General features: G+C 34.7%; 8 protein-coding genes across 10 annotated transcripts; 3 read left to right on the plus strand and 5 right to left on the minus strand.

The window, feature by feature from the left end:
- Positions 1-28,320: 28,320 nt before the first annotated feature.
- Positions 28,321-30,551, plus strand: LOC140748140 (secretion-regulating guanine nucleotide exchange factor). Its single transcript, XM_073080873.1, has 3 exons — positions 28,321-28,539; positions 28,626-29,472; positions 30,185-30,551. Exons 1-3 carry the CDS (start codon positions 28,525-28,527, stop codon positions 30,460-30,462), a joined length of 1,140 nt encoding a protein of 379 aa, XP_072936974.1. The 5' UTR covers positions 28,321-28,524; the 3' UTR covers positions 30,463-30,551.
- On the minus strand, positions 30,540-33,976 carry LOC140748141 (coiled-coil domain-containing protein 43). Its single transcript, XM_073080874.1, has 4 exons — positions 33,784-33,976; positions 33,490-33,711; positions 32,744-32,889; positions 30,540-32,094 (listed from the first exon to the last, which is right to left on the minus strand). The coding sequence occupies exons 1-4, from the start codon at positions 33,946-33,948 to the stop codon at positions 32,022-32,024; spliced, it is 606 nt and encodes a 201-aa protein (XP_072936975.1). The 5' UTR covers positions 33,949-33,976; the 3' UTR covers positions 30,540-32,021.
- A 635-nt stretch (positions 33,977-34,611) lies between these two features.
- Prosalpha4 (proteasome alpha4 subunit) lies at positions 34,612-35,988 on the plus strand. The gene is made up of 3 exons (XM_073080878.1): positions 34,612-34,828; positions 34,909-35,379; positions 35,757-35,988. The coding sequence occupies exons 1-3, from the start codon at positions 34,727-34,729 to the stop codon at positions 35,931-35,933; spliced, it is 750 nt and encodes a 249-aa protein (XP_072936979.1). The 5' UTR covers positions 34,612-34,726; the 3' UTR covers positions 35,934-35,988.
- LOC140748142 (uncharacterized) lies at positions 35,931-38,909 on the minus strand. 2 transcript variants are annotated; one of them, XM_073080875.1, is made up of 6 exons: positions 38,392-38,909; positions 37,829-37,979; positions 37,469-37,585; positions 37,323-37,377; positions 36,747-37,035; positions 35,931-36,412 (listed from the first exon to the last, which is right to left on the minus strand). In XM_073080875.1, exons 1-6 carry the CDS (start codon positions 38,761-38,763, stop codon positions 36,260-36,262), a joined length of 1,137 nt encoding a protein of 378 aa, XP_072936976.1. In that variant the 5' UTR covers positions 38,764-38,909; the 3' UTR covers positions 35,931-36,259. The 2 variants fall into 2 exon arrangements, with proteins under 2 accessions (XP_072936976.1, XP_072936978.1); XM_073080877.1 differs by lacking the exon at positions 38,392-38,909 and having other exon boundaries at positions 37,829-38,130.
- A 571-nt stretch (positions 38,910-39,480) lies between these two features.
- Positions 39,481-51,063, plus strand: LOC140748145 (protein FAN). Its single transcript, XM_073080880.1, has 13 exons — positions 39,481-39,845; positions 39,959-40,568; positions 42,555-42,626; positions 42,976-43,178; positions 43,765-44,008; positions 44,399-44,521; positions 45,360-45,621; positions 45,998-46,412; positions 47,828-47,916; positions 48,789-48,921; positions 49,334-49,538; positions 50,226-50,370; positions 50,807-51,063. The coding sequence occupies exons 1-13, from the start codon at positions 39,832-39,834 to the stop codon at positions 50,905-50,907; spliced, it is 2,616 nt and encodes an 871-aa protein (XP_072936981.1). The 5' UTR covers positions 39,481-39,831; the 3' UTR covers positions 50,908-51,063.
- Positions 51,064-53,221: 2,158 nt separating this feature from the next.
- On the minus strand, positions 53,222-56,546 carry Axud1 (AXIN1 up-regulated 1). Its single transcript, XM_073080881.1, has 2 exons — positions 55,906-56,546; positions 53,222-55,668 (listed from the first exon to the last, which is right to left on the minus strand). The coding sequence occupies exon 2, from the start codon at positions 55,660-55,662 to the stop codon at positions 53,443-53,445; it is 2,220 nt and encodes a 739-aa protein (XP_072936982.1). The 5' UTR covers positions 55,663-55,668; positions 55,906-56,546; the 3' UTR covers positions 53,222-53,442.
- A 19,231-nt stretch (positions 56,547-75,777) lies between these two features.
- LOC140748350 (oligodendrocyte transcription factor 1) lies at positions 75,778-80,834 on the minus strand. Its single transcript, XM_073081192.1, has 4 exons — positions 80,515-80,834; positions 78,369-78,465; positions 77,365-77,504; positions 75,778-77,113 (listed from the first exon to the last, which is right to left on the minus strand). The coding sequence occupies exons 1-4, from the start codon at positions 80,712-80,714 to the stop codon at positions 76,969-76,971; spliced, it is 582 nt and encodes a 193-aa protein (XP_072937293.1). The 5' UTR covers positions 80,715-80,834; the 3' UTR covers positions 75,778-76,968.
- Positions 80,835-84,170: 3,336 nt separating this feature from the next.
- On the minus strand, positions 84,171-112,680 carry LOC140748298 (ras-related and estrogen-regulated growth inhibitor-like protein). 2 transcript variants are annotated; one of them, XM_073081099.1, is made up of 7 exons: positions 112,464-112,680; positions 99,407-99,501; positions 97,794-97,850; positions 97,338-97,438; positions 89,906-90,100; positions 87,792-87,969; positions 84,171-87,274 (listed from the first exon to the last, which is right to left on the minus strand). In XM_073081099.1, the coding sequence occupies exons 2-7, from the start codon at positions 99,477-99,479 to the stop codon at positions 87,171-87,173; spliced, it is 708 nt and encodes a 235-aa protein (XP_072937200.1). In that variant the 5' UTR covers positions 99,480-99,501; positions 112,464-112,680; the 3' UTR covers positions 84,171-87,170. The 2 variants fall into 2 exon arrangements, with proteins under 2 accessions (XP_072937200.1, XP_072937199.1); XM_073081098.1 differs by lacking the exon at positions 112,464-112,680 and adding an exon at positions 105,880-106,049.
- Positions 112,681-144,179: the final 31,499 nt, after the last annotated feature.

Raw genomic sequence — 144,179 nt, forward strand, 5'->3', positions numbered from 1 at the left:
CGATCACATCGTGCGCGGAGATACGCGAAATAAGATTTTAAGTTAACATGTCGATTTTCCGTGTCACAAATTTATCCTGATTTAACTTGTAATTTTGTTCGCGAATAAATTTTACTTTTAATATCACATAAGAATATATCTGTCACGTTATAATAACGGTGGGATTCGTGTGTATTTTTCAGGGGATAAAATTAGGTAAAGAAACCATTGCCTCATGGTTGAAACTCGACCTGTCAGTCAAGGGTTCCAGCTTAAGATGGATGTGAGGCTCGTGTTCAAAGCCAAATGTTTATTAAGATTTAGTTATAACTTGTTAGGTGAAGAAAATATAGTGAAGAAACTTACTCATCTGAGAGTTATAAAAAAAATCTTAGTGTATGAAGTCTACAAATCCGCACTTTGCCAGCACGTGGGCTATAGTTTAAGCTCCTTTCATTCTGAGAGGATACCCGTACCCAGCACTGAGACAATAATGACTTAATGATTACTCTTTGTCGTTTCAGCGCGGTGACTCTATCTAGCTATTTTTGGAAGGTATTTTTGACACATCTATGTATTTTTCGTAGGTGTAGTGTAGAACTGCAACTTAATTCTCAGGAACAACAAATACATTTGCAGGGGGTTGAGAACTAAATTAGAAAGGCTCGGACGTATATTTTCTTCACCACACCTTCAAACCGGAACACAGTAGCACTGAACAGTCTGAACACTGCTGTTAGGCAGAACTAGGTGTGTTGGTGGAGTCTCCGTCGTCGAATCACAACAGTTCTACCACATTCAAAACATATACGAATTATCTCGTACACACCATTACGTAGATACATAACTGTCTATTTATGTAAAAGAGAAGCCCCATTGAGCTTTATTTCCCCGTTGCCAATGAAATGTGACAGGAGATAAACAAACATTTTTGTACCGAATAATATTTTTTGTCTCTCGGCATTATGGAGGCCATTTGTTGCCGTCATTGGCATTTTACACACACCATAAAAGTCAGATGGCACCCGCAAAGTAAGTGCGCCATTACCGGCACCTATCTTTCATTTTATTCGACCTATTTACGACTGAACATGATTCGGGAGGTTTACGTTTGTCAATCGTTAAATGTACGTTTCGGATTGCTAATGCAAGATTTGTGTACTTTCTATAAGGTAATATTATATATGATGTTTTTTATGAAATTGAAGTAGCGAGCGATCATTTATTTTATGGTAAATTAAGCGGTCGATTCCAAATACGAGGATTTCATTTCTACCTAAAATTGGTCAGCGTTGCTAGTTGCTACCCCTGAAGACTGAGTTTAAATGCCTTAAGGTAAGCGAGTACCTCACCACGCCGTTCAGAAAAACACTGGCGTGTGTTATAAGTCAGTAATAATATCGGCTGCAGTACCATCGCTGACAAACCATGAAGGGTTTTGCTGAACGGTTATAACTAAAGTATTTTTACTTTTACTTGTGTGTTACGATATTTTTGACCAATTAAAACGTATAAATGAAATATATTAAATTTACGAAATCAATTCGATCGAGATCTTGATTTAAGACTAATTTTGTAATCTATAGTAAGTATAATATAATTTATTAAAATTAACAAAGTTTAATGTTTTCCAAATTTGTGTTTACGAAACGGAATAAGAATATATTTTTCGTGTCTGAGCCATAAGGGCGTTCTGATAACATTTCCATTATGTAAATTAAGCCGTTTGTTGCGTATATTTCCTAGCTTAAATTACTTCTGGACACAAATACAAATTCTGAAGTAGGTATATAGAAAGAATAATATACATTTTAATAATGCTATCACTCTTAAAATTTTGGAGTTCCTTTTTTGGGTACCACAGACCTATGTCTGTTTACCTATACAAAGACATACAAAACAGACATAAGTCATGTTTGAAATGTTTGGCTACAGTGATCAAAGAGTTCACCCACCAATATGAAATATGGTCGTATGGGTATGTTAAATGTTAAGTTAAATGAAATAACCGTCTTCACAAAACACAACTGACTTTACTCTTATTCAATTCTATAAAGTTGGCATATCAACTACTTGAAAATGTATAACGTAATTAATCCCTAATCTTATAGGTCTGCTACTAAGAACACATTTTGGAACGAAGTTCCTTATCGTGCGGTATGCTGGGTAAGGGGACTAGGCGAGCGTCACGAAAAATCCTCACGACACTTTTGATATAGTGCGTAGCGCTCGGAGAGGGGGCAGGCCGAATATAGGATTTGACTTAGTCGTTCTCTCTCTCTCTCTCTTGACAGTGACAAACCACGCGACGCGCGCGTCTGCTGTGTATATGTACATTCTTTGTGTGTATATTTTAGTTATTTAACTTTATAATTGTGACACCTCAGACATTTTGTAATACATGCTAGAGTTTTGTCTAATGCGAATTTAGTATATATCCTGAAAAAATCAAAACTTAGAATAACTGTCTCTTCCACGACCACTAGAAAATCCCTAAAAACGCAGGTTATTTAAATGTGGCGTCCCGTCACTGATACTTTTTTAGAAAACTTTACCATGGTCCTAAATATTTCACGGCGGGAGCTCGCTGAGTTAAATAAAACATGGCTGCCGGGCGGCCTGAATTTTTTACACAGGCTGGCCCTAAGCTAGCCTTACGTGCGCAATTTCAAGTGGCTCCTGTATACCTATCTTAATTTATTTCTACCTAGAAATTCTCGATCCCTTACAGCCGGGATAGAGCAAACGTGACGCAAACTTTATCACGTGATGTAGAATATTTAGTAATTTCTTTATACGTACGATACTGATACGTTTCACTATTATTTATCATTATTTTTTTCTACTATTTACCTATCCATATTGTTTCTACGACTATACCTATAAATGCATTTGGACGTTTTGTTTTCGTCGTCGGCCAACCATTGACTCACTGCCGGGCACGGGTTCTTTTAGATAAAGAAGGTTATAGGTAATACTTAACCACGTTGTTCAAGTGCATATTGGTAGACTGTAAATCTTTTAAAAACTTGTTGCAAAGATATCTCAGGCATGAATGTTTCTGCCATTTTCCTTCATCATTAAATCAAATGTTACATAATTAATGTTGATAGGTACGCAAAAATTCGGAAAATAAGAGGTGCCTGGAATCGAACCTTGGATACCCAGATTGAAAGATCGAATTTCAAGCCACTTGAGTATCTATTTTTCATGTATTGTAATGTTAATTATTCTTAGTTATACTTAAATAACGTACAAAGTAGGTACGTATAGATTCCCTAAATAAAGTCTTGGCTTATTTTCCACGAAGTTTAAATAATGAGTACGTAAAATGCAAATTCAGGGCTCGGCTGAATGCAAAGTTCATGCTTGATTGTATTTCCACAGTGAAGACGTGGCTGGAATTTTGAAATCTCTGAATGAGTACTAATGAAATTTTATGCTTACTGTAAAATGTTATTTTAATATTAAGCTCAAGAAAGTTATTTATTAAGAACCTAATTAAAGAATACCCTTTGTTTTCCACACCACCACAGCCCCACCTATATCTGCCTAATAACAACAATATTTGCTTAATGAATTTGTTTTTGGCTGGCTGGTATTTACTTTTCTAAAAGGATACGAGGCTTCCCAATTTAGTACTCAAATGCAACAACACATCTATGATCGATCTCGGGTAGGCTGCTAATATTATTTTCAAGGTGATAGAATCCTTTGTAGTTCGACTCCGGCGGCACCACCGCCACACCTATTTCTGTCTAATAACAACAGTGTTAGGCCCTGATGTGTTCCGTTTTGAATGGTGTGGTAAGGGAGACATACTTTTCCGAGGGGTTCCAGCTTAGTCCTCAGGGGTAGCGACGCATCTGTGGCCGACCTCAGGTAGGAATATCTAATCCTATCTGGGGTTGATTTCAGATGTCCATGGACGGCAGTAGCCACTTACCATCAGGCGGACTGCATGCTCGTCTGCTACTCCTATATTATAAAAAAAAAACCTGGTATTGATTACACATATTGATGGCAACTGTCACTTTCTAACAGGTGGACTGCATGTTTGCTACTTCTAGTAGATAACATAAAAATATTGACACAAGAGGATTAAAAATCATAAAAGTAATTAGTAGTTTACATATTTTTTTGAAAAAAGTCACAGTAAAAGTATAAATTTAAACATGACGAGTAAGTATAATAATGTTACTTCTCTTATTGAAATATTTTAACTGAAAATATTTTTTTTTAGTTTCCTGTCCTCTTTTCCTGCTTTGGTTATTGTTCCTCGACCTCATTAGGGTAAATAACGTAAGTAGGAAAGTAGGAAAATTATAATTCGCGAGATTTATTTAGACCCAGATGAGTGGAATAGGCTAAGGTAATTTTTAATGTTTGAGTTGTCAGCCCGGGTTTTTCGTACATTTTATATTTTTGGAATTTTTACGTAGTTAATGCTAACCTCGGTAATATTTTAAAAACATACATTTTCTGTTAATTACTTAGGAGGTAAATATTTAAATTTTCAGAAAATGGCATTACTAAATTTTCTGAATTACACAAATCTATTAGGTTTCTGGTAGAAAAAAGTTTATTTGAACAATTACCTAATAAGTAACATATCAACATAATATAATCAAAGTAAATGAAGGTTACAGTTAAATATTAAAACTAAAAAAAAACATAAGAGACATGCAAATCGAATTTTGTCATTTCCTATCAAAAAATCTGCATAGCGTAAGATCTTATTTCATGTCTTGCAAAAGAAGAAATTGTTTCGTAACATTTAACATTTTAGCGTATAAGTCCGCAATCATTTTTTCATAGTTCACTATTCCATGATTCTTAAGTATGATATAATATTATCTTAAAATGATACATAAACTTTTTTCTTTTATTAAATTATGTTTTCCTTTTATCATTTAATTATTTGTACAGTGGCTCTACCTCAAAATTCAGACAAAAACTTTATTTAAATGAACAATTGTAAAATGAAGAAGCAATATGGAAAATAATTGCCATTTTCTAGCCTTGGATAAGATCTTCACAAGCTTTAGTGTAGATATAACTAAAATGAAAAATCTTTAAAATAAAGCTCTAGATACCCCAGTTACCTATTTACGAGTACGCGTATAAGAGGCGGTAATAGAGCATTTTTGTTATTTCCATGATAAAAACTTGCGTAATGCGAAGAGAATAATTTTTTTTTTTAAATAGTTCCATTACATATAAACTATTTATTCTGCCCTTTTCCCGATATCATTCATTTTCAATGAACGTCAATATCTCTTCATTTATATCAATATCTCTATAGTCGGTGAGATTTTGATATGAATGTTAAGTTAGGTCTTAACCCATTATTAATATTTAATCTATCCAAATTTTCCCTACAAAAGATCAAAGTTAGACAATTAATCGTATGCAGAAATTGTCAAATGTCCATTTTTGATAGGTAAAACTTTGGATAGATTGATTATTAATACCAAGCACCACACGTATATCTGAAACAAAAAGAAATAAATTTATATATCTTGCAAAACAGTCATTAGTAAACTAATATTCTCTCCTAAAAGTTATGATTAATAACAGGTCCCAAGCAGGAGTTCAAATTGCCACCTGCGCAAATGTCAGTGTTGAACAGTGCAATGGACTTGAACATCACTATTTCGACGTATCTCGTCTATTTCGCAAAGTTATCACAGATACTTGGTACAAGTAGGTATTCGTATGAAGGTTATTTTCTGAGAATGACATTAATATTATTTCCTAACTAGAAGGTATAACTATGAAGACACATAAGTATGTTTTTACATATATGTAACTTTATTATATACGAATACAACATTTCTTTGTTTAGATTTAAAATTTACAAGCATCACGATATTAGATAAGCTGCTTGTCCCTGTAGTCCTGGGACTAGAATAGGGCTGCGGTATCCCTTCCCTGTCGTAAGAGGTGACTAAAAGAGGGCTTCCGGGGTTGCGGGCGGCAAGAATGGGAGCTCAAACCGTCCAGCAAGCAACCCCGGGGAGGACGGCGGCATATGTGGTCGCATCCCGTCGTAAACACCAGGTGGCGTGGGAGGAGTGAAAAGTGCTCCCCCCAGGGCAGAGCCCGATCGGGGCATCGCGCTTGGAGGACTCCGGTTATGTTCTCTCGGAAATCCCGGAGTTCTCTAACAAGCGTTGAGGACGGCCACAGGGGGAGTTTTAGTGCGATGAAAATCGCACATACTCCGACGTCGCTCCCACGTCGTCGGGTAACCTTTTGAAGATTTCCGCCTCGTAAACAAAAGAAAAAGGTAAGCAGCTGTTGTCACAGCAAGAAAATTGTTTTACATACCTAATTCCCTGCTTTTCTAGTATTCAAGATTGATTTAAATGTTCATAACCTTTATTAAAGGAGACTTTAGTAGAGGTTATACAGTACCTATGCTTACCTTTACTTAATAAGAATTCTTCAACAAAACATCCCTTCTTTTATTATGTAAAACACAATTTCCAAGAAAGACATTTATTTAAATGATTTCTTCAAAAGCCGTAGAATCTCTCCCGTAATGGACAGCTACACAATTTGAAATTAACTTCGATCTAGTGTAATCCGTCATAAAATTAATTTGGACAAATCCTCGTCGACGTCCCTTTATTACAGAGATGAATGATAAATTACGATAAAATTAGATAAATACGAAATGATTACTAAAAGATAACATCTGGATTATTTTTTATGGAAAATGATGGTAGAACAACATTTTTTCCACCGTAGAGCTATCATAGCCACACCTATTTGTAATGTGAAACAGTTCCTACGTTTTAATGGAAGGGTTTGGATGGTGTCTGACATACATACTGTTATTGTCGTTAATAAGAAGCTTGGATATTAACGATATCACATTTTTATAACATTACATTAAAGTAATAAGTGACTCATTTGATACTACAATTTAAAAACAGATGCGGGTAGGTGAAGTGGGGACGACACCTTGGCGGCGCTCGAATTAACAGAGAGCGACATTCTGGTCGGAGACTTCAGCAAGAGCAGTCGAATAACGGAGATACTTGTGTAGTTATAATACTTCTAATCACTAGTGTGAACTTACTTACGTATAATTGTTATATCGTTACTCTGTACCGTTTATGTGACTATATTATTACATGACTTCAAGACCTTCAAGATGACATTGATTTCAATACGCACATGTGTGATGTAGCTGTCTGACGTTCAACAAATCTCGCGTTTCAAAGGAATGTTATAGATGCCGCATGACATGTGAGACGGCCATCTTAATCCTCAGAGAATAATGCATCTATGGTCAGGGCTCCTGTTCTATTCGGAATTGGTTACAGACGTACTTCAACAGCAGTAAGTACTATCCACCATATATAACCACCATCAAGTGGTGTGCTTATTTTGTACTTGAATATTATAAAAAATGAAACTTCTTTTAGTACGTCTTTTTAACTTAAAGAAAATAAATTTTGGAATTTTAACAAATTTCATAATCTCGAGACCATTCCAAGATAAAAAGGTTAAAAAGAATGTTATAAACAATCTTTATAAATAAGTAACAAGGCCCTACGCCGCTGGGTACTTTCTAAACACCAGATAGGGCTTACAGATACATTTGCAACAGCTTCATAAATAAAGGAGATAAAGTTCTCGGTATCTCCGCGTGTAGACTATAAAGAATATTATGAACCGTTTACAAAAAACACTGAAAGCAAAGAAGAATAAAATATTTTCTTATCGCTTACCGCAAATATTTATGTTTAGAGCACAAGTAATATGTAGAACATTGCACATATTTTTGCGTAATATCAGTTTTAAGAGATTTTTCTTTGTAAACAAAAGGATTTCTTAAAGAGAGTCAGGAGACGTTCCAATTTAGTCCCCAAGAGTAGCAATGTGACTGAGTTCTACATCAGGACCTAAATGCAATTTGGCTTTTATTACACAAGCGCTGTAAACACTAAACATACCAGAAATAACCAAAGTCGTGTGTGGAATGAAATAAAATGTAAAATTAATTGTATTCCCTCAAGACTAAACTATATTATAACTATCCTAAGCCTGTCCTACTATTAAAAAAAAACAGCAGCAAAGTACTGCTTTTATAACAAGCAATAAGAGTGAGGTGGTGCTGCCTTAAGCAAACAATATATATTTCTAATAACTTTTAAACTTTTACTGTATACTTTTAAAATTGTGAATATTATTTTTAAAAGTTGTTCAAACCTTATTATAGTTTATTTGCTGAACATAAACTATTTTAGAAATAAACTATTGAGTTGCAATGCTTCAATACATCATTAGGTTGAAGTTGAAAAATCGCAACATGAAAAGTTCCCAACAAATTATTTTACTTTTCTTTTATACGAGTATACGAGTAATATGGGAGTAGCAGACGAACATGTAGTCTACCTAATAGTAAGTGGCTACTGCTGCCCATAGAGACCAGCAATGAACCTCAGATAGGATTAGATTCCTACATGAGGTCGGCCACAAATGCGCCGCTACCCCTGAAGACTAAGCTAGTACGCCTGGGTAAATTTTGTCCCTGCAAACCATAACACAGCACCACTTAACACTGCTGTTATTAGGTAGAAATAGGTTGTCCCTGTAGTCCCGGGACTAGAATAGGGGTACGGTATCCCCTGCCTGTCGTAAGAGGCGACCGGGGGCTTCCGGGGTTGCGGGCGGCAAGAGTGGGAGCTCGAACCGTCCAGCAAGCGACCCCGGGAGGGACGGCGGTATGTGTGGTCGCATACCGTCGCTACACTACACTACATGGTGTGGGAGGACCGAAAACAGCTCCCACAGGGCAGAGCCCGATCGGGGCATCGCGCTTGGAGGACTCCGGTTGTGTTCCGTCGGAGATCCCGGAGTTCTCCACCAAGCGTTGAGGACGGCCACCGGGGGGTTTTATTGCTGTAAAATCCCACATAACCCGGCGTCGCTCCCACGTCGTCGGGTACCTTTCGAAGGTTTCCCCCTCATAAACAAAAAAAAGGTACAAGTAGGTGTCCTCGGAGTCGAAGCACAAAGGATTTATCACCTTTACTATTTTCTCGTGTACAGAACCAAGTAATTATTAGCATTGTAGTAATAATGAGCTATTGTAGTCTATTGTAGTCACCATGAAAGCCAATTAATCGTTTTCTAAACCTTATCAATGAAAGTGAAAATGCGCCAAGGCTTATTTATTGTTCATGTGGTCGGTAACGGGTTTACGTGAAATATGAACAATGTTGCTGTCTGAATATTTTTTTACTTTTATATACTTATGTTTAATTGTTAATAGTATTAATGCATTTGGGAACTGGCGTAATAATAATAGTGATTTTCTGCAGATTAAAAATGATGAAGGTATGTGTTTGTTTCTATTAAAAAAAATAGTATAATAAAAAAAATATGTAATGCTGTTTCGATAGGTAATTGCAACTTTAACTTATTATAACAGCGAATATTGTGTTTCTTCCCTTAATCGAAATTGTAAAATCAGAAACCAGTCTTGAGTTATGGAGATGGTAACAATATTTGTGGATGGGCTAGTAGGTAGCAGCGCTGCCAATATCTTTTCGGCAGTGAGTGCTTACTTACTTTAAGTTCATTTACTGCTATCATAACTTAGGTAGTTTCTAAAGAATAGATCAGTATATTGACACGAAACTCTCAAGACCTATATTGTTTTTATTATCGTGCGCTCAATGCGCTCTTTTATAAAAAAAACAACCTCAAAAATTATAACACAAGACCACTTTCTTTTAATTTTATTTTTTGATGTGAAACATCTATAGCCGCACGTAAAAAAGATTTCTGGCGTGGCGACGATTACCTTTAACTACATAGACAAATGTTCTATAAGGGACAGAGCTATTAGAACAATGTGATAAAAAAAGACAACTAGTGTTTGACCTTGCGTTTCAAGTGTACGCAAACGTAAATAATGACCATGGAATATAGTGACCAATGATTACTTCAGTCAAAACGGGACATCGATTTTTTATGTCAAATACTTTTTACTTGAAAAAATATAGTTAGAAATAATAAAAAACACGCTTTTATGATAAAATTAACTAAAAAGTAGAAAATAATTTTCAATCTAGGAATCATTTAAGGAAAAGTAAATAGTATAATTGTGCAAAAAATGTGGGGCGCTTTATGAAAACTGATAAATGGAGCACCCCATGTTTTTTTCACAATTATAATATTTACTGTTACTTAATTGACAATGGCAACGGTTCATTTCGGAGACAACGGCACGAAGCATCGAAAAAAGGGACTGTCCCGTTAAAAACGGGACGTATGGACGTATATTTTTCATTGATACTCATGCTTGTCAAAGACAATGAAATAATGGAACAGAAGGTAAAAAATGTCCAGAACTGTCGATAATATTTTTAGTACATCGTTTACGTAGAAATGTTATAGTACAGTTTAACTAAATAAATTATTATTATATAAATATATAATTTGATGAAAGTATGTATCTATACAGATGTATCGACTGGTTTAAAATATACGATTTAAAAATTGTTTATATTTATTATCGTATATTAGTAAAGATTACTCACTCCTAACAAGAAAATGTACCCAGTTTTGAGAATTGAAATAGTTGCGTCTCTAAAAATGTTTTTATTTGTCAAGAATTCAAAAAAAAATTACTAATAAGCCGTTTGTGGCTTCATTCAATTTCAAGGCGGCGAAGTATCTTTACTAATTTATGTTTATTATTTTCAGTTTTATTTTACACACGACCATTAATTGCAAAGTTGTGTACATTTTATAAATGTACTAGCTGACCCAGCAAACATTGTGTTGCCATATAAATAAAAAAAATGTTAAGGGTGAACAACCCTTATCACGTAAGAGATATGAAAAATAGATAGATAGTAGCCAATTCTCAGACTTACTGAATATGCATATAAATTTTGATGAAAATCAGTAAGAGCGTTTCGCAGGAGTACAGTAACTAACATCGTGACATGCGAATTTTATATAATCTTACCGTGGTCTTTTTGAGGATTAATTTCTGGCTATACAAAGATTGTTTATTAAATTATGTTTAGGTTAATTTATTCAATTAAAGAAATTTTAAAATACCGTATACTATCCTATATAAATTTTATGGTAATATTTTTTATTATTTACCACAGATATCGAAGAAAATTTAGAGATTAGGATACAGAATTTCCCATATATCGATTTTATTTTATTAAAATAAACTATAAAAAGTTATATTTTGACTAAAACACACTAATATAAAAATTAAGCAGTGGGATCTTAAACTATAACATACACGTATGAACATCGTGAGCTTCAATAAAATGTCACTTCTGTTCTGTTGATCCATGGTCATAGATCAATGAAAATTTTTTCATTGATCTATGACAGTTCAATTCAATCAATGAAAGTTTTTGTCAATGAAAGTGATAAAGACGCAAAATGCATGGTCATGCATTTTGCGTCTTTATCACTTTCATTGACAAAAACATACTTTGTCTCTTTCTGGTTACTCATGTAATCATGGCGGATCGAACACGAAAAATAAACAAAATTTAATAATTTCTCTTCATTTACGTGTGATAGGTGATTCCATGAATCTTGTTTCTATTTCGAGCATAATTTTTGCATTTATGCATTGCACAAGAAGGCATTTTGAGGCTTAAAATTCAAAATAATGACGTTTAACGTGTTCAGTGACATTCGTGTGTATTACTACGCCGCGCGAGAGCGACTGGAGTCGTTTTAATACAGAAGTTCATGTCTCCCAAACATCTATTGGCGATATGTGTGCTTCACATGTTAAACTAGAAGATGGAAGTGAATTGATGATGATTGTTGTGTACATTTCTCCTAATAAAAAAATAAATGACATCATTTCATTTTTACACGAGAGATTATTTCCGTACAGTCACAAAGGTTCAATAACTTTCAAAACCAATAAAGACAAACTACCATTGATTTTAGCTGGGGATTTCAATGTAAATTTTGCAAAAGATGAATCAACGCCATTAATTACGTTTCTCCAAGAAGAATTTCAATTGCAAATTAATAACAATCCAAGAGAAGCTACCACCAGATACGGAACAACAATAGATGCTGTATTTATTAGATATCTTGATAATGTTATGTCCAATACTTTTGTAACATACTTCAGTTACCATCGACCAATTGTCACAGTAATACCGTCCTCAGAGGCAACATCGAATATAACTATTACCGAAGTCACTGATTAAACGAATTAAGTAGTCACGATTTGAAATAAATTCGTAAATTTTTGTATTTAATGAAAATAAATTTTTATTCAATAAATAGTCATCGTTATCTGGAAAAAAATCGTAATATTTTATTTTATCATTATGACATATTTAGTTCCTATCACAATATGTTCTTTTCTGCATATTACTTTTACAAAATAATGTCGATGTTTCACATCTGCCAGGCGTCCCGTGACGGCTCACATTTTTTCTTCCAGAGCCATTAATAATGAAGTGCGCTTCCCGTCGTGGCATCTGCATCAAGAGCGGCGCGTGTTCCTGGCAGAACATCATCTCGGGCAGCAACGACGACTGCCTCGTGTACGCGAATCATAACAACTTGATTTGCTGTCGCGTCGCACGTGTGCGCGCTCCTTTAGACATGTTTGACTATTATGATAGATAATGCGGTCAGATTTTTTCTAAAATAAATAATAATATTTATACGAATGAGTAGTTCGTTTAAAAATAGGAAAACAATTGCAAACCTTTCCAGTCATACTACTAGGAATTACAACGAAGAAAAATTGAAACGGGCTGTCGGTTACGAAACCTTTTAGAACACTTCGTGTTTTTATTACATTCAGTAGCAAATTAATCTTCCAGAGCTACTTTAATAATGAAGTGCGCATGCCGTCGTGGCATATGCATGAAGAACGGCGCGTGTTCCTGGCAGAACATCATCTCGGGCAGCAACGACGACTGCCTTGTGTATGCGAATCATAACAACTTGATATGCTGTCGCGTCGCACGTCTGCGCGCGCCTTTAGACATGTTTGACTATTATGATAGATAAAGCGGACAGATTTTTTATAAAATAAATAAATATGAGCAATTTGTTTAAACAGTTTAATAGCAAATTGAGTAGAATCCATTCCAGTTATACTTTTAGCTACAAGGAATTAAAATTAAGAAGAATTAAAAGGGGCTGGCGGTGACGAAATGCTGTTTGGTAGACTTAGCACGCCTTTTAGAACATTTCTTGTTTTTTATTAGATTCAATAGCAAACGAGTCTTCCATAGCCATTAATTATGAAGTGCGCAAGCCGTCGTGGCATCTGCATGAAAAACGGCGCGTGTTCCTGGCAGAACATCATCTCGGGCAGCAACGACGACTGCCTCGTGTACGCGAATGATAACAACTTGAGCGTCGCACGTGTGCGCGCGCCTTTAGACTTATTTGATTATTATGGTAGATAATGGGGTCAGAATGTTTTTAAAATAAAAGTAAAAATATAATAGATACATTGTATTATATATAGTACAAACACACATTAAACTTATAACACCCGTTTCATTACGTTGAGAGATAAGTAGAGAACTATTATAAAAACAAAAAACCCGCTCCTTATGAATACAGCCAATGTAACGTTCGCAATTTAGACGAATCCAACTAACTATTTACTGAGAATCCAACGACACCTCATATGTTAAAATCCGTCAAGGCGTCAAAAAATACATACATACATGGCACATTCGACGACCGCGTGGCGGAGCGGTCTAACCCGCAGAGGGTCCGGGGTTCAATCCCCGGCCAGACAGAAATCTAAATGATGAATTTAGGTTTCTGTTTCTGGGTCTGGGTGTTTGTGTATTTGTCTCTGTGTGTGTCCATGGCACCCACGATACAGGGAATCCTAGTGTGAGGCTGTGAGTGTGAAAGCGTAAAGCGTAGAGCACATACGCTTGCAAAACAAAACAAACAAACATATTCCAATTCAATTTACTCTTAAATCAAATCACAGCTTAACATCCGTAGGTAGAATAAAAGTAGATGCGATGTCCATCGGATCTAATGACGTAATCCGATGTAGTCCATTATCCAAACTTGACTAATGAAGTTTAGTTAAGCCAGACGGCTCGCGCGATCCAATCTCACACCGGCCTAGTAAAAGCCACGGATTCAACGAAACTAGAATCGTCGCAGAAAATTTTCACTCAAATTCTATTTACGATATCGATTTTTACAGGCGTTATTTAACTAACTTCTGTCTTTACCTTCAGCCACATGAATTTATTGATAGATTTCAAGTTAACATTCGTTGACTAGAAAAAAAATACTAATAAATAATAGCTTCATGCTGTTTAACCTATTGCCCGTATAAACATACGGACATATATATTTTATTATTATATTAGTATTTTTTTACTAAGTAGTTACATATAGAAATAAATACAGAAATAGACCTACACATTTAGTAACAATAGATAAAAGAGGCGAAACGATTCAAGAAATATTTTCTTGTACACATATAAACACATGTAAACACAGAAGTGAAATAATTTTTATTTGTATAAATAATACCTTACCATAAAAAGAAATATTATATTAAAAATATATTATACAAAGAATACATTACGAATAAATATGAAACACACAAATCATAAGTATTTAGTTTACATGTCATTTCCAGTAAAGACTTAATAACCGCGAACTAATTCCGTCGGCCGAGATATTGCAATTTTCATGCAGCGCTCGTTCCAGCATTTATTCCGCTCTATATCGCGCTACCAACAACCGCCAGCACTTCACGGTTGTAATACTATCTTAATAAAAATACCGTAGGTGGTACTTTTATGGAAATATCCACTACAAGACTTATTTTAAAAGACTGCAAACTCTAACCTCGTATGCTTGGGTAAGTTAGATAAGTTAGTTACGTTACGTCACGTTATTCTACGTCACGTCACGTCACATCGCGTGCAACACGCGGCTTTCGTTAACTATTAACAGCGGTCAACTGTTTTTGTCAAACAATATGCCGAGCGCGTGCCCGCTGTCCCCAGCACGTGTGTATAAACCAGAGCTTTTCAATACAAACTCGCTGGCGTGCATACGTGCAAATCATAGCAGTCTCTCTAAAATGTGACGAATAAAAAAATAGTTATTAAATTTACATGTCATTTTCAGTAAAGACTTAATAACCGAGAACTAATTCCGTCGGCCGAGATATTGCAATTTTCATGCAGCGCTCGTTCCCAGCCTTTATTCCGCTCTATATCGCGCTACCAACAACCACCCCCAGCACTTCACGGTTGTAATACTATCTTAATAAAAATACCGTTTGTACTTTTTTGAAATTACCCACTGCTAGACTTCTATTTGACGTCTGCAACTTTCTTTCTAACATATATATGTTTATGTTAGTTAGTTACGTTGGGTCATGTGTCGTGTCGTGTGATTATGTAATATTGTTGTATCATTGAACCATTCAATAATATTAGTCGAACGGTCCATGTGCATGATGATGATGATGATAAAAGTCTAAGGCACAAAGAGTTCCGGGTTCGGTTCCCAGGCAAAAAGACCTAAATGAAAATTTAGATGTCTGTTCTGAGGCTGGATGTTTGTATAATCGTCTTTGTCTGTGTCCACGGCAACCACGATACAGGAAAAATACTATAGTAGGACTATATATTGTTAGCAATATATTCAAATTATTTAATTATAGTATTGTTTTAATTAATTATTTTGTGTTATATTCATAATGTGTTATTTTTATAATAATAAGTGCCCATTTATATAGTCATTGGCTGTATGGGTTATACGATCGTGTGCATTAGCATAAAACAAGAAAAAGAACGCGCTTGGCGGCAGACTTGTATTTTACGCGGGAATAATAAAAGTTGTAAATTAGATCAAGAAAATAGTTTGTGTTATTAATATGTAGAAAACATTATATAACGTTGTTAAATACTGTAACTGTAAAAAATACCAAACTTTGGTATCAACCAGTATCTTGCTCTTCGCAAAAGCAAGCTTTGTGTACGTTACTCCTCATATGGTGAGCAATAAAAAAAAATAACTACACGCAAATGTGCAACTCACAGACCTATATCTAAAACAAATCTTACGATAAATCTATGTTATAAGCTGTAATTAGTGATTAACTAAATTATTTCGTACATATGTAATTCCTAGTAACCAGTTGGTTACGTGTAGTTACACGAGAAAACCAATTCCGCTGGGATATTGCAATTTCCAAGTAGCGTTCGTTCTGCCTTTATTCCGCTCTACATTGCTCTACATCGACATCTACACGTCACACTCGTAATAGTTTTACAGGTACACACAGGTACAACCTTAGTATGAGTTTTTACGTTTTTACAAAAATGACTGTTTTTAATAATAATAATCATAATAATAATAAATAAACTTTATTCTACCCACAACATGAAATAACAATGTAACATACAAATATAAAACAATACAACAGGCGGCCTTATCGCTCGCTAATCAGCGATCTCTTCCAGGCAACCCTAAGGTGAGGAGTAAAAGTAAGGATGAGATAAAAAATAGGTAGGGTTCAAATAGAGTGCAGTCTTAAATAACAGTAAAGTAGTGAAGTTAAATTGATGATAACATAGAACATACAATAAAAGTTTGTATTTGTTTACGTATTTTCACATACATTTCAAATCAGCGCCCCTAACTAGCTAACTGTATCAGGACTGACGTAACTGACTGAACGTAAAAACACATACTAAGGGTAAAGTACAATATCATAGACAAGCTTAAACATATTCTCAAATAACCGAAGGTAACTAACTGTCAAATAATAGAAGGTATAGAATGGTGACTCTAGGCTTTAGTATACCTATGTTGTTATGTCTTTATTCCGCTCTACATCCCGCTACGTCACAAGACGTTCATAGTACAAGTTATACAGGCAAATATTGTAACTAAAGCTACTAATTAACAAACAGAAGCTGGTTAGATCTGAAAACATGAAAAATTGGTCAACATACGTAATGTAGATGAGAAATTTTCCGAAAATTAAATGGATATACTTAGGTAGACGACATGGAAACGTAATAAAAGATGAGGATGGAGTTAATAAAAATATATATTTATCAATAATATTATTAAGACGTTTAGAACTTACTTATAGTTTTGTTTAATTCCTTGTGTACCTCATCCTCATCGTCATCTATGCGATTACGTCTTTAATACGTCTTTACGATTACGACGACCCGCGTGGCGGAGCGGTCACCATGCCGGTCTGACGCGCAGAGGGTCCCGGGTTCGATCCCCGGCCAGACAGATTTCTAAATGATGAATTTAGATTTCTGTTTCTGGGTCTGGGTGTTTGTGTATTTGTCTCTGTGTGTGTCCATAGCACCCACGATACAGGGAATCCTAGTGTGAGGCTGTGAGTGTAGAAAGCGTTTTTTTTTTAAATGTACTGTAAAATAACTATTTGAGTATTGTTCTAAATGTTTCCTTATTGGTGTCATATTTTTTGAATACGAAAGAAATAAAACCGAAAGGGCAGAAATAGTAACTATTGTACTAAGCACGTAATAACAAACATTTAAAACAATTGTCTTTTTACAGACACCGTGAAAACAACCCTGTGAAAACATTTCTTTTAAATAATACCGAAATTAATCAACGGTTCTTAAATTAAAAACAAAGGCTTCCCTTCCATTCAAAACTAGACAGGTACTTCGTAATATTTTTTAATTTTATTCTCCAACCGCATTGTTCTGGCGCGGAAGGGTCGCCCTGAGGTTACACGGCTCTTGTAATATTCAGCCTTCGGGCACAATGTTTTATTTAACCATCGAGGCGCCTTCAATATTCATCACATTACTTCAAGCTCTTCGTTCTTGAATAAAATACGCCACTTGAGACCGGCTCTCCTGGTATAGGCCAGACTCGTCTGGATGACGTCGTGTATCTTTCTTATAGGCTTCTCGTGGCAGTGCATTAACCCAGTTTCAGAGGTGGCATGTATTTTTTATAACAAACATACTTTGGTATATGTTACGTAAGTAAACTACAGATAAGGAAAGATAGATAAAATAAAAGAAACATGCAATAAAAATACACAAAAAATGTTAAAGAAATTACCAATAAAAACATATTCAACATTTTACGAGTATACCTAATTCAAAGTTATTTTAAAAACTTAAACCACGCTAAAATCGCATAAGGAAAGTCGTTAATCCTGATTCCTGACGATCCTAATAAGGTGAATGGGATAAAATTATTGAAATCGTGTATTGTCGTCGGTTCTTCATAAATGTTCAACATTTAAAATAATCGGACCGTTCAAAGTGGGTAAAAATCAAGTTCAAAGATTCCATTACATATATACATACTGGTCAAGCTAATAAAGCGTGGTAATATGATTACCTAATATTGTAGTCGTGTTATAACATTGTATAGCGTTCATGGGACATTGTTACAAGTGATTCAATGTCATATCATGCGTCATCATATAAATATACATCAATCAATTTCGAATATTTTTACCAGTTGCGTCAGAAGAAATCTTTTCTTTTCACAATGAATAACATGTTTAAATAAAAAGTACCTGTAATTGCTCGCCAAAATATATTTTGCATGACAACGAAAATTTTAAAAGATAAAAGAGAAATTAACATCAAAATACAAAAGCTCGGACGTTGCCTCGTTTCATTAACAAAAGAGTCTTTTCCGGCATATCCTGTTAAGCTCATTTGAAGTACCATAAATAAAGCTAGGCGAGTTAATTGAAAGTCCCCGAGTGGTTTTATTAAAAGAGTTTTCGACGCGAAAAGGCTTATAACTAAAGATAAATATGTGTAAATGTGGGCTCAGTGGCGCGCCTTGAGAGAGGCCTATGTCCAGCATAGGCTGAAATCGCCTGATAATTATGTCGATGAATCATAATTTTATTGATCTACAAAGATGTTCGGATGATAGCTGCTGATTGTTTATGCGGGCTTCCACGTTTCGAAGATCATGTTAGAGCGTCAATCCTGATTGTTATTATATCGATAGCGGTCTTTAAACCCTATCGAAAGCATAGTATAGAGCTAAAAATATTTAATGCAAATTTACCGTGTCATCACTGCAATATAATGTAATAGTCAAAGTGAAGCAAAGGAACTTGCAGGCCCTAATGGTATGTGGTCACTGCGCCCATGGAGATGGATGTAACTCTCTCCATATAGAATAAGGATTCTTCGTGAAGACGGTCACAGATGCATTACCACTCTTGAGTACTAAGATAATTCTAAGATGTACTAAGACGTTTCTTGCGTAAATCTGCCGGCATCAACATCCTTTTACCAAAACACTGAATAGTTTCACACTAGAAATAATTATTACGATGGTACCTCCTCGGTCAAATTACACCATTACTGCTCCCTTTCAAAACTTAGACAAAAAAGAGCAGTAAGTAAGAAAATGTATATTTAGCAAGTCACAGTCGTCTAGCCTGGAGAACATCGTGACGCTACCGAGACATGACCGCACTGTATAAATTAGTGGCTCTTCGCTTGCTTTAAAATTTAAACAAGCTGACGTAGAACTTTTACTTTAAACTTCTAGCACATTCCTCATCTGGATCGCCGGTATTCTTGAAATGTATTATATGTCATTGTGTTCTACGCAAAAATAATCGCACAACTCAAAAAGGCAATTTTCCAGGCAAAGGCAACTTTAAAATAAAACAATGTTTTTGTTTCGAGATCTTTTTAATAAATGAAGTTAAAATAATGAAAAATACAGTTATAAGTAGTTACATATGTAACCACATTATAGTTAAACACATTAAAATAGGAAATATTAACAAAAAATTTTTTTTGAGTTATGTAGCTTTTCTTGCAAAGCAGAGATATGTAAAAATAATACTAAATATTATTGTAGAGCTCATTAGGTAGTTATACTTCATAATCTTTGACCGGGAACCCGAACGGATAACATTACTTATTAACATGTCCAGTAATAATATTACATTTTCTCCATTCAAACCACTTTTCAGTAACTTAATTATTTTAACTTTATTATTTTAGTTTTTTTTAACAATTCAAAGAGGAAATGCTGCCAGCATCTTGGGTACCTTGCCCAAGGACGGCGATGGTGATCATTTTTTATGGTAGTTTTTATGTTTTTATATTTTTGTATTTCGTTTTTGTATATATATTTACATTTTGTAAATAAGTTTCTATTAGTATATAATTTGTTTTTTTTTTTTGTTTAATTAGTATTTAATTTTATTGTTTCAAATATTGTATATAACCTTATTATTATCCAATAAAAAATGACACTACTAATTACGTCCGTGAGAATATAATGATTTTTTTTAATCATCAAGAATATCATTTTTGTGTTAAATATCAATAATTGCAATTTATATTTAATGTAATATTTCAATATTATTTAATGATGTTTTTTTAATACTGTAACTGATTGTACATTTTTATTCACTTTTGTCTCACATATCATAACTGTATTGTTTTCGTTTAATTTTAGTGAATTGTAGTTTGTACCTGTAAGTGAGGTGACACTCACCAAGATTGTAAATGTAAACTTATAAGATGTAAATAGTGTTAACCTTGTTGGTACAACTTATGAATAAATAAATAAATAATATGTTTATTACATAAGTAGGTAAGTAATACTGTGAATCTCTATTATATAGAGATTATCAGTATTCCATTATATTACTTAGTTTTAGTATTTAGTTACAAACAGAGATACTTTTGAATTACACAAAATATTTTAGGAAATGCAAAAACGAAAACAAAAAATACACGTCGGAAAAGAGCACAGTAGTAAAAAGCAACCTGTCTTGCGGTGTCTGCTTGTTTTTGCGGTCAGTTCAGCTTCGAAACAACACAGCAAACAAAGTTCTAAAGGGCTATAAGCTCTTGGCTTGAAGTTAGACGGTGGTTAGGACTTCCAACTGGTATTACATACGTAGTTTGCAACGCTAATGAAATAGCTCGAAAGACATTCAGGGTAACAGCTCTTGGATAGGCGAATGGCAATTAAATTTAAATTCGACTCACTGCAAAACGCCGTTGAAATAGTTCCAAAACTGAGGCGATGTTATGCGTATTTTATGTTCAGAACCATGATTTATAGATGACTCTTAGCCGCGTGTGGGGTTATAACTGGTAAATTCGTCTTTTTTTCAATAATTCGTTGAATTTTTATGCAAGAACTGTTTTGGAAGAAATTAATAAGAACGTAATTCAATCTATAACTAACCGGAAGTAAAAAATATAAGTATAGCATGAAGAGTGTGTCTTCTAACTAATACATAGCTGCAAAACAATAAATAACTGGAAAGGTTTATTAAAGTTATTAAATATTCAATCAATTACGTTTTGATATGTTCACATTTTGCGCTACAAACAAAAATGGTAAAGACATGATTTTCCTTACAGGAATTTGGTCGAAGGTAATGATTAAATGTTAAGTAGGTACGTTTGTAGGTGAATATCAAAGGGACGTCACAATAATGGGTCACATGAAGATTAAAGAGGATTCAATCGTAAAAGAACTACCTAAGAAACTACTCGCTAGAAAATCTAATTATTTTCCAACTTAGTAGTGAAAACACAATTTAAAGTCTTCGTTGTAGCACATTGTAATAAGAAAGAAAATTGAATGTCTTAACAATTGAATAAATTGTAAGGTGGATTCTAAATATTTTAACAAATTAGATAACTTCATAATTATGTTACATTGTATATTCTGAACACAAATCTACAACTTTCATTCTTTAATCAATCGAACATCAAACGTGTTTGATGTAATCACACGTAAAATCACAACCACGAGTAACTCTGTCAAGTTAACTGAAACATAATAGATGTTGAGACATAAATCCATCAGACAGACGTAACCCAACAGAAACATTCAATCTCGTTTGATTCGTTCACACTTCGTGTGTCAAAGGAGAAAATTGGTCGCAAGTAAAGGTGATATAAACCCCAGTTACCTACGTACATTTATAGGCGAAGATCAAAGAGGCGTCACAAAGAAAAGGACATCTCTGGCGTTTCAATCAGAAAAAGGGACTTCCTTCGCTACCCGTATTACAAAATTTTGAATAATTTTTCGTTTATGTGTTACAAAATATTTACTTCATTACTATTTATTTTATAATATTGAAGTATCAAATGGGCATGCAGTCCACTTGATGGTATGTGAACTGCTGCCCATGAATATATATAATCGACCCCAGATAATAATGAATTGCTACCTATTCTAGTAAGTTGTTCTTAACATTGCTGTTATGAGGCAGAAATAGGTTTAGCGATGGTGTCTTTTATCAATAACGAATTCTAACATTTACTAAAAGTTATGTATGATGTTAAATATTTATATGTTAAAAACGTTACGTATCAGTCTGGTAACGTGCACGGTTCAATTTGGACGTAGCAGGAAAATCCCATCTAAAATGGGCTCACCTATGTCCGAAATTAGTCAAAAAGGTCAATTCTGCTTTTAAAGTCGTACCTGTGTATTTTGATGCTGTATACGAGTGTTACTAAAAAGTTTTACATTTATGTTTTAAAATTACAGAAAAATATCTTAACTTTATTTACACGGGATTTCAAAAATGAAATTTATTAATTTTGATTTTCGAATATCCATTGAATTTATTGTAAACACAAAGTTCGCTCACATTTTATATTTTATATTTATGACAAACATTAATACCTCGTAATAAATTACAGTGTACAATTACAAAAGCGAGTTACGGCAGTGCATCCATTTTTTGCGAATTTTGACTATTCCCAGTTCGCGTATTAATCACGGCCTGCTTGTTATTTATAGTCTGTTCTGAACATTGCTTCGACACTTTATTACCTCGCCATATTGTATGAAATACTTCACACTGCTTAAATTATGAGTACATATTACATGCAATAAGTCAATATGCCAGACGGTACAATCAGAAGTACAAATAGAATAAGTAGGGAAACTCACGCAAAACAAATTTCCTAACTGAAATTTGTACCTTTATGATTATGATTTTTGTTAACATGGAGCAAACCTTCAGATGATACGGTAAGGTAGGGTCGCAGGGCGGATTTTTACCAATTAAAACTCTTCGGTGGCTGTCGTCAGCGCTATGTGGAGGACATCGGGACCAACGGAACATAACCGAGGTCCTCATGATCAACAGTAAACTACTTATCATCAGACTGCATGTTTGTTTGCTTCTATTTTATAAAAACACAATGTTAAATCGAAACACATACACAGAGGATCATTATAGATTATAGCTTCATATTTTTACTTATTAATTATTCCATCCCTCTGAGTTTCGTATCGTAATTGTTATTGAAAGTTCGAAAATAACAAGGGATTAGTTTGAGAGGAGCTGTTTATTTTAGGCCTACTAAAGTATAAACAAATTGTTGAGAAGTTCCCTAATTAATGATAACGTCTCGCTCCCAACAGAAACAACAAAGTTATTGTGGAAAATACACAAGCTCTATGAAAATACTGGAAAGAAAAATATAACCACCTATTACCTGCCTGTTTCATTAATTATGTAGGCCACTGGGTAGGGATTTCTAGTAATGGAATGTGGAACTTTTCCAATAAACGATTGAATTTTAGGAACAATTACAAATAAAATTCCTTAACCTGACTATAACATACCTATATAGGATATGTTGAAGGTGGTGTGTGGTTCGACTCCGGCGGCACCACCGCCACACATATTTCTGCCTCATAACAGCAGTGTCAAACGCTGCTGTATTCTGGTTGGAGGGGTGTGGTAAGGGAGACAGTTTTCCAGTTTAGTCCTCAGGGGTAGTGGCGCATCTGTGGACGACCTCAAGTAGGAATATTTAATCCTATCTGGCGGCTGTTCTGGCGTTAATTACAGATGTCCATGGGCGCCAGTAGCCACTTACGATCATAGAAAAATATATATCTTATCTTGCTGGTTTCAACTGCTACGGGATTAAGGAGGAGAACACAGCGAAGAGGGACTTTTAATTCTGGGATAGAATCCAAGTGCGCCGATCAGAAAGATGCGAATAGAGACTTGTGCCCAGTAATGGCCAAATAACGCATTGATAATGACTTATTAATATTTACGTACTAACAAACGATCTATTTACCTTACAGTTACGTAATATATAAGTCAAACAATACATACCTACCTATCTAATATCAGCAAAACTGTCATAGAAAAAACTAAATTCCTATCTGGCTCTGCCCTTTTACATACATAAGTTATTTTCCCTTACTCCGCAGTCCGAAACAAAGTTATCCGGCAAAAAGTTATGTAATATGATTTTGCTAAATTACCACATATCTAATCCCGACGGCACGCACTAAGCATAAACAAGCATTCGATCCTGGATTTACGATCGTAAGTTCCCCGAGGACGTTCCCAGAACTCTTCGGAAAGTGGTTTTTCGTACAATTATTTATGAGACTATAACATGAGGGATGCTGGACGAACTCGAATGTTGGGAACCCGGAATTTGGAAGTAGCATCTGGCTACTCCTTTGGTACTTTTTACTATATAACCATTTCAATATTAATTCGTTTTTATTGAAGCCGTGAATTTTTTAACGTGCGGCCGTGCCGAGGTTTACGGCGTTTACCTTGTTTGGGTTGAAACGTTACCCGCTAATGTAATTTCAAATTCTGTTTACGGCTTAAGGTACATACGCATTGTGAAATATATTTTGTTTATGATTTTATTTTTGGAAAATTGATGATTGACATTTATTTTATGTCATATAAAAGTGATACGCTTCATGTAAGGCAGTCATAGATATACTACTAATAAAGACGATTAGTGTAGGCAGTACGTTCATTTTGGCATAATATGACTAGACAAGAAATAAAAAGGTTTATTCCGGAAATCCCCACCGACAAATCCCTACCAGTGGGGATTGTTATTTTTTTTGCCAAAAATCCCCACTAATAAAACTAACTCAGCTTAGTGGGGATTTCTGAAAAAAGAACTAACAATCCCCACCAGGTTTTATAGTTTCAAAATTAATAAAAAAATCGTTAATCGTTTAATTAAATCTTTAAGTAATCATGTCAATATTATAATCAACTTTTATTATAAATTGTTTACATTGAAACGATAACCAAAAATATTTACAACAATTAACTGGATAAAGAATTCATACGGATTGGACCCACCCGCTCGCAGGGCGCTACCGCGCCCTTTTCGCTTAGTTTTACATTATCTTATATGTTCCAACCTAACCTAACCAATTCAATACGAAACACTATAGGCGAGGCAATATGAGATACTATATTATTGGCTAGGTTAGGTAGGAACAGAAAAGTAAATGAATCAAACTAGGTGGTAAAACTCTGCGAGTGGGTCGGTCCAATTTGCCTTAATTCAATAGTTAAGAAAAACTACAACGTATTCATTAATCATATTTTATATTTGTAAGAAGTAATTGTCAAGTTACTGTGGTTTAGGCCAGCAGTGTCCTTGAGTCACTAGAATTGAAGACTTGAAGGTCAAAGTTATCGGGGTTAAGACCTTGAAGGTCAAAATTTTCATCCTATGTGTCTGCTTAGTGACGTTAATACATATATGAAAGCACAAAATGGCTAACTCCTATGGTTTGGATTGGAAGCACACCAGCATTATCAGAGTGAAAGAGTTGAAGGTCATTTTTTTCATTACATGTACCTGCTTAGGACCTGTAATATATGTGTGAGAGCACTAAATGGCTAATTCATATGGTTTAGGCTGGAGGTATCTGTATCATCAGATCTAAGAAGTTAAAGGTCAAATTTTTCATCATATATCTCTGTCTAGCAACTTCATTACAACAAATGTCTAATCTATATACTTTACATGGGAGGCACCTCTGCATCATCAGAAGAATTGAAGGTCATATCTTCCATCATATGTCTCTACTCAAAGACCTTATCATATATTCGTAAGCTCTAAATGCCTAACTTGTATGGTTGAGGCAGGAGGCATTTCTGCATTATTAGGGTTGAAGAGTAGAAGGCCAATTTTTCTATCATATATCTCGACCTATCAACCTTATTGAATATTCATAAGCATCAAATGCCTAACTTATATGGTTGAGGCAGGGGACACCTCTGCATTATCAGAGTTAAAGAGTTGAAGGTCGAATTTTCCATCATATATCTCAGCTTATTGACCTTATTAAATATCCATAAGTTCCAAATGCCTAACTTGTATGGTTGAGGCAGGAGGCACTTCTGCATTACCAGGGTTGAAGAGTTGAAGGTCGAATTTTCCATCATATCATGTTTACCTAGATACTCAATGTTCATTTTAAGTTTCATGAGAATTGAGTGGGCAGAAGGTAAGATGTCATAAAATATGTAAAAAGCAGAGGTAGTGATGATGTTCCACCCCATAACTTAAGTTCTACTCATCAGAGCATACTAATGTTAAGGTAGGAAAGTACGGCAAGGAAACACCCTTCCATATAAAAAAAAAAATTGGAATTGGTTAAGAAATACTCGACTTATTTAAGTTTATATGAAATCTGTTATTTTTTTCAATTTTCCGGGAAAACTGGCGAAAATTTTCAAAATTTCCTCGAAATGTTTCACAGGGGGTCCCCCTGTGAACATTTCGAGGCCGCATACAATGGTGTATGAATCATGTCGATCGGTCGCGGCGTCGTGAAAAAATCGACAAACAAACATAAAAAAAAAAAAAAAATATATACGGTCGAATTGAGTAACCTCCTCCTTTTTGGAAGTCTGTTAATAAAAGACGATTTCATTAAAGTAGTATGTGCTTACGGAGAGAGGCATAAAACCACAAACTTTTTAGAAGGTTGGCTGACGACGATGTAAAATGTTGAAATATTTTTTATCCAGTTAATTGTTGTAAATATTTTTGGTTATCGTTTCAATGTAAACAATTTATAATAAAAGTTGATTATAATATTGACATGATTACTTAAAGATTTATATTAAACGATTAACGATTTTTTTATTAATTTTAAAACTATAAAACCTGGTGGGGATTGTTAGTTCTTTTTCCAGAAATCCCCACTAAGATGAGTTAGTTTTATTAGTGGGGATTTTTGGCAAAAAAAATAACAATCCCCACTGGTAGGGATTTGTCGGTGGGGATTTCCGGAATAAACCAATAAAAATAAGATATCATTTAAGCTTTTGATAAGTATGTCGTATAGGTACATGCAAACAGACACAATACGCATATAAAAATCAATGTATTTTTTTATAATATAGAAGTAGCAGACGAGCATGCCATCCATCTGATGGACATATCTCAAGGACTCATTTTAATAAGGTCAATCTACGTAACAATAAACAATATATTTGGTTCGAAATTAAGTGCAAGTTAACCTCAAGGGTACGACATCCCATATTTCATCGGTTAACTTAAATTACATTATCATTCGTATGTGGGTTGACATAGCATAATGTTATGTAAACTGCGCCACCGCCGCACGCCGCTAAGTTTGTCGGAACTCGGAACTTCGAAGCGGTTCAATTTGTGAATGCGACACCTGTTCAAGAAAATTTAATATCAGTGCACGTTGCAGAACACGATGTTTTCCTTTTAAAGGCGAGATAATATTACAACACTATTTACACTTATCTTTTGGTAACTTATGTTACGGTTAGTATGATAAGTAATTAAATTCTGCTTAACAGGACTACACTCATTAATAAACCGAGGTCAGATACTTATTATCCTCTTAGAAAATATAAAACCCTTCGTAATTTAACTGCGGCAATAATAAGAACCTTATTTTTTAGGGTTTCGTACTCAAAGGGTAAAAACAGAAGGAGCGCTTTCGGCTATTGAACCGTAATAGTTAATATGTACTTCTACTGATGCTATGATATCAAATACTAAAAAATGGTGATAAGGAATCCCCCGCAGACGGGGGATTCCTTAGCTCAAATCGCATTTGGCTATGTATTATTTTTGTCTTATAATAATGGTGTAAAATTTAGTATTAATAGATGCCAATAGATGCTCATAAGTGACGATGACCACTGAGACTTGATGTAGAGCTATTGGTTATTACTAAATAAATACAATATATATGTGGTAAAGTGTATACACACACTGCACATAATATATGAACCATCCACATTACCAGCATACATTGTAACAAATTGTGTTCTTTCGCAAATATAATGTTAAATCAATATTATAACCGCTCGTCAGCTTATGTTAATAGTTTTCGTTATTCCTATCAACACACAACACACTCACAATATCCTTAAAATGTTGCAAACTTTTAAATAAACCTAGGTCGAAAAGAAAGAATCCAAGACCATAAAACCAAGTATTAAAAAATAATCAAAAGTGACATAAAGCAAAATGACTTTGACAATTTGATTTTCAAAGGATATTGTAATTTGTATTGGATTCATGATAATAAAAACTTGTAAATGTGAATTATAAATGATAAACAGCGAAAATCTTCTTCAAAGCTCAATGCTTAATGAGTAACTCAAAATCGATATTACTAAAGCTAAGGGCGCTAGGTTTTCGTCAAGATTTTATATAAATATATAGTATTTTCACAATGCTGTGGTCATGGGTAAAATTTTATTTAATTTTAAAATAACCGCAATATCATATTATATCATGATAAGTGAATTAAGCGTTTTTTTTTTTCATTTATAGGGAGCGAATTCTCATGGACAATTAGGTATCGGTACAATAAGTGAACAAGTCGATAAACCACACAAGATCGAATCAGATTCCTGGAGCAAAATAAAACAAGTCGCATGCGGCGGCGGGCACACTGTGTTGCTAGATGAAGATGGTAAGCTGTTTTCATGTGGGTGGAATTCCAAAAAACAGTTGGGTATTGACGAAACAACAACTTTTCAAAGAATTTGGCGCTTGAGCGGTATAAAGTTTATTGAGATTTCGTGTGGCTGGGACTTTACTTGCGCAGTCACTGATGACCATTTCATGTTTGTATGGGGCTGTAACAGCAACGGCCAACTGGGGCTCCCCAAGAAACATTTCCCTGAAAGTGTGAAACCCATCAGGCTGCAAGTTAATGCATGTGGAGTGTCTATGGGTTTAAGGCATTCTGCTATATTTAACTCAAAGGGAGAGGTTTGGACTACTGGATGCGGTAAGCATGGGCAACTGGGACTGGGGTATGATGTGTTATCTTCAGATAGATTCCAAAAAGTACCCAAAGTAAGCAACATATCACATTTATGTTGTGGGCAGAATTACACTGTCGCCTGGAACAACAATGAAAAAGTATTATATGTATGGGGCGACAACAAACATGGACAATTGTTGTTGAGTCCAGAAAAATACAAATGTGTATTCGTGCCACAGAAAATTGATATAGATGTGCAAGAAAATGTAAAGAAACTGTTAAGTGGATGGACAAATATTTTGTTATGGCTTGAAGATGGTAGCCTCCTCACATGGGGGCGGAACAATTATGGACAACTTGGCACAGATGTACCTTTTGAAGGAAATACTCTTCGAGTAAAACTTCCAGGTAAGCTTTAAAAAGTTTCTGTTCCATTTCATATTTTTTAACAAATATATATACATTCTGATAAAAACAGTTCGTGTAAAACCTACTTTTCAAAAGTGTGGTAAAACCCCTTATGGCTCAACTCTTAAGGCACCATTATCCCACCTTGTCTGCCTTCTATGGTGGTCTGGTCTGAAGGGAGATACACTTATAGGAGACCTTCCAACTCAGTAAGCAATATATCTGTGATCCTAAGTTAGGACTCCTATTTGGGGTTCATAAGAGATATACCATAGATATGCCATGTGGCATTTAATACTTATAACTAAAAGGACTGTACAATCATTTTCTACTTTTATACTGTATACAAAATATATTTATGAGTTTTTTTTTATAATATAGGAGTAGCAGACGAGCATGCAGTCCACCTGATAGTAAGTGGCTACTGCCGCCTATGGACATCTGTAATCAACCCCAGATAGGATTTAATAATCCTACCTGAGGTCGGCCTAAGATGCGTCGTTACCCCTGAAGACTAAGCTGGAACACCTCGGAAAAGTCTATCTCCCTTACCACACCCTTCAAAACAGAACGCAGCAGCGCCTAACACTTGTTATTAGGTAGAAATAGGTGTGGCGGTAGTGCCGCTGGAGTCAAACCACAAAGGGTTCTATCACCTTCAAATCTTGAGTGATCTTCAGTGATTTTGTTACTAAAAAGCGATGTATTTCAGATGGTAGAAATGTAGCAGATGTAGCCTTAGGGGCCGAACACACTATCTGCCTAGCAGACGATAACACTTTATGGGCGTGGGGTTGGAACGAACATTCAAATACGGGAACAGCCTCTGAAGACTACATCTTTGCTCCGACCTTGGTACCTTTTGATATTAATGACAACACAAAAATAACTCAAATTTCTGCTGGGGGTGCCCATAATTTTGTTGTTACGGAAGAAATTGACACAAACGATGAGGCAACCAGTACTAAAGAAACCAAAACAGTGGCTTGAATTATAACTTCATTACTGTCTACAACTTTCTGAATGTATTTATTAAATTATGTAAAGGAAATAAATAAAATGCTTAATCAATAATATAATGTAAATTTATTTAAAACAAGTAATTTGTGATACATACATGTATATTAACTATTGTAAAGTTTTAAAATATTTTTTATATCATAACCTTTAGCCTTATCAATATTGCTGTTGAGGTAAAGAATACTGAATTCTGAAAGCACAGAAGGCGAATTAATAAATACTTTGTTTTATTTTCGATAAATATGATTGTTCATGAAAAATAATGTTATTTTTTGTCAATGATCTGTTAATGTCTGCACATACATACATGGGCACAGCACAGCATACAGCATTGTTATATTCTAGATTGGCTCAGCGCATCCAATTTACTGCAATACGCTCCATACAAAATGTATTCACCTGATGTTCTGCAATGCAATGCCTCCCATATATGTACTGGGATTTAATAATATATAGTTCATATTACTTGTCAAACTTCAAGTCTCTAATGTATCTTATTGTTATGACGTTGTTACACTAAATAGCTGAACTGCATCACAGCATTTTACATAATATTGCTGATGACAACATCTTAATAGATTTCCACAGCCTCACTTAGTGCACTAGGCATACTCTAATTAACAAAGCATTGAAAACAATACACACAAATGTTACAGCACAAAAAATAGTCATTTATGCCTCATTAAAAATCACAAGTATTTACCGTTTATAAGTTTTGATAAACTTTTAGACCAAAACATTTAAAAATATTGGCAACTTGTATGATTTTTATTTCAAAGTGCTTCAAAACTACATCTAACTTACATGATAAAATTACTTTAAAATATCCTGAGAGAATAAAAGATCATGTTGAATGGCACTCCAATATTCTTTTTAACCAATAATCATCCATAAAGGACCAATAGTTAACATTTTATAATACATGTGTCACAAGATTTCTTATACAACTACTCACAAAAAATTTCAACACAACTTTGGAACAACTTATTAATATATTGCCATTTGTTAAGGTACACTTGACATAGGAACAATCTACTCTGTTTACCTCCAATTAATATGGTTTACTCGTAACAACAATTGATTTAACAGTTTAGGGAAATCATATGTGCTTCAGGCATAACAATAATTCTAATCTTTATATAACAATCATGCAGTCCACCTGATGGTCAGTGGCTACTACTCAATATAGACCTGGGGTTGTATATAACCCATTCGTCGCGACAGACGCCTATCGGCGTTTTTTGACCTTTCCAACCAAAAGCACAACTGCTTCCAACTACAAGTTAATGTATATAAGATGTTATATTAATATAACAACCATCAAACATAGGGGACATCCATAAATGGAAGACCTATACAATTACAATTAATACATTTCTTCCCAAAATTTCAAGTGGCACCATGGGCTATATATAAAAATAATTATTGCTCAAGTCAGCTTAACAAATGTACATCAATAATTTCAAAGGATATTTTATAGTAAGTGTAGTGGCAAAACTGAACTCATGTTCACTGCTACAGTGGGGCTGCTACCTCTTGCGTTCACCCTTTTGTGTTTTGCGTTTTTCCTTTTTTTCTTCTTTTAACTGCTTTTGTTTTTCCCTGTTATGACACAATTGAGACATTTATAATTTTATTTTACCCATTAACTATAGGAACAATTATTCATATGACATAAATGGATATAAACATTAATTGGGGTATAGTCCGCATTAAACTGCTAGTCCCCTCTGAATATAGAAAAGAATTGTGTTGCCACAGAATGTATGACTACACCTGCTCGCAACAACTTCAAAGCAGACTAGAAGTTTGGCTGGATCTCTTCCAAATTATTTTTATACATTTATCAAATATTTATTAACAAAACTTCATTCAAAAGATTAGGTTCGTCCTTAGTAAATTGGCCCAAAGTTTACTTGTATGCTATAGATGACTAATACAATAATTAATTTTATTTGTACAGATGCTATCGACACTTATTGATGATGTCAGTAATAGAGCTATAATATTGCACCTTTAGAATTATAATGACTTAAATGCAGACATTGAGACAAATGTGTTTGTTATTAGGAGTGTTGAACGCAATTCCCTCTCTCTGATATAAACACTTAACTTCTGCTAAATAAAAGCACCATGTAGCAGAATTTGCAGTCATTAAAAGAGAGGACATGTTACATATGAATAGTTTTCATACATTTTGTATACATATAAGTCTGATGATTTTTTCTATTCTTAAACAGTTTGAATATACCTGTCCTCTCTATCCTTCTCTTTCTTGCGCTGGGCTTCAAGTCGGGCTTGCTCACGTCTTTCCCGAGCAGCGTGCGCAACATCTGATGCATTGGTGTTCTTCACAAGGTCTGGGCCATCAGAATCCACATCGTCTTCAACATCTTCCTGTGAAAAGAAGATATAGTGCACACTGTTAGTAACACAATTGTAGAGGAGTTTATTGTTTTGTCACACGAATCCTAAAAATATAGTAATTGGTTAAGTTTGGACATCAGTCTTATAAACTAATAGTTAGGGCATAACCATACACTTTTACGTACATCAATGTAAATGTCATGTTATATCATGGGCCATGGGGAGAATAGGAATCTAAAGGCCGGGCCAAACAGAACGCGTATTTTAGCGCCGCGTGAAGCGTCAGCGCTAGAACAAAATCCTGACTCCGCACTCTAGCGCCGAGTTGTGTTCTACGGGGTTAGTACTGAGCGGTCACACGAGCGCGTACGCTTGTCGCGGCGCTCGGCGTTCTTGTCGCCGGGCATTGTATTTTTTACAGATTTGCGTACAAGCCTCATTGTATGGGAAAAATTACGCGCTCTACTAGTCAGTACAATACAACTCAGCCGCGTCAGGATTTACTACTAGCGCTATCGCCCAAGCGTGGCGCTAGAATACGCGCTCTGTGTGGCAGGCCTTAAATACCTTGATTGCAATACAATTTGTTCTATACAGTTTAGTATTGTCAATAGTAAACTAACGTCATACCCCATGGTCAGAGAGCTGACTGTACTGTGACAGTATTGCTTCGCGGATTTTCTTCTCCTCATCAGTGTATTCACGACGAGTAGTTGTGGGCACTGCTTGGGAATCTAGCAGTACGCCCAATTGCACATCAACGTCCCTTGCCGCCCTTGGAGCTTCTTCTTTTGGCTTGCACGACTCCCATTTCTCTATTATCTCGTTAATATGTAGTGAGATATCATGTTCCTGTTGATATTATACTAAATATTATCAAGAAATTAAAATATCTCATCAATAATTATCACATGCTTGACTCACCACAATCTCGGATAGTATGCCCTCCAAGGCATCTTTCTTCTCTTCTACGGATTCTTCACTTTCCAAAATACCTGAAATGTATGATCCGAATACTCCCTCATCAGTTTTAAGGGACTTTAACTTAGCATTTAACCACGGCTCAAAACCATTCACTGAGGCCGCCATATTGCACTTTTGACATTTCGCTAATTGACATTTTAGTTCAACTGACAATTTGACAAACTGTCATTTTAATACACTTTTTTTTTAATTTCAAGACAACTGACATTACAAATATTATAAACAGTTTAGTTTAAAAACATATATTTATATTTTGTAAAATATTTTCATTAACTTAGCAAAAGGAAATTGTAATAAGCAAAATTATTTTTATAATCATAACCAAATAAAGCATTGTTACATATTTTTTTTTATATATTGTTAATATCCTGTCATCATAAATGATAGTGCTGTTTGAAATATTCAAAATATCGATTATGATCTAAATCGATGTATCATTCTTGGTTTAATATATAATAAAATAACATAATATTGGAACAGATTGTATCTAGTTTGACCTAGCGACATCACTGCCACTCAGTATCTGTACTTAATAATAGTTTACTTGCGATAATAATATAGGCTGCTAGTGCTATAAGCTCGCACTTTGTTGTTTCTAATACTATACTAATTAAATTGTTTATCATCTATCATAAATTTTCATATATAATCCTGATAGGTTTAATCTAGTACAATATTATGAAAGAATGAACAAAATCTGATAATTCGATATAATCGATATTTTTGTTACTTGCGCTTTTATCAAAATTGTAGTGTCAGTGACAGTTGGCAACACTATTGAAATAACTATAACTGTCAAACATAGTGAGTCGGCTTTTGCTCTGTCCTCAAAATTTGTTTTCTGAGATACTTTTATTCGTGAAAAAAGTTATACTGTTCAAAAATGTCTGCTAGATACGATAGAGCCATCACAGTATTCTCCCCAGATGGTCATTTGTTACAAGTAGAGTATGCCCAAGAAGCGGTCCGCAAAGGATCTACCGCAGTAAGTAAAACTTGGTTAGAAATGTTATAATTTATTATTTTCATATTGTTTTGCATTAATTCTCGTGTAACCTTACTTAGGTCGGTGTACGTGGTGGCGATGTCGTCGTCTTGGGGGTTGAAAAGAAATCTGTTGCGAAATTGCAAGAAGAAAGAACAGTGAGGAAGATTTGCCTCCTCGACGATCATGTTGTGATGGCGTTCGCTGGTTTAACAGCTGACGCGCGCATTTTGATAAACAGAGCACAGATCGAGTGTCAATCCCACAAACTGACTGTTGAGGACCCCGTTACTCTAGAATACATCACCAGATACATAGCCAGTCTTAAACAAAAGTACACACAGAGTAATGGACGCCGTCCTTTCGGCATCTCGTGCCTCATTGGAGGATTCGATTATGACGGTCAACCTCATCTCTTCCAAACAGAACCTTCTGGAATCTACTACGAATGGAAGGCCAATGCAACTGGCCGATCAGCAAAAACAGTTCGAGAATTTCTAGAAAAGAATTATACTGCAGAAGAAGTTGCTACTGAAAAGGGAGCAGTAAAGGTATCATCTATAAAGTCGTTTTTTTTATTTCTTAGTACATTATGTCTAACCACTGATAAATTATTTTACAATTTTATTCAAAATTATAATAATATTTTTGGACATTACATTATTATTATTTGAAATTACGAAACTATGTTCTTTCAAATTTTTAAGTGGATATAATTGAAACCAATTATACCTTCGTATCACTTACTTAACTTAAGAAAAACTTATCTAAAATGAGCCTGTTATCTAAAAGTTGATATAGAAATTTAATAAAAAATAACAATGAAGTCCACAGAACATCAAATGTTTTGTCATGATTAGTTATACCACATGTATTTGTCGAACATGTAGACAAAACACAATAACACATATACAATTTAATTTTCCAGCTTGCCATCCGTGCCCTTTTGGAAGTGGTCCAGTCTGGCCAGAAAAATCTAGAGATAGCTGTGATGAGACGCAACCAACCCATGCAGATGCTCGATGCTGACACCATCAATTCATATGTGTCCGTCATTGAGAAGGAAAAAGAAGAGGAAGCAGAGAAGAAAAAACAAAAGAAGTGAACAATAATAATTATGTATTTTCTATTTTAACAATACATGGTGTAAGATTTAACAATATTTTATTTTCATTTGTATAAATTTATGCTAAATATTGGGGTCCCAATTAGATATAAATATCTATTGATATTTTGAGCTATATTCATTTTTAGTTAAATCTTTAATTAACCTAACGTATTAGCTTTTGCCAATCTTCCTTCATGCTTGGTTAGAACTTTAATCATCTCAATTTATTGTTTTTATTTAAGGAAAATAATATATGAGCATAAGCCCGTGTCAGCAATGGATAGCTCACAAGTAGCTCACGGTTGCTCATAAAGTATAACATTTTATGAGTTTAGTAAATCTACAGATTGAGATATCTGTGAGTAGAAATCCTTTAAATTTGTGCCACATTCTTGATTGGAACCCTTGTTAGTTATAATGTCATTAAACATTTGATCCCATTCGCCATGGTAATGATTTGCAATGCCATTGTCTTTCTAAAAAGAAAACGAAATATTCTGTAAATATGTATGTACCTAAATAGTTATCAAGTAAAGCATGGCTTTGAAGCTCATACAAATAGTGCTCTTGATGGTAAGACCATTAGTACATTTACTTTTGCCACAGCATAAAGCCATTTTTTGTTATGAATGTACTTTTATGTCTCAGTCCTTAAGAATGACACACAATATATCTCTGATCAGCTTCAGGTGTATGTTACAGGTGTCTATGGGGGCAAGTGACAACTTATCATGCACTTATACTGCATGCTTGTTTGTTCAGTATAATTAAAAAAATCTAAGTGTATAAATGAGTCATATAGATATATACCTCCACCAAAGCAACATCATCACTTTGGTCACTGCTAATAGATGGCAAAACACAATTAAGTGAATTACGACCATTCCCTGCTTTTTTACCAATTTTCTTCACAATATCCTCATCTATTTCATTATCGATATTAAACTCTGCCAGTAGCTGCACCTCTTGCTTTATTGTTGAGTGAGGTTCTGGGTCCAAATCTGGCATACTCAAAAATGTAGTGGAGAAACTGTCACTGTTTTGTTGGCAAATATTATTATCATCATTGAAGCTCATAAGGCTATCCTGGGGAGTGTTTCTGGGAATTTTAAAAGTATGTTAGAAAATTTGTACATGTAAGATTATTTAAAATAGTATTTCTCAAAGTGTGCTTTTGTGTTGGTGTCGAGAGCTATAGGGGGCTGTGAAATTAATGAGTGTTGAAGATGTTTAGTGTAGATGGGTAGTTTGAATTTTCACAATATTTTAAACTAAACTTAAAATCTACTTCTACACTACATCAATTTGTCATGGATGAGAAAAGTTTGAAAACATTTTACATTGGAAACATCTTACATTATAAATTATTGTTATAACTATTCTTACCCATAACTGCTGTTATCCACAGGAGGTTCGGGATTTTTGTTAATTTCTTCAAATTCTATAAATGAAAATAAATAAAAGGACGTAGCCATAGGATTGGGAATGTGGAATAATTAGGATATTGATGAAAAGGAATACAATGGAAAAACCTGAAGGGAGGGGTTCATTTGGACCATTCTTTTCAACAGTATCTGAAGGTTTATTTGGTGTCAGTAGCCAATCCAAGTCAATATTTTCTTCATCATCATAGCAGTCCTCTTGTTCATCTAAAAATAAAAATAAACAATTGCTAAAAATAATATAATGTAGGAACTTTAGTTGATTTCACACCTACTTATAACTATATTTATTTATTATAAAAGTTTCGACTTCATTTTATGTAGTCACAACTTATATAGGTACCTATTGTAAATAATTTAATGAAGATTCAATCATTTATCTAATAATAAAGTTGGAAATTGAAATTCTTATAAAAAAAAAACCCAAATTAACTTGATTTTTAAACATACCTTCTTCATCATACATGTAATTTAGTCCATTTTTAGGTGAATGTTGCAGCATTAAGTCCTGAGCTGCTTTTCGCAAAGCTACTCGTAACGCCTGCCGTGCTTTTTGCAATGGTGTTATAAACGGCACTTGGTCAGTATTGCTAAGTATATTCTAAAGAGTAAAAATATATTAATACTAGCTGACCGGGCAGACTTTGTACCGCCTCAAAATCTATCAAATATATTTCATATAAAATATAGCCTATGTTACTCGTTGATAATGTAGCTTTCGAATGGTGAAAGAATTTTTAAAATCGGTCCAGTAAGTAGTCTATTCCTACTTACCTATTCTAACCTATTCATTACAACCAAACAAACAAACAGTTTTCCTCTTTATAATATTAGTGTAGACTACTGAAAGAAATATTCTTTTACTGAATAACGCTACGAAAATTATTATTTTGAAGTAAAATAGTAGTAAATGTGTATAATATTTCAGCAGTTTTCATTGAAGACAGATTTAGTAGTCTACTCATTATGTCTATAATTACTTCATAATAGGTTAAATAATACATGATACATACTTTAGGCTTGAAATTTCTTTTCATAGTCAAAGCTTTTCTTGTTATTTTATTTAATAATTCGGGCCTATCGTACAGAAAGTAGTCATGAATATATTCATGCATGTATGGGTTACTTGAATTACACAAAGGATCTTGAAGATGCGAAGTAACTTTACGAAATCCGTATAGGTTTAGTTGTCTTACAAAACTAGATATATTAGTAGTTTTAAAAACGGAATTATCACATTGTAGATAATTATGAAGAAGCCGGTAATTAAGCAAAATTGTCCTTCCTGTTCCGCCCCATATTATTGCTCCCGTATGTAAATTTAGCAAATACCACAATTTTTGTGGAAAACGCATTTGGAAAATAGCATTTTTGCTCTCTTGCATGTTGATTATTTACTCTTTTATTATTCAGCTTCTTATTTTACAATTATTTTGTATTGTAAACGCCTTTGTAAATTTTAGCATTAATCGTCACTTAAAATTACCGCCTTTTAGGGACGCACACATGTATCGAAGTTCGATAATATCGAGTTTCAACTATCGATATTGAACCATCGCCGATATGATATTATCATTATAGAAAAAATTGAAACTTCGATATCGAAAGTGTTAAATATTTGATGAAAACGAAACGAAAAAGGACGTCAAAATTAATTGTTGGAATTTGTTGATGAAAATTCCCCTCCTAGATGATAATTTTTGAAAGTTTTGAATTAAATGTACTTTACAATGTATCGTTATATCTATTGATTAAATTTTCGAAATTATCGTTAATTTTTTATATTTACGTCTTCGATATAAATATTGCTACATATATCGATAATTTCACTTAACATCACTACTTTCTTTTTTAAATGCTTTGAGCACAGAGTTACTAGTTCTCTCCTTGCACAGACGACCAAATCATTTTTTTATTATTACATAATATAAATATAACTTATTATTACATATATCTAATAAAAATATTATAAACGGTTCAAAAGTTATAAAATATTTAAAATTTAAACTATTTTTATATTTAGCCCACGTCACAAAAAAGCAAAAGCCAATTATTATCTAATTTACCTATTGTCTGTGTGGTGTCATTTGACAATTTCATTGTCAAGTGAGAAATTCAAGAATTTGTTCAACAAGAAAACAACGAGTTTTGTCAAACAAAACGGATAACGGTTCACGATCGCTTATAGTAAAAATTACTTTCTGAAATAAATATATATTATTTTTCTTTTGTTTGTGTAGTGGCACAGTGATATAAAAATAAACAGTTCAATAAAAACCTGTTCGATAAAAAATATTTTAAATTTGGCCATTGTCGAAACGGTACAATACAAACAAAAGAGAATGTAAAATTGTAAAGTGAATCATTGTAGGTATTGTGTGGTCCGAACGCAGCGAATTATTATATTAAAAAGTTTATCAGTGTATTATTTAAAAGTAATTTAATAGTTCAACATGAATAAGTCCAGGTATGTTAAATGACGTTCACTTTAATGGAATCAATTTTATTTAGGTTTAATAAACATAGCCGGTGCTTTGTGGCCTAACGTACTTTGTTCAGAATGAATTATTTTATTTTTAGATTTTCTATGCTGCTTTTGGAACCCGGAGAGATATATTTCGAGGATTATTCATGTAAAATGAACGATCAGGAATCTCTTACAATAGACTCGGCCAACCAAGGGCGCTTGAAGCTTTGTTCCAAGTCGCTTGTATTCGAACCACGGGAATGGAGGTTTCCTCTAATCAAGCTGCACTTTAAAGATTGTTATGATATCTGTTCTGTGATAAAAGAATCATCGGGTGATAGAAAAAATGTGATTAAAATTCAAACAAAGCAATACGCCGAGATGTTGGAAGATAACATCTTGGCACCTTATAAATTTAAATATGAGAAAAAGGTGTTTTTCTTTCATCTCGATTTTGTGTCCGCGGAAGAATGTCTGAGTCAAATGCAGCAACTTCATAGGGCGTCTACACTTCATGCCCCGGAACATAATAGTATGGTGGCGACCATTCTACACTCACGGTACATGAGAATGGTCTTTGATCCTGTCATGATGGATGACTTCACTGAACAGATAATCTGTGAACTCCAAGCGGAGAAAATATCACCATTAGTGAGGCATCAAGGAAAACTTGCACTGACCCCTACTACACTCTACTTTCAGCCATTTAGTAATATTGAAAATGTAAGTATTCTACCCTTTTTAACATGCTTTTATTAGCTTGGGTTGTAGGTATGTATGTAGGTAGGTAGGTATGTATGTATGTAACTAACAAGTAATGTAATCTTTGAACTTGATTTCTATCCATTTTGAACATTTAATTCAAGATTTTGAAGAATTATTCTTAATTGAACTGCAATCTGTATAAGTTAAATCAGCACATGTATTGTTCATTGTTTAATTGTATTTGCTTACCAAATTGATGGGTGACCAAATGCAAATTGCAGTTTATATTGGTCAGTAACTTCATACACTTAAATATGGCTAAACCAACCTAATTTAAATGCCCCATTATACATTGTATTAGACACACATTATTGTATTACAGTTATTTATTTATGCTTTATTGTCTATATTAAAATTAATAGTAGAGCAAATTTTTTAACTCAAAAATGACAAAGTTGATATCTAATACCCTTGAATATATATCAGCTCCAGGATTTCTACTGAAGGTCTGCCACAAATGTTTTGTAATCTCCAAGGTCTATGTTGAAATGTCTCATGTATAAGTCTTGCTCTGTACTGCTCTGAGCACTGATGTTCTACTTAAGGTCTTTCACAAATGCGTTGTTACTTTAGATTGAAATGTCTAATGTTTGCTTTACTGCATTAAGCATTGGTATTATGTTATAGCAGTGATAGCCTAGTGGTTAAAAAACGCGGCCTCTCGATCGAGGGGTCCGAGGTTCAAATCCCAGGCACGCACCTCTGATTTTTAAAATTTATGTGCGTATTAGAAATTAATTATCACTTGCTTAAACGGTGAAGGAAAACATCGTGAGGAAACCTGCATACCTGAGAGATTTATAAAAAAAAAAATATCTTGATTTATAAAAATTAAAAAAAAAGGTATGTGATGTCTACCAATACGCACTTGGCCAGCGCAGTGGACTATGGCCTAATCCTTCTCATTCTGAGAGGAGACCCGTGCCCAGCAGTGGGACAGTAATGGGTTGATGATGATGATGATTGTTGTGAAATAAATACACCTATTACTACCTCATAACAGCAGTGTTAAGCGCTGCTGTGTTCTGGTTTCTAGGGTGTGGTAAGGGAGACATACTTATCCGAGGCGTTCCAGCTTAGTCCTCAGAGGTAGCGAAACAAATGAGTCTAAAAATTAAATAAAACAATATACTTTTTGTTTTGAAACAATATACAAGTTTTGATTATTAATGTGTACTCTCGTAAATCTCTTTAATAGGGAAAATTTGCCTATAACTTAAATAGGTATTCTCTGTAAATTACATGAAAACAAAGTATTGAAATATTTTTCCCGTTACCAAACAATCCCTTATTTTGAGCGATTATTTTTATATTTTTGTGAACAGATCGTATATTTTAAATCTATAAAGATGGTAAAACTCTTCATGGATCATATTTGTAATTCACACAACTATTTTAAAGGTGCTCCCTTTGCGGTTCGACTCCGGCGGCACCACCGCCACACCTATTTCTACCTAATAACAGCAGTGTTAGGCGCTGCTGTGTTCCGGTTTGAAGGGTGTGGTAAGGGAGACAGACTTTTCCGAGGCGTTCCAGCTGAGTCCTCAGGGGTAGCGGTGCATCTGTAGGCCGACGTCAGGTAGGAATATCTAATCCTATCTGGGGTTGATTACAAATGTCCATGGGCGGCAGTAGCCACTTACCCTCAGGTGGACTGCATGCTCGTCTGCTACTCCTATATTATAAAATAAAAAAAAAAACTTCTGCCTGATAACTGTGTTAAGTCATGCTCTGTTTTACTTAAAGGTGCACACCTTTTATAAGAGAGACATAATGAGACATTCTATATTACTTTTTAGGGATAACAACACAGCTGTGGCTGACCTCAGGTAGGGTTAGTCCCTTTGGTTATAGATATGGAAGGACAGTTGCCACTCAACCTCATTTGAAATGCATGCTCGTTTGTTAATTACATGATATAAAAATAAATATATTTATTTGCAGAGTCCAATAATCAAAGTAAAATTGGGTGAAATGAAGAGAATCTACAAAAGAAGATTTTTGTTAAGGCAAGTTGTATGTATCATTGTATGTCATGTTTATTTTTATAGCTTTTTGTGTTTTGTTATCATTTATCGCTGTAATGCTAACATAGCTTGAACAATTATTTGTGACAAATTGTAAATGGCATGTAAAATTTGTACTAAGAAATTCGACTATATTTTACACATTTGTTATTATCATTGTGTATAATTAAACATTCATTTGAATAAATAAATGATTTAATTGATTTGCATTTCACGCACACTCTTTACATTTTCATTTACTTTTATTCATTTAATATGCTTTAATATAATCATTTTATTAGCAACCTAATCTAATATTAGAATTTAATTAAGTGAGAAATGTAGTAAATATCTTTCAGGGCTTAGAAATATACAGCAGCGAGGAAAGCTTAATCTCACATATTTATTTAACATTTCCATGTGAAGAGATCAGGGATCAAGTGTTCAGTACTCTAGAAGATTCACCTAAAGTCAATTTGGAGAAAGTACACACTGATGAAATGACTCTACAGTGGCAGAATGGAATTGTCTCGAATTATGATTATTTAATGTATTTAAACTGGTAAGTTTGATAGCACTGAAGCATGAATATCAGTTATCCATTACATCATGCCAGATAATATAAAATAAAACACACATTTATTTATCTATGAGCTTGCATAAGAGAAAAGTTAAAATTTATTATAAAAATAAAAAGGTTACTATACATTTAATATAATCAATTTTGTACAGTTAAGTGTATATTTGACTGTGTTATAAGAACATGTATGTTTTGTATGAGGATCAATTTTAATTAATGGTTTATTTTCATGTATTTCTAGATGCAGTTTTATAAACGAATGTTACACTTAGCAATACTCTTCGTTAATACTCATTGAAAAATAGGAAATCCAATCTCCAAAGGCCATTATTATTAAAGGTTTTCATTGTTTTTGAGGTCAAGATTACTTTACTTTGGCTTACTTTCGAAATGTTGTAATCTTATATATTTACATTTACAAAACAATTTCTGTTACAAATTTTATTTATTACATCTGACCTTACGCTGCTTGTGTCATCCCTTATAATGACTTACATGACTTATGTATGGATGATCCTTATCCATTAATTATCTTTGTAGGAAGTTTTTACTCACATATTCTTTGCAGCTTAGCAGATAGAAGTCAAAATGATTTAACACAGTACCCAGTGTTTCCGTGGATAGTGGCCGACTATACCTCAAAATCGCTAGATTTGGACAACGTCGACACATTTCGAGATCTCTCCAAACCCATGGGTGCATTGAACCCTGATCGCTTGGAGAAATTACTGGATAGATACAATGAAATGAACGATCCAAAATTTTTATTCGGATCGCACTATTCAGCGCCAGGTCTTGTCTTATTTTATTTAGTAAGTTATTCTATTTGGTAATTTTGTAAGTTTATTCCTAGCCTTTTATAAGTAAAATAGAAAGGTACTTCCCCGCCGTGAAATTGAATGAAGCCACAAAAGGCTGATTTATAAGTTATTTTTTAATTCTTGACGTTCTTGACGTTTTTAGAGAAAATTTACGTATAAATAACTAATTCCGCGTAATTTACGTAATAAATAAATAAGTGAGTATATAATTTTACGGACATTTTAGAATGGAGACGTGACAAAACTATTTACGCAACAATTTCAATTCAACACTGGTTACAGTTTCTTGTTAGGAGTGATCTATCTATCTATTTTACTCATCTAAGTTCATAGCGTGGATTTTTTTGGAATATTATTTTATAATTTGTATTTTATTTGCAGGTTCGTAAGTATCCTCAATACATGTTGTGTCTACAAAATGGAAGATTTGACCATCCGGACAGAATGTTTAATTCAGTCAGAGATGTTTATAACAACTGTTTGAATAATATGTCAGATTTTAAGGTAATTAAAGTGATTTAAAATGAATGACTATTCCTAATTCATAATTTTTGACTATAGGTCCGACATGCAGGGGAAGGGTTTTATGGAATGTGTGATAAGTTCTGTTAGCGTCAATGAGGTTCGTGCTTATCGATATTATATCAAATATTATTCAAACATAATGATGTAATCATTAACCAGTAATTTGCCAGTGTAACGATAGAAAAGGGGTCAAAAGGAAATGCGATAACGGTAACAATTAAACACAAAGAGCTCGAAAACATAGAATAAATCACACTAGAATTCACTTTGTATAGTATGACATAATTTGTGCAAAACAAGCAGTGAAAGCCTAGTGGTTAAGAAACTCCGCCTATTGATCGAGGGGTCCGAGGTTCAAATCCCAGGCACGCACCTCTGATTTATCAAAGTCCTGTGCATATTAGAAATTAATTATCACTTGCTTAAACGGTGAAGGAAAACATCGTGAGGAAACCTGCATACCTAAGAAATGTAAAAAAAAAAGTTTTCAAAGGTATGTAAAGTCTACCAATTCGCACTTGGCCAGCGCGGTGGACTATGGTCTAATCTTTCTCACTCTGAGAGGAGCCCCATGCCCAGCAATGGGACAGTAATGGGTTGATGATGATGATTACATAATTTATTTAGAATATCGTTTAGACTTAAGGTGGTTTATTTTATTTATGTTTTTTGTACCTAACTACTTGATAATTAAATTACAGTGTTTTATTATTGTAGATACTAATTTAATATTGCTAATTGTAAATAATTAAATGCGTTTTAGTAAATATCGTTAAACTTAGTTGTTAAAAGCTAATTTAATATAATTTATTTTCAGGAACTAGTACCAGAATTCTATGACACAGGTGCAAAAGGTGATTTTCTGGTAAACAAGTATGAAATAGATTTCGGTGAACGACACGACGGTAGTAAGGTGTGTGATGTAAAACTACCCCCGTGGGCGACGTCGCCAGAAGATTTTGTGATTAAGCTAAGAGAGGCCTTAGAATGTGATTATGTTTCAAGACATTTGCATTTATGGATAGATCTCATATTTGGGTATAAGCAAAGGGGTGAAGAGGCCGTGAAAGCAAATAATGGTAAGTTCATCTTTTTCTTTTACATATTTTTGCATGATTTATCAGTTACTTGTATAAGTCAATGGTTTTCGTGTTACGGGGCAGAGGTTTTCTGTCCTCCAGGAATATGACGGGAAGACAACGTTTCCCTGCAAGGAATTTTGTTGTCCGCAGTGCCAAATGAGTATGCTGTCCAGAAAATAGGTCGCCCAAAAGGGTCTTCAAATTAATTCAAAATTTGTCAATTACTGGTATTTGTGAGATTTTGCCAAATTATAATATAGTTTTACCTAAAACAATAAAATGTTTCCTAGCGCCATTTTGTTCGAAGCTAGTCCAGATGTTTCTCTGTAAAATATTCAATACACAATTTTTGTAACATTTTTTATATTTACAGTCTTCCATCACGTGTGCTACGAAGGTTCCGTGGACCTTGACTGTATATATGACATGAATGACAGACATGCCTTAGAGGTCCAGATAATGGAGTTTGGACAGGTACCCAAGCAAATTTTTACAAAGCCTCATGTCAGGAAGATCGTACATAGAGTTTGCAAGCCAGTAAGAAACCCGGAATCGATAAGTTATAGCATAGATTGCATTGATACAATAAAGTTACACAAGGACTCTGTCAAATGCGTTCTCAGGCAGGGATCGAGACTCATCTCTGGTGGTAGAGACGGAACCCTGAAAGTGTATGATATAGAACAAAGGAAACAAATCCGAAGCGTTGCGTTGTCGCCTACGCCCTTGAGTACGTGTGTGATGGTCGACGAACATATAGTTGCTGTTGGCTCCTGGGATAATGAAATGTAAGTCTGAAGATTTAACTTGGAAGGTAGTTTTGAAGGTGGTAGAACCGCCTGTGGTTCACCGGCGGCACCACCGTCATACCTATTTCTGTTTGATAACAGCACTGGTAAACGCTGCTGTTTTCAGGTTTGAAGGGTGTGGTAAGGGAGACATAGCAGAGCGAGGCATTCCAGCTTAGTCCTCAGGGGTAGCGACACATTTGTGGACGACCTCATGTAGGAAACTTATCTGGGGTTGATTACAGATGTCCACGTGCGTCAGTAGCGACTTACCAACAGGTGGACTACATTCTCGTCTGATACTTTTATATAAAAAAAACATTTCTACTGTAGAACCGCCGTAGTAATTTTCATTTATCTCTTATAGTACTAGGCACTTGTACTATACAAATGTACTAATTCTTTTACATGTCGATAGGTTCGATTCTTTACAGTTCACTTTTGAAAACACAATCCTCTATCACAAGTCTAAATAGGACTTACTATATTTCTAGGTGGTTGGTCGTTTGTTGCTTCCGAAATAAACATTTTTATGTAATAATAAAGGCAGCTGTTGAATGAAATCATTTGGTACGGAATAGTACGGATGTAAACATGATTTAAATACGTTATATATGCACCGTCCATAGTTCATACATACGGGAATTCCCTCGTCTTTATCAGTAGGTATGTGCATTCACTAACAAAGGGCAATAAAATTTATGTTTGACTATAATTTATGATTCATCTAAAGATTATATATTTATTTGATTAGAAGTACATAAGTCTATGCTTTGAAAAACGAATTAAATTGTAATTAAATTAAAAGTTGTAATGAGTACTGCAGGCGTTATATTATTACGACAGAACAGAAAATGAATTATGTAGGTACTCACAGCTTTTATAGAATCTACTCTGCTAAATAAATACTGCAATTTGTTTAAATATACCGATATATTGAAAATTGACGTCAAAAGATAATAGTTTTTGTTTCTTGTAATACGTAACACAATAAATAATATAAGTAGTCACTTTTAGTGCTGAAACAACAAATAATCGTGCAGGTTATTTGACTTTAAGTCACATGACTTTATGCCTATGGACATCTGTTGCCGTCAGCCCATCATTTACCAACAGCTGAGCACAGGTCTCTCAGAGTCTCACGGCGATTAGGCCATAGCTCATACAGGTAGAATTAATCCACATTTGAGATTTTTTATTATGCGTGTAAGTTACCTCACGACGTTTCCCTTTGCGTTGGCGTATGATAAGTTTGTCAAAAATAATTTCTCTCTTACCACATCGTTCAAACTAAAACACAGCATCGCTTAACACTGCTGTTATTAAGCAAAAAATGTGTGTGGTACACTTTTGTATTAAATAATTTAGCAGTCTACCTTTAAAGCACTCCCATTTATGTGTTTTCTCTGATTCAGATATTTATACGACGTGGAATACGGCAGAGTTATAGAAAGTTTTCGAGCACACGACGACTCTGTTAGCTGCTTGTTATGGCTACAAAAACGTAAGTACTTATCATATTGTTGTATGTAGATGAATTCGCGGTGTAAGAGTCAGATGAACGTATCTACATTTTGTCAAATTTACAGGAGAGCAAAAATAGTGTGAAAATTCGCCACTTCAAACTTTACCAGATTATTAATAGAGATAATATACAGTAGTTGAAATAAAAATATTGAATATAGCGTTACGTCGTTTTGCCATTTCATAAAAGACTACATTGTGGTCTGTTTTGTGAAAAAGAAACCATTTTTGATTTCTTGTACATACGTTCATCTGACTCTTACACCGCGAATTGTTATGTGCACTTGGCAAATATAGAAATGGAATCTACCTGAAGTCAAATCACCCATGCGTTGCTACTCCTGAGGACTGAGATAGTCAGAAAAAGTCAGCTGGGATCCACCCTCTGTAACGAAACGGTTTTTTTATATGATATAGGAGTAGCAGACGAGCATGCAGTCCACCTGATGGAAGTGGCTACTGTCACCCATGGACATCTGTAATCAACGCCACATAAGATTAGATTCCTACTTGAGGTTGGCACAGATGGGCCACTACCTCTGAGGACTAAGCTGGAATGCCTCCGAATTGTATGTCTCGAATTGTGTGTCCTACCAGACCACAGCAGCGCTAAACAGTACTGGTTATTAGACAGATATAGGTGTGGCGGTGGTTCCGCCGGAGCTGAACCACAGAGGGTTCTACCACCTTCATACATACATTCATAAATACTAAAGTACGAGTAAATGGGTTAGTTTTCATTATATTACGACCGCGTATTTCATGCTTCTAAATCCACCGTTTTAAACTGTGTGTTTGTTAGTCGTACAATATTATTTTTTTATTTAGTACATCTATAAATTATAATTGTAGATCACTACCTAATATCGGGCGGTTGTGACGGCGTGGTGCGAGTGTGGGGCAACATCGGCAAAGCAGGGCAGGCCTTACGGGGCCTGAAGGCGGAGTTTGACCACGACGGCAAAATCACCAGCATGACCTACAGGTGTGTATCATTTAGCATTTTTCTTAACATGTTAAAGATAATGACAATTTATTTACAATTTCATGTTTTCGCTTAATATTTTTTAAATAGTTTCTTGTAATATGGTAGTTTAGTGGGTCATACGAAGTTTTCAGATTTCATAATATCTTGATTATCTTTATAACTAAGAATTGTTCTAAATGTCGTGTTAAATATTAATTCCCGTTGAATATGCGAGTTTAGATTTTTTTAGATTAGCTTGGCAAACAAATAGTTTTTTCTAAATGTATGGAATTTAGTGACAGGTTCAAAATATTTTAGTCACAGTAATATTAGATAGAGAATACAACGAAGATTGAGACACAGATTTTTTTAACCTCAAAAAGTTATTTATTTGCACAGATTCATAAGATTTTCTTGTTTTTATTTACAGATACCGTCGCCACGAGTTTGATATAATTACGGGCACGAACGACGGCGAGGTGTTCATCTGGGACTTCACATCAAGAGCCCTGGTTAATAAGATCAGACTGTACTCGACGGCTGTTAGTGGAGTTTGCTTCTTGTCGACGGATAGGATCGTCACAGTCAGCGAGGGCGGCGAGATGACTGTCACCGACCTTAGCGTCCTACATTCGGTAAGACTAATTATTAATGTGTATCTTTTATTCCCTGAAATTAATTCCTTGTAAAATTTGACAGCTGGCAGTTAAATAACTAGAAATTAGGCTATCAATTTGGGTGTCCGAGTTTCAAATCGCCAGCTGGCGCCTCTAATATTTCGTGCGACACTTGTTTTCAAGGTAAAGGAAAACGTTATGAGGAAACCTACATGCTTGAATTTTTTTAAAACAAAAAAGAAGTTCCTAAATCCCAAATGTTGTGAACATTACCAATACGCAGTTTGCCAGCGCGGAGGACTCCGATCGATACACCCTTCTATTCCGTTTCCAACAATATAAATGGATTAATGAGAGAATAGAGAGATAAAATGAATAGTCCTTTCTACAATAATATATGTGTACAAGCTTTTGCCCGCGGCTTCGGTCGCGTTACGAAGTAATATTATTAACTAAGAAGATTTATACAAATTTTCATCCCCTATTTTATCCCCTTGGGGGTAGAATTGATCAAAATCCTTTCTTAGCGGATGCCTACGTCATAACATCTACCTGCATGCCAAATTTCAGCCCGATCCGTCCAGTGGTTTAGGCTGTGCGTTGATAGATCACTATGTCAGTCAGTCACCTTTGAATTATATATGTATATTTAGATTTATATTTTCTATCTTATTAATTTCACTTTCAATTTATTTAATTCGTCAGGTGTACCAGAAGAATTTCTCGGAGGCGATATCGTCGCTTTGTTGGGACGGCACCAGCGTTCTGTGGCTCGGCGGCGGTTCGGGAACCTTGTTACAGTGGAACATGATTACTGTGACGCAGCTACACGAGTTACTAGTACATAATGGTAGGTTTATAAGTTCAATTACAATTGTATAATGCCATTTCGTATAATGCGTAATGTAGATAGATAGAATATTCTTATTGCACACTTTAGTAGATCTTAACAATAATACACAATTTATAAATTAACCTATAAACCATACGATACGATTAATCGTATCGTATGTCGTACAATGTAAGGATCTTTAATATCCTATAATAAGGACAGTCATATTTTTTGTAATGGAAAGAAGGATATAATAGGACATAGCGCTTATGTATCTACTTTAAATGTAAATAGAGAAGGGCAATTGTTTTTATGAAAAATGTGTAAGAGAGGCACATATTATGGTATTATAACATTTTTATCTCACCGCTGAATACGTGTTTTAGCCAGTTAATTTCGTATCTTTAATAAGTATTAATGTCATATTAACTTTATGCATCCTTATTAATTCCAGATACAGTGAAGGCGATACACTATGACGAAAACTCTAAAACATTAATAACAGCGAGCAAGGATAGAACAGTTAAATTATGGCAGTTAAACCAAGATTCCTGACAAATCCCTTCTACATAGAGCAACAGTATTACATTTATTTTTGTATTATGCTTCACGTATTATTTCGTAACTATGTACATTAGAATAAGCTGATTTTTAATGTCCAAGAACAATGTCTACATTCCCCGAGACAATAAATAAAAGGAATTTATTGTGTCACTTTGTTTCATTCTATAATTCGTGCAGTTGGTATAGTTCTCGCCGTACTGCTAGTCCGCTCCGAATATAGAAAAGAGTCGCGTCGAAATAGCAAATTGCAGATATTGGCGGGATGAAGGCAGCGCGGGACCCTACCGGCACCCGTCCGCTGCCCGCTCTCGCCCACGGGTACATAGCTGCGTTAGTGTGCGCTTACGTTACGGAGTATATGCGTAACCTGCGCACAACAACTTCAGAGCGGACTAGCAGTTTGGCGCGGTCTATACGTGTCTATTTGCGTCTCCTTTTTTATATTATAACTAGTGGTGCCCGCGGCTACGCCCGCATTTTAAAGAAATAATATGACATACATAAAACGGAAAATTTGTACCTGTATTGGAATGACAGTGGTGCCATCTGTTGAAAATTGGTCTTACCAACTTCGAAATCCTCGTGGGCTCTTGAACAACAACTTTGCAAAAGATCATCACTTGATCAAATGCATAGTTTCCGATTTTATAACTACTTACGAATTAAAAATTAATTAACAAAACCTCTTTACCACGGACTAAATTGTGAATCTAAACCATTCTCAAGTCCCCTTGAACACACACAACAAATTTCATCAAAATCAGTCCAGTCGTTTAGGAGGAGTTCAGTGACATACACACGCACATAAGAAATATATATATAAAGATTAGATTGTTCAGTTCAGTTCAGTTCACTTGTTCAATGCTGTCTGAAATTAGCTCCAAATAGAATAGAATTCGGGATATTGCAGATGCTAGTGTTATTATTCCGGATATCTGCAATAGAAACTTCGTGTGAATGTCGTGTCTCTTCAAGCGAGAACATCACCAAGAACGTATAACATACGTTGTCCAAAAATAAGTGTGGCAGCAACGTAGATGAGGTTGGCTGGTACCAAGGACACTGAACTCAAATGGGCGTAGTCGGCGACCTCATAAGACATTAATGTTTTATACAGAATCAATATGCTATTAATACACTATTAGCAATTACCACTACCATTGGCCTAATCGAATCTTTAATTTTGTTTGATTAATTATTTATTATTTAGAGTCTGACTTGCTTTATCAATCACATAGAATAAAGCGAAGAATTTATGTAGCCGCTCATAACCGCAGTAAAAATTATAGTCTATGGCTTCGACTTCGAATTTATAAGTAGGTGAGGGTAGAACAAATGTGTATCTACCGTCGCGTACTTATAAATTTTATAAATACGGCATAATTAAACATTATCATTTATTAACTTATATGTGTTTATAAGATTATCGTTACTATTTCAAGTACTAAGAAAGATTTCGGGCAGTCAACACGACATAGAAGTTAGGTTATTATCATTTCTCTAGTCCTCGTATTATTGTTCTTGCAGCATTATCTTAGCACGCGACATTATACCCAAGTTAACATAATACAGTGATAGTCCAGTGTTACGATATTCGGCTTCTATGGGGAGGTCCGGAGTTCAAATCATTTGAAAATGAGTTATATTATAAGTTGTTCTCAAAGTTGTGTCAAGTTAGCCAATCCACATATAGCCAGCGTGATCGACTATCGCCTTAACCCTTCTCATTTCGTTAGGAGACCCGTGTCCAGCAGTGGGACAGTAAGGAGTGTATGGTAATCATCTACTGAAGCATTACAAGATCGAGGATTGTTCTCTATGTGTAAGATTTCAGTCCATTTAATTTTAAGTAATTAACAGTCTGTCGGTGCATTGCTTAAATTTGTTAAATCTATACTATGACTATTTTGTAAATATTATAATAGTGTCAAAAGGCAGGTGCCCAGTTTTTATATTTCTAATTTTAATACAATGGAATCAGGTTATTATCGGCAATAATTTAAGAAGTTTACTGTTTGAGAAAATGCAAAAAAACGCTATACAAAATCTTATTGTAGGAGATACTGTAAAAACCATTTAATATCAATTTTCATACACTGGAAAATGAAATAGCAGTTTCTGGTTGAGTAAAAACTTACATAACTATAAATAACATTGATTTTTGAATTGTTTAATGCACGATTCTTGGCAAAGAAAAAGGTAACTACGCAATTCTCATTTTCAGTTGCAAATGATGTAATGTAAAAATTCAATTTTATTTTTTAGTGTACAAATTCAATGGTTATGCAATATTAAAACCAAATCACTCTTTACTCATATTCTTTTAATTCTGATTATGAAAGAAACCTTGATTTAAATTTATACACATATTTAACCATTTTATATAATGCATTCAAGACAATTGAATAAATGCAGTATAAATAAAGATGATAAAACAAATATAATATACATTGGAATACCCAATTGATATAATAAAAACTTGATAACAAGATAATTCATTGAAATTATTAAAAGATAACAAGTAAACTACACAGTAACAGACTCTACCATAGTTTTTTTAATAAGTTCTCCAAAATTCTCTGTAGTTTCAACAGCTTCATTTTCGACATTGGGCGTTGGCTGGCTTTGTACATCCGATGCCTCTTGTGTGGTCTGGTCCGAATGGTCCAAGTTTAGCAATGTGTTGTGACTAAACCAATTCTCATCATTCTCTACAGTTTGTAACTTATTACTAGTTTGATATGGCATTGTCATTAGAGTAGTGTAATGAGAATCATTCTTATTTTCAGTATTTACACATTCTGAATTAGTTTTATACATTTCATAGTGATTCTGTGGCATAGCATGGTACTGTAAATTGTGCTCAGGTATGCTTGTGCTAGGCTTATGCATGTAATCTGGCATGTACATGTGCCCATAGTGATTAAACATAGACATTTGTGAATTATGTGCAAACTCTTCAAAACTAGTGGCTGAAAAACTTTGTAATCCTTTAAAGTGAGTGCTGTCTGTATGTTGTTCATAAGAATAATTGAGATCACATGGAAAACTTTGCAAGTTATTAGGCATAGGGCTGAAGTCCATTGAACCGACCGTTGAGTAAGGAGGACCTTTTCCTTGGAGGATATTTGATGTATATGGGTCATGGGTGTGATGCTCTGACTTATCTTCGAAGAGGACAGCATTATTCCCATCAATATTGTGAACTACTTCATTATTGAAATTATATCCAACATTTTTCGGCATAGCACTTTGAGCTGCTGCACCATTAACATCACAATGTACATTGTTGAAGTTGCCAGCGTTCACACAAGACTCAACCTCAACCCTCGGGGTAAGGCTTACATCACGTAACAGTCCATCTTCATGGTTGAGACATCTGTCCCTCTCATACGATGTACTAGGGATACAAGTACTGGGGATACATGTATTGGTTGTGTTAAGTTCAGCCCACTGCCTCTTGGCGGCTTCTTGGTTTTCTTCATTCTTCTTTTCCAAGCCTAATCTCATGAGCGTTTGAATGAAATGAGTTCTAACTCTTATAGGATTGAACTCTATTCTTCCAGTAGTGTTGCCACACCCATCTCGGGTGCAACCGCAGGGAAAGTTTAACCTATCAACTTGACATTTAATGCCAGCTAAACTGCAAGAACAGTTCTCGGGGTTACATGAACCTTTACAGGCACATCCACAAAATTCACGTGATGTTCTTATGTCTCGACATTCATCTTTTTCGTAGCCCTCTATTTTCCTTACCCCAGCCGCTCTGAGAAGAGCTCTCCGTTGCCGTGTGGGCACAGGCTGCAGGAAGTAGTAGCTGTCCAGATCTAGTTCTGATTCAGATATATCACTGGCCTCTTCTTCAGTATCACTGTCTTCACTGGACGACAGAACAACACCTTGCATTGAATGCCGCTCACTTTTAAGTTGCTGTAGTATCTGTCGATGTAATCTCCTTTGTTCCAAGGCATGTTCCACCAAAGTAAAGTTTTGTGTGTGCGTGTGCACCCACTCCATGCCTAAAGTAGAGCCTCCCTGTGACGGCACACATGAGAAGCCTTGAGCTCTGGGGAAATAGAAAACTGTAACATTATCGAACTGAATTTTTTCCTTTTTCTTTTTTGCGTGTGGTGTATCACTTTCATCATCACATTTCCTTTTAAGACTGCTTCTTAGGGGTTTACTGATTATATCCACTGGATTATGGCCGTCTTCATTCTTACTACTATTTTCAGGGTTATCATTAGCACTTGTGTCAGTTTCTGATTTAGTATTATATAGACCGCTTGAACTAGGGAGTGAAATGTTGAAACTTGGTAGCTTTGCATCGTCTGGGGTTTCCGACCCAATGCCAGAGTCACTGCCATCGGACCGGTCTTGGACTTCTTCCTCTCTGTCATTCGAGGTGCCATCTGGAGGGAGGCTTCCGAGAGCAGAGTCCTCACTATCTGCCGAAGCAGTGTCCGTCTTAATATCATCAATATCACTTAAGGTATCATTGTCATCTATTTTTACAGCGTAATCTATCTTACTATCACTGCTCTCATAAAACTGAGAGTTACTATTCATATTTTGTTCATCATTAGAGCTAAGATCTTCACTGTTAACATCACTATCGCTACTCTTTTCATCCCGGATGAGAGGACACTCTTGCTCATTGCTCTCCATTGTGTTAGAATCCACTTCTGGGTCCCTCCGCACCTCCTTATCCTGAAGGAGTTCTATGGAATCAGATGGGTTGTCCATTGTCACCTGAAATTTATACACATGAATAAGAATTGTTTCAAAATAAATAATAAAGTTAACAGAGTAATTTGAATTTAGTAATGTAAATATTACAGTGGAGTAAAAAGAACAGATGGCTAAACTTATAGTATTTGTTACTAGAAAGGTCTTTTATACGATTTAGTTAGCAAGTATGCCCGCTAGTACCAGACGGAGAGTGCACCATCATAAATCAAACGAAATGATAAAACAAAAAACCGGTACCTGATTCAAAAGATTGTGGTCTCGGCGGGCTTCACCGGCTCTCGCGTCCTTGGCTTATTCTCCAATCCATGGCAACTGCTTTAGGTCTGTGGCACAGCTGCACGCTCCGAAACGCGCGTACAACTCATATCAACAGTCACCAAGTACACCAAGTAATCATATTTTCTGTAAATTCGGTCATCCAACTGCACCCATTGAGCGAATATCACTTTAATGTCCACCACATAAGGTCCTTTTTTAACACTGCACGACGGTTGTGTTCCCTATTTATTTTCTGCTTTATTTTGATAAAGACCACAATATACACTGTACGTTGATATTTGCGAGCAATATGTTTCTTGATGAATCGACTGTTTTCTTGTCAAAATTTCTTAGAAGAGACAAAAGTGGCCGCGCTATTCTTGAAGGGAGAGCCCACTTTTACTACGCCGATGTCGATGTTCTGTTCTGCTGTTTCCACTTCCCACCTCGCGTAATCGTGTTGGTCGACTCTTGGGCGACGCAGGCAAGTTATAATACTACTGGTTAAGATATCCTCCGAACGAATTTGGTAGCGCGCATCGAAACGCCTTTTTCATTTAGTCGGGTTCGCTTGCGTTGTTCGACGTGACGTTACCTCCCTCTGCACTCCTCACCCCGGCCTTGCGACCCTCCGCTCCGCGTCTACCCGTTGGGCGCGCGCAAGCGCGTTCCGTGCCTCGCGGTTTAATAATACCAGCTTTAAAATAAATTCTCCCATTTATTTGATAATTTGAATAAAAATATAAAATAGTAGAGTTAATTCTTTTAAGTAAATATTTTTTATTTAACAGGTATGATAAGTCTCTAGATAGAATAAACAATTGTAAAGTATAAAAATGATAATTAGGAAATTATATTACGAATTATCACCGAAAAAATATCGAAACAACTCTTAATACACTGGAAGCCAGTGGATTTTATTACTACACTAGTTTTATTTATAGTATTAGAGTTGGCACCGATTTTTGGGTAGGTGTCCGAGGGAAGCTGAAAACTTGTCACATACCTCTCTAAATATACCCTAACACGGAACTGCAGACCGGGCTGGTGAGTAGCGGTGCTATCATCCCCTAAATTAAAAAAAAATCCAAAAATATATGTGAAGCAATACGCAATTTTGCTAGATATAATACTTATAATAGTAGGGGAGCCCAGGATGCTAAATGTGTAGAAACTCGAGCGTCATTGGGACCTATACGATTGTGTAGATTAGACATTAGAATGAAGAAAAGGTTATATGATATTTTTCGATTTAGCGGGGGGTTTTCATATTCTGACGATTTGAAAAAAAACAATGTATGAGAATCTATGAAGAATAATGTATATTCCTAAAAATGGGCCTTTTCCTTTAGTTTGTGATGCATTATGACTTCCCCGGGATTCATGCTAATAAGTAACACTATCAGATAGCATTATAATACAGGATGTTTTTTTTTTCAAAATGACCTTTATTTCACTACTTCGACGTGTGGTAATTGGCAGGTTATGATGTTTCCGTTTTTTAGCATTATTTCCTTTATATTAAAAAGAAAATTGACCACGCTCGTACATGTCCAGTGATCGATTTTTTTTATTCTGCAAACCCCCCGACATAGAAAGCTCATTTATGGTTTAGGATACTCTACAAGATGTAAGGTATCTCTCATATCTTAGTCTGACGCGACTCGAGACACTTCCGAAATCCCCTCTTGGGCTCCCCAACTATAATGGAAAAATAGAATATAAAGGCACGTAATAAGAGCGAGTTAGATTCGACAAATTAGTCGAATCCGGTCCGAGTGCAAGGAGAAATTGTGAATTAACTAAGTTTAGGATCAAAGTTGGGATTATGCGTGTAGCTATAGCTTTGCCAAGGGAGAGATCCCAAAGCAGTTACATAGCGGATTCGCGTCGACCGGGGCGGAAGTTTAATTTTCCATTTCTCATATGTAGATTAGCGAAAACTCCTTCTATTTTGGACACTTATTTTTCGGAACAAGGGGGGAAGGGAACCGAATGTAATGCTCTTTGTATTCATAAAGGCCTATAATTTTATTGGATTTTCGGTATCTTCATATGGTCGGGAATGTTGGACACGGGCTTTGTGTAAAGTTCTTATAATTTTACGGTTAAACAATAAGTTTAATAAAAATGATTAGGAATTGCAGAGCTCCAGCACCATTTTTTTGTTACTATATGTCACTTGATCTTTAAATTGGATATATTTCGTTTTCGTTCAACATTAAAATAACTTTCCCTGAAAATGGGGAAAAGTAAGATGGCAATACGAATGTACAATCTATCTATTGCTCTTGGTTCAACTCGACAGGTCTCGTTCGACATAAACTCGTATGTCTACGTCACGATATGACTGTTTTATGCATAACTTTATAAGATTGATACTCGGTTTCATTTTGCCTACAACATTTTATACATACCTACTTATGGTAACTCTAAAAGGGTTGGCTATAGACCGTTTAGGTAGAGCTTAAGCTTTTTGTATGCAGGTAGAGCTTTTGTTTTTTATTTTCTGTACACAACGGTTATTACGTCACTGCAAATCTATCCATTCGTTACCTACTCGTAGTACAATTCTGCTATTTTTAAAAATATTTCTATTATTAGCGGTGCGGTGGGTATATTTCAATATTTTCTTTGGTTTCGAGGGCCGTGGGCGGGTTGGCGTTTGCTATCGTACTCACTATAATATCAGGGTAGTTAGTATAGTACTCAATTCACAATATACGAATGTTCTTCAAATAAATTGGCACTCAACGGCAGTCGACATTAATATAGGACGAGGTGGCAGACTATACGTACCAACCATGTATACAATAATCAATAGATATTTTCAGGAGGCTTTCGCGGAGGGCGAAAGCGACGCTTGCATAGGGCTTTCTCACTCTCGCCTGTAATTTATATAGGCAACTGAAAGAAGTCAGAGAAAACATTTTACTTTTGATTGAGAATTTAGTTTTTAAAGCAGCTTTTAATGTTACGTATCTTAGTGAATAAAACAACTAGGTAGAAGTCTAGAATATATAACTAACTTCTAACGACCATGACTGTTTTTATAAACTTAAAACATATTTTTTAATAATATAAGTCCTCCGTAGAAGTGAAAGGAAAAAGATTTGTCCGGAGGCCAAATCTATTAAGCCAAAACTAGAAATGTATAAGAATACCTACTCTATATTGTTTTGTCACACAGGTAAAAATAGATGGTGTAGAGTTGAATGATAAAAACAGAGGTTTTTCATACACTTATTATATGCACATTGCTGTGTATAATAGTTACTTTGTATATGAAATGAAGTACCTATCATTTATAAGGTTAATGAACCTTGAAGATCATGAGGAAACCAGTCCTAATACTTATCATCATTATTAACTCATTATTGTTCCAATGTTGGGTACGGACTCTTTCACAAAATGAGAATTATAAGGACATTGGGCGCTGGCCTAGTTTGAACTGATACCTTTGAAAACTTTTATTTAAAGATCTCAGTTATTCTGAGGTTTACCTTCAACTCATCCTCGCGATGTTTTCCCCTGTCATTAACGCAAATGATAATTAATTTCTAATAGAACATTACCACAAATACTCCACGTTACGAGGCGTGCAATACGCACATTAGTTCGAAAAATCAAAGGTGTCATCTGGGATTCGAACTTCAGACTCCGCGTTTGAAGGCTGCGGTTAACCACCAGGATATCACTTCTTATAATTACTTTACATCATCGTCATATCTCATGTCTCATTTTTTTTTGTATTCTGAGAAAAGACATTTTACATTAAGAAAACGATATATTGAATCCACATAAATACCTAAAAATAAAAAGAAAGTGTTTTATCTGCCGTATAACGGTATACTACGGTGTTGCCGGTCCGTATGTACCGAGCAGCGCTGTATAGCGGTACGTATGTACAGTGAAGCCCAACGTCGTCGCTTGTCTAGATAGCTAGGTATTGTGGTAGGTATGTAACCTGTATTTACGTTCGCATGGAGACGCGGGTGAAAACAAAGTGGGTAGCTATAGGTTAGGTTAGGTTAGGTTAAAAATCCCACGTAACCCGGCGTCGCTCCCACATCGTCGGGTCCTTTTGAAGGTTCCCCTCGTAAGCAAAAAAAAGGCTATACTAACTTTTTTATTCTAAGAAAGATATTTTACATTAAAAAACGATGTTTATATACTCCAATAAAATACCTAAAAATAAAAAGAAAGTGTTTTATCTGCCGTGTAACGGTATACTACGGTGTTGCCGGTCCGTATGTACCGAGCAGCGCTGTATAGCGGTACGTATGTACAGTGAAGCCCAACGTCGTCGCTTGTCTAGATAGCTAGGTATTGTGGTAGGTATGTAACCTGTATTTACGTTCGCATGGAGACGCGGGTGAAAACACAGTGGGTAGCTTTTTTTTTATAATATGGAGTAGCAGACGAGTATGCAGTCCACCTGATTGTAAGTGGCTACTGCCGCCCATGGACATCTGTAATCAACCCCAGATAGGATTACATATTCCTACCTGAGGTCGGCCACAGATGCGCCGCTACCCCTGAGGACTAAGGTGGAACGCCTCATAAAAGTCTGTCTACCTTACCACACCCTTCAAAACGGAACACAGCTGCGCCTAACACTGCTGTTATTAGGTAGAAATAGGTGTGGCGGTGGTGCCGCCGGAGTCGAACCACAAAGTGTTCTACCACCTTCAAAACTATAGGTTTATGCCTGTCATGTCATCATGTCATACTTACGTTTTTGAAGGTGATAGAATCTTATAGTTCGAAGCACTACTTTCACACCTATTTCTACCTAATAACAGCAGTGTTAAGCGCTGCTGCGTTCGGGTTGGAAGGGTGTAACGGAGATATATTATATGAGGGATTCCGAGTTAGTTGCGATGCTTCTGTGGCCGATCTTTGATCTTATCTGAGGTTAATTAAATGTGTAGAAGCTAGTGGTTAAAGTTTGCTCTTAAATCGGTAGCTCCGTGATTCGAATCCTAGGCTATTAGGCATGCATCTCTAACATTTCATAGTTATGTGCACATAACATCGCAGGGAAACATACGCGTGAGTTAGTTTTAAAAAAGTTCTCAAATGTGAGTGATCTTTACTAATCAGCATTTAGTACGTCGTCTATGCCCTAAATCCCCCCAACTTTGAGAACCGATTCCAACTCATTGCAGTCCCACTACTGGGAACGGCCCAGTAGTAGGACTGCAATGAGTTGGAAACGAACTGTATGTTTATATACTATAAAAAATAATAGCTTCATCGACTCTAGTTTATAAATAGTTTGTTAATAGACGTTCTAGTTTTAGATATAGGTGTTGCTACAGGGTGGTTGGGGTCGGGGGTAGACGGGGGTAGATTGAATTTCGTACCACCGCGCCGCCTCAAGCTAGCCTGTATTCATCACAGCTGCAATATTGCATCCTGGTATATTTTATTTCTTAATGATAGCTTGATGGCTTAGAAACGTATTTATATTGAGCATATTTTAAAAATACTTTTGACAATAGTATTTTAGACTAATTAATTTTATATAAGTTCATTCCATTATTCATTATCCTAGTGTACATAGTGTGTACACTTTGCATGTGTGTGTTGTGTACACGTGTGTGTAGTGCGTAGTGTACATAGTGTACATTACATAATAGGCTATTGTAGATTTTTTATAAGATTGGAGTAGCATAGGAGCTTTCATGCCACCTGGTGGCAAGTTGTATAGTCCGCGTAAAAGTGCTAGCTCTGAATATGGAAATAAATCGCCGCCATAACAAATTGTATGACTACACCTGCTCGCAACAAATTCAGAGCGGACTAGCAGCTTGGCGCGGACTACACTGCTCCTCATGGGCTTCTACTTGAATAAGATTAGTTGCGTTGGCACTTTTAAGGACTAGCATTGTCGCCACACATGTAAGTCAGAAGGTATCCATAACCTCCTACCAAAGTGCAAGAAGTGTTTTGCTAGAAATAAGTGTGACATTGGTTCCACCCGGTCAAATCTTGCTGACTCTATCACCTCAAACGCTGTATTGTATGTAAAATTGAATGAATATCAAACCAATATTTATTTGTTTATCTAACTCTAGAAATAGAGATGTATAGCTCTAATGGCTCTATCGGATGATCACGCCCTTCATTTGTAGGTAAAGCGAGATTGCCAGTATAAAAAAATAAATTCAACCGTTTATTTGTGTTCAAAAACCTTACTTTGTGCTCTTATTCTTATATGCCAAGTCATCATTATAATCGGCAACCCCTCTACCTGCCCGTTGAGGATATATGCATAAAACTAAAATATTAAAACTTGTTATTATTTTTTTATCTCTGACTATCTTTTAGTCTGTCTGTAAATAACTCGATAACGGTTAAATTAATTATGATGTGAATTATAGACAAAAATATATAGTATAGAGATATATTGGAAAATACGAACTAGAGTGAATAAAATTCCTAGTATCATAAGGTAAAATATGTGCATAAAATCTCCTTTTGTACGAAACTTGGCCGAAGCAAAAACTTAAACTTGGGTCGGTCACTGGTGATAATATTTTTCATACACACATAACTACGAAAAATCTGGGATTCACCTCTAGCGTGGAAGGACGAATATGAACCCTTGAAGCTCACCTTGCATTATTTATATTCTTGTAGGTTGTAATCTGAACGTGTATAGTGTATACTATGGATTAAAATCGATAAAGCTTCATAACGTTTCAACGTTGAGGTTAAAACAACAAACTCATACGTATACAATATACCACTAAAAGTAAACATTTCATTCCGATATGGACTTTTTTCAAAGTACTGAAGAAGTCCGCATTTTTTTGTGTCCCACTGCTGAGCACTAGTCCCACCACTGGGGCAGGCTTGGAGCGTAATTTACCACGCTGCTCCAGTATGTGAAACGTGTTAGTACCAAATCTATTACTCCTTGTCGGATTTTACACAGGCTCTTCATTCTTTACGAGTGGATCGAGCACGAATAACAGAATTGAGCTTTTACTCTTATATATGTAAGAATACAAGTGAAGTTAGATTTATCAGGATGATTTTAGTCGCTGTTATTGTATCCAGTCGTACTACAATGCACTAAGTAACCCGTTATTACAAAAACTTATATGGGATTTTTCAAGCCGACTTTAAGGCCTCCGACGAGGTTTAACAATATTCGGGACTGAAAGCTTAATATGCCCTTCAAAGAACGAAAAGGGTTAAATATATTGTATTGTAATAATCAACGAATACAGTAGGTAGCTGAATACGTAGAGCTTTACCTGCCTCGAGTCTTAGTTAAACAAAGCTTAACCCTTTTTTCGATCGAGTGTGTGATGCAACTTGAAGAATAGTGTCGTGGGATTGGTTATGACTAATATCTAAACAATGAAGAGTAACAGGGGATAGTGTGAATGATAAATAATTGTCTTTTTTGATTAATTTACGATTTTTATCGGAACGAATGTTCGACTGGTAATCGAAATTCAACCATATTTAATCGTTATTAAAATTTTGATTTTCTTAATTATTAAATTATTAAATTTAAAAATTTTGGAAACAAATACTCTTGAAATTTTAATAAAATCAGTTGATATACGGGAAAAAAGGCACTTGTCTGTTCTGTTTTCTAAAAGAATTAAGAAAAGAGCTTTTAAAGAGAAGTTGAAATAAGAAACTGTATGATATAACAAATAAGGTAGCAATATAATCTGATCGATATGAGCACCTATAAAGACAAACAGTATACATAATTGACTACGACTGAGTAGGTAAGCCCGCTCTTGCAATGGTAGTTAATCTATTGATTTCCAAACCATAGCAGAGCTATATGACCAATACTCAATGCACACCTAAAGTACAAGGACGATTTTCTCCTAACGAACTATGCATTCATTTAAATGTCAGAAAGTAAAGGTAAAGGTTATTCATATTGTTATGGTAATAAATAACTACAATCTGGAGGCACGGCCTCCGCCAAGTCGAGCCAAAAAAAACGGCACGGCCGTACTTCGATCACTAATAGGAAATAGTGATCGAAGCGGCCGTACCATTCTTTTGTCGAAGAAATTCGGTCCATTTTTGACTCCCTGTAACTTCGTAGACTGAGTAGTAAGCAGAAAGACTTACATACGTACAATATACATATTACTAGCTGACCCGGCAAACGTTGCCATATAAATAAAAAATGTTAAGGGTGAACAACCCTTATCACTTAGGGGTACGAAATATAGATAGTAGCCGATTCTCAGACCTACTGAATATGCAAATAAAATTCAGTGAACATCGGTAAAGCCGTTTCGGAGGAGTACGATAACTAACATTGTGACACGATTACCGCATTTATGTCGGAACCCTGACTTCATGAGCAAGTAGCAACGGATCTGTGACTGTTTTCAGGTAAGGCTACACGCACAGAGTACGCCCAAGGCCAATGTGGGAAGAGACCCTTTCCCAGCAAAGGGATATAAAAGCTGCAACGTAATTACGTAACTCCTTAACTTCTTACTCCCTTACTTGTTGATAGGATATAATGTTGTGTCCCTGTAGTACCGGGACCAGAATAGGGCTACGGTATCCCCTGCCTGTCGTAAGAGGCGACTAAAAGGGGCTTTCGGGGTTGCGGGCGGCAAGACTGGGAGCTCAAACCGTTCAGCAAGCGACCCCGGGAAGGACAGCGGTTTGTGTGGTCGCATATCGCTGTAATCACCAGGGGATGTGAGAGGAGCGTAAATTGTTCCCCCCAGGGCAGAGCCCGATAAAAGGGCATCGCGTTAGGAGGACTCCGGTTGTGTTCCGTTGGAGATCCCGGAGTTCTCCACCAAACGCTGAGGACGGCCGCCGGGGGGGTTTTAGTACGGTAAAAATCCCACATAACCCGGCGCCACTCCCATGGCGTCGGGTACCTTTTGGAGGTTTAACCCTCGTCAACAAAAAAAAAAGAATAGGATACAATGTTGTAATTTAAAACAATGAGTAAATACGTGCCTAAGGTGTGGCCTAGTGTAATGTTTGTAATAATCGATATTCATATTTCGTAGTCTAGATTATGTGACCAACGTTCTAGCTATGTCTGTTGCGTGCTAGGTTTAATAACGGAGGCTGAATTACCTTGTCAATAATTTTCAAGGTGATAGAACCCTTCGTGGTTCGGCTCCGACGGCACCACCGCGACACTTATTTTTGCGTTATAACAAAAGGATTTAGTAGGGCTGAGCTCTGGTTGGAAGGGTGTGGTTAGGGACTTATACGACCCATAACACCTTCAGTAGCTCCAGGCGTTTTAGCAGTATATGGTATGCTTATATATTCCTGTATATCTATAGTCAACCCCTCATAATACGGTAATTTTATTCATGTCGTGTTGATTAAAGCTGTTCATTGTCGACGGTGGCCCCTTACCATCAGGTAATATGCTTGTACATAAAAACTAGAATACTAGTTTAGCGCTATAAATTACCTATCAATACATACAAAGAACAGAGAGATTTGTAAATAATTACTACATTTTCCTGTTGTCTAAGAAGCTTTTTGCTTTCAAATAAGTATGTCAAGACTTTCAGCGAGAAATACATTGTATTCGTAAACTACCAATTTCATTCTTGTTACGTAATTAAGCAGTTATCATGTCCAATGTAGATTAATGTTCTAAATTTAATAATATTTTTGTTATCCTAACTTTAGTACACAAAACGAAGAATTTTGATAAAGATTACGTCATTATTTGATAAAGTATAACCAGCCTTGATAATGAATATAATGTTATGATTACCTTTATCTACATATATCAGAAACATGGACTTATTGAAACCTTATTTAAATGGAAGCCAAAGTACTCGAATATACCTACGAGAGGAAAAAGTTGCTTATCTATACTTCTATACTAATATTATAAAGAGGAAAACTTTGTTTGTTTGATTGTAATGAATAGGCTCAAAAACTACTGGACAGATTTTAAAAATTCTTTCACCATTCGAAAGCTACATTATCCACGAGTAACATAGGCTATATTTTATATGAAATATCTATACTAGTATTATAAAGAGGAAATCTTTGTTTGTTTGTTTGATTGTAATGAATAGGCTCAAAAACTACTGGACCAATTTTAAAAATTCTTTCACCGTTCGAAAGCTACATTATCCACGAGTAACATAGGCTATATTTTATATGAAATATATTTGATAAATAGATTTTGAGGCGGTACAAAGTTTGCCGGGTCAGCTAGTATTAAGTATTTTACAAATTATATTTTTTCTGCTTCTGAATCAAGCATTAGGTTTCTCCATTTGATATTTTTAAATACGTAACTAATTATATTTTGTCGGTATCATACCTACGTTGTATCACGGGCGTGGTTATTGTACAGAGGCGCCATCTATTAGTGGCTCTAAAAACTGTTCACTTGTTTCACAACCATTTCTCTCCTAAACCTACGGTACGGGGCTTCGAGTCTTGTTTAGACTCTACATGTAGACTCCGTAGTTCAGATTTTTAACGCACTGTGGCGCTACTTGGCTGATGACATTGCGTTAACAGCGCTAGAAATAATCAATTGAGACTGCACCATATGTATACTTATTTTATTTCTCCCTTATAACACGAGTATAAGATTTGTTTTAGTTTCAAGGGTTTGCGATCTTCCTGTTTACATACGATAGCCTAATGACTAGAAATTATTGTCAACGCGACTTAATTGTCTGAGGTTCGAATCCCAGGCACGCTCTGATATTTCAAAGTGATAAGTGTATTAGAAATTAATGATTACTAGCTTCAACAGTGAAGGAAAACATCGTGAGTAAACCTTAGAGCTCTTTAAAAAAGTTCTCAAGGGTATGTGATGTCTACCAATTCACACTAGGCCAGCGCGGTGAACTGTGTTGGAATATAGCAAAAACTCAAGCCTCTTATAATGTATACTATTCAAGTAGGTTATATATGATAAAGCTGGCAGCTGAAAAACATATATTTTACTTCTTCTGATTTGTCATTCTGTCAATGATTCGATATAATAAAAAGTATATTTTTGGAGTGAATTTCATTTTATTATATTTCATAGTTTATTTTCTCGTTCTCCTGTGGCCATTTCCCAACAAACTGTTTCTTATTTAATCTCTTTGGTTTATGTTTATAATTAAGAAACAAAGGCAATGTTATTAATAATCTTTATTTTCTATTTGGAGTCAAGTCCTTAAATAAACCAGTTATTTTTTACTAATAATAATCACAATTACTTGGGCTTACAAACCTTACTTACATACTATGCGTATTGAGAGATAAATAAGAGTATATAGAAATACATGCATTCTTAGTTTAAATCTACAATAATAGTAGTTAGTACAATTTTTGCATTTAGGATATTACACAATACATATATTTTTATATGGAATGGAGTGGCAATCGAGCATGCAGTCCACCTGATGGTAAGTGGTCACCGCCGCTCATGGACATGTAAATTTCTTTCTCGCTTTCTACACTCACAGCACACTAGGATTCCCTGTATCTTGGGTGCTATGGACACACACAGAGACAAATACACAAACACCCAGACCCAGAAACAGAAATCTAAATTCATCATTTAGAAATCTGTCTGGCCGGGGATCGAACCCGGGACCCTCTGCGCGTCAGACCGGCATGGTGACCGCTCCGCCACGCGGGTCGTCTGACCTATCCTCATATGGAAGAGAGGTACCTATTAAATGCCATCAGCCTGAAGCAATTCATTATTGAGGACTAAAATAGTCGCCTCATGTGTAAGTCATCATCTTTTATACCTCTACCATAGATTAGTAAAGATTACTCACTCCTAACAAGAAAATGTACCGAGTTTTGAGAATTGAAATAGTTGCGTAAAAAAGTTTTGCCACGTCTCCGTGCTAAAATGTCCCTAAAATATTTCAAATAATTATTTATTTATTACGTAAATTACGTAATTAATACGTAAATTGGTTATTTATTCGTAAATTTTCTCTAAAAATGTTTTTATTTGTCATGGATTCAAAAAAAAAACTTACTAAAATAAGCCGTTTGTGCCTTCATTCAATTTCAAGGCGGCGAAGTATCTTTACTAATCTATGACCTCTACAGCGAATCCCCAGAATTGGTACAGGCTACAACGACACAGTACATCCCCGATCGAAGCATATGGTTCTAGTAGAACCACATGGTAGAAATAAGTGGTCCTGGTGGAACCATATGCTAAAATCATATGATTCTGGTTGGTTGGTGGTAGTTACGGTAAACCATATGCTTCGATGCCTTCTATACCTTTGAAAATGATATTAAATATACCCTTAAATAGTAATAATCCGCAAATGAGATTCATAAAATCGTAGAAGCAACAAATCTTGACTAAAAATGTCCCAGTATTTCGATTAACATACATTTATATATGAAATAGGTGAGAATAAAATTACATGAGCTTTTTATTCGTTTCAGTTTATCTAAAAACTGATTTGGAATAGTAAACTACTAAATTCACTTACACACTTTTACACCGTGTTTAAGTACGAATACGGAGACTTTATTATTGAGGAAGATTAGATATATTTAAATTATTCTGCTATTTTCACTCTTGAAAATTATGTTGTATTATGTAAATGCTACTTATTAATACAGGCAGCGTACACAGATGTTACAATAATAATCAATTGGAATGACACTACCTTATCTTTGTATACAACATTAAATCTTAAAATTAAAAACACTGTTTCAATAAGTGTTTCAGACCTATCCCTATTGATGTATAATTCTCTTATTCATCATTAGTCATTAATTATACAATCTACTTCTTTTGGCATACCGTGCTACGTTTACGAAAGATATCAAAAGATATCCTTATATATACGACTCAAGTAGAGTCGATATTGGTTAAACTTTTAATTAAATACATTTTTTTTTCAACGATAAAGCTACAAAAATTGAGATTTTTATAAATATTTACTTAGTTTTATATCTAGTTTGACGTTATAAATATACCAGGAAGGATAAAATGAGCCATGTATTAAATCGAAATAAAATGAAGATTAGGATAAATATATACGAGGCCGCCGAGGGGGCTTTAGTGAGTAAAAATCTTATATAACCCGGGCTTTTCCCTAAAACGGTATCTTTACGAAGATCCCGAAACCAAAAAAAGGATAAATATACACGGAGATACTACACGTGTTGATAGACATACTCTTAAACTCAAATTAGTACTCTTAAGTATTATCTCTTAAACGCGTACGTATTAATTATTATTTATAAACTAATATACACTTTAATCTAGTTTATCTACTTCTTTTGGCATATTACGTGCATTTTTCTTCCTCTATTTATTTACATCATATTCGAGGGATCCTTACTATAATTAATTACTAATTTACTTATTTTTGCGACTCTACTCATTAAAGTATTAAAGCGAGTCGCAAAAATTTGTGATTTTACTTAAATTTACAATACTATATGGTAAAAGCTATTATACATATATATATATATATATATATATATATATACATATATATATATACGTGTTAAATATTACTTCCATTCTTATACACTTTTTAAAGTTATACTTTTTAGTCGCGAAAATTAAATATTTTTTTTTTAATAAATTTAATTTAAATAATAATCGTAAATAAACGCTCATATTTTTTTAGAATTTTCATTTACAGGAATTATATGGTTTTATTCCAATATATATTTTTAAAATACAAATTTAATAATAAATCGTAAATATAATAATTTATTTATTTTTAATCACGTTAAAGAAGTATAACTTCCTAAGTGTATAAGAGTGCACACTAATGGTTAAATGTCATAAATTATTGGAAGACAAAACAATTTCAAATGGACTTAGATTTTTAACAACAATACTGTATTGAGCAATTGGTAAATTTTGAGTTCCATACAATAAAATAATTAATTTCAAGATGTTGATAATGTATTTTTATAACATGAATAAAAGTATAATTTCTCTATTGACATCATTTTTCCACAATTATCAAATTAATTAGTTCATTGTAAGTAATTAATCTACAAATCGGTTGAGATTTCGTATAAATATTTATATTAAACCTTTAAATTTTGATGTTATTAATATATGAAATTAAAGTTCTTTAAAACAAGTGAGCAAATAACACGTGAGTAAATCGAAGTACAACGATAATTGAGAAAAAATTACACCACAGGTATACTACAGGAGTGGAATAGAGATAAATTTAATCGTATTAATAAACTTGCAGGAGTTAAACGCATACAAGTTTACTGAGTCATACTTATACTGTAAAATATACCTAAATCTGATTAATCTACTCCATTTGGCACATAGTTACGTTTTCCTCCTCTTTTTATTTACATCAGATTCGAGGGACACTTATAGTAATTAGTTATAAAATATTAATAATAACTTGCAGGTATTAAACCATACAAGTTTTACTACATCGTACCTACACCGCAATATATACGTAAATCTAATTACTCTACTTTATTTGGCAACAATAGCTCGCTTTCCTCCTCTTTTATTTACAACAGCTTTCGAGGGTCACTTATAGTAATAAATTATAAAATATTAATAATTACTTGCAGGTATTAAACGCATACAAGTTTTACTACGACGATACCGTAATATCATAAATCTAATTAATCTACTTTATTTGGCACATGACCTCGTTTTCCTCCTCTTTTATTTACAACAGATTCGAGGGACACTTATAGTAATTAGTTATAAAATATTAATAATAACTTGCAGGTATTAAACGCATACAAGTTTTACTACATCGTACCTATACCGCAATATATACGTAAATCTAATTAATCTACTTTATTTGGCAACAATAGCTCGCTTTCCTCCTCTTTTATTTACAACAGCTTTCGAGGGTCACTTATAGTAATAAATTATAAAATATTAATAATTACTTGCAGGTATTAAACGCATACAAGTTTTACTACGACGATACCGTAATATCATAAATCTAATTAATCTACTTTATTTGGAAACAACAGATCGTTTTCCTCCTCTTTTATTTACAACAGATTCGAGGGACACTTATAGTAATTAGTTATAAAATATTAATAATAACTTGCAGGTATTAAACCATACAAGTTTTACTACATCGTACCTATACCGCAATATATACGTAAATCTAATTAATCTACTTTATTTGGCAACAACAGCTCGCTTTCCTCCTCTTTTATTTACAACAGATTTCGAGGGTCACTTATAGTAATAAATTATAAAATATTAATAATAACTTGCAGGTATTAAACGCATACAAGTTTTACTACATCGTACCTATACCGCAATATATACGTAAATCTAATTAATCTACTTTATTTGGCAATTACAGTTCGTTTTCCTCCTCTTTTATTTACAACAGATTCGAGGGACACTTATAGTAATTAATTATAAAATATTAATAATAACTTGCAGGTATTAAACCATACAAGTTTTACTACGACGATACCGTAATATCATAAATCTAATTAATCTACTTTATTTGGCACATGATCTCGTTTTCCTCCTCTTTTATTTACAACAGATTCGAGGGACACTTATAGTAATTAATTATAAAATATTAATAATAACTTGCAGGTATTAAACGCATACAAGTTTTACGCAGACATTACTTAAATTATATATTATAAGTACATAATGCATGTTAAATATTGCTTCTATTCTTATACACTCTCTAAAGTTATACTTCTATAGACGCATTCCGTAAAATTTAAACAGTGATTTTTAATAGACGACGTTTAATGTTCGCACTGTTCTGAGAAGTTTATTTAATTTTAAACAAAATCGTAAATAAATATTTGCCTGAATAATAGATGTGAGTTATATTCAATTTTTTAATTTAATTTTTTATTGGTGTGGCCATCGGTTAAAATAATATTTTTTTTATTTTTAATCACATTAAAGAAGTATAACTTCGTGTGGGTATAAGAGTATATTTTAACGGTATTTAATGTTGTAAAGTATTGTAGCTCAAATGGATTTTAAGGGATTTAATATTTTAGTAAAGTAAATTTAAGTAAATATATTGAGCAATTATTAAAATATAAGTTCCAAATAATTAAATTCATTTTTCATAATAAATACGCAAAATGGATGAAATTCGTTTAGATTTACACCTTTTAATTTTGATGTTACAAATATACTTATAAGAAATAAATGTCCTTTACCTATTAACGTATGAAAACAACCATGATTGGGAAGAACATACACCTCAATGATACTATAGGCGTGGAATATACATAAAATCAATTGTATTTTTTTTACAATATAGGAGTAGCAGACGAGCATGCAGTCCACCTGATGGTAAGTGGCTACTGCCGCCCACCTGTACATCTGTAATCAACCCCACATAGGATTAGATATTCCTACCTGAGGTCGGCCACAGATGCGCCCTCTACCCCTGAGGACTAAGCTGGAACGCCTCGGAAAAGTCTGTCTCCCTTACCACACCCTTCAAACCGGAACACAGCAGCGCCTAACGCTGTTATTAGGTAGAAATAGGTGTGGCGGTGGTGCCGCCGGAGTCGAACCACAAAGGGTTCTACCACCTTCAATTATTATTATAATATAATATTAATACATATATAACTTGCTGGTGCTATCTGATACACGCATATTATTCTTACAACATCGTTTCAAAACCGTAATATTATATAAGTACATCTAATTAATCTACTTTATTTGGCTCATAGACTTATTTTCCTCCTCTTTTTATTTACAACAGATTTCGAGGGTCACTTATAGTAATTAATTATGAAATATTAATAATAACTTGCAGGTATTAAACCATACAAGTTTTACTACATCGTACCTATACCGCAATATATACGTAAATCTAATTAATCTACTTTATTTGGCAATTACAGTTCGTTTTCCTCCTCTTTTATTTACAACAGATTCGAGGGACACTTATAGTAATTAATTATAAAATATTAATAATAACTTGCAGGTATTAAACCATACAAGTTTTACTACGACGATACCGTAATATCATAAATCTAATTAATCTACTTTATTTGGCAATTACAGTTCGTTTTCCTCCTCTTTTATTTACAACAGATTCGAGGGACACTTATAGTAATTAATTATAAAATATTAATAATAACTTGCAGGTATTAAACGCATACAAGTTTTACTACATCGTACCTATACCGCAATATATACGTAAATCTAATTAATCTACTTTATTTGGAAACAACAGATCCTTTTCCTCCTCTTTTATTTACAACAGATTTCGAGGGTCACTTATAATAATTAATTATAAAATATTAATAATAACTTGCAGGTATTAAACCATACAAGTTTTACTATACCGTATATGTACCGTAATATAAACGTAAATCTAATTAATCTACTTTACTTGGCACTTACAACACGTTTTCCTCCTCTTTTATTTACAACAGATTCGAGGGACACTTACTGTAATTGATTATAATTATTAGTTTAGCGATTTTTGCGACATTATTTTGTAACGAATCGCAAAAACAAGTCACGTAACTTAAATTACAATATATATATAATATTCTTACTAATCCTTACTAATATTATAAATCCGAAAGTACCTCTGTCTGTCTGTCTGTCTGGTTGTCTTTTCTTCACGCCTAAACCACTGAACCGATTTCAATGAAATTTTGTACAAAGATAGTCTAAAACCCGAGAAAGGACATAGGATAGTTTTTATCCCGGAAATCCCACGGGAACTAGGGATGGCGATCTAAGATCGATTAATCGGAGAAAGATTAAACTATGCATTTGATCAAGTGATGATCTTTAGCAAAGTTGTTGTCCATGAGCCCACGAAGGTTTTAGAGTTGGTACGAACGACCAATTTTCGCCAGATGGCGCCACTGTCATTCCAATGAAGGTTCAGTTGAACTTTCAGTTTTATGTATGTTAGTATGTCATATTATTTTCTTTTAAACGCGGGCGAAGCTGCGGGCAAAAACTAGTAATATTATAAGTAAATAATGCATGTTTAATATTACTTCTATTCTTATACACTTTCTAAAGTTATACTTCTTTAAACGCATTCCGTAAAATTTAAACAGTGATTTTTAATAGACGTATCAAATGTTCGCACTGTTCTGACAAGTTTATTTAATTTTAAACAAAATCATAAATAAATATTTGCCAGAATAATAGATGTGACTTATATTCATTTTTTTAATATTTTTTTATTGGTACATCGGTTAATATAATAAGTTATTTATTTTTAATCACGTTTAAGAAGTATAACTTCGTGCGGGTATAAAAGTACATTTTAACGGTATTTAATGTTGTACATTATTGTAGCACAAAACGATTTTAAGGGAATAAATATTTAAGTAAATTAAATTTAAGTAAATCTATTGAGCAATTATTAAAGTATAAGTTCCAAATAATTAAATTCATTTTTCATAATAAATCCGCAAAATGGATGAAATTTGTTTAGATTTACACCTTTCAATTTTGATGTTACAAATATACTTATAAGAAATAAATGTCCTTTACCTATTAACGTATGAAAACAACCATGATTGGGAAGAACATACACCTCAACGATACTATACATAAAATCAATTGTATTTTTTTTACAATATAGGAGTAGCAGACGAGCATGCAGTCCACCTGATGGTAAGTGGCTACTGCCGCCCATGGACATCTGTAATCAACCCCAGATAGGATTAGATATTCCTACCCGAGGTCGGCCACAGATGCGCCCTCTACCCCTGAGGACTAAGCTGGAACGCCTCGGAAAAGTCTGTCTCCCTTACCACACCCTTCAAACCGGAACACAGCAGCGCCTAACACTGCTGTTATTAGGTAGAAATAGGTGTGGCGGTGGTGCCGCCGGAGTCGAACCACAAACGGTTCTACCACCTTCAATTATTATTATAATATAATATTAATACATATATAACTTGCTGGTGCTATCTGATACACGCATATTATTCTTACAACATCGTTTCTAAACCGTAATATTATATAAGTACATCTAATTAATCTACTTTATTTGGCACATGACCTCGTTTTCCTCCTCTTTTATTTACAACAGATTCGAGGGACACTTATTATAATTAAAATAATTATTAATTTACTGATTTGTGACTATGCTACGAAGTTTAGTAGCAAATCGCAAAAATTTGAAACAAGGTATGCATTTCTATAAGACTCCAATGTTATATAAATGTAAAGTGTTTCCAATCTTATACATTTTTATTATAATTAATTTCTTCAGGCGCGTTATAAAGCGTTCTAGAGTGAATTCAATACAAACGCGCTCAGATCGTCACAGTATAACTTCAATTAACTTAATCAAATTTCCGTATATAGGTAAATACACACACTGAATGAGATCAGTAACTGAGTGTCATTTATTGTTATTTTTTTAATAAATTACCTGAATATATTCCATTATGTCAGAAAACCAATAAATATTAACATAATACCAAATAATCACAATTTGTGAAGAAAATAATAAATATTTTTTATTTAAAGAAGTATAACTTCTTATGTGTGAGCATTGAAGTTGTTGAAATAATCTTTTGAGCAATTGCTTTTGAGCAGTTGCATGTTGAAATAATCTTTTGAGCAATTGTTTAGGAATAAATTTAGTTAAAAAAAAAAATAAAGGTCATTTTTTTTCCAAAAAAAGCAATCAAAATATAACTTCTTTAAAATAATTACTTTTGACTTGTTTAATAATTTGCAAAACCTTAATTAATGACTTAATTTTAAGTACCTTAACACGCACTAAATGGACTAGTATAAATAACCGATATATGTATATCGGTTAACTATAAATATATATATCTACATTTTTTGAGCACATGACAGCGCTTATAAAAAATATCTACACAAATAAATAAATTATACATTTTTCACGATATATTTACTACATTCCTTATCTGAAACTATAAGACCATCTATTATAACGGAGAGATAGAATATTGGCAAGCCAATAAAATCAAGTGCAGTGAAGTGAAGAAGCAGTGATAGCCTAGTGGTTAAGAAACTCGGCCTCTCGATCGAGGGGTCCAAGGTTGAAATCCTAGGCACGCACCTCTGATTTATCAAAGTTACGTGCGTATTAGAAATTAATTATCACTTGCTAAACGGTGAAGGAAAACATCGCGACGAAACCTGCATACCTGAGAGATTTATATAAAAAAAAAAATCTCAAAGCTATGTGAAGTCTACCAATACGCACGTGGCCAGCGTGGTGGACTATAGCCTAATCCTTCTCATTATGAGAGGAGACCCGTGCCCAGCAGTGGGACAGTAATGGGTTGCTGATGATGAATAAAGTCAAGAATGATGAGAGTACAACCTGTACAACACGGTGACTTAACCCTTTTATTTTCAAATGGCACGGGTCTCTAACTAAAATTGGGGAGGCTTGGAGCGCACTTACTCTCAGGCTATACATATCATGCGGATTGGAAATACCTTACTAGTAAGATAAATATCAATAGCCATATATGTTAACTATTAAATTAGTTAATAATGAATCCAATGATTCTAATGAATATGCCTGTTATGTACATTTTAAATGTAGTACAAAACTTATGTCCGAACTGATCGCTTACAGGCATAAAATTGCCAAGAAAAATAATAAATATCCTCTACTTATTTAAAAGCCAAATCTACTTGAGCCGTATACCTAAATACGATTATAAAATATATAGGCTTCTACATTAGGACTCCCTGCGTTGTGGGTGTCATGGACACACACAAAGGCAAATATAAGATACCTACACACAGAATATTCATTATCATTACACATATACATCCATCGTTTACGTGTCTGTTTACCCGGGAACTTTATCCGGAACGGACACGACATACCGATATAGTGACCACTAAGTCAAGTGACCCACAAAAATCGGTATTTTTGTCGTACATTTTCATAAATACTGTTCTTACTTAAATATTTTGTTAACCCTACTTAGATGTACATATAAATGAAAAGTTGCCTACACTAACATGACTACGATTTTTTATCTTTGGGATGTATCTTAAATTTCTACTTAAATGTAAGTAAATTCAAAATTTTATGGTTCGGGCTTCACGGTCGGATCTCAAGAAGGTGGGTCAGGGGGTGCTGGGGGGCCGGCTGTGGGGGCTTGTAGAAGCTTGGCGGCGGCTGGGAACCCGGTGAGGTCGAAGCCCGGAGGTGGGACGATGCCTGCAGCCGTTGCTGTGCCTTGGAGGTACGCTACTAGCCTAAAATGCGACACCACTATTGTTATAAACTGCTTACGTACATAATTTATTTTTTTAGACATATACTGCAAAATGAAATGGGCAAGCCATCTGATTTAAATTGGCCACTCCATAGAGTATACGAAATATCAGACATCAGGGATTACATATTTGAAATTGGTCGTAGATGCCTATAGGCGGCAATGACCACTTGGTGCCCTAGGCCTTCATAGATATATGTTTCTTTCTAAATAATCTGACTAGTTATTTACCTTCGTAGTTCTTCAAGGGCACTAGCTTGCATAAGAATATAGTTTTTAGCCAGAAGCAGCGTGGCGATCTTGGACAACTTGCGCACAGATGGAGAATGTGCGTAAGGAATTACGCCTCGGAGTTCGTCTAGAGCGTCGTTCTGTAAAATATTATAAATAGTAATATTGTATAATAACAATTTAAATCTCTATCGTCTGAAAATGGTGAATAAAACGCCAATTAAGCAAAAAATTGTAACTTTTTTTTTTTTTATAATATAAGAGTAGCAGACGAGCATGCAGTCCACTTGATGGTAAGTGGCTACTGCCGCCCATGGACATCTGTAATCAACCCCAGATAGGATTAGATATTCCTACCTGAGGTCGGCCACAGATGCGCCTCTACCCCTGAGGACTACGCTGGAACGCCTCGGAAAAGTCTGTCTCCCTTACCACACCCTTCAAACCGGAACACAGCAGCGCCTAACACTGCTATTATTAGGTAGAAATAGGTGTGGCGGTGGTGCCGCCGGAGTCGAACCACAAAGGGTTCTACCACCTTTGGAAACTGTCCTCAAATTTACTTTTTGAAACGAAATTAAATAACTTACTTAACTGGTTACACTACTTATACCGAATAATATCTTCCTTATTACTTGAAAATACACACGTTTTATTCAAATTAATAATACGTTCTAAAATATACTTTCATCTAAAACTGTCAATTCATCATTCGTTTATTTATGGAATTATTCAAATAAATACAACTAGTTAAGGACTTTTTATTTTGGTACTAGTGTTTTAAGTATTACCAAAATATTCTGGGAATTTTAAAGCCGATGTCATAATTTTATTAAATTTACAAACGTTTATTTTAATACAGTTATTCTGATAATTTTATAAGTCGATAATCGTGATAGAATATTACCTAAGTAAGGAGTTCAAAAGCTTATTCCTAATTTAGCACTAAACTTGTTCAATACAAGGATTGAAAATTTAAAGTCTAGAACAAAAGTAAATCTCACCAAATCATGCATCCTCCGCCGCTCTCTCGCATTTATGTTCAGTCTTACACTTTTTCCTTGGCGCATTTTCTGTTTAGATTTCCCGTCGCCGATAGGTCTGAAAACACAATTTATAGCGTCATAAATACGCAATCCGAAGTGTTTATGCAATGAAAAATTCAAGAGCAGATCTTGCATGATGGATCAATGTCTATCAAGATTATTTTAATATCGGGGAACTACGTGTTATTTTGAATCTAGAATCTATAATCTGTATCCTAGTAAGACGTGTATATTATACTTTTTATTATGTTTATTTACACCGTTTATCAATTTTATGAGGTATTTGTGTTTGTATCAAAAAACCTTGTAAGTTATTAACGAATGTGTTGGTTCTTTTCCAATAGAGCTACTTATAGGCTTAGAGGATTTTTGAAAGTATTTGATTATTTATATTCATATTTTAATATCATATAATGTGATAGAATGCACTGAAGTTTTCTTTGTTATCTATTTAAAACTATGAAGTTAACTTATATATTCATAGACTTCGGCTCTGAATAACATTATTTATTTTACAGACGGCCTCTCAGTCATACAAAACATTAAGTGTAACTTAAATATTTTTTAAGTGACGGAGTCGCCTAAAAGATTTTAGTTTGAAATAAAATTTTAGAATGTCCGTGTATGTTCTGATTCGTATTCAATTTATGATATAACAATAATATAATTGTATTGATTCGCTCTACTATACGACTCTATATGTAAAGCAGATTGATTCTAGGGGTGCGGTGATCCGATGTGGAACAAGTGCTTAAGCCTCGGACGCGGACAAAGGATGGGGTTGATGTGGGCCGCTAACGAGACAGGGGTTGAACGGAGCATTACAAATTCATAGACATGCCACATAAATCTACTACGAGTTAGATTGAAAAGGAAAATATAAATTTTATGAATTTCTTGCCCTTTTAGCGCATCAACATTAATTAATTTTAATTTTCGTAAAATTACACAATTACGCTTAGAATTAGTAAGAAAACGTTTTAAATATACTTTAGCTGTTCTTAAGTTCCGAAAAAAACAAAGGTATGTTCTTGTACCGTTGGACATTATTTAATTTTAATGTTCGTAAAATTACACAATTACGCTTTGAATTAGTAAGAAAACGTTTTGAATATACTTTAGCTGTTCTTAAGTTCCGAAAAAAACAAAAGCACGTTCTTCTACCGTTGGAGGTCGATAAGTTCGTAGCTCTACATATCGTGCAATGCTCATCGCTCATGCTCATTACAATTGAATTTTACTTGACTAGTGCAGGACAGGGGAGAGCTTTGCTCGTATTACGCACAGATGTTGCATTCAAGAGTATTTTTGCGGCGGAAAAAACCACAAGGAGTGTTTTCTTTGCAATCGATACCACGCAACCGCTGATGTTCTAGAATAGGTAGCATGTACCTATACCTACTACATGATCGATTAAGTACAAGTGCTATTAGGTACATATATCAAACTGATTAAGTATCTACAGAAACAATTAATTGTATAGCAAATAACAAAAATATGTACCAGGTATAATATACGTATATGATAAATACATATATTATATAAGGATTTTTAATACAAGTATTTGAATTTTAGTACTATAGAATATAATTATTTAATTTAGATAAGAATCATTTACTTAAGAAAATCCTATGATGTACAAAATAGGTATTTAATCTTACCAAAGAAATCGATGTCCGCCATTTCGGTGTTAATTGCGCAGTACAGAATATTGGTACACAATAATTGATTCATAGATCCAAATTTAAACGTTTTTACAAGCTTTTTTACTGTTATCATTATTTTGTGACTTATATTCTTAACTTTTTTACATTTCTACTCAAAGGAAAACAGGAATGACTATTTAAATACGTAGTTAAAAGTGTGATTCATCTCAAAGCTCATCTTACTAACTACAAAGTGCGCATGCGTGAATTGTGATGACCGGGTTCAAATATGAATAACATTAAAAATAATTTGATAATATCAAATAGAATAAGACATTAACTTTGAATTTGAAATCAAATAGAATTAATAAATGATATTCTTAATTTGCACACACAAAACACATCCAGGATTCATGTTAATTCATCTTATTAAAAAAAAGCGTATTAAAAAAAATTACCTTTGCGCATAGCTGGTTCCTGGTTCTGGCTGGTTTTCATCGCTAGGGTAGCAGTGTTGTGGTGGTGGTGGTTGTCCTCCTTGCATGTAGAATCCTCCCAGGCCGACAGCTCCGAGCGGAGTCCGCCGGCCAGGCACCGATTGAGGTGGCGAGTGGGACTCGCCGAGAGGAACGCCATCCCAGGTCCTTCGCGCCTCCATGTTAGCTGATCACATCTAATTTAGTAAATAAACTATTTTACTTAATTTTAGAAACGAAATAAAAATGAGTGTGCAGGGACGTTTGAATTTGGCAGGGAGATGACAGACAGTGAGGTGAAGTTGGCGGTCCACGATCGATCGGAGCACGCAGCTGGGGCGCGCACCCCTCGAATCTCGCCCATTGTTCCGAGATGTGATTTGTTTCAGCGTTATGGCCGATCGTCCGTTGCATATAACGCCATTATAGTTGAACGCTTTAGTTCTAAAATGAATAATGAAATGATAAACAAGCAAATGTGTTTATTTTTAGAATTCTCAGATATGGTTTTATTTTATCTTTTGTATTGGTCGTCTTTTTACTTAATATTGTTTTTCTGTAAATAACGCATACATATTAGATACACTTAATTAAATAAGCGATAAAATTTATATTATTAAATATAATAACAGTTATTTTAATAAACAAATATAGGAAATCAAATTCGTTAAAAGTCATAAATGATTAATAAACTAAACAATTATAGAAAGAAAATTATTAGCTATTTATTATGCTCTTAGTATTTCTTTAGTAAAGGGTAAAAATTAGAAAAGAGTTTTGAATATTGATCCAAATGAGAACTTTATAACGATATTCTAAAATATAACTTTAGAATTAACTTAACTTTTTGTTTATTGTTTCTAATATTTTAATGTATATAATCCTACTAATATTTAATAAAGCACTATTTGTTATTAAAAAGAAAATATCACGTCGCAAAATCGGATACATCAAAAAATATTAGCCAAAGACCTAGCTGGCGATGGACTACAAAGTACGAGTAGTTGCCAATTTTCGTCGTGTGAAGGTAAACGGCGAAGGTCGTTGACTCGGTCTCGAATCCTCTCATAACCCTATCCAGAGATAATTTATTCGGCCTGCAGCAAATGGGTTAACTGAATGCGAGATACAAACAACAGCGTACATCATCCCATTCAATCTAACCTAGTGTGCTACCACGGATACGTAAGCGAAAAGCGAGTATAGAAGCTTTCGCTACTATGTAATAAGTTATCTTTTTCTATAATATAGGAGTAGCAGACGAGTATGCAGACCACCTGATGGTAAGTAGTTACTACCGTCCATGGACATCTGTAATTAACTCCAGATAAAATTAGATTCCTACCTGAGATCGGCAGCAGATGCGCCGCTACCCTTGAGTACTAAGCTGAAATGCCTCCCATATCACACCCGTCAAACCAGTAAACAGCGATGCTTAATACTGCTGTTGTTACGCAGATATAGGTGTGGCGGTGGAACCGCTGAAGTCATACTACAAAGGGTTCTACAGTTTATTGTCAATACGAATAAGGACATTACGGGGCATGTCATTGACTATTTTTATTTGGAAAGCATTTAATATTCCTATACGGTACACAAGGCACCGTGGGCGGTAGAAAGCTTGTAGATAGGAAAATCTGGAACGCAACCTACGGGAGCACCCAATGAGTAGGCAGATTTCACATCCGACTTAGCGCTTGACAGCTTTTTGAAGAGACCTACTCTCCAATACTCTTACTTCAAAAGAGAAATTATTTGAAATAGACAGAAAATTCCGCATGTTTATTTCGTCGTACGTTATAGACAGAATAATAATAATATCTAATTATGTTTTCGTAGTTAGAACTTTTTCGACATAAACACGCTAACTCAGTGCTATATTGTTTGTTTCTTCGTAAAGATAGAAACCCATTCCTACAATCTGTCTCTCTCATTGGCCTAAAATCGTACGTTTCTTCATAATTTCAGGCCAATTTCGATACCATCATCATTCGAGGTATCATATCGTTAGGAACGTCAATAGAAGATAGAAAATTTAATTGTCAAATGAGGGTATTAACTAAAAATTGGCGTATGAAAAGGCACTGTAGATCTTCTTCTGGGTAGTTATTTTCCGATTGTTGTAAAGAACGTTACTCTCCCACTTTTGTTGTCGAATCTATAATTTGTATGCTTACCTACTTGTTTTTTTGTTAACTTTGTAAAGTAAAATCTTCTCGGTTTATTAACGTTGTTTATTAAATAATTTCCTGACGAGTTTGCTGGCAATGTCATAATTATTGAGAATAGCAATTATTTATTATGTTATGGGTATAATAAAATGTTTAACAATATTTTACACGGCGCCTACCTAATGCTCCGCTGTTAACTATTCGTACATATTTTATTATGTTACAAATATCAAGTCCATGAAAAAAACATCTATTTTCTTTATAACATATGGGTTCACTACATATTTAAGTGTCCTTTACATTTTTTTCGCAATCCCTTTTAATTCAATTGCATTGTAATCTATAGCAAATAGCAATGTAAGTATATTGTAAAATACTGTTTTTAGTTGAAACCAATATTGTTATTTTCATCGCTGCAGCTTTTCACTTGTCAAAATGGGACAAGTGAACTACGGATCGCATTTGAAATGCTGATATCGATGATATATTGTAATGTATGGATCAGGATTTTCCTCTAATACCTACTGCAGGGAAAAGCCAACGGTACATTCAGGTATATTTTACGAGCTTGTTTATTTTTCTCTCGACAACTTTGACTCTCCCACTCAACTTTAAGTAGTCGTTAAATAAAAAGTAATTGACGAATGAACAGGAAAATTGTCCGAAAAATAGTTTAAACGATTATTGCAGAAATCTATAAATTATGTGTGTAAAAAGTGTTTCTTATTTAACATAAGGAAAACCCCGCTGACTTTTTTCATGATATTAATATCTCATTTTTTTTCCTCGATTGTACCTACGTGCTATATTTCTCTGGCACGCTTTGTAGTCTAAATACTCTAAATGCCTGCTGGTTTTAGGGGTGTCGTTAAATTGTTTTATCCCAGTAATGTATATCAGGAATGGAATGACATTAATAAACATTTAATCGGCCAGAAGGCCAGCATGTTACAAATGAAATTATAAATTACTAGAATGTACACACTGAATATATGGAGGTTGTTTATATTTATAGTCCGCGCCAAACTGCTAGTCCGCTCTGAATATAGAAATGAATCGCGTCGCAATAGCAAATAATATGACTACACCTGTTGGCAACAACTTCAGAGCGGACTAGTAGTTTGGCGCAGATTATACCAAGTCAACTATTTTATTAAGTGTCACGTTCATAGCGTTCAAATATTTGTATTTATATAGTTTGATATAATTGGGTTTTGATGAAATATTTTTACATGTGTTTGGACTATGGCCTAATTATTCTCGATCTGAGAAGTGACCTATGCCCAACAGTGGGACAATGTGTTGACATAGAACTTTTATTAAAAGATATTTTGTATTGACTCAATGTTTTCTTATACATAAGACAAACCAAAAAGAGTATGTTTCTTACTTTTAATGTAAGTAAAAATAAGTGTTGTAAGTGAAATGTTAAAAAATAGGTATTAAAACAAAATAAAACGAAGTAAATTAATTAATAGGAAACATTTATTTAACTATATTTTAATCTTATACTTAAGTGATTTAAAAATATATACATCTTAATACAATCAGTTCATATTACATACAAGTTTTTCCAAATAGGTCTCTACCTAGTACATTTGAATCAAAAATTTGATTTACGATTATATCCTGTAGGATATTTAGAAATTTTATTTTTAAAGATTCAATTTCCATTAATTTAAAGCATTATTTTCATATCAAAATTTCTAGATTTGTAAACATCTCAAAATATAGAAAACACGTAGAAGGTAGAAAATGTCTATGCCTAAGTTTTTTGATGAAATGGATGGTATATCGCATAGATATCAAATAAATTGTATGAAAGTTATGTTAGGCAGGAAGTAATTTAAACAGACATCTAAATTTTTAATTTCATATGAATACAAGTTAACGGAGAAATTTTTGTATGACGCGGATTCTATATTTTTTCTATATTTCAAGAGATTATTCGGTATCTTCTAAATGGTAGTCATGTGTATTTATGACTTTTAAGTATGTAGAATTATTCCATCGGTAATACAATGTTGGAATACACATTCATAATGCGTGTAATTAACGCATTTTCCTCCACATGTCTTTTCACAGCCTATACCCTAATGACTAGAGGATGACTACATTTTTATTTATAAAATAATACATCTTTGATACAATTAGGGATGCAAGTTATTAATATAAATATCGATATTTATATCGGCCTAAAATATCGATATACCGATAATATAAAAAAATTGAATGCGAGAATTCATAAGTCACAAAATATACAAGTAGGAGTATCTTTTTTTTCGCAGGTCAATTTTTATCTCGAATGTTTGACTCCCGTATTACTAAAAATAGTTAATATTTTCCATATTAATATTTCACTTTTGATATATGACAATGTTATAGCAGCAATAATTTATTATCGATAAAAATATCAATATTTTGGCTCGATTTTGTTCAATTTACGATATATCATTGCATCCCTATATTCTATATAGCTGTGTCAATTTCTGACATATTTTTAACAATAACATTGAGATAAGATCAAAACTTGAATTTTAGGTATATCATGTAAGTACTAAAGTACAACATACAATAAACATTGACTATTTACAATTATTTTGATGACATTTTCGATGTTTAATCATTCGTCACGATCTATTACAATTCTGATTGCAAATTTATTGAAAACGTGGTGAAATGACATGTTTTGTAAATAAATCTAACATAACATTAACGTATCTAATAATATTTACACTTAAAAATAAAGACTTATTTTAATAATACTGTGTAAAAGTAGAAAAGTTTGTTAGAAAGAGTAAAACTGTTAGGCCGTCACAATTCATATATTTTATGGGCCTTATTATGAAAATTTTGAAGATTCTGTTACGAAATACATTGTTTTTAATTTCATTTCTGGATTCTTATGTAATTAGATATTAAGAATCTTAATTTTGGTAATTTCATTTCAAATATTTTTTTTATTAAAATTAATGTATTGATTAATTCATTATCGTCCAAACTATTTTTTTTCTACTGAGTATGTATACAGATAGAAAGATTGTAACCATTATAAACATGTTAATATATTTTTAACGGGGACATAAAATCTATAATAAGAAACCTTAATCAATATGGTAATGTATGAACTTTTAATCAACATCGGATAATTATGTGAACAATATGATTTATCAGGTTCTATAAATATCCTAAAAATGTCCATGTGCAATCTATACACCCAGAAATAACATTAATTTATAAACGTGCTTGTAAAATTTGTAATAATAACACTGTAGATATATTTAAGGATTTTTTATGTCTCTAGTTCAGTAATATAACATTTATTAAACTTTGGATATGGAAATCTATATATCTTTGGCATTATCTACTGCTAAATACTGTTGCGTATACAATTTCAAATATGTATATACTTCATTATTGTCAAGATTTCCAAATTAAAAGTAAATCATAATTAGAAACATTTAGATTTTTTCGAAAAGATTTTGTACAAGTGCGGGGATCAAGCTGTTTGATTAAAGCTTATAATTGCAATTTGCACCGACGCTTATTCACTACATAACATGGTTTAGTGACTAGAAATACATTTGGTAGAGTTTCGCCTCTATCTCTGAATCTTTCCTTTCCCATATAACTAGATAGTCTCTTAAAGCTTTCCTATTCCTGAACTCAGTATCGAAATCGATACTCGATTTGCAGGACAGTCACAATCACTTAGGTGCTAGGGATATTATTGAGCTCCATAATAGAATTCAGATAATTCAAATAATTTCATATTTATATTTACACCCAAAATGATAAACATCACGTCAGTTTAGGGCACATTGCTTCGGTAGGTGCTGCGACATATATTTTAACATACTTTTTTTCTGTCTTATAATAAGTTGAGTGATTACTTTTTTTTAGGATTGAAGTGGATTGCGCAGGCCAGATGATTGTAAGTGATCACATTTATAACCGACTACATATAGAACTGGAGTTCTATCTAAAGCCGATTACAGATGCGTTGCCACTGTTGAGTACTGTACCTTTACCATGAGGTTTTACGTTTTGACAAATATGACTTTCCAAGTTCTGATACAATCCGCTAGGGACGTTGATTGATAATTGTATGGGCAAATACGTAAACAAATACCAAAACAGTCATATTTGTCAAAACGTAAAAACTCTTGGTAAGGGTTCTGATATGTATCTAAGTCAGCCGAAAACTAACTGAAAAGTCTCTTAGACTTTATTCTTAACCGAAAATACTTTTAATAAAGTAGTCTTTTAGATATAAGTCTCCAGCACATACCGAACAATACTACCCTAGTATGACGTGTAGATTATTTTCCTATAACCAGATCCCTAGCACCGTATAGGCACACAACATCACATGGAGGCGGAGAGTGCAGTGCAGCGGGCGGGGACGGGGAGGCAGGCGAGCCAGAGCGCGCCGGCGAGGCATCAGCGCGCGCGCGCGGGCGGCGGTCAGGGCGCGGCGGCGGCGAGCGGCGGCCGCGCGGGCGCTGGTACGCGCGGACACGCTACCATGGAGCCGCTTCGTGTTGTTTGGTTTGTGTTTGTGGCGCCACCTGCAATAAATGTTTTAGGTTAGAAATATTCAAAGTTTTTTGTTACGTACTTTACGTACGTACGTGTAAAGTACTTTTGTTAGTGAAAAAGGTTTGATAGAGATGTACAGCACAAATCTGTGATTAGAATGTAATTCAAAATTAATGTTAATAAAACATGAAAATTTAGCGGTTTCTTTAAAGCCACCGATTAGTTCTCTAAAAAATCAATATCAGTAACAGTTCACATATTGTTGTACCAAAAAAAAACTAATTGCTGTCATTGAGATAGATAGAGTCTTGCTAGTAAAACTGATAAGGCACATAACAGATTAATAAGATCTAATATACGTATAATTAATGTATAAATAACAATACAGGATATCCTAATAATTCCAAAACCTGAACAGTAGTAGCCAATTTGGATAACTTAAGTTCTTACATTGAAATTCCATTAATTCATTTAAAACTCACACTACATAACGACTTTTCATCGTGACATGTATCATGTTATACAAATAAAAACTAAGATACATACCGATTAGGGAGCCGAGCATTTTAGTAACGGAGAACTTCCGCGTCCGCTGCGGCGTGCGGACCTCAGCGAGCAGGCGGTCCACACACCGGTAGAGGTCGCCGGAGTTGTCCGCGACGCTCGCCTCGCTGAAGGAAGCGCCGTGCGACGCGCTCACTGCCTGACCTTCCTTGGTTGGTACCTGTAAACAATGAAACGATGTTTGAATAAGAGTTGCATAATTTATCATTTTTTTTATAATATAAGAGTAGCAGGCTACCTATGGACGATTGTAATCAAGCCCAGATAAGATTAGGTTCCTACCTAAGTTTGGTCACCGATACGCCGCTAACCTAGAGGACTAAGCTGGAAAGCCTGGGATAAGTATGTCTTCCTTACTTCACCCTTCAAACAGTACACAGCAGCGCTTAACACTGCTGTCAACAGGCCGAAATAAATGTGCCGCCTGTTGAATATATTATGCATAATAATAGAATATATGTCTCCTCAAAGGTCGACTTGATTCAGGTCGCTCCCTATTACCTCTAATGGGTAGGTGACCTGATTCAGGTCACTAGCGCCAATACTTCCGAAAGTTGCATTATTTTCGCTAGAATCAGCAAAATGGTTTCCCCAACAGGTAAAATATAGATAAAGTGTAAGATAGATTAGTTACTAATCTAAATAAAGTCGTATTCAATCGATTCTTCTTTGACTTAAATTCCTTATTAAAATAAGAAACACATAATCGCTCCATTTGATCCCATTAAAAATAAAACGATTACACGATTGTAGTTACATAAACATAATTATTTAGCCAAAGTGATCACTCATACGTAAAGAGCTTTCAAAACTATATAAGTTCGAGGAGTTACTGTATTTTCAAATCAAATCAAATAGGAATCAAAAAGGAAGATTCGTTTCGGTAGGTACGAGAAATTGCTAATTGTACAAATAATAATCTGCGTTCTGTTTTGTCTGTAGTAACTCTAGCATCGAAACTTACAAGAAGCAAATTAGCATCAACATTCACGAGCCTGGTAAGTCTAAGGAACAAAATAGCGTCAATATTTACGATGTCCTGAAAGGCACTGTTCAGTTGATGTAGATTGTGAGCGAACTGGGCCGCATTGTGCAGTGAAAGGCACCTCCTCGGCTCAAAAGAGTCATTCACGCCAGCCTCACATGTTTCAATACACATGCTATAGTTCGCTACTTGCTGCTTACGGCATTGTCTTTAGCAGTGCAACTTCTATACCTACAAGGACTTGTGTCTACTCTTTGAAACTGGAACAAAGTTCGCTCTTACGAGTACGTCAGTGTGATAATGTTTTCAGTAATGAAGCGTAAAGACACATAAAGGTTGTTTAATTAATTACTTTACTATTGATTTACTTACATATATCAGTTGGTGTGATTTTTTTCATAACAATCTGTCAATAGTATCTATTAAAAATGCGCAATGGAATAAAATTTAATCAGGATTTTTAAAATGCTTTTTGATTGAGTATATTTTTAATTGCGTAATTTCGTCGCAAACGTGGTCCATCATAGTTATAAAAAAGACAACAAGAAGCTCAGTTGTAAGATACGAGTACATTATCCAGGCAAGGAAACTCGCGGGAAATAATAGTGTATGGTTTGAGTAAAGCTCTTATCATCTCCATCACACTTTACAATTAGCGTCTGTTAGACAATATACATCCTACGCGATGTAGTAATGCAGAACATTTCGCGTTCCCGAGATGAAGGACGGGCAATTTCTAAACATTTCATGCCGTGTTTATTATTGTTCAAGTTTAGCCCGTGTCCCTGTAATACAGGCACATACGCACATACAGTATAAGGAATGTATAATCAATACAGCGAATGGATATTTTGCGAAGTATAAACTGTTGATAATAACCAAGCTGTGAAGCATTATACGAAGATAAATAATCTACGAAATAAAAAAAAAGGTCTAGTTTGTTAGACTAAAATAGACTATTGTGTTTAAATTATGTCCGAAAGATTAATAGCTTTAGACAGTTTTCAGCCTGTCTTATTTCATTTTTGTAACCTATTTTCTAATCGCCTGATAATTTTTATGACAAATGTCTCACTTAATTTAGCGACAAGATACAATGTGGGTGACTGACCTGTCTCAGGTGGTCCAAGTCTGTCTTGTTGCCTAGCAGAGCGAGGGGCATGGATGATGTTGTGCTGGCCGGGCCGTGGGATGGACTACTGTTAGGTGGGGTCCGCTTGAGAGCTGTCAACACTTCTGTGGCGTACTCGAAGCTGCTGCGGTCAGTCACTGAGTAGACTAGTAGACACGCATCTGCCCATTGGATCTGAAACAAGTAAATAGGTATAAAATAAACGATTTTTTAAAGAAAGGCGATCATCATTTTCTCTGGGAATGGGATGGATTAGTCCAGCGTGCTGGCCAAGTGGAAATTGGTAAACATTGTGAACTTTTTTTAAAGATTTCGCAGGTATGGAGGTTTCCTCACGATGCTTTTCTTCAGCGCTAAAGCTAGTGATAATTAATCTCTAATAGATATATATATAAATATATATAAATTTTGTAAGGAAATGGCCACAGGAGAAATATAATAAAATATAATATGAGAAATATAATATGAAATATAATAAAATAAAATTCACTCCAAAAAGATACTTTTTATTATATCGAATCATTGACAGAATGACAAATTAGAAGAAGTAAAATATATGTTTTTCAGCTGCCAGCTTTTATCATATATAACCTACTTGAATATTATACATTATAAGAGGCTTGAGTTTTTGCTATATTCCAACAAATTTAAATATCAGAGGTGCCAGGGATTCAAACCTCGGGCCCTTCTACGAGTATTGAGAGGCTTCGTTTCAAGCAGTATACTATCACTGCTATTATAATGAGTACGGCAACAGAATAACAATAGAGGCGTGGGCGGATCTGTCTGTGGACGTATCAAATATGGTTAAAGGTCACCTTTTGGGACAAATAATTGTTTATTCGTGATGTCTGTGATCATTTATGTTTATTTCGTTAAGGCTTGAAAACTCTTTTATGTATTATTAAAATTCATTTGTACCATTATAAGCAATTTAATAAAACATACTTTTAGTTTTAAATTCTTTAAATTTACACTATTGTGAGACTACTTCAGTAGTAAAAGTCTATAAAAACTAGGCATCTCAGGCTAGAAGTCCAGGGAACAGATTTAGATTTTTGAAAATTACGCGCACCTTAAAAATAATATTATAGTAGAAAACACTACTTAGACAAATCTTGCAAAAGTAAAAGGTTTTCATAATATATTCAAAATGTGAAATCTGTCAGTCCGCACTTATTAAAGATCTACTATGTTTTTAGACTTTTCATTTTAAGCGGAGATCGATGCCCAGTACAGACAGTAATTTGTTGATAGCGATATTTTAGGGGACGAAATAGAAACCGCAATGCTAAATAAAGCATCAGACATAAAGAAAGGCGACGTATGATTAATTAGTACGTTTCAGCCAACATTCCAGCTTAAAATAAGCTGTTAGAACGGTTCACGGGCACTCCTACGCCGCGAAATGACAACTCCTGATTGGCATTATTTATTTGAGAGATACATTATTTGTTTGCACACAATAACATGGGAACAGCTTCGAACTGTGAGTCAACGGAAATGTATAACGTATTTATAAGCAAGTTCGATACGATTGCGATCATGATAAAACGAATTCCGCAAGGCAACTTTTCGAAATAATCTTAAATCTCAAAACGTGCTGTCTATCTGATTGTAAATGGTAGCTATAGATAAGTATAGATATCTCACCGCCTTGTTATTGAAGAAAACCATTTAATGGCTTAAACGGCTGACAGTTCTTTCAGCCATTTAATGGTTGTCATGTTGTAATTTACGCGGAACAATGCCGGCATATGTAGTTAAGTGGTGCAAAAACACGAAATCGAAGAAAAAGTGCGGAGAAATATCGTTTCATTCGTAAAAGATTTAAAAACTACATTTTTAAATATTTTTCAAACACTAAAATAGATAACAGTGACATTTTCAATTGTCAAAACTGGTTACAGTTTCTTGTTAGGAGTGAGTAATCTTTACTAATCTGTGTTGGTAGCATGCCACTCATGAATATTCGTAACTGACTCCATTTAGAACATTTTTTAATTGAAGTTGATCATAAATGCGTTGCTATTCCTGAGAACTAAGTTAGTCCACTCGTAATGTACCTATTTAAATATTTTTTTCACCTAAAATGCAGAACTACTTCACGTTAGAAATGGGTGTGGCGCTAGTATCCAAGTCTAAGCATTCCGACTCAACCAACATGCAATAAATCTATAACTTGTAATTAGGTAAATTAATGCACGTCTTCACAACACTATAATTAACTCAAAATGTGCCAAACTATCTACGCTAAGAATTACCTAAAGATTTTACGATAAAAACATTTGGCACGGGTAATTGTGTTGTCTGGATCTCAACAGCGAAATTATATTCAAATTATATATTATATTATATTCAAATCAAATATTTTTTAAAATTCAAAATAGGTTCTTTATATATTTCGTTATTGTGAAGAAGCAGCCGAAGAAACTCCAGAACACACACCTTTAAATAAAGTTATTTACAATGGTAAATTTAACCTAATGGAGCTGGAGCTACTTCAGAAACTGTTTTATCAGTAAAATAATCACATAGTTTACAGTACGCTTTTTTACATAGCGTTTGTATAACGACAAGTTTATACTTTTTTCTGTGAGTTTCAAGATGTGGTCGGGTATTTTATTGCAGTAGCGAAAATAGTTACCCATGAAAGACTTAGCCACCTTACATAATCTATTCCTAATATTATTAGCAACTTCACTTCAATTTGTTGCAAATGACTCTTAGCTTAAACTAATATAATTTCAATTTCCTCTAGATGCATTGAATCAAAAGCTTTCAAGCGACCTAAGACGGTAATATAAGTGAAGAATCAATACCAATTTCTTACGTAGGCAGGCGCTCAAGGATGTTCAGCGCTTAGGTATATATTATTGAAACGTGGATGCCACTGACGACAGCTTTCATTTTGTACTTTCAGCATTATTTTTATGTACTATATAATAAGTAGTATCATTTTCTACACTTATAGTATCATATTAGGATTTTATTTTGCGTAGTGCCATAGACACCAGTAGAAACTTAGACGTTCTGAGTAGTCAAAAAACCTATATTTAGATATCTGTCCGGCCGGGGATCGAACCCGAAACCTACATTGTCAGATGCTAGGTATGGTCACCACTTCGTCACGTCAATGTATGTTCAAATATAACACCAGAGCAGTCGCCTACACATTGGCGGCTAATAACAATAAATAAACGATCTGCTATACATTATGCTCTTAACTTTGTCTAAAAGTTAAATCCTATACCTAGAATTAAACAGATTACATTAAAATCTATTCTCAACGTCTCTAATCTATACGTAATTTTATTATGATCATCATAATTTACAAGTCAAATTAATGATATAGTAAATTCTCGCGTTTTCCGCATACCGCTTTATTTATAAAGAGCATAAATAATTCAATAACGATTATTAAAGATTACTGTTCGTATTTCATGTAGTTTCGAGTGCTTTGTTATGATGAAGGAGCATTATCGTATTATTGGCCGTCCTTGGCTCCATAAATTATTCTGATATCGATAAGGGCGAGTACATGTCCATAAACATATAACCACTGGACTATCAGAGTGGTGAAGAGGAGTTTTAAACCACTAGGCTGATAGCGCAATGGTTTGAAACTCTTTTAATCAGGTAGTCCGAGGTACGGTTCCCAGGCTTCGGATTTTTCTAAGGTTTTGTGCCTTTCAAAAATTAATTATCTTTTGCTTTAATAGTGTACGAAAATATTGCGAGGAAAAATCTCTACGCTTGAGAGTTTAAAAAAACGTGTATCAGGTCTAGGACTATGGCGTCTATATCCATCTCCTAAGCGATAGTCAACCCATCTTACTACGATATTGACTCGTGCCCAGCAGTGGGGCAACTGACTTGACAACAACTTCTCTAATGGAATATCGAATAACGCAGCCAATTTTCCATAAAAGTAGCGCCGAGTTCTAGGTAATTAATGGACATTGATGATCTTACGTATCATATAACGTGTTTATTTTTAGACATAACGTGTCTAGTATCTGTGGTAAGGATAGGTAATACCTTTGTGGTTTAAAGCGTAACCAAGCGTTTATTAGTAGATATCATCGTATCCTAACTGTGATGTTAGAATTCTAACATTTTAGTTTTAGTTTTTTTTCTTATTTTTATATTGTAAAGAAATAAAATTGAACATATCAATAAAAGTACGAAGATATCAACAAGTACTGAATCAAACGTAATTTTAAAAATATATCTTCGTGGTTAATTATGGCGCCACAAATACTAAACCTATTTCCGCCTTACGTAGAAGTGTAAGATTGATGAGTTCTGATTTGCAGGTATGATAAATAAGGGTTTTTGATATGAAGATTTATTATTTCACTACCTTTACCATTTTTAGTTTGAGACAGATTTCTAAATAAAAGTTATTTTTTTCAAAATATTCTTAATACGGTAATTAAGCTGGCAAGAAATTCTCTGTCAATCAATATTAGTAGGATTTCACAAGCCAAACTTAGTAACTCAATCAATAAGTATAAACTTATTGGTTTGCCTACTTGGCCCTCCAATCTCTATGTATTAAATGGATTTTAATTAAGTCACGGAATGTAATAATTACACTACTTACTTTACGTAATAACACTTTAAGTAGAAAGTTTAAAATAATTCTTTATAAATCGGCGCATGCGTGGTAAACGTCAATTTTAATTACCGTTCATTGCTTTTCAGATATTTTAGAAACGTTTATATGAATACGCGGATAGAATAAATATTTACAGTTTCTTGAAATTAAAATATCGTAGCAGTTTATAAGTTAATTCTGATGTACTCATGGCTTGAAGTTTTACATAATATATATATGAAATGCCCGCTACTGAAGCTTATTAACGATTGTAATTTAGTATTAAATACATTTTGTAATATTTCGTTTGATTGATGTTATCTACAAGGTCTTTCACAGCTTTTATGGTTTTATTGTTCTAAAGATATATGTAATGTTTTACGTAAATTATACTATGGATTATAAACAAATGAATAGAGGAATGGATTACCGAATATTAGATATAGATGTAATATGATCCTTTTACGTCAGGATGTGCGATAGTTAACATTATATATACCTATTCATCCGACATATTAATCGACCCTGTAACTGTTAGGCCTACACCATAGGTATATTATCCTACTGACGTCAGTATAATATATCTATGGCTTACACAATGTGAACTGACACTTCGTTATTTGTATCATAAGTATTGAAAATTCTCATTATAATTATGAAAGAAAGCGTGGCTTAAACCTGTGCCTGGAAACTTTTCATAAATCCATCAGCCTACGAAAGGCCAGTGGTTTGGACTGTGACCTCAACACTTCTGCTCACTTGCGAGTTCAAGAGTAATAACTGTGAGCTATTATAACTGGGCTCCAAACATCAATTGAGGTGAGAGGTACAATTTATAATATGTAGCTCTGTAAACAGTGACTCATACGAGACGAGCCGTGCAGGTCACTAGAGCGACTGCAGTAGGGATGTCAATACTTCAGGAAAAGATCGATTTGAATCAAAACTGAAGTATACACAAAATATGAAGGACTGTATGTAACTTCGATTCATTTTATTGCTGGTTTGGGTCAAGTTGATCAACAAAGTTCAACGAAGAAAAATCATAAAAAGGATCGAAAAATTGTTATGGCATAATAACAAGTTTAATGTAATTACAACAACAAAAAAGTTGAATGTCGAGTTTTTGAGTATCTGGCATCCACTGCCTGGATCTATTAAATGCTTAGTATCTTTGAAAATATCGATATTTTTAATTAAAAACAATCGATTGTTCGATAAATCTTTGACATCCCTAGGCTGGAGACCACTGCTCATACAACTACCATTATATTCGCGATTAACCTACTTGTTAGAACGTAAAACGGGTTCAGTCGCCGTTTAATCTTCCATTTTGTTTGCGGAAGGGTCTACGGTAACACCGATTTGATTCGATCCAGACTGCTCATAAACATATGTAATTATTACGGTTGGTCTATTAAACAATTCATTCCTTTCGCATTCGTATTAGTTAGGTACATTATTGATAAGATTCGCATAATTTTCGTAACAATCAACATAATTTTTGAAGGAGATTACCAAAAAAAAATGTTTTTCTATTTCAATACTACCTTATAATTTATTTAAGAAAATAAATTAGTATAAAGTCTATGGTTGATAATTTTGTTTAATAATCCGGTAACAGGCTGTTTACATCATCTATCCTGTATAAAATTATTGAGAGATAAGCTTATATTTGGTTACATTCTGCGTAGGCAAGGAAGCACACGAGCGTATGACGAAATATCGTTATAACTGGTTGTTTACGCCGAGTTCATGAATAAAATTCTGTAGTAAAATTCAAGGTGAAAGAAATCCGAAGCAACTGTTGTTATTGATACGTCGTACGTAGGCGATACGTTCTAACACGCGACCTCGTGGAATTATAGTCTTATCTCAAAATTCTCGAGCATCCCTAATCTTCCAGTGATTTAGTATCAGTCTTAGAACAGTAAAATACATATTGTTGCGTAAATAAAGTGTTACCACGTTTCCGTTCTAAAATGTCCCTAAAATATTTGAAGTACTTATGTATTTGTTACGTAAATGTAGTATAAGTTATGTAAATTTTCTCTAAAAATGTTCTTCATTTGTCAAGAATTCAAGAAAACAATATATGACAAAATCATCCTTTTGTGGTTTCATTCAATTTCAATATGGTGAAGTATCTTTCTATTTTACTTATCAAATGTATCAGTATTATTGTTTAGAGACTAAGGTCGTAGAACGTGCTTTAAATCTGCGAAGGTGAGGAATATAGAAACCGAGGCCTGTAACTGCATTAACCTATATTCTGATGCTGGATTCCATTCCTGAGTGTTTAATGATATTATGTATATTAATCAAGACATATAACTAAGATATGAACAATAATTTCTGTACGAGAAGTTAAATACGAGTACGTTTGTTCTAAAGTCATAGGTTCGTTCGTTCAGGACTAAATATCATTTCCGACGGACATCTTTAAAGATCTTGCTTAAATTATCATTTAATAAATAAATTGAGATGTATGACGGTAGTCATACACAGGGCATACACAGGTCCTCTGAGTGAATATATTAGTAAAGACATTGTAACTTAGTTTTAGCAAAACATCTGTGGGCGGCCTCCGACAGGATTGTAATTCTATCTACAGTACCCTTACCAGGAGTTTTTACGTTTACGTAAATACGTAAACAAATACCAAAACAGTCATATTTGTCGAAACGTAAAAACCCCTGGTAAGGGTACAGTTCATTTTATAGATGTTTCTCGACGGAAGTGGCCACTTAGTGTCATGTGCTCTTTTAATAAATACAGTACATAATATACAAAGACAGTATTTATTACCTGTTCAGCTGGGAATTTGTCAGGATTTGAGCCTGATACATCTATCACTTCTAGTTCTATTGGAGTACCATTGATTGGTACTGTCTGTCTGTATAGGAGATCTGTAACAAAAGAACATCTATTAAAAAAGGACTTTAAATAGCAACTAAGATACTATGATAATAAATTACTAAGAAGGTACTTTCTCTGGCAATTATGTTCGCATACCAATATTTTATTTTGAATTTCCGCTTGTGTCCATACACAATACGCTCAAGGGAATTTTGTTCCCTTTGTTGTTGAATTAGTGTTGTTGTTGAAAATTCCCTTGAGCTTACGATGAGGAAATATTACGAAATCGCAGACAGCACAAGAAAATAAACTTTAACAAAATATATGCACATAATTTTGTGAAAGTTTATTTAGGTTTATTTACAGATATGCTGCAAATATGTAAACATAATTTTATGTATTTACCTGTGTTTGAGTGGTATTCCCCAATGTATCGCCTCGTTAGGTACCGGACAATGAGAGCTGGAACAAAATAAACACCATTCAAATGTTTTTATTGAAATTGATAGATTGGGTTTCGGATTCGATCCCTGGCCAGACAATATCTAAATAATTTAGATGTCTGTTCTGGGTCTGGGTGTTTGTGTGTTTGTCTTTGTGTCTTTAGTGTCCATGACACGAGAAAAATCCCAATATAGGGCTACGAGTGTAGAGATCGTTATTTATTATTTTTTTATTTTATTTATTAAATATTACATTTGAGTTTAGTCATCTCCTGTAGCGCGGCTGTAATCAGTTCCATTCAGTCTATCCCACTTCTAGATCGTAACACCAAATTGTAAAATCAACAGAATTTCAAACGTTCTTAAGATGTATAATTTACCGCAATCCGACGCTGATTTCATTCTGACCGCCTTACTTTCAGTACATTACATTTGAAGATCTATAGCTCGGTTTGTTGTTAGAAAAAACAGTACCAGTTTATTGCATCACAGTGGAATGGGTCACTGGAGTAGCTGTTATATCATCTGGGGCGAGTGATGTCATGCGGTAAATGGAGAGGCAATTAAGGAAAGCCTACGATTATTTTTTTAATTACTTTTCCAAGAACTTTCTTCTGGTGGTTTTATGTAATAGCTTTCCGGACTTGTTAAAGCAATGTTGATTTGTACTGATTCTTTAGGTGAGTAAATAAAAATGTTTTGGCACGTGCGATGTACATCTAAATATGTTTTCAGTTATAGAACAGGTGAGCTGCTCTACATAAGAGACACTTGAGATGAAGACATGCGTAATAATTGCTTATACAGTTTATTTTAATTTTTACGTATTTCCGTCATTGTAATACTGTTTCAGTGTGTCCACTTCCTTATTAAAAAAACTGATATTTGTGAACATCTAATTATAAAAGTAGAATGTAACATTTACTAGCGAATAAAATGTAGAAGTAGGCGAAGTTTAGATAGTTTCGTGTTTCGCACAAGTAAAAATACGGTGAGTGGTGAAGAAAATATTTTTCGTAGATCATTAAACCTTTTGAGTTATGACAGCGCTCTCAGGCATTTGGGTCACTGGATGATATCAACAAACAGTGGATTTAAGACTAGATTTTATGAGGACCTGATTCTTAACATGCTTTACATTTTTAAAATATCGTGTTGTAATTTATGGGTTTTATTGCACACGGCCATTATAAAAGTATAATGCGGAAATAAAATTCACGTGTAATATGTGAAAGAAGTTTTAGATTTTTAGAGTACAGGCTAGACAGGCAATAATGAACTTAATATTTTATAATATAATCTATATATTACTTACTGAAGTAATATATAGATTATATTATAAAATATACTGATATTTGTTGTTTTAAACGCTAAAGTTTTTTAAACATTTTTTAGCGTGAAAGCGATTCTGCTTCTTAAAGTCGCGCTGATATGTCTGTACGCTACAAAGAATTCGAGTAACTACAAACATGTTACAATGACGTGAAAAACTGAGAGAAAAGGTCTATGGACGTACGAATGATAAGCAGAATGAAGGGTACGTATGAATCGAGGTGTTGACAACGGCAAGCTTACCAGATTTGCCAACTCTGGAGCTGCCAATGACGGCAATGCGTACGCGCGGCGGGCTGGCACGCTCGTCCCTCATGATAGCGGAAACTTGCGCACGTCTGAAACAATATAAATAACATAAGTATCTTATCGTACTGTATTTACTTCAATTTACGTGCATACGTGTAATTTTGAAGGTTTGTGGTTCGGCTCCGGCGGCAACACCGCCACACCGATTTAAGTAGTGTTAAGCGCTGCTGTGTTCTGGTTTGAAGGGAGATAGACTTTTCCGTGGCATTCCAGCTTAATCCATAGGAGTGGCGGCGCATAGGCCGACTATATAGGAATCTAATCCTATCGGGGGTTGATTAAAGATATCTATGGGCAGCAGTAGCCATTTAACATCAGGTGGACTGCATATTCGTCTGTTAGATACTCCTATATTATAAAAAAAACATACTGTATCTCCTTAAATATACGTGTAACATTATTAAATATTGTACAGAAATCGTAAACATTTTACAGTCTTATTTTGAAGTCGTTCCGCCCACGGCTTTATAAATGCATTTTTTAATTGACTTAGCAGATACGATAAATAAACTAATATCAAAAGAACACAATTATACGGTATGCAGTTGATTAATAACATTTTGGGAACTCAAATAAAAGTTGCGGAATTTTCATAATTAATATAAATCGGGTAGACAAGAATTCGGTTATCTTGAATCAGTTCCAAGTATTAAATTTTGTAAGTGGCTAGTCGTTTGGTCCTCAGTTGGCAATCTTGCTTGAATTTCATTCATTAGTCCGTTTCTCCTTGGATGACGTCCGCCGTGTCTCAGACAAAATTGACGGAGGCGTACGTCAGCATTCTAGGCACAAACTAGATACCAGATATAGTGACATGTTGAACACTTCCTACTTAACAACACTATGAATAGAATCGTAACTGAAAATGTATAGCGGGTAATAGATAGCTATTAAGCAGTGAAGCGGTAATTTTAATCCTTGCCTCCTTATCAATGTACTCGATGTACGAATCTCAGGCCCCAGTGATGTTACAAAAATATGTATGTATTAAAAATCGATTATCACTTGCTTAAATGGTGGAGTAAAACATTGCGAGGAAACCTTCACGTCTGACAGTTTAAAAAAGTATAAAATGCGTCAACGGCTAAGCCTAAGCCTAAGTAATAACTTAGGCTGGCCACACCGTTGGAGAAGTGATGCCTAGAATACTAGGCATCACTTGGCCAGCGGTGTGGACTATGGCCGTGCTCAGTAGTGGGATAGTCATGGACCGACTTAAGAAATAAAATTAGAGAGAGAAATGTACTATTTATGTAAATGAACTTTGCATTAATTGCGAAAGGGACAAAGTTCCAGGATAATATGTTACAAAGTATCAGATTCAACTTCCATTAATTACCTTGCGATAATAATAACAAGCGTTTAAATATAGTTATTGATAGAGTTTGTAGTTAAAGATCTTCAACCAGTCTATAATTAAAGTTTTTCGTACGATCGTACTTAATGGTATGCAGTATATTTTCAGATTAGATTCTTAAAATATCACAATGATAATATTCCAAGGAATGCCTAATATTTACAACATAGGATCGATGTGCGTCATCCCTCACTCAGCGGTTGAATAACCTAGACATTGAATAACGAATACGACACCAGAAAACAATGCAATGGCTATGAATCACTATTCTCCGGCTATACCGCTTTGTGTTATAATTAATTCTGCAGCTTCCGTTTCCCTTTGTAGTAAAGCTTCCGTGGCAAAATGTATCAGGTATCATATGAATTTGTACCTGTATGAATGTAATGTGTATTTGTGTAGTATCATCATCAACCCATTATTGTCCCACTGCTGGGCACGGGTCTCCTCTCAGAATGTGAAGGATTAGGCCATAGTCCACCGCGCTGGCCAAGTGTGTATTGGTAGACTTCACATACCTTTGAGATTTTTTTTAATATAAGTCTCTCTGGTATGCAGGTTTCCTCACGATGTTTTCCTTAGTTATAATTTGTGTAGTATGTACCAATATAATAACTGGCAGTTGCATATGATATTGCAGATGAGCCTGCTATACGTGTTAAGTATCGAATGTAAGTTTTAATGTTTTAATTACACTAAAGGTTCTTCATATAATTTAATTAACTTTTAGTGTTATTCGTATCATTACGTATTCCCGAAAAAAGTAGAGCATCACTACCTACTATATGATGTAAGTAAAACTCGAACAGGCTCTGTTCTGATGAATGTCGTCAAGGGAAGATTAAACCTCTGTCAAAATTTACGTTTCTACATAGCGCTTTTGTTGTTGGGCTGGCCAATATTGTATCTTTTGTATCCTTTGTATTGTTTGTACGAGTTTCTTTGCAACTCTTCCTTGAGCCGACATTATAAGGCGAATACACATGTAGCTGTAATCTGAGGCCACAACGTAAAGAAAAAAAAATATAAGCACAGTTTACACTTATAGACTTTGAGCGCTTGTTAGATTTTAATACAGTAAATAAGGTAACTATTTATCCGAAATTCCGCTTTTTCCTGAAATTATCTAGCAATTTGGATATATATGTCAGCGTAGTATTTGCATATTTTTGTACACCACTTAAAATTGTTAGGTATAATACAAAGATTTATTCGAGAGTCTGTATATTTTTTGTCTAAGTGATTTTTATATTTTTGAGACAGAAATATCACGTTTCGTATTTTTTTTAATAAACGACTAATAAATGTGGGTATGGGTAACAAATCTATCATCTGACCACGTGGTACGTACCGGTGCCTCCTGAGTGTTTTGGCAACGTGCGACGATTTGCGAATTCGCGTGTTGCACCACGCGGCCAGTGTCGTTTTCAATAGCAATAAATTTGGCGGAAAATGTCACGCTTTATTTACGTTTGGCGCCAAATAAAAATAGGATCGGTCCAGTCGAACCTGAACGCTGCCAAAAAATGTTTCCGCTGCGTATCTGTACTTAAATTATTTTAAGATAAACGTAAAAACTGTGTTTCAAGGTTCAATAATTTCTAAGCGAAACAACAAAATGGTAATAAACAAGAAAATTTAAATTTTAAATTTAAACCAATCCAGCATCATCTTTTTCTATTAGGATAAACGCTTTTTTACGTATCTTCAAACGAAAAAAAGTAAATCAAAATAAACTGCGAAATATAAACTGAACACATACTGTATTCATCTGTTTACGATGCCACAGATAAGGGAATAAAATGCGTGAAATATTTTATCTATTAACATAATATTTGCAGATTGCAAACATTTCCTTCCGTAAATAAAGATAAGCAACAAAACTGACATAAGCACGGTGTGTTTGGAATGTCTCTCAACTTTCTAACAAGACACGGCACGCGCCGGCCACTTCTATTTTCAGCCCTCTCGAGCCATACTACACATGCACGACAATCCTTAGAAATATTTGTTGAGTACTTTCTTCGCGATGTACCGGGAAAGTTATTTATTCAACTGTTATGCGCTGTTAGTTTTCTATATTTTATTAAACGTATAAGCTATGTTTGTATAATGTTGTCCAGTGATCAAAATTTACTACAAGCAAAACATGAATTTCCAAAGAAAAAAGTTAATACTTAAAATCGTCAATAGTCACCAAAGAAAAGAAAAGAAGCTGACAAATGAGGCGCCATGACATAGGGCTTTTCAAAAAAGGCACAAAAAAGCTCTCCTCAAAAGTCCGCGACGTGTACTTATTGATAATTGCAAATGTCCGAAGACGATGATGTCGCTAGGTTTTAAATATATAAAAAGGGTTATGTCATTTATATAAACAAGTAATTATGCAAGAAAATGTGCTTATGGTGATATATATATACGCAATTAACCGCAGACCATAATCAACACAATCTGTTACAGACACAACTCACGCCTACACAAGAGCCCGATAAACACTGGTGACTAAAATGGAAAACAAAACTAAAATGGAAAACCATTACGCAAAAACGGTTTGATTTTCCAAAGTTATTTGAACTTACTATTCTGCAATGACGTGATCAAATTGTGACGAATTATTTTGCATTAAGTATGTAAGTACCTACCAAAGAAATTCGTTTGAAGATGAAAAACGACATTCCACCAACATTTTTTGAATAATTATTCTCGCTGAAATGAAAGTCTTATATTTTCTAAGTTCATACAGAAAGATTAATCCAAAGGTGGGTAGAGGTAAGATAAGTAGGTGTCTGTTACATAAGTGAAACATTGTTGGGTTAGTGTGGGTGTTAATGATTCCCTAAACTCTACATCTGTGGGCGGAGTACAAACATTAAAATGGCAAGTGTAATGACATGCAAATGCAATCAGGTAGAGCTCATCTAGTTTGTAGATCTTTTATTTATTCTATTAAATTCATTATGACACACCTCCGCCTCATTTGCCTCATTTCTGCCTCATAACAGCAGTGTTAAATACTGCTGTGTTCTGGTTTGAAGGGTGTGGTAAGGTAGACATACTTTTCCGAGACGTTCCAGCTTAATCATCAGGGGTAGCGGCGCATCTGTGGCCGACCTCAGGTAGGAATATCTTATCCTATATGGGGTTGATTACAGATGTCCATAGGCGGCAGTAACCACTTACCAAGTGGACTGTATGCTGTATTTGTCACCAATTCGTTACCGTTCCACTGCTGGGGTCGTCATCTCTCAGTAAGAGGTTTAGTCGATAGTCTGTCCTGTTAATTCACAACTTTGAGATTTTTTAAAGAACTCTCAAGATTTTATATTTTATCAGGATTTTCCTTTGCCGCCTTAGCAAATGATTATTAATTATTAATGGTGTATACTCATTTATTATTTAGTTTTTGTTTGCAAAAATAGCGTTTCTATGACGACAATACGACATGATAAGTAGGTAGGTATATGCTAAAAAAGTTCAAAACTCTATATTTCTCGTTACTTGCTGCCCTATGTAAAATAAGTTATTACATAAACTGTTCGTATAGTCAATAGTTTGATTTCATTAAGAATTATCAAATTTTGTTTGAGTGGAAAAACATATGAACTCTACATTACCGTCAGGTTTCTTGCTAATAGATAAATTTAACATTTTTAAATTAAAATAGACAAGTAAATATTAATCCTCTTTCATAATATGTCTATGACGAAGCACCCTTGAGTCAACAAGTGATAATATTTTACAAACATAATTCCTAGTTAACAGTATACTTACCGAAGTTAATTTTACGTAATGGAAGATTACTCGTGTTTATTAATGGAGTCCTTGGGCGAAATTCCCTGAATTAATTGTTCAATTCCCATGCCATCAAGGCTGTGGAGACCTTGAAGTATTAAACAGTCAATGACAATGATTCAAGGCTAATTATTTTGTTTGTTATTGTTATTTTATATTACAAAATTAGCAGACGGACAGAATCTAGTGGTAAGTGGCAAATTGCGGCCCACGGACATACGAGTATGAATAACCGTAGATAGGATTAGTGTACTATCTGAGCTCGGCTTTGCGTTGCTACTCTTTAGGACTTGGTTGAAAAGCCTCGGATAAGTATGTCTTCCTTACCACACCTTTCAAACCTGATCACATCCGTGCTTAACACTGCTGTTATTAGGTAGAAAAAGGTGTGGCGGTGGTTAAACACCTCAAAAAGGTGTAGCGATGATGCGACATAGTAACAATACAGATTGAATTTTTATTTATTGATTGCTAGCGATTTATTGTAGGCATATTCCGCGTAAGCCGTATGTAGGTTAAAACATTGTTACCGATGTTATAAAAGAGTATTTATAACCGAATAGTCGCACTCATTACTGGTGTTCTGGAATTTAGCTTTGAACGTGAGAACAACTGTTTAGGATTTGTAATTGGTTACTGTTAGGAATTACAAAGAAAGAAATATAAATGTTTGAATACTGTACTCATAGTAGAATTATAATGGATTGCTTGTTCAGGTTCAATTCAGCATCAGAAAGATATGTAAATGATGAGTATATTTATGTTATTAGCGTAAATGCATTTTGACACAGTTTTATCAATTACATAAGCAAAAATATACTAACATAGTTCATAAAAATATCAAGTTTAACCTTTAACTTGTAAGTGTAAAATTAAAATTAAATTTATAACATTTCAAAAATTCTGAACACTGATTTTGAATTGCGAGGTTAACAGAATCGTAGAGCCTGGTCGTTGAGCCCAAGGCTATGTAAAGTTCAAATCGACGTGTCAATTTTAAGATAAAATGTATTTGTATTTTCAATCCGTTTACACTGCCAACGAAGATAGAAATCGAAAAATGTCGAAAAGCAAGGACAACACCCTCCCGCCCACACAGCGAATACGTAAATAAAAATCACAACAACATTCACTTACATACAATATATGCACTACAAAATCATATTAACTCAAAAGTTTAAAAAGCGCACTACTGATCAAACCACTACTCTTACACATTATCAACGTAGTTAAAATACGTAAATAACATCTCACGCACAATTTATTCATTGTTATTAAGCATTTTAAACACTAGGAACGAACACTGCTTCCGATCTGCATATAGTGGAACTTCGAACATGTTGCGTCATAATTCAAATCAAATCTCCATTACACATAAATCACGGTCCTTAATGCACTCGACTGTTCGATACCTGTCAGGTCTCGACTATCAATTGCGTGACCCCCGCCCCATTTTGTAGCTGCCTAGGCTCTGCGCAGTACCGGGCGGCAGCGCCTGCGTTTTACACTACTTCCTGTTGCAACGTTCAATGTCATGGGCAAATCGACATCGATTATGTTATGCCTAGATACAGTGATTACGGTCGTGATACATCGTGGTTCTAGCGAGTTTGCGCGCTAACGGTATTTTGTGTGGAAATCACAAGGATGGCAATGTGTTTTAGTGCCTAGAAGAGCATTTTATCTCCCATATTATGCGTATATACATATTTAAGGTGTCTAAATTTTTGTCGAAATAATCCTAACTTTAGCCGTTCGAAAAGCTCTCGCTCTAAACGTATTTTATGTAGACATTTCTTGAATTATAAGAATAATAAGGTACTTCAATGCTCAGAAAAGTTTTTAATCTACAAAATTATGCTCATATGTTTAAGGTGTGTATATTTCCGTCAAAATAAACTTAATTTTAGCTGTGCGAAAAGATCTCGCTCTAAGCTATTTAATTTAGACAGTTCTTGAATTATAAGAGTAGTTAGGTACAGTACATTAATGCTCATAAAAGCTTCTAATCTTCAAAATGACGCTTATATGTTTAAGGTGTGTTTTCGTCGAAATAACCCTTATTTAAAGCTATTTTATGTAGAGTTACAGGTGTAAGGCACTTCAACGCCCAAAAAAGCTTTTAACCTCGCAAATTATGCACATATTTAAGTATGTGCGTAATTTCTGTAACAACTGTAAAAACTGTAATTATATCTATTTCAATACATCCGTTACTCGATAAATAATAACAAAAGCGTACATCTGTGAAGCGATATGTATTGACAACATACGTTAACACGACACTTGGCTTGTATCCTCACACCTGTCTTGTACTTCAATTTTAATTTGGACGTACAATTTGTTTAAATTATTACCTACTTTCAAATGACTGACCCTGTGGCATACTTGACCCAATATCTTATCCATGTAATTTACGTGTTTAATCTTACGAAACTTGTACACTGAAAGAAGGTTCAATGTTACCGTGGCCGCCTATTTTTAAATTAGTCTTAAATTATAGGTAAATGTAAACACGGTGAGAACCAACACGACGTGACATGGCAGGTTTAACAAACCGTTCAATGTTTTGTTGTTAGTTTTAAAACGGTGGAATATGTATTTTTTATTTAAAACTAGATACATTATTTCCACTGGGGAGTACACCGCCACACCTTTTTCTAGTGTGATCATGTTTTATCTTTTTGGTAAAAAGGTATGGATGCTGATAGACTTATTAGTCCAACTGGAGATCATATTAGTCTTCGGAAGTAGCAGCCCATTTGTGATCGGTTTCAGGTTCCACTGTTCTGTTGTGCAGTTAACAGACATCCACGGGCCGCTACTCCTTACCACCAAGCGGACTATATGTTATTTACTACTTCTTATAAAATGCGAAAAATATTGCAAAGGTCATGTAGCGCTTTTATTCGACCGAAAAAAAACAAATCGATACAGGTGGTTTATGGTGATCTTGACCGAGTTATCCTAACAAAACGATTTAACCCAGTTATGAAAGATGCATAATGTTTTGGCCGACACATGTAAGGTTAACTCGTGTGTAAAATTAGGCTAATGAGGATTGTCACGTGTATTATGTTGGGTACGAAGAGAATATTATTATGTGTCCCGTGAAATCCTTCGCCTAAACAACGAAAATAATTAATTTCGGGTCCTACAATTGGAACAAGGTTTGTCTCTTAAATTGTTCGACAATTTCTTTTATAGCACATACAATGTATTATTTTTTAGCATGCAAAATTATATAATCCTTGCAATAATATGAATCTTCGGATTTTCGGAATAATTGGTTAGTCAGCGTTACTACATTAATTATGATATGTGCAGTAACAAATATTATCCATAATTATATATTTTTATACAGAGAAACAAATTATAAAAAGGTCTGTTAACTTTTAAAGCATTTATTAGGCAAGTTGTTTCTGACATATATATATTGTTTGCTGTATACTTAATAAATTGTTCATAAATTCGCTGCTAACAGTATATACATGGATCTTTACTAATAATTAATGATCATACAGAATTGTCTCCGAAATGCAGAAAATATCTTGGAAATGTGTCTTAGCATTCATCTTAGAAATGACCTGATGCTTCACTGAATAATTTGTTTTGCGATGAAACACCTCCCACACGTGCACAATATTGTTAATATATTTTAATAAACTATTAATTGCGTATAAGTCATCACGATAGCGCTGTAGGGAATATGTTTACGTGGGAAATTGATTGAAAATTTCCCATCGGCGTGGGAATATTTCCGTCGTAAATCATTAAAGCTATTGCGAGTTACGAGTATATAATAAAATGTACTGCATATACAGCGTCGCGGTATTACTACTTGACGAAGGTTAAACTCGAAAAACATGTTTTGAGTTACTTTGATCCTGTGCGAAATAACCGATATGGTCCTGTTTACAATTTACGAGCCTTTCATTAAAGCTTTGATCAATGGTAAGGTCAAAATTAGTTACGCGTCGTAACAAACAAGAAGAGGTAAATAATATTTGTTTTTTTAGGCTTTTGTTTTTGTTTAAGCCAGCGATGCATTGGCGATTCTGGTGTTGCAAATGTTCATAAGCGACAATGACTACTTTTCCCTCTGCTTCATCATTTAGATATAACAAACTATTTAAGTTTTTGTTTATGACATCGTGATAAATACAACGAGCATTAATACGCCAAAAATCTTACTTACTCGAGACATTACTCTGGCCAACATTAGGATCATCAGATCACCTCCATAAAAATATTTTATTGCATTGTTACCATAGATTAGTAAAGACACTTCGCCGCCTTGAAATTGAATGAAGCCACAAACGGGTTACTTTAGTAAGTTATTTTTTTGAGTCCTTGACAAATAACATTTTTAGAGAAAATTTACGAATAAATAACTAATTTACGTAATAATTACGTAATTTACGTAATAAATAAATAATTATTTCAAATATTTTAGGGACATTTTAGCACGGAGTCGTGGCAAAACTTTTTACGCAACTATTTCAATTCTCAAAATTGGGTACATTTTCTTGTTAGGAGTGAGTAATCTTTACTAATCTATGATTGTTACTGAAATATTATTCCTAAGATCAATCATTTTAGGGGGAAGTAGTTAAGATTTAGTTCCGCGATTGCACCCACATACTCACGAGTTAATGAAAACTGTGTAATGAGATTAATTGGTCGAAAACAGGGATGTGTGTTTTACAAAAATGTAGAATGATGAGTGATCGGATTTAGAAGTTAAAAATAGCCCGGATGAAGTGCAAATATTTTTTTGGTGGATCGATGGATGCAAGTAGGTTATGACAGATCGATGTGCTGTCAGAAAGTTTAGTCACCCCTTGTCCTTCACACAGTTAGTGCAACGACGTACAAAGCGGTATAAAAATCGTTATTTTTGAGTCAGCAATTTATACTCTGTAATATAAACGAGTAATTTTCATGTTGTTAATCCCTTGTCCTGTTGCTGGGCATGAATCTCCTTTTAGAGTGAGATGAGAGGGGTCTAGGCCAAAGTCTATACGGATGTGTAATTAGGTTCTTTTGCGAAATTTGTACGTTAAAGCGTGGAAATTATTTTCTAATATTTATTTACTAATAGTTACGAACTTTTGCGAATATCACTGTCAAAACATTTCTTTAAAAAATCCTAAAGAGCTGTTAAAATACTTTTATTAAACCTAAGTTGTTTCTAACGCATTATTTATAATTGATATAAATTTTATACTATTTATATTAAAATATTTCGCATTGTTTTAAAAAGATTCAACGTACCTAAATGAACGTTGCAAATAATAGAGATTTTACAGTCAACCTCTGTACCAGTAAATTAAACTTTGAACCTGATGGCCATTCCTATAGATATACATCCAGTGGTGTTTTCATAAAATCCTTTACGTAACTTACCAATTAAAAGTTGAATACTTTCGGCGGCATTGTTTTGCTTGGCTCGGCGACAGTTACGAGATCGCGTTCGGAAACTTTGAGCAGATAATGAATGTTTATAAAAGTCGCCTCGATTCCCAAATTTTCCAGAGCCATCGGGTTATGGAAAATAACCAGATTTCGTTATACGTTGTATAATAAAGGGTTTATGCGTAAGCGTGACTATTTTATTCATACTGCATGATGTATATAACATCTGTATCGTATTTGCGAAAATAATGGCGTGGATAAGTTTTAGAATTAACAGTAGCTGAGCGCTTGCCAAGTTTTGTTTTAACACGATCAATACAAATTTCAGTGTTTTTCAAAGTGGCAGGTCTTTATTCGCAGTTTAGTTAGTAATTATTGTGTTATATTACGTTAGAATATCATCAATGCCATCATGAAACAATCAATGGGCATTGGTCATGGTTTATTTCTTAGGGCGAATGAAAATAATTTAGACAATAGATAATCATGCTGACCAGCATTTTTGCTATGTTTGCTTTTGCTGTTAAAATGCAAGATTTTTAAACGCATGTCGATATAACTTCATTAATTATAAGATGACAATATTCGTATACCCAATTTTCGAATGTGAGGGATCGAAATGCGTATTAATAATCATCCTCATTTTACGTTTTTACGCATTTTAACATTTCTCATATTTATAGTCATAGATTAGTAAAGATACTTCGCCGCCTTGAAATTGAAAAGCCACAAACAGCTTATTATCGTAAGTTCTTTTTTTGAATTCTTGACAAATAAAAACATTTTTAGAGAAAATTTACGAATAAATAACTAATACTGCGTAATTTACATAATAAATAAATAATTATTTCAAATATTTTAGGGATATTTTAGCACGGAGAGGTGACAAAACTTTTTTACGCAACTATTTCAATTCTCAAAACTGGGTACATTTTCTTGTTCGAGTGAGTAATCTTTACTAATCTATGTTCATAGTATTGTATTTAAAAATACCTTTCACTCAAATTGATGGTTTAACATAAAACACAGCCAAAATTAAGTAGCCGTTAATGTAATAAACACACTGTCTTGTACAATAAACTCAACGAGCTAAAATGTTGAATCAACTTCGTGTCGGTAATAAATCCTTAAAGCTTCGATTAAACGCGTCTATTTATTTTGGTGTCTCGGGTACTTGCATGAAGAGATTAGGTTTACAGTGTCTGAGGTGTTTAACAATGAGTTCGGTTGGTGTTCGAAATTCGAACATAATATATTTTTTTCTATTGATAAATCTTGTCAACGCAACCTATAAATACTATGAATATGTTTGAAATAATTGTTGATCTCCTCCATTGTTATGTTGTCCTGGTACCTGAGTACAAATTTATGGTGTCAATCTTGTCTGTCGGTTGTAAAAAAACACTCCAAACGAGGTATGAAAAAACAAGAAACTTATCAACTTACAAAAAAAAAAAAAAACGTATTAAAAACAAAAGAAAAAAATGGTAATAAACTGTTCTGTCTTTGCCATTTTAGTTATTTACATTTACATAAACTAAATCTTATTAGTGATTGTGTTTCTTACTGAAACGGATCTGTGTTTAATAATCATATAAATAAATTTACGATTGTACGTGTTATGTAAGTTAACTTGTTTTCGTTTAAGGTTTATGAAGACAGGCACCAATTAAATATCCAACTTTATAATGCATGCTGTATTTATATACATAAGGACTGCATGCATTTATTATACAATAACGTGAAGAAAATACGTGAAACATTCATTGGAATGTGTAAATAATTCCATATGGTACAGTTACTTAATCCGTAGCGTTAGGTCGAAGTAAACGTTGTTATTAAAAGCTAGTCCGAAACTGATTTTGCGATCGTAAACACCAAAAACGTAACAAAGTAAAAATATGTTATGAAACTTAAGTGGCACAAACATTTACATTTGTGTAACATAGGCAACATATGCTGCAATATGTTATTTAAAAGACACGTGTTTTCATTTAAAAATTGTTTACATTCATAACGATAAAGATTCTAAATAAATAAAATACACGGAGTTTCATAATTCATAATAATATTAATTTGTTAAATTTGTCAACGACTATTTAAGAGCACTATTTATCCCTCAGAACATCAAACAAATCCTAGTAATTGTACTTTTCTTACCTCTAATTCAAAGAAATAATTAATCATTATCTAATCGTATTCATTTATTCTCAAAAATATACGAACATACTCGTACACAAAGCTATTGGAAAATTGTATTAACTCAATTATGATGTAATGGAAAAAGCATCTTTATTTTTCGATAATCAACCCTTTAAAGCGAACAAAATCATTATCTATGATAAAGGGAATTTTCCGCCCATATAATGTAAATGGATGTTCAGTGATAATTCAGTAACAAAAACATTATGAATGAAAACTCACCTGATATGAAGAGCCGAATGGCGACCCGGGTACAGCCACAGGTCGACTGCACGCCGGCGCGAGAGGTTAGGACAGGTATAACAACACACAAGATAATCCTTGGAAAACACTAAGCTTTTAGTCCTTTAAAATGTCTCTTAAACCAACTAAGAATTTGAGAAAATATTAAATGTTTGTATCGTTCACAGCGAGCGACGTGGCGCTGGATGAAGCGTGTACGAACGACTGGGCGGCGCGCAGTCATGTAACCCTATATATACGTGCTAGCTAGAACACCCGCCCGCCCCGCGCACATTTTTACACACAAAAATATCGGTGGAATCTGGAGCCTAATTTTCCCTGTCACTACCTTCTTCGACACAATGAGAGCGTTGATCTCCGCATTCTGCATCCAGCGACAGCTGACCAGATTCTTTCAATCTGAATGTCAGATGACCGACTTTTCATAATCCGCACTCGCGAGCTTTCAGCTTCCAAATATGGTGTGCCAAGGATTGAGATTTTGAGGTGATGTTAATTATGCATCCTTTGACTGATATTTTTGTTTCGAATTAATTTGTAGTGTTCGAGTGCGCTAGTACATCTGGAGATTCACAAGATTTGCAATAATAAGTCAGTGCAAGAATAAAATTTATAGTTAGCAATAAAAAACACTAATTTTTACATGTATTTCGCAGTTGTTAACTGTTTCTGTTGACTGAAAGAACGTTTATTTTCTACAGACTTAAAAGTACTAATGAAAGTAAAGTATTGCGACGGGGAAGGAATATGTATACTCATTTTGTACGTGCGGATGGAATAATGCTCGAGTTGACCTGCCCATGCCAACATTATACAAACAAATAGTTGTAGGATTCCGTTCGTTGCGTACACATAAATGTGTTTGCGATGTTTTAATTACGGTCACCTATTTTTATGCAGAAACATGACAAATTGCCTCGGATTTTTAATGAATGTTTACTACTTGTTAGCCATTTAGTTTGTTCCTCTATTTTCCTTATTACTCATCTCTCATAAAATACACGAAAAATAGGTATAAATATTTCGACAAGACCGTTACAATTTGGAGTTGAATACAAATAAGTTATGTATAAATTGGATATTTACAAATAATAACTGCTTAGCCTAGTGGTTGAAACTGGATTTGTCAACCCGGAGGTCAGATATTCAAATCGCAGGCATGTGGATTTTTCAAAGAGAAACGTAAATTAGAAATGTATGTATTATCACTTGCTCCTACTTTTAAGACGAATATTTTGAGGAAATCTGCACGTTAGAGTTCTAAAATAATATGTGAAGTATACCAATCCGCACTTGGCTATGGCTATGGACTATGGCGTGATGGACTTTAGCGGAATCCTACTCTTAAAGGAAATCACTGCCCAGCAGTGGGACAGTAAGAGATTTACGGTAATAAACATATACTCTATAACCATTTCAGGTTGTAAAGTCATTAGAGTTATACTTAAATAGTGACCGCAAATACAGGCTGGTAATAAACCAAGTTGAAGGTGAAATATTAGTGGCAGCACTCAGCTTCCGGGAAACATCTGTGCGCCATTTGCTTGTTTGCATTCATACATGAATACTACTCATGTGTTATACTCGTATCCGCGACGCCTAAGGAATTTGAGAAGAATGTTTTAAAACGCATTCATCTTTATATGACTTGTGATTCAGCTAATGCTGTTATATTTGATGTCATATTAAGGGTAATGCTCTACATTGATGGAATGGTCTTTATTTGAAATGTAGCGATGAGGATTAGTAATTAAGTGACAGTTACTAAGTAATTATAAAATTTAAAGATATATTGAGAGTTTCTTAGTTTTTAGTAAATTCATAGTTCCAGCTTAAAAGATTAATATTTCGGATAGATGGCGCTGTTGTCAAGATCTTAATTATTTTTCGTAGCTTGAAAATTGTCCAGCATATTAGTACATAGATGGGCACCACAATGAGTATAGTTTATTATTTTTATTACATTGAAGTGGCAAACATGTATGCAGTAGACTGCAAATAGATTTGATGTAAGTAGTTATAGCTAAACATGGACATCTGTCATAATATTACTAGCTGACCCGGCTAACGTTGTGTTGCCATATAATTTAAAAAAATGTTAAGGACTACACAGGAACAGTCCTTATCACTTAGGGGTATGAAAAATAGATAGTAGTCGATTCGCAGACGTACTGAATATGCATATAAAATTTGATGCAAATCGGTAAAGCCGTTTCGGAGAAGTACGGTAACTAACATTGTGACACGACAATTTTATATATAAGATATATGCAATCATGTAGATCATTACACCACATTAGTCGATACGGGAGTGGCAAATTTGACAAATTTTAAAGAACATAATAGAGATCTTTCAAACGTTACAAGGGCCCAAGCGTAAGCGAATGATAATTACTTTCCAGTACGCTGTACGCAATAACTCCAGTATACATTTCAAAAATCAGGGTTGCGTGGGCATCGAATCCTAACCTATTGTGTATTGTGTAGGCGGCCGATTTCCGTGTCACTGGGCTATCACTAATTCATCTCTTGGTTAGAAATGAAATAAAGAACAACATTTGTAGGTGGGACTTTTCTTTTGATTGACTAACTACGTGTAATGTTTTGTTTACAAAATGGATGTTAAAAATCATCTGATTGTAATTTGCCAGTGTTGCTCTTAGGACTACTACGACTACGACTAGGATAGTAATCATGTCCCTGTAGTCCCGGGGTTAGAATAGGGCTACGGTATCCCCTGCCTGTCGTAAGAGGCGACTAAAAGGGGGCTTCCGGGGTTGCAGGCGGCAAGAGTGGGAGCTCGAACCGTCCAGCAAGCGACCCCGGGAAGGACGGCGGTATGTGTGGTCGCATACCGCCGTAAACACTACATGGTGTGGGGGGAGCGAAGCCCGAACGGAGCATCGCGCTTGGAGAATTCCGGTTGTGTTCCGTCAGAGATCCCGGAGTTCTCCACCAAGCGTTGAGGATGGCCACTGGGGGGGTTTTAGTGCGGTAAAAATCCCACATAACCCGACGTCGCTCCCGCGTCGTCGGGTACCTTTTGAAGGTTTTCCCCTCGTAAACAAAAAAAAGGTATCTGTAATTAACCAGACAATAAATCAACCATCAAACATTAACATGATCAACCATCAATATACAGATATATCAGCTTCGTTTACTAAGAGGACTCTCAGTAGGACTACTCAGCATAGTACGCCTCATGTAGTATCTCCCTTACCACATCAACAGCGTATTACGTCTCTTACCATACTCTTCTAATCAGAGCGCCGTAGCAATTAATACTGCTGTTATTAGGCAGAATTCGTTGCAGTGGTATTTCCAGAGTCTAACCAAAAAGGTTTCTACAACCTTCTAATGTTCCAAACCTCGTATTTGGGACCGGTTGCAATGTCTTTGGGTATCGCGACCGCTACATCCGTCGGAAATTATTTGCTGTATACCATCAATCAATCCAAGTATCCATGAACATGTGAAGTATTCAATTAGCATCGAGCGTGTAGTGTTACTGTTAGCAATGTGCGCGAAGTCACGCGCTCTAGCTACGTGCGTCAAATAAATAGAAAATTGAAGACTGTCTGCAATTTCGAAATAACTGCTATTTACTAAGCTTATGCTACGTGCACGAGACTAAATATTGTGTATATTTTGTGTGTGTGTGTGTGTGTGTGTGATGTAATGAAAATGCGGATTAATAGAAAGTAAATAGCTTCTAAAACATTTAACTTACGATGATTTTTTTACATTTTACTTGTTAGTTATTTAATAAGAAATAAATTAAAAAGTCAGAGGCTGGGATTCGAAGCCCACATCGCCAAAATTAATAATGGGAAATCTCACCCCTAGGATACTATTCTAGTGATTACTATGAATTTAAAATACTGTACTCAATTTAAATTACTATACTATATCTAACACTTAAATATTAAATATCAAACAGTCATAGAACCGTATAGCCAATTACTTATCAAACGTAAAGCCACTGACATCAAATACTTCGAAGTCTAACAAGGTCTATTACTCTCTCTTGTATGGTTTTAATTTTTATTTTTGTATTCAAATTGACGTTGAAACGAGACACAAACAAGCCCGAAAAATCTCAAGTACTTTTCATATAAAATCACTTGAAATTCACAATCAAGATTGATTATATATTGTCATAAATGTCGTTAACACCAACCATTGTGGATAGTTCATTGAACTCTAAATGTTCATTGACCCCGTGATTTCATTAGAAAGAAAGCGAAGAAAGGAAATTTAAACAATCTCTTTGAATTAAGTTTAAATTTGGAAACCGGTTATTTACATAAGCCTGATTACTTCTACGAATAATCTCGTAGCTGAAACCTTCGTAGCCGTAGCAAGCTCGTAGCGTAGGCTTTGATCAATTTAATTAATTTATTGGAGTAACGTACAATGATAATGGTATTAATTATTTAACGGATTAAATATTATTGATAAAGTACGTTTTAACGTAATATTGGCGTGATCAAAATTACTTATTTAATTTTTAAATTAAGTTATGTTGATCTCTATAATAAAAATTATACAGATTAACATAACTGTAAACAAGGAATCCATTAATATAATATGAAAATATAATGTAATCCATTTAATATAATATGAAAATTTTAATAAATCTAGATGAAACAGTATTTTTAGCCGACTGCAGAGTTTAAAGTTTTTTGCAAAGGAACAATGTTGAATTCTACCACTTTCATGTAGCATTTGTCGCAGTGATCGAGTTTCGATCATAATTAATTAACTTATAAAATAAATTATTAAATAGTCATTTTCTTTAGCAATATTTAATTTTAGTTGGCTAAGTATTAATACATGAATAATAGTGTTTATTGCCTATAGACGTATGAGTCATGATTTCTACCTGAAACCGATCACAAATGATTTAAAATACTGCGCATTTTCATAAAATGCCCTTGAAATTGCTTTACAGCTCGTTTATCTGAGCATAAATCATCTGCGTAACGCATTTATCAGACTGATCTGTGAATACTCGAATATTGGAATTAATTTTAAAATGTTGTTGGCTATGTATAATAAATTACAAAAGCTTAAGGTGTTTGAAAGGTGGTAGAACCAGTGTGGTTATACTTGAAAAGCACTCCACGGCCACACCTATTTTGGTCTGTAGCATTACCATGAGTTGGCATAGAAACGCCACTATAGAAATGGTAAATAGAAAACTATTGTCATTTTGCTAGTGAATAACATAACTATAGTCTGATTCATAATTAGGTGTCTAAAATGTAAACAAAGAAATGTCACTGTCAAAATTAACAAGAAACACAAACTTTAACAAACTCAACAAAAAACGAAAATTTAACAAATATACACAATTTAACAAACGCATTATGTAAACGAGAAAACATTAGAGTTTGATCACAATCACGTAAATGAATAATATCAGTTACGAAACTAAAAATGACAGCACAAGAAATGTCTTGGATTCCGATTGTGTTACCATTATCACATTTTAATTTTCTACCATAAACTTTGTTTTTTATTATTATTACTGTATGAAACGAAATTGAGGTGATATAAATATTAGAAAATGTGAATTAATCTTAATTTATTTAGATTATTATTTTATTATTGTTGTATTACTTAAATATCGACAAAAATAAAAACTACCATTTCTAACGTATTTTCTTGATAGGTCAACACCTTTGTTTACATTTTGGACACCTAATTATGAATCAGAGTATACTATCGTTACGGTATTTCTTGACAACCTCTGCCAAATTAATGACTCATGGGACCGAATTTGTATGGCAATAGATCATAATGACATTCGCTAGCGATTTGATTTCGATAGGTTTTTTACGTATCGAGTTACGTCACTACGGATTTTAGTTCTACGAGTAACCACCAGAGGCGCTGTACAATTTTTCATACATTTATTTTACGCAGTCGCTAGCGAGTAATACTTTTGTAAACTCATGGTAGTCCTACAGGAGTCCTACCGAAATCCGATGATAGATGCGTTGTCCGTGTGAGGACTGAGATGGTAATTTCACAAGTAAGTCATCCACACCCTGCAACGAGAACACCGAACTACTTCAGTAGGACTACCATGAGTTTACAAAAGTATTACTCGCTAGCGACTGCGTAAAATAAATGTATGAAAAATTGTACAGCGCCTCTGGTGGTTACTCGTAGAACTAAAATCCGTAGTGACGTAACTCGATACGTAAAAAACCTATCGAAATCAAATCGCTAGCGAATGTCATTATGATCTATTGCCATACAAATTCGGTCCCATGAGTCATTAATTTGACAGACGTTGTCAAGAAATACCGTAACGATAGTAGTTATGTTATTCACTAGCAAAATGACAATAGTTTTCTATTTACCATTTCTATAGTGGCGTTTCTATGTCAACTCATGGTAATGCTACTGTTCTGTGATAACTTGTGACTGAGTAAATTCTGAGTGTGATATTTTAATTCAAATTATTATCAGCTTCTTTTTTTCTTGTTGTCTTCACCCTCAGATTTTATATTTTAGGACACCCTGAACACTGTATTAGATTTTTTTTTTTTTTTATAAACCAATCTTTGTAAGGTGTATTATTATTTGTAGTAAAATAAAAAACCTTGTAACTACTAGACTATTTAATCACAGATAGTTTTACATAGTAGAGAGAGACTATTGTTTTTAATATTTTTGCAGCAAAGAAATCATTTTAGTTCATACTTCATCCATTCTGTTTTAATTTTAGAGTATTTTCCTCAACCATAAACATTTTCACCAACTAATCAGTTCTAAAAGCGTCAAACTCGTGTAAATTAAAGCAATATGTTTTCTTCACTTGCAACTTTATTAGAGTTCCTATTAAGTGTTTCGACACAGTTTTCGTAATGGATTGCTCAGCATATTGCGTTAGCTCCTACGGGACGTCGTATCCCGGATATCCACATTCAGTTATTTATTGTCTAGCTTCACGAATACGCCGTAAACCAATAAAGTGTTTATTACCGTTGACCGTGTTTCTCTAGGCTTATGAATATCAGCTAAACGGATTGACGCATGATAGTAATGTTATGTGTGTTATCGCAATATTATAAGGAAATTAATAGGTTCTCTAAATCTGTATTAATAAAGTTATTTTTAATAACAGGTGACTGGTTGAGATTTGTAATGGACTCGTGCGTATTACTAGTATATTAGGCCGAAGAATAAGTCGGCCATAAAACGGAAGAATGCAGTCATCCCTTTTGGCCTAAACGCAGATTTGAATGCTTTATTTTACTTTTAATTTAAACCTTTATTCTGGATTTCTATTTTTTTAATTGTTTCATTAGTATAAATTATGTTTATTCATAATTTATTTTAGTTGTTAATAAAATATGAGCAATTGGAATTGTATGTGCAACATAAGTTTTTATTCCGTATCTATTTATCTAGGTACTCCTATAAATACTTGTACAAGTTACGAACAAACGAAGCATTCCTACGACTCATAATCTTCTTATACCTTATTAATCATAGAGAATCTATATAAGGTTGCCTTCCGGTCTTCCTGTTTGTACGAGTCTTCTTAGAATTACAAGTGTTTTGGCCTTAGTCCACTACACGGCCAAATGCGTGTTAATGAAATTCTCACACCATCTTGTTGGAATTCCGAGTATGTAACGATAATATTTTCATTAATCACATAAGATACGATGTAGTTATAATTATGATTGGAAAATAACGCCTCAATCTCGAATAGAGCTTTGGACTCTCGGTTTGGAATTTAAATAAAAGTGCAATACATAATATGACGTAACTCCAGTGGACAGTAGACTCGTTAATAATAACTATGTGTATATTACTTCAGTGTAAACATGTATGTTTTAATGTTGTTCTTAAAGATGCTTTTGTTGATTTTGAAGGTGGTAGAACCCTTTGTGGCGGCACCACCGCCACACCTATTTCTGCCTAATAACAGCAGTGTTAGGCGCTGCTGTGTTCCGTTTTGAAGGTACTTACCACACGATAAGGGAGACAGACTTTTCCGAGGCGTTCCAGCTTAGTCCTCAGGGGTAGCGGTGCATCTGTGGCCGACCTCAGGTAGGAATATCTAATCCTATCTAGGGTTGATTACAAATGTCCATGGGCGGCAGTAGCCACTTACCATCAGGTGGACTGTATGCTCGTCTGCTACTCCTATATTATAAAAAAAATGCTAATTATCCACGTCACTTATGAAGTGTATTGCGCTGTTTTTTATTCATACGTATTCTTACATACGTATACGTATTCATACTTTTCGAAGTAGTGCTGGATGCTTGTCGTTTAAAACCACCTATTTCTAGTGTTAAGCAATATTGCATTTCATTGGAAGGGTATGCATGTTAGCTGATTTACATATGAAGCTTACATTTAATCCTCAGGAGTACTTAGTGTACTTAGAGTATCTGTGATAAGCTATAGGCAGAACTACTGGTTTGTACGGAGCTGGCTACAGTACCCTTACCAGCAGTTTTTACGTTTCGACAAATATGACTGTTTTGGTATTTGTTTACGTATTGGCCCATACGATTTTCTATTTCGGACACAATCCGCTAGGTGCGCTGATTAAAATTTGTATGGGCCAAAACAGCCATATTGGTCGAAACGTAAAAACTACTTTTTTTTTTTTTTCTTTTCGAGGGGGAAACCTTCAAAAGGTATCCGACGACGTGGGAGCGACGTAGGGTTATGTGGGATTTTTACCGCACTAAAACCCCCCCGGTGGCCGTCCTCGGCGCTTGTTGGAGAACTCCGGGATCTCCAACGGAAAACAACCGGAGTCCTCCAAGCGCGATGCCCGAATCGGGCTCTGCCCTAGGGGAGCGTTCGCTCCTCCCGCAACATTTGGTGATTACGACGGTATGCGACCATACATATTGCCGTCCTTCCCGGGGTAGCATACTGGACGGTTCGAGCTCCCACTCTTGCCGCCCGCAACCCCGGAAGCCCCCTTTTAGTCGCCTCTTACGACAGGCAGGGGATACCGTAGCCCTATTCTAGTCCCGGAACTACAGGGACAGGGTAAAAACTCCTGGGAAGGGTACAAATGTCCACGAGGACCAACAACCATTAACCATCAAGTAGACTACTAGTACATACTCGTATGCTACAGTCTTAAAAATACAAAGCAAAGATTGGTAACAGCTGTATTGTCGTGTCACCGCCCACTTCGAGTGAGATTATTTTTGTTTAGCGCTTGTAAGGCGAACCCAGTGACGGTGCTAGGGTTAACTCATGTCGGCGTGAGACGGGCTTAATATAGATCGCTTCCGTCCGTATCTTTGCCGGGAAGTTTATTACTCCATAAAACTATCGGAGATATTTAGAGGTGAAGAACATTTTATTTAGTTTGGTTGTCTAAAGATTTTTGATGGTAGATGTTTGGGATTCGACTCCAGAGGAACTACCATCTTACCTGTATCTGCTTAATAACAACAGTGTATTGTATTCTGATTTGAAGTACTTATCCGAGGCGTTCCAACTTAGTCCCTAAAGTTGCAGCGCGTAATTGACCGTCCTCAGTTCAATCAGTTCTGATACAATCCGCTAGGGGCGCTGATTGGAAATGTATGGGCAAATACGTAAACAAATACCAAAACAGTCATTTTTGTAAAAACGTAAAAACACATACTAAGGGTACAGGACCGATTCTAAAGATATCTGGGGCGGATTCCAAATGTCGATGGGCGGTAGTAGCTATTTACCATAAGGTGGACTGCATGCTCTAATATATTTAAATTTTCTAGTTTACCCTAAAATCATTCATACATACAAACAATCTTTTTATGTTTTTGAATCAGAAAGATAAACACATGAGCATAGAATATAGTGTATGTACTACTATAAATTATTCCCTAGCTACAATTTGTTTACAGTTAACTCTACAGTAACATTAGCGGAAATACTCTCGACCCGATGGAAAATTTACAGCGCTCCCAAATTCGCCCGCAAAGTTTTGACGGTTATCTGTACAGAACATAATCACGAACAACGATGCACGTGCCCTGCAAAGCACGTGACCGTATCATACACACACCCTATCGTTATTAGCGCACAGTTAATTGTTAGTCGATTTTCAGCATATTACCTAACAGCTGATTAGATAGTAGTTTTATATAAGATTGAGTAACAAAGCAATGATAGGCTAGTGGTTGAAAGTCGGCCTCTCGATCGTTTAGTCTGAGGTTCAAAACCAGGCAAACACCTCTAATTTTTTAAACTTATGTGATATGCTAATTATCACATTATTTAATGGTGAATGAGAATATCGCGATGAAACTTGCATATAATATGTTACTTGTATGATGCGATGAAAAGACTTTGAAATGATGAAAAGAAAAGATATCTTACTTTTGAGATACATTGTGTTATATTAAATAAGATTGTTTACTATGATTGTCAATCTGTTTATTTAAAACATATAAAATTTTAAATCTTATTACAATATTATAATAACTTAAACTAAATTTAAAACAAATAGAAATAAAAATATTTACAGTAATCAAAAAATAACTAAAACTAAGATTTTTAATATTAAGTAATTACGTAATACATAATAATTTAGGACAAAAGGTCCCTTAAGTAGTGACTGAATAAATGAATTGATTTTGGATGATGGATCTCACAACTTTCAACGGTCGAAGAACTGAATTACGTGACTTTATTTTTTTACAAGTTTATGATGGCTTAAATTCTTTTCACATCAGACTTACTGTCACTAGAAATTTATCATCTTAGAAATTGTGGCCAAGTAAGTATTGTTCTATAACACGAAAAAGGAGGTTAGTAACCTAGGCTTTTATGGCATCAAAAGAGATCACTCGGGCGTGCTCAGCACATAACACAGCCATTATCGTAATACGCGTTATGGTCCCTTCGTTTATACGACCTCCTGAATTTTACAGACAAAGTGTATCTCAAGTACGTAAGATAAGACTATTATCTCGTTAAGATACTTTTATTCGGTTAATGACATTTTTTTTATAATACAGTGCTAACTGCGAAGGGCATGCAGGCCGACTGACACAACACAGCTTTCGTGTCCACTGCCGCCTATGCACATTTTGTATTGAAATCATACCGATGGAGGTTGGCCATAGAAGCGTTTCTAACTCTTCCTAACTAAGGTTGTATTAATATATCTCCCTTACCATATCATTTAAAACAGAATACAGCGTTGGTATAAAGCAGGAATAAACTGCCTCGACGGTCGACCATTTTGGTGTTCATCACCTTTACATTTATTTATTTATTTATTTAATTCACAAAATCCACAGCTTGTAACAATCAATTTACACGCTAAACTTATAATCATATTAAGAATATGCACACAGTAAGAAATGATTGCTAAAAATGATTATTGCTTATAATTAATATGGGTATATGCTTAATCTATTTATAAATGATTTAAAATGCCTTCAAACTATAAAGTTCAGCCGGTCGCAGGAGTTAGATTTATATTCGTATATTGTTATACGAGATGTTATTTGGAATAGTTAGAATATTCAGTTAGGACTACGCAATATATTCATTGCTCTAGCAGTGAGCATGACCTTAACTATTTATTGCACGGAGTGCATAAAGATATGATACAATCATTAACTATAAATATTTCGTAATCATAATGGGATTATGTTAAGGTATAATGGAATAATGATTGTTATATACTATATTATGTACGTAATAAAACGTTTAGTATAAAACATACAAATAGTCAGCCGTACATCGTGTTCAAATTACAACTTTTATAAAACAACTAGCTGACCTGGCAAACGTCGTGTTGCCATATAAATAAAAAAATGTTAAGGGTGAACAACCCTTATCACTTAGGGGTATGAAAAATAGATAGTAGCCGATTCTCAGACCCACTGAATATGCATATACAATTTGGTGAAAATCGGTAAAGCCGTTTCTTAGGAGTACGGTAACTAACATTGTGACACGAGAATTTTATATAAAACAATGAATGACACATTTAGCGCAGATTCTTAATATAATTTTATCACAGTTGCGATTTACGATCGACTTTGTAATTGAATGAAAAATCTGTCATATTTTCTTGGAAAATAAATGGGAAAAATGTTCTATGAAGCCAAATCAATGTTGCTTTGATCGTCATTGTTGTTTTCCCGAAAATTATTTGAACACCCGTCGTTCCGAGATAACCGTGTAACTTACGTTTTCCAAGATAACATCTGGGCTTACACGCAATATTTAAAGTTTTGTAGATCTAAATTTTGCGTATACTACGAGCTGATTCACCCCGTACAACTTTGATGTAGGCATCATACTTATAAAATTATAAGTATGTATCATCATACTTATAAAATTATAAGTAATTATATAGCTTATAAAATTATAAGTATGATGCCTACATACATGGTAGATATCTACCTATTAAACTTTCAGTTTCTGAAACATTTGTTAAAATGATAATATCCACCAAAAATATAGTCTCCTATTTAAAAATTCTCGTTGGTAAATTATCGATATATTCAAATGTCGATAATAATGTAAGCCTTAAAATATCGACATACCGAAAATGTGAAATATTTGAACACGATATCACAGGTATATCGATAAATAATTCAAACCGTATTTTTCGTCAAAATATAAATAGATACTTATTTATTTTAAAATATAATAATAAATAATATTTTAAAGGAAAATACGCTTTGAATATAATTATTTATATTTTGATGGCTTAAGAAAAATAAAATAAATGGTTTGGAAAATAAAATAAACGTTATTGTGAAGCTTATGATATGGTTACACCTCTACTCCTACTCATTACTGTGGGAGTTAACCGAAAATTTAACCAAGTAAATTATCGTAGACAGTTTACTAACTTGTTTTCGTTTGATATTTATTTAACCTAGTAACTTGCTAAATAATATTCATTGAACTCTACTCTACACATCATAAATAATTCCCACGTATTAAAATTCGAACAAGTTTTTGTTTCTTGTCGACAAGAAACTGAATAAACTAAGATATTTATGAATAACAACAAACCCTACTTCGGTGAAACCTTATAAACATATACCCGAACGTGTTACATATTAAACAAACAAGTTGTTGACTCCGAGTAAATCATTTCAGTGTAAATGTTGCAGTCAAAACTTGAACAGACAAAGTACGTTTAACTTTTTTTTTATATATTATAGGAGGAGCAGACGAGCATGTAGTCCACCTGATGGTAAGTGGCTACTGCCGCCCATGGACATCTGTAATCAACCCCAGATAGGATTAGATATTCCTACCTGAGGTCGGCCACAGATGCGCTGCTACCCCTGAGGACTAAGCTGGAATGCCTCGGAAAAGTCTGTCTCCCTTACCACACCCTTCAAACCGGAACACAGCAGCGCCTAACACTGCTGTTATTAGGTAGAAATACGTGTGGCGGTGGTGCCGCCGGAGTCGAACCACAAAGGGTTCTACCACCTTTTAACTTTTAACTGACAAAAAACAGGCAAAAGTGATATTGACCGTTGGTTGATCAAATTAATTTTTGTTTGTTTGGACATTGGTTAATGGATACATTCCGAATTTCAGGAGTCAGAACTACTTTGACGTTGTAATCAGATAGTTAAAACTATCTAGTTATATTGGGCAAAAGTACTTATGGTACTTACGGTTTTTAAGACAAAGTACTTTTGTCAAAAGCCCCCAGTCAAAAGTACTTTGGACTGATTGTACTAGATCAATTAATTTTGCCTGATAAAGAGCTTTGACTGCAACATATATAACAGGATCAGACATTCCACGGAAATTTGAAATGTTCCCAATTTTCTTCGAACACGAATCTTCATAATTCGTTCCATTGAATTGCTATTAGCTGTAAATCGTCATTAACAGTATTGGTTACTGAAAAGTTTATTACACTTGTTTTCACATAACTGACATTTACATGACTCAGTAAGCTCCTTAAGGAATATTTCAAACAGGAGTAGTGTGTAAAATGTGTCAAAACCGTTTTCAATTGCTTGCTAATTAAATTCGTATCTTACGTAGATTTGGATACACTTTGGCCATTTGTTTATGTTTCTTTGTGCCGAGCAGGACAGGGAGTTATTTAAAGTTAACCTTCAGTTTTGCGGTATCAATATTATTTTTAGTGAACGATCGATGAAAAATCCGAACAATAACAGGCACGATTCCAAACTGTGCCAACATGTGTGTGTACGTTTTATCGCTACACGCAATATTGCGAATACACCAATAATCTATACATATTGTAATCGTAAACATAGGAAAGGAAAAACAGATAAACAAGCAAGCTTCGGTCAGTGGCACAGTTAACTAATAAAAAGAATTTTCTATTTCAGAAAACAACGACTCATAAATCCTAAAACTAAAAGTAGTGAAGTTTTAATGGGAGTACATGTATCTTTAGACGTAAGAAATGTCAGAGCTATAAGAATAATGGTGACATAAGTTGAAACGAATGATGCGGTTGAACTATATTGCTTTAAGGGCACTAAGACTAATGATTTTAATAAGGAAGAAGGTTGCTGATTGAACATATTTTTACCCGACTGCGGAGGGTAAAGTTTTTGGAGCGTATGTAAGTTATGTATATATTCATGTCTCATTTTTTCGGACGCTCTGCAACCCAAACGGTTAAACGGACACATTTGAGGCAACGATGGATTTGTCTCTATTTTTTTTTATAATATAGGAGTAGCAGATGAGCGTGCAGCCCACCTGATGGTAAGTGGCTACTGGCGCCCATAGACATATGTAATCAACCCCAGATAGGATTTATGATTACACATTCCTACCTGAGGTCGGCCACACATGCGCCGCTACCCCTGAGGACTAAGCTGGAACGCCTCGAAAAAGTATGTGTCCCTTGCTACTCTTCAAACCAGAACATAGCAGCACTTAACGCTACTGATAAGAGGCAGAAATACATACATGCATAGATATACATACATAAATACAACAGAAGAAAGAAACATTACCTTCCACACTTGGGTAAAAAGTATACAGACTGTATGATTTCTTAAGCTGTGTTTTAATTAAAATAATCAACAACTTTCTTAATGCAATATGTTCCCAAACGATCGTTTAACCCCTAGTTGACTCGTTACTTCACGATTAAAACTTTATCCCGTGCAATATTGTAGAACCCACCCACGGCTTGGTAAGCAGAAATGCCACCTTATCGTCGCAATACTCGGTTTCTACTGACATTTAGAAATCCGCCCACATATTCAGACGTCCTTTGCAATATTTTTTAAACTGAAAGAAATATATCAAAATAACTTCCCCTACAGATAATAATAGCCAGTAAATAAAGGATAACCTTTAGAAAAAATATAAACTTGGTCTGTCTACAAATTATATAATTGTAAACACTGAAGGGCTTGCGAAACAAACATTTAACGTGTTTGAACAACATAACATTGTTTACTTCGGTTAGTCCTCAAACGATTGGTATAACTTTTTGTTTAATAATATTTTGTGTTTATCGGGCTTAGTCATAGAATAGTAAAGATACTTCGCCGCCTTGAAATTGAATGAAGCCACAAACGGCTTATTAGTAAGTTCTTTTTTTTTTAATTCTTGACAAATTAAATCATTTTTAGAGAAAATTTACGAATAAATAACTAATACTGCGTAATTTACATAATAAATTAATAATTATTTAAAATATTTTAGGGGCGATTATTTAGCACGGAGTCGTGGCAAAACTTTTTTACGCAACTATTTCAGTTGTCAAAACTGGGTACATTTTCTTATTAGGAGTGAGTAATCTTTACTAATCTATGGGCTTAGTCTTGAGTATATTCATTTTTTTAATTATGTATACATAATGTTTTTAAAAGAATCAAGTTATGAACTTATCAAATTATAACCTACACGTATATTACTCTCATAATTTAGACACCTCTAATGTTAAGAAGTTTGCGCTGTACGGCGTACCACAGAATGAGTTATATGTACGTTTGAAAAATATTATTCGCCATAGTCACGTAAAATGGGCTGCCAAAGCTTGGTTGCACCCATCACAAATATTTCAGGAAATATATTTAAACGCAATGTAAGTATAAATAAAAGCAGGGACGTAACTAACTCGCCAAATTTAACTTTCTTATTGTATCACAAGTGAAGTTGTAAAAATAAATGGGATTACTTGTCGCCCACTTCTCCAAAACGATCCGTGATTCATACGGATACGTCGCATGAAAAATGAGTTTTCAGGTATGCGGCAATCCGACCGTTAATACGACAATCACTTACCGTTGTATTCCGGATACCAGAGGGATGAATAAACGTGTACAAAGGAAAACTCTTATGTAACGCTATAAAACATTTTTCGAAACTTTTGCGTTTCAACAAAATAAATTATCAAAGGTTAGGTTAAACTTGTAATATTGAAAACAGGATTTTGTTTAGACTTTTAGATGATTTAGGTAATAACGGTATCAAAAGGAAAGTTGTAAAAATTGTGCGTGTAAAACTTCTATAAAAGTTACACGATTTATCAGAAAATTGAGTGTACTTAAAAGTTTTACAAATCAGTAGCTTGATTGTAACAGTAGCACTACCTTGAGTTTACAAAAGTATTACTCGCTAGCGACTGCGTAAAATAAATGTATGAAAAATTGTACAGCGCCTCTGGTGGTTACTCGTAGAAGTAAAATCTGTAGTGGCGTAACTCGATACGTAAAAAACCTATCGAAATCAAATCGCTAGCGAATGTCATTATATGATCTATTGCCATACAAATTCGGTCCCATGAGTCATTAATTTGACAGACGTTGTCAAGAAATACCGTAACGATAGTAGTTATGTTATTCACTAGCAAAATGACAATAGTTTTCTATTTACAATTTCTATAGTGGCGTTTCTATGCCAACTCATGGTTGTGCTACAGGTTCCCGTATATTATATTTTAGTCTATGATAATGGGTATACTAAGGTAGATGAAGTGGTTATGTTTGTTTGTTTTTTATAAATTGCACAGAAAAAGTGACCATGAAAACAATATTCTGTACGTAAACACCATATGGTGCTTTCCGACAACTTATGCGTAAAACGTAGTAACGAATAGGAAAACAGCTTTTGTGGAAGGAAAATACGTAAACAACTTTTAGTTGTGAATATGTTATGAAAAACATTCCTATATAATATCAGGTATGATTGTGGAAGTTGGTGCAAGCCTCTCGCACAGTTTTGGTTACATGCATGGTGGAACAACAGCTGAAACTTACCCGTTGCTATAGTTTAAATAGAATAGATCCTTCTCCTCATTACTTACGTGCAAATAGTTAGGTTCATTTTTATCCATATCTAATTGTGTAAACAACAAAAGTTTGAACGAAACTTATTCATGAGTTATTTTAATTAATCAAACCCATAAATAACGTTGTTGAATCAAACATTACACAAATTCGGATTAAAACATTCACGTCATTTATAATTATTATCAACAGATTTCTTATGTCGACGTAAATGGTTATAATCAGAAATTCTTCAATTGTCGTAAGTGTATGTGCAGCTGATTATTTTCATACAGGTTAAAAGTGCTTTCGGTATTCATCGTGCGGTACAAACATTAATTGTCGGGGGAGCGTCCATCAATTGAAAGGCCCACGTATAAGGGAAACGATTTGTTTGTTTATGGAAGTTCGAGCGGTGAAATACGCACAGGCATCGATCGCGGAGCATCCGGCGGGCGGGTCGTTCCTCCGCGAACGAATTCCTCCGTGACAACTTAATCTCGACGTCTTAATTTGTTGGGCGCCGGAGTGGAATCTTCATGTCAAGAGCTCGGTCAAACACCTCACCTGCGATCTACCTATCCGTAATCCACCGATCTGACCTGATTCGTTCAAAGGACATTACCATTTTAATCGCAACAGTTCAACGCCACGATCGTGCCGTATTTAAGTGCTTTCTGTTTATCAAATCAAAAAATAAAAACAAATGTGCCAGTCGTGTTTGAAAATGCTAATTAATTTGGAGAAAAACATCGGCGGATAGCTACGGTAACAAAGAGTCGGTATAATTCTCAAAAACGTCCAGTGAAGAGGTCATTGTTTTGTTCAAAGGAACATGACGTTAATGGTATCAATACGTACACGTAACATCATATTACTGTTTTCCCTTACAAAACATCTTTCACACATAATAATGAAATTAAGAAACTGTATTTATATGATGTAAATAAAAAAATCTAACCCAAAATAGCGGTAGCAATCATTAATAGTTGATACCTTTTTATGAATATCTCACTACAGTCAAAAACATTTATGACTCAGTGGACATTTATACCAAAACAGAATAAATACATGGTTGATATCCTCATACAAGATTACATAACTATGTATGTAGGTTACCTATGTTACCCTGTTATAGGGTACCCTTACTTAGATGAATTGGTTTGGTAAGGAAAACACGCTTCGAGGCATTCCAACTTAACTCTCTGGTATAACAACGTATCTGTGGGCGATCTCAAGTCTCTTATCCTATCTGGGATTGATAACAGATATCCATGGAACGCAGTAGCAACTTCATTAGACTGCATGCTACTTTTAAAATCTGAAAAGTCAACTACTATCAAGGGACCAAAATATTAAAAGGGAGGAAAATATACCAAAATAGGTAGAGAGCATGAAAAAACTTAGGACACGATAAACGAACCTACACATACATAACACACGCCGTTAGGAACAAACCACTGATGTGGAAGTGTTTGCTCGTGGCTAAGCACACGTGGCCGAGTGGTCCCGAGTAAATAACCACAAGTCACTAATGAAACAAACAAGCCGGTCGCCACGTTATTCGCTGGAAACTTTGCTCGGAGGCTTTATGTGGTTATTTATTTTTCTTCTGTCGCAAATAATCATTTATGGCAATTATTTTCTAATCTATTTCTTTCTTTTTTCTTTATCAATACATTATTTTCCCATTGCTGGGTACGTATCACTTTTTTTTTGTTAACGAGGGAGAATCCTTCAAAAGGTACCCGGTGCCGTGGGAGCGACACAGGGTTATGTAGGACTCTCACCGCACTAAAACCACGGTGGCCGTCCTTGGCGCTGCGTAGAGGACTCCGGGATCTCCAACGGAACGCAACCGGAGTCCTCTTAGCCCGGTGCTCCGTCGGGCTCCGTCCAGGTGAGCTCGCCACACCGTCTGGTGTGCACGACGGTATGCGACCACACGCACCGCCGTCAATCTCGAGGTCGCTGGTTGGGCGGTTCGAGCTCCCACTCTTGCCGTCCGCAACCCCGAAGCCCCCTTTTAGTCGCCTCTTACGACAGGCAGAGGATACCGTAGCCCTATTCTGGTCCCGGAACTACAGGGACAGGGTACGTATCTCGTACGAATGGAAGATTTCATATACTTTACCTTTGATATTTTTTTAAATGATGTGCATTTTATGCTCAAGAGACGTATGACATACGTATGACTATATAATATGACGTATGACAATCCAACATAAGGTCAGCATCATAGATATATTATCCTACATCTATGGTCAGCATTAAGCAGAATAAACGATTTTGAATGAAAATGTTTCTACGTTTTATTTTTGGGTCAATTTGATCTTCACACAATGACATGACATTACAATAATATTGATTTTAACAAGCCAGTAAAAATTTAACTAATATACATAAAATTATTGTTAGTGTCAAGTAAATTTCTTCAGATTTTCTACCAGAACGAATGGCATTCGTAGATTTTTGTTACAACATTGGGTAGGTGAGAAATGACAAAAGGTGTGACAGTTGTCATTCAGATATTCCGACAAGGCTGAATGTGGTGCAATGCATTTGCTTTGAACTTTGAAAAGTCAACAAAAATGTAGGGACTGACCTGTATCAATTACAGTGATGCCGAATATTTTGAACTGTAAAATGTAAAAGTTACATTATGTTACTAACAATAAATAACTAAGGTTTAGGTAGCTTCGTACATTGCTAGTCGTAGTAGTTTTAATTTCATAATGTTGAATTTCAATAATAATAATTTACGAGGCGACATCATCATTAAAGACATTAAATGCATTTTGTAATATTATTAATATACCTACCAATATACTTACTTTCAGTTTTTCACTGACACATTTATTATAATTAAATGGTTCTTTCTTTTATAATTAGTAACGGACAAAGTTACTGTTAAGTGTAAAATGTACCCACAACTCTATCCCAGTGTAGTTTTTAAGTGTACCTCTACAATCTTTTCCACTTACTACAAAAAAATATAGCCCGTCTCAGACACGTTCATCTTTTACGAAACCCCAAAAACACTAGACATCCGAAAGTGCACTTTCCTTATATAATTCGGAAGTTGCATGGTTAGCCATATAGTCACGTGCATGTTCCGCGCTTGCTGAATATTCCAGTGAGCCGCCACTCATTAGGCACGTTGCTTCCTTAAGTTTCCCTTAAAAGTCTAAAAATCAACAAACACCCAAAACTCTTTCGCAGTGTAGTTTATAAGTGTGCCTCTACAATCATTTTCACTGAGTATAAAAATATAGCAAGTCTTAGACACATTTATCTTTTACAATACTCCAAAAAACACTCGACATCCGAACGTGCACTGCCCTTATATAATTCGGAAGTTGTATAGTTAGCCATATAGTCACGTGCGTGTTCCGCGCTTGCAGAATATTACAGCGAGCCGTCACTCATTATAATATTATAAATATTAAAAAAAAATATTCACATTAATAACATTCATACAAATTTACGAGGCGACATCATCATTAAATACATAAAATGCTTTTTCTAATATTATTAATATACCTACCAAATTACTTTCAGCTTTTCACTGACACATTTATTAAAACAAAATGGTTCATTCTTTTATTAATATCGGATAAAGTTACTCCTAACTGTTTCCCTTAAAAGTAACAAAAACGCCTAAAAATAAAAAAGACCCAAAATTATGTCGCGGTGTATTTTTTAAGTATGTCTCTACAATCTTTTCCGCTAACAACAAAAAAATATAGTTCATCTTACAGCCACACTTACTCGTATCTCGTACAAAACATCAAAAAACACTATATATGGAAAAGTGCACTTCCCTTATATAATTCGGAAGTTGCATAGTTAGCCATATAGTCACGTGCATGTTCCGCGCTTGCTGAATATTCCAGCGAGCCGCCACTCATTAGGCACGTTGCTTCCTTAAGTTTCCCTTAAAAGTCTAAAAATCAACAAAAACCCAAAACTCTTTCGCAGAGTAGTATTTAAGTGTGCTTCTACAATCATTTTCACTAACTTCAAAAAATACAACCCATCTTTAGCCACATTTTTCTCTTACAAAATACTAAAACATTCGAAAGTGTACTCATCATCATCATCATCAGCAACCCATTACTGTCCCACTGTTGAGCACGGGTCTACTCTCATAATGAGAAGGATTAGGTCATAGTCCACCGCGCTGGCCAAGTGCGTATTGGTTGACTTCACATACCTTTGAGACTTGTTTTTATAAGGCTCTCAGCTATGTGGGTTTCCTCACGATGTTTTCCTTTACCGTTTTAGAAAGTGATAGTTAGTTTCTAATACGCACATAACTTCGAAAAATCAGAGGTGCGTGCCTGAGATTTGAACCTCGGACCCCTCGATCGAGAGGCCGAGTTTCTTAACCACTAGGCTATCACTGCCTTAAGTGCCAAAGTGTACTGCTCTTATATAATTCGTAAGTTGCATAGTTAGCCACATAGTCACGTGCGTGTTCCGCGCTTGCAGAATATTCCAGCGAGCCGCCACTCATTGGCACGTTGCTGTCACCGAAAGCTCGCCCGAATTGTACTGCGCAACTATGCACGTGGAAAACGTGTTCGTGGTTGCGTGTGGCGTTTATTGTTTGAGAGGTAGGATTTGGTAAACAAGGTGTTGTTGTTTGTTTTATAATAGCAATATTATAAAGAATGCTTAAATTAATATTTTAAAGATAAGATAATAATGTTTGAAACGTGGTAGAATTCCGCCGGAGTCGAACAACAAAAGTGTTGTTCGACTCCGGCGGCATCATCGAAAAAAGTCTAAGTCTACCAGCGGCACACTGCACCTATAATATTTTTACCTAATAATAGCAGTGTTAAGCGCTGCTGTGTTATGGTTTGAAGGGTGTAAGGGAGGCATACATTTCCGAGGCGTTCTAGCTTAGTCCTCAAGAGTAGCGGCGCATCCGTAGCCGACCTCAGATAGGAATCTAATCTTCTGTTGTTCATTACAGATGTCCATGGGCGGCAGTAGCCACTTACCAGGTGGACTGCATGGTCGTCTGCTACTCCTATATTATAAATAAATAAAGAGATTTGTTTTTATGTTGGAAAATGTTACTAGACAGTTATCAATTTGTTATAAGTACTGTTTGGAATCACGCGGTTTCATGTGGTTCGTTCGTTTGTACCGAGGTAGGATTTAATAAATAAGGTACTGTTGTTTGTTTTATAATTGTGATATTATAAATGATATTTAAATGTTTAATTTTTTTACTGGATACCCATCAATTTGTTATAAGTACGATTTGGAATCACGTTGGTGTGGTATTCACTTTGTATTGAGGTAGGATTCGGTAAACAGTCGATATTGTTGTTTTATAATATTAATATTATAAGACATCTGCTTTATGTTTGAATTTAACGGGACCGATTTTGCTGTACTGTTTGAAAGGTATGTTGTTTGGCATTATATATTAAGTTTTGCTAGGTTTTTATGACTCATCGAGATTTATAATTTCATAACATTATATTGAAAAAGTATTTATTTAATCAGCTATGAGAATTTTAAAATTTTATTTACTTAAATCTCAAAATAAATTTAAAAAATAATTGTCGGTAACGCTTAAGTTAGCTTGTTTCAGCAATAAATATAAAAAATGAAGTGAAGTTTTATCTCGTAGAATATAAAGAATATTTAAACTTTACTTACATTGTTTATGAACTTTGTCTTCGTCATGACATTTCATCACGTTTTGAAAATAGGTACATAACAAAAACAAGGGCCGTAGGCGGAATGCTTGCTAATAAAAATATTAGGTTTCTTATAAAAATAAAAGGTATTGAATAACAATGATCTAATAAAATACTTTCTAGTACTTTCTACTGAAGTTACAGTCTGACCTTTATATCCACGTTAATGTTGCCATAAGTATAATAATCTTTTTCTAAAGGACACGCATTACTTTATGCTTGTAGATGAGTCTGTTAATATTAAAAAGAGGTAAATTTTGTTTATAAGTCAGAAGTAATGTTGAACAATATTCACCTTTTTATATAATTGAAATATCAGATAGCATGTGACGGAGTGTTCGCCATACCTCTGACTCTCAGTGTGTCCTGGGTTCGATCCCCAGGCAAACAGATATCAAAATGATGAATTTAAATTTATGTTTTGGATCTAGGTGTTTGTATACTAGTTTTTATGTATGTACAATGTACATGGTACGCATATACCATGGAAACCTGACGTTAAGCTATAAAGTTTGGTTTTCATCCAATATTCAGTAAACTCTACATTTTATCATCTATAGTCAATAACAAAATTGAAATCTCTCATAGATTTTTCGCTATACTTGAGGACTAATATCGAATAATAAGTAATTCGTACATCACATTAAAACCCGAAACATATAGTTATACTAAAAGAACAACTTTATATGAAAGCAGTGTAACTTTATTTTCTACCACCTTCATATATTTTAAGAAACGTAATATTTATTAACGTAATAGTTATTTATCATTAAAAAGCAATTAGGCTATTTCTAAGACTTTCGAGGTACGTGAAACCGCGGCATCAAACTAGTGATACAAAGATTAACTTTTAAACACTCAGCCGAAAGGTCAAGCGCTGGAAAGTAATTCGATCCAGTGTTTGGGATAAACACTGGACTACAACAATGAGTCATGCCGCGCGCTGAATCCAGGTCGGCCGGCCTCGCGGAAGGCCACACGAGACTGCGCTATCTCGCGATTTCAATAAAGCGTACTTAGTATCCAACTGTCCAAGATTTTGACGATATAAAAATGTCATGTAAATAAAAAATATATGGTATTTTTTAATTATAGACGCGAATGACCATGTGGTCTATCTTTTTTTATAATATAGGATTAGCAGACGTGCATACAGTCCACCTGATGGTAAGTGGCTACTGTCGCCCACGGACATCTGTAATCAACTCAGATAGGATTAGATATTCCTACATGGGGTCGGCCACAGATGCGCCGCTACCCCTGAGGACTAAACTGGAACGCCTCGGAAAAGTATGTCTCCCTTACCACACCCTTCAAAACGGAACACAGCAGCGCCTAACACTGCTGTTATTAGGCAGAAATAGGTGTGGTGGTGGTGCCGCCGGAATCAACCCAAAAAGGGTTCTAAACCACCTTCAAAAATATGAATAAAAATGTAAATAAAAAATATATGGTATTTTTTATATATGGGTGTGTGGTCTATCTGATAGTAAGTAGCCTTTGCTGTGCATGGACATCTGTGGTCAACCTCAGATAAGAAGAGCTGTAAGTCAGTTACAGATGCATTATTCGTTGAGGACTATATTGAAACGCCTCGGATAAGTGGTTATATTTCTGTTTTCCAAAAAGTATTTTCAAACCAGAACACAGCACAGCTTTACAGTGTTGGTATAAGTAATGCCACCGAAGCCGAATCACAGAGAAACATTTATTTTTCACTCTCATCTTTTGTGGGGTTGATTAAAATATCAAGTGGCATGCTCATTTACTATATTTACAGTGTACTTGCTCTAATATTAATATATTCAATACCTGTAGAAATTCTAGTAATCATTATAAAGTAGATTCTGTTTAATCTCAATTGTAAATTAATCAAATTTGTACGCCGGCCAATGGATAAACACCTAATGAGTCACGTCGTAAATTTCTTGTTCAAAACGTCTTTCATCATCGGAAACGGCCCCGTGTATATTTTTTCGGCTACGCTATTGTACCTAATAATTTTAAACTCGTCTGAATCTAAATCTGATTTTTAAATGTGAATTATGGCGGATACAAAGAAAAAGCTTATCGGATTATTTCGACTTTATAAAATGGGGCAAGGTGGGCTGCAGTATTAGCTTAGCGATTGAGGCGTCTCAAAATCGAGGGACTGAGATTCGATACGCAAGCACGCACCCGATATTTCAAAGTAATGTCCTCTATAAAAAAACGTTTTACAAGACGTGTGAAGTCCACCAGTTAGAACTTGACTACTCCGGTAGTAAACTTATTACTTTAACAGTGTTGTTGCGCGAACTACAAAGCTCCTTGCCTTTATAGTAATAAGGCTATGTAATCATAAAATGTCGGCATTGTCGCAATTTGGAGAAACTTTGTACTGTAACAATAAGCATGACCTGCACGGCTTAATCCAGGTCGAACATCCTAGCGAAGGCGGAACGAGACGATCTGTATCAGAGGTTCTCAAAGTTTTATCTACCACCCTCTTTTACAATGAAATATTTTCTAGCGCCCATCAAAAATCATATAACCGCTATAGACTCGCCGCGACAAGCCATAGTTAAGGCTTAAAAACTAAAAGTTATTCATTTAATGTAAGAAAATGTATGAAGCATAGCGAATGGCCGAGTGACAGGCGACAGCACCAAACCAATGAATTGTATCCTCCTCTTAGTAGGAGAGCTGGCTCTAATTTTTGGGTAGGTATCTGAGGCAAGCTGAAACAACGGCACTAACAATTCTAATCAAACGCATTTCTTTTTTAATATTTTTTTTTCTCAAAAATATATTTGAAGCAATATGCTAAGCTCTCGGACCATGTTTGTAAATCTCTCAAAATACCAATCAACGAACACCGTATGCCTTCAGCGTCAAAAAGAAGCAATATCGCCTTTGAGAAACACTGGTCTACATTGTCCTGAAACTCGGGCATTGTCAATTTATACTATCATTTTCCGGTCCAGTGAAAACCTGACCCTTTAGTATCTAGGACACATGAACAACTCTTTGAACAAACAAGACCGGAAAGTTGAATGCAGAACTTTTATTATTTTTCTTGGTAAAGTTTTCTGTTTTGTATGTATTCTGTTATTGTAAAACCAACAAAGTAAAATTGTTGAAACGAAAGACTGTAGTCATATTCTGTTACAGATACATTATAAAATTGGTTTAATAAATTAAATCATACTTAAATTGCAAGGAAAAATTTTAAGTGGCAAAAATTGCGCGGTAACGCCGGTAACTATTAAGTAGCGCAATCAACTTTTGAAAGATTTTTCGATTGTTTGACTTTAAAAATGTACCTACTACTTGTGGATTCTTCAAACAACCTCTTACTAGCTAATGCGATAATATAAGGTTATAGGGTAGGGTTCCGGGTTCGATCCCTGGCCAGACAGATATCTAAATGATGAATTTAGATATATGTGCTGGGTCTGGGTATTAACCAGACCCAGCACATATATCTAAATTCATCATTTAGGACACACACTAAGACGAATACACAATGGGTGCTGGGTCTGGGTATTTACCCAGACTACTGGATTGGATTGAATTCTGGGTATTTACCCAGACCCAGCACCCATTGTGAATTCGTCTTAGTGTGTGTCCATGGCACCCACGATACAAGGATTCCTAGTGTGGCTAAAAGCATTTATTTATTTATTTATATTCGATGGGTGGTCAGTCTTTGCCCAGGTCACCATTTGACATACTATGCAGGTGGAAACCTTAAACGCATATTCACGTTTTACAACATTTATTCCAATATTTATTTAAGTATGTCACTGTACAGGCGGTGTATTATTAGTGAAGTGGAATCCAAGTGGTGTCGTATACCGATGTCAACTGGCCTTCTCATTGTTGGCAGATCCAGCAGATGTGTCCTATACCGCTAATTGTCATGAAAGTAATATCACCGGATATGTTTCAGACCTTTCGACCTCCGGGTGACATCTCGCAGCAATGAAATAAAGGGAGCTTTCCGTTACTCAGTCTTGTTTAAAAATAAGCGCTGTGCTTTCGAGTTTAGAGCTACCGGTAAATGTGTTGGTACTTTTTTAAATTATATAGCTAATATTTTTTTTATAATATAGGAGTAGCAGACGAGCATGCAGTCCACCTGATGGTAAGTGGCTACTGCCGCCCATGGACATATGTAATCAACCCCAGATACGATTAGATATTCCTACTCGAGGTCGGCCACAGATGCGCCGCTACCCCTGAGGACTAAGCTGGAACGCCTCGGAAGTCTGTCTCCCTTACCACACCCTTCAAACCGGAACACAGTAGAGCCTAACACTGCTGTTATTAGGTAGAAGTCCTCTTGATGGTAAGTGGCTATTGCCGGACAACGCGTTTAGATGACTCCGGTTGCGTTCCGTTGGAGATCCCGGAGTCCTCTTAGCAACGCCGAGGATGGCCACTGGGGGGGGGGGGGTTTAGTGCGGTAAAAATCCCACATAACCCTATGTCGCTCCCATGGCACCGGTTACCTTTTGAAGGTTACCCGTCGATAAAAGAAAGAAAAAAAAACTGGCTATTGCTGCCCATTAATGTGATCAACCCTAGATAGGATTAGCGTACGTGAATTTGGCCATATGACGCGTTGCAAATCTCAGTATGTCAAGGACCCTCGTCCGAGTCTGTTCCTTACTACACTACATATAGGTATTGTACCTTTAGTATTCTTTTTACGTCATGTTTCATACAATTTACAATAATGCACATGAGTAACAGTTTATGTAAATAATGTTGATATTCGTTTTAAATCCTGTTCAGTGTTTGTAATAAAAAAGAAGTGCATTCTTGCGTTTTCCCTCCGTTAATCGAAGCAATTAGCTGTAACAATGCGTAATACGGAACTGCTCAAATGTTTATAATTTCAAAAAGATTCAACTTTATACGTTCAACGACACCTTCTCCGAAGAAAGCCTTTGTTAGTGTTAAACTGGGTAAGCCTTGGCCCGCCGGGTCCGTGTTAGTATGAAAGATATAATTATTGTCGTTATAACTCAGCCTTGTTCTACGTCATACATAAAGCACGTCCGGCGGATCTGTTGTCAACGGTGGTAAGCCGTCGTCTACCATTTGTCAGTTACCTCGTATATATTTCTAGCGGATCTGTTCTCGAAACGGATCTTAATCGCTCACCGTCTTGTTAGCCGATACGTCTTTTAAAGCGTATCTCAGGATCCAAAATACCTGTACCCCGCACGCTAAGCTCGCCACAAACAGCTGTAGACATTAAAATCACATATCCTTTGTTCACTTCATTGTTACAAGCCACCGGTTTCGTAATACGATGTTAATAATCTTAGTGTCAAAGAACTCGACGAGATTTTGCGCGCTCATATCTCAACTCAATCGTAAAAGCTTAATTCATTTCGGTATTTTACGCGTGTAAATTCAATCGCTTACATAAATAATATTCGTGCGTGTAATTTTTGAACAGGAAATGATGTATAAATCAAAGGAAAGTTGTTGTTTGGGTATCATAGAAGTGTGGGTAGATGAGTTATTTTAGAACGGGTTATGTTTCAGTTGTCTGTTTGTTTGCTATTTTGTTAATTATAACTATTTGAGTGTATAATGCCCAAGCCCTGGAACATTTTCGGAACCTGTATTTACGGTGCGCAGGCGCCGGTGGAGGGCGGGCGTCTTCGAATTCTTGAGAGCTCCGGACCGAGTGCAGATGGCACCGCGCCAACCACACGCGCGCTAACACGCTGTGGAATCCACCGGGAAATTATCTTTTACAACCCTGATTTTACAGATGTCATGAAATTTCAGAGAACTCAAAAAGCTTGTATAGTAATTATTGTTTGCGCTTGTTTGACATTGAGAGTTCAAAGAATAACCATGGTCATTTTATTTCAACTATTTAAACATTGAGCAGTAGTTCAGGTACTCTATGCTCTATCGTGTTACAAAGACGTTCTCTATTTATCTTCAATGCATTATTATTCCACTACGGTTCTTCTTAGGACGAGAAGCGCACATTAAATTACAAGAAGTGTCTGTTAATTTATAATGCAATAATGTGAACCATGTGTCTTAGAATTAGATTCAGACCATGAGATTAAGACCTCCCGAATTTATTTCCTTAAGTATGTACAATTGTACATACTCTAATTATAACTATATTTCATTTTCATATTAAATACATTTCTTTATTTTTATATTTTTTAACTTGATCAAGCTTAAAAAAGAAGTACCGCGAATAAAAAAGCGCTCTCCACACATTCTAGCCACGGCGGATCAGTCGCGCCGACTAGCGGCCGAACAAGATCGGCGCCGCACGACTTATTATACTCATCGTCCCATACTTACACTGATACACCTCGCTACCCTAGTAGATAGTCAATCTGTCAGCACTTTACTAAGCATCTCATCGTATGGAACTAATATAAGCAACTCACCACATTCCTTTCCATTTTTGTCTTATGAGAGTGTTGAGCGCTGCATTCCGGTTTGAAGGTGTAAGTATAAAAAAAAACATATTTAAACGTATTCCGACTTAGCCCTTCTGGATGACAGTTCGTCAGTGATCAATCTGAGATAGAATTTCAATCCTATCTAGGTTCGAATACTTTCTGTCATGTAGATAGCATGTTTTACCTTGCACACTTAAACATATCAGATGTTTTCTTCCACTCAATTGTTTTTCAAATATTTATAGTTATATTTGGCTTTAGTGACTTTACTACTTCAGCGAGTTGGGTTGGAAGCCTGGATGAAACTAAGCCGGGACTGAATACTTTAAGGAAAGAATAATAGTTTTACTTTGTGTTTAATATCATTCAAACATTCCATTCAATATTTCCTACACTGTACACGTTATTCTCTTATATATAAAATTCTCGTGTCACAATGTTAGTTATCGTACTTCTCCGAAACGGCTTTACCGATTTTCACCTGATTTTATATGCATAGTCAGTAGGTCTGAGAATCGGCTACTATTTTTCATACCCCTAAGTGATAAGGGTTGTTCACCCTTAACATTTTTTTATTTATATTTACACAACGTTTGCCGGGTCAGCTAGTAATTTCTACATTATTTTTTGCTTTAGGTTGAATTCAGCTCGCTATTAGGTACCTATATTATTTTCGGAAATATTCGATTTCTTCGTTATCTATGGATGCAAATAGTTATTTTTCTAATTACCATAAGATCTGACGCAATAACATATCCAAGAAAATATAACCAACGCGTTATTTCGTTTATTCGACTGTAATTGAACAAAAATAGCCGCCAAAATGAAGCGAAAAAAATTTTTCGATCGTAAAGCACTCTCTGATGCTTCGCATCATGAGTCGTGCAATTTATGAGTTCCAATGAATTCTTCATAGACAACAGTGAAATCATACTTACATAGTATTATTCTATTGATTGTGCTCAAGATAAATAGAATAACAATGGCCTACTTGCAATTCTTAAACGTAACATTGTAAACCAATGACGCTTGTAAGCATTTGCTAAACAACGTACGTTTTATTGCAAAATGCGTGTTTCTACGAAAACAGGTGGTACGTTCCTACGCAAAATTCATTCAGTAGTGTGTAGTATGTTATATATACAAATAGACGACTAAAGTGTCTGGATAAAGCATCAAAAAACACAGTTTCTAACCTTGTCTGATATCGTGGAAGTAAAGAAACGAAATTTATTAATGAGTAATCTGTTTTACATAATTTAGCTCGTACTTATGTATGTATGTATTTATGTAGATGTTGCACATACCTATATATTTATGTATGATATTTTATGTTCAGCAAAACCATAATACATAAGGGTGTAAGCGGATCATCATCAACCTATTATAATTGCACTACTACTAATCATGGGTCCTCACAAGATTATACGAAGTACAAACGAGTATAACAAGTGACCATAGTCCATCAAGTTCGACAGGTTCGTATTGGTACACTTTATACACCATTGGAAACCTTTTTACAGAACTTTAAGCATGTATTTTGTAACGAGGTTTGCCTTTGTTAATGACAATTAATTCATACGCATATGATTACAAGAAATAGAGGTGCACCTATCGAACGCCGGTCCCATGAGTGGTCAAATTCCAAGTAGTGACTGGATTTTTGCGGACATCGCGCGTAAATAAAATACCGTGGTATTAGTAATATAGTTTGGCAACGTCCAACGTCCATTCAGCGGCGATGTCGAAACGCCGAGCTTGCACAACGGACGTTTCCGGGTAAATGTCGCATTGTTTACACTGTTTTCAGATTTTTAAAGACTATTTTAAGACACCAGGACTAGGATTTGTTTGATCTTAGTGATGCGTTCCACTTGACTACCGCGGTAGTGTAGTATAATGTTGTTTCGATTGGCTTTCGTTTGAATTACTGTGAATTAAATTTTATTGAATAATTTATTTAATTTGATATTAAAAGTGAAATAAGAAATTAAGTTCTAAAATTTTTAACTTTTTTCGCAATCTTTATGAAAGTTGGAACGTTAAATGAGAAAATTGGTTATAAATATGTCCCTATGTATTTATTTAACTAAAGCTTATAATTAAATTTCTAAGTGGTACGAAAGTTAATATATACGAATATATTTGGATGTTTGTAAATATTAGGATGTATTTTCTTTATATATAAAGTTACTACAAATAAGGTTTAATAAGAGTGATATATGAGTAAAACGTTTATCTCAGAATCAGTACTTCCTTAATCACATAGTATTTTTCCTATTAACC

This window comes from Epargyreus clarus, unplaced genomic scaffold (assembly GCF_041222505.1).
Source record: "Epargyreus clarus isolate Ecla_fem2 unplaced genomic scaffold, WU_Ecla_fem_2.2 ptg000015l, whole genome shotgun sequence".
NCBI classification, from domain to species: domain Eukaryota; kingdom Metazoa; phylum Arthropoda; class Insecta; order Lepidoptera; family Hesperiidae; genus Epargyreus; species Epargyreus clarus.

Coding starts and splice junctions, on each gene's coding strand:
- LOC140748140 (XM_073080873.1), top strand. Junction 29,473..30,184: donor TCTTCGAGTAAAACTTCCAG/GTAAGCTTTAAA, acceptor GATGTATTTCAG/ATGGTAGAAATGTAGCAGAT.
- LOC140748141 (XM_073080874.1), bottom strand. CDS start 33,948: ATGGCGGCCTCAGTGAATGGTTTTGAGCCGTGGTTAAATGCTAAGTTA. Junction 32,890..33,489: donor GTCAGCTCTCTGACCATGGG/GTATGACGTTAG, acceptor TTCTTTTCACAG/GAAGATGTTGAAGACGATGT. Junction 32,095..32,743: donor GAGAAGGATAGAGAGGACAG/GTATATTCAAAC, acceptor GTGTCATAACAG/GGAAAAACAAAAGCAGTTAA.
- Prosalpha4 (XM_073080878.1), top strand. CDS start 34,727: ATGTCTGCTAGATACGATAGAGCCATCACAGTATTCTCCCCAGATGGT. Junction 34,829..34,908: donor TCCGCAAAGGATCTACCGCA/GTAAGTAAAACT, acceptor AACCTTACTTAG/GTCGGTGTACGTGGTGGCGA. Junction 35,380..35,756: donor CTGAAAAGGGAGCAGTAAAG/GTATCATCTATA, acceptor TTAATTTTCCAG/CTTGCCATCCGTGCCCTTTT.
- LOC140748142 (XM_073080875.1), bottom strand. CDS start 38,763: ATGCAAGAGAGCAAAAATGCTATTTTCCAAATGCGTTTTCCACAAAAA. Junction 37,586..37,828: donor TTACATGTATGATGAAGAAG/GTATGTTTAAAA, acceptor TTTTATTTTTAG/ATGAACAAGAGGACTGCTAT. Junction 37,036..37,322: donor GTGGATAACAGCAGTTATGG/GTAAGAATAGTT, acceptor TAAAATTCCCAG/AAACACTCCCCAGGATAGCC.
- LOC140748145 (XM_073080880.1), top strand. Junction 44,522..45,359: donor ATAATATGTCAGATTTTAAG/GTAATTAAAGTG, acceptor ATTTATTTTCAG/GAACTAGTACCAGAATTCTA. Junction 45,622..45,997: donor GGCCGTGAAAGCAAATAATG/GTAAGTTCATCT, acceptor TTATATTTACAG/TCTTCCATCACGTGTGCTAC.
- Axud1 (XM_073080881.1), bottom strand. CDS start 55,662: ATGGACAACCCATCTGATTCCATAGAACTCCTTCAGGATAAGGAGGTG.
- LOC140748350 (XM_073081192.1), bottom strand. CDS start 80,714: ATGGAGGCGCGAAGGACCTGGGATGGCGTTCCTCTCGGCGAGTCCCAC. Junction 78,466..80,514: donor GGAACCAGCTATGCGCAAAG/GTAATTTTTTTT, acceptor TTGTGTTTTCAG/ACCTATCGGCGACGGGAAAT. Junction 77,114..77,364: donor GCCCTTGAAGAACTACGAAG/GTAAATAACTAG, acceptor GTCGCATTTTAG/GCTAGTAGCGTACCTCCAAG.
- LOC140748298 (XM_073081098.1), bottom strand. Junction 97,439..97,793: donor GGAATACCACTCAAACACAG/GTAAATACATAA, acceptor CTTTTGTTACAG/ATCTCCTATACAGACAGACA. Junction 87,275..87,791: donor AATGCTCGGCTCCCTAATCG/GTATGTATCTTA, acceptor CATTTATTGCAG/GTGGCGCCACAAACACAAAC.